The following is a 144,179-nucleotide window of genomic DNA, read 5'->3' on the forward strand; positions in this document are numbered from 1 at the left end:
ACCTTAACTCGGCAGGGAGACCACGCTTCCCAAGCCTAGTAGGAGTCAGGCAAAGGGACGTGGCCGGAGTTCGAGTGTAAGGCTCGGCAGGACGTTCGACCTTACCTCAACAGAGAGACCAAGTTTCCTAAGCCTAGTAGGAGTCAGGCAAAGGGATTTGACCGGAGTTTGAGTGTATGGCTCGGCAGGACGTTCGACCTTACTTCAGCAGGGAGACCAAGATTCCTAAGCCGTGTAGGAGAGTTAGGCGAGGGGACTTGTTCGGAGTTCGAGTGAAAGACTCAGCAGGATGTTCGACCTTACCTCGGCAGGGAGACCAAGCTTCATAAGCCTAGTAGGAGTCAGGAAAAGGGACTTGGCCCGAGTTCGAGTGTAAGGCTCGGCAGGACGTTCGACCTTAACTCGGCAGGGAGACCACGCTTCCCAAGCCTTGTAGGAGTCAGGCAAAGGGACGTGGCCGGAGTTCGAGTGTAAGGCTCGGCAGGACGTTCGAACTTAACTCGGCAGGGAGACCACGCTTCCCAAGCCTAGTAGGAGTCAGGCAAAGGGACGTGGCCGCAGTTCGAGTGTAAGGCTCGGCAAGACCTTCGACCTTACCTCGGCAGGGAGACCAAGATTCCTAAGCCTAGTAGGAGAGTTAGGTGAGAGGACTCGTTCGGAGTTCGAGTGTAAGGCTCGGAAGGACGTTCAACCTTACCTCGGCAGGGAGACCACGCTTCCCGAGCCTAGTAGGAGTTAGGCGAGGGGACTTGTTCGGAGTTCGAGTGTAAGACTCGGCAGGATGTTCGACCTTACCTCGGCAGGGAGACCAAGCTTCATAAGCCTAGTAGGAGTCAGGCAAAGGGACTTGGCCCGAGTTCGAGTGTCAGGCTCGGCAGGAGGTTCAACCTTAACTCGGCAGGGAGACCACGCTTCCCGAGCCTAGTAGGAGTCAGGCGAGGGGACTTGTTCGGAGTTCGAGTGTATGGCTCGGCAGGACGTTCAACCTTACCTTGGCAGGGAGACCAAGCTTCCTAAGCCTAGTAGGAGTCAGGCAAAGGGGCTTGGCCAGAGTTCGAGTGTAAGGCTCGGCAGGACGTTCGACCTTACCTCTGCAGGGAGACCAAGATTCCTAAGCCTAGTAGGAGAGTTAGGCGAGGGGACTTGTTCGGAGTTCGAGGGTAAGGCACGGCAGGACGTTCGACCTTACCTCAACAGAGAGACCAAGCTTCCTAAGCCTAGTAGGAGTCAGGCAAAGGGATTTGACAGGAGTTTGAGTGTATGGCTCGGCAGGACGTTCGACCTTACCTCGGCAGGGAGACCAAGATTCCTAAGCCGTGTAGGAGAGTTAGGCGAGGGGACTTTTTCAGAGTTCGAGTGTAAGACTCGGCAGGATATTCGACCTTACCTCGGCAGGGAGACCAAGCTTCATAAGCCTAGAAGGAGTCAGGCAAAGGGACTTGGCCGGAGTTCGAGTGTAAGGCTCGGCAGGACGTTCGACCTTAACTCGGCAGGGAGACCACTCTTCCCAAGCCTAGTAGGAGTCAGGCAAAGGGACGTGGCCGGAGTTCGAGTGTAAGGCTCGGCAGGACGTTCGACCGTACCTCAACAGAGAGACCAAGTTTCCTAAGCCTAGCAGGAGTCAGGCAAAGGGACTTGGCCGGAGTTCGAGTGTAAGGCTCGGCATGACGTTCGAACTTAACTCGGCAGGGAGACCAAGCTTCCTAAGCCTAGTAGGAGTCAGGCAAAGGGACTTGGCCGGAGTTCGAGTGTAAGGCTCCGCAGGACGTTCGACCGTACCTCGGCAGGGAGGCCAAGATTCCTAAGCCTAGTCGGAGAGTTAGGCAAGGGGACTTGTTCCGAGTTGGAGTGTAAGGCTCGGCAGGACGTTCGAACTTAACTCGGCAGGGAGACCACGCTTCCTAAGCCTAGTAGGAGTCAGGCGAGGCGACTTGGCCGGATTTCGAGTGTAAGGTTCGGCAAGACCTTCGACCTTACCTCGGCAGGGAGACCAAGATTCCTAAGCCTAGTAGGAGAGTTAGGCGAGGGGACTTGTGTGGAGTTCGAGGGTAAGGCACGGCAGGACGTTCGACCTTACCTCAACAGAGAGACCAAGCTTCCTAAGCCTAGTAGGAGTCAGGCAAAGGGATTTGACCGGAGTTTGAGTGTATGGCTCGGCAGGACGTTCGACCTTACCTCGGCAGGGAGACCAAGATTCCTAAGCCGTGTAGGAGAGTTAGGCGAGGGGACTTGTTTGGAGTTCGAGTGTAAGACTCGGCAGGATGTTCGACCTTACCTCCGCAGGGAGACCAAGCTTCCTAAGCCTAGTAGGAGAGTCAAGTGAAAGGACTTGGCCGGAGTTCGAGTGTAAGGCTCGGCAGGACGTTCGACCTTACCTCGGCAGGGAGACCAAGCTTCCTAAGCCTAGTAGGAGTCAGGCGAGGGGACTTGGCCGGGGTTCGAGTGTAAGGCTTCGCAGGACGTTCGACCTTACCTCAGCAGGGAGACCAAGCTTCCTAAGCCTAGTAGGAGAGTTAGGCGAGGGGACTTGTTCGGAGTTCGAGTGTAAGACTCGGCAGGATGTTCGACCTTACCTCGGCAGGGAGACCAAACTTCATAAGCCTAGCAGGAGTCAGGCAAAGGGACTTGGCCGGATTTCGAGTGTAAGGCTCGGCAAGACCTTCGACCTTACCTCGGCAGGGAGACCAAGATTCCTAAGCCTAGCAGGAGAGTTAGGCGAGAGGACTCGTTCGGAGTTCGAGTGTAAGGCACGGCAGGATGTTCGACCTTACCTCAACAGAGAGACCAAGCTTCCTAAGCCTAGTAGGAGTCAGGCAAAGGGATTTGACCGGAGTTTGAGTGTATGGCTCGGCAGGACGTTCGACCTTACCTCGGCAGGGAGACCAAGATTCCTAAGCCGTGTAGGAGAGTTAGGCGAGGGGACTTGTTCGGAGTTCGAGTGTAAGGCTCGGCAGGAGGTTCAACCTTAACTCGGCAGGGAGACCAAGCTTCCCAAGCCTAGTAGGAGTCAGGCAAAGGGACGTGGCCGGAATTCGAGTGTAAGGCTCGGCAGGACGTTCGACCTTACCTCAACAGAGAGACCAAGTTTCCTAAGCCTAGTAGGAGTCAGGCAAAGGGACGTGGCCGGAATTCGAGTGTAAGGCTCGGCAGGACGTTCGACCTTACCTCAACAGAGAGACCAAGCTTCCTAAGCCTAGTAGGAGTCAGGCGAGGCGACTTGGCCGGAGTTCGAGTGTAAGGCTTCGCAGGACGTTCGACCTTACCTCGGCAGGGAGACCAAGCTTCCTAAGCCTAGTAGGAGCGTTAGGCGAGGGGACTTGGCTGGAGTTCGAGTGTAAGTCTCGGCAGGATGTTCGACCTTACCTCGGCAGGGAGACCAAGCTTCATAAGCCTAGCAGGAGTCAGGCAAAGGGACGTGGCCGGAGTTTGAGTGTAAGGCTCGGCAGGACGTTCGACTTTACCTCAGCAGGGAGACCAAGCTTCCTAAGCCTAGTAGGAGAGTCAAGTGAAAGGACTTCGCCAGAGTTCAAGTGTAAGGCTCGGCAGGACGTTCGACCTTACCTCAACAGAGAGACCAAGCTTCCTAAGCCTAGTAGGAGTCTGGCAAAGGGATTTGACCGGAGTTTGAGTGTATGGCTCGGCAGGACGTTCGACCTTACCTCTGCAGGGAGACCAAGATTCCTAAGCCTAGTAGGAGAGTTAGGCGAGGGGACTTGTTCGGAGTTCGAGGGTAAGGCACGGCAGGACGTTCGACCTTACCTCAACAGAGACACCAAGATTCCTAAGCCTAGTAGGAGTCAGGCAAAGGGATTTGACTGGAGTTTGAGTGTATGGCTCGGCAGGACGTTCGACCTTACCTCGGCAGGGAGACCAAGATTCCTAAGCCGTGTAGGAGAGTTAGGCGAGGGGACTTGTTCGGAGTTCGAGTGTAAGACTCGGCAGGATGTTCGACCTTACCTCGGCAGGGAGACCAAGCTTCCTAAGCCTAGTAGGAGTCAGGCAAAGGGATTTGACAGGAGTTTGAGTGTATGGCTCGGCAGGACGTTCGACCTTACCTCGGCAGGGAGACCAAGATTCCTAAGCCGTGTAGGAGAGTTAGGCGAGGGGACTTGTTCAGAGTTCGAGTGTAAGACTCGGCAGGATATTCGACCTTACCTCAACAGAGAGACCAAGTTTCCTAAGCCTAGCAGGAGTCAGGCAAAGGGACTTGGCCGGAGTTCGAGTGTAAGGCTCGGCAGGATGTTCGACCTTACCTCGGCAGGGAGACCACGCTTCCTGAGCCTAGTAGGAGTCAGGCGAGGGGACTTGTTCGGAGTTCGAGTGTATGGCTCGGCAGGACGTTCGACCTTACCTTGGCAGGGAGACCAAGCTTCCTAAGCCTAGTAGGAGTCAGGCAAAGGGGCTTGGCCAGAGTTCGAGTGTAAGGCTCGGCAGGACATTCGACCTTACCTCTGCAGGGAGACCAAGATTCCTAAGCCTAGTAGGAGAGTTAGGCGAGGGGACTTGTTCGGAGTTCGAGGGTAAGGCACGGCAGGACGTTCGACCTTACCTCAACAGAGAGACCAAGCTTCCTAAGCCTAGTAGGAGTCAGGCAAAGGGATTTGACAGGAGTTTGAGTGTATGGCTCGGCAGGACGTTCGACCTTACCTCGGCAGGGAGACCAAGATTCCTAAGCCGTGTAGGAGAGTTAGGCGAGGGGACTTGTTCAGAGTTCGAGTGTAAGACTCGGCAGGACGTTCGACCTTACCTCGGCAGGGAGACCAAGCTTCCTAAGCCTAGTAGGAGTCAGGCAAAGGGACTTGGCCGGAGTTCGAGTGTAAGTCTCGGCAGGACGTTCGACCTTAACTCGGCAGGGTAAACCACTCTTCCCAAGCCTACTAGGAGTCAGGCAAAGGGACGTGGCCGGAGTTCGAGTGTAAGGCTCGGCAGGACGTTCGACCGTACCTCAACAGAGAGACCAAGTTTCCTAAGCCTAGCAGGAGTCAGGCAAAGGGACTTGGCCGGAGTTCGAGTGTAAGGCTCGGCATGACGTTCGACCTTAACTCGGCAGGGAGACCAAGCTTCCTAAGCCTAGTAGGAGTCAGGCAAAGGGACTTGGCCGGAGTTCGAGTGTAAGGCTCCGCAGGACGTTCGACCGTACCTCGGCAGGGAGGCCAAGATTCCTAAGCCTAGTCGGAGAGTTAGGCAAGGGGACTTGTTCCGAGTTGGAGTGTAAGGCTCGGCAGGACGTTCGAACTTAACTCGGCAGGGAGACCACGCTTCCTAAGCCTAGTAGGAGTCAGGCGAGGCGACTTGGCCGGATTTCGAGTGTAAGGCTCGGCAAGACCTTCGACCTTACCTCGGCAGGGAGACCAAGATTCCTAAGCCTAGTAGGAGAGTTAGGCGAGGGGACTTGTTCGGAGTTCGAGGGTAAGGCACGGCAGGACGTTCGACCTTACCTCAACAGAGAGACCAAGCTTCCTAAGCCTAGTAGGAGTCAGGCAAAGGGATTTGACCGGAGTTTGAGTGTATGGCTCGGCAGGACGTTCGACCTTACCTCGGCAGGGAGACCAAGATTCCTAAGCCGTGTAGGAGAGTTAGGCGAGGGGACTTGTTTGGAGTTCGAGTGTAAGACTCGGCAGGATGTTCGACCTTACCTCCGCAGGGAGACCAAGCTTCCTAAGCCTAGTAGGAGAGTCAAGTGAAAGGACTTGGCCGGAGTTCGAGTGTAAGGCTCGGCAGGACGTTCGACCTTACCTCGGCAGGGAGACCAAGCTTCCTAAGCCTAGCAGGAGTCAGGCAAAGGGACTTGGCCGGAGTTCGAGTGTAAGGCTCGGCAGGACGTTCGACCTTACCTCGGCAGGGAGACCAAGCTTCCTAAGCCTAGTAGGTGTTCAGGCGAGGGGACTTGGCCGGAGTTCGAGTGTAAGGCTTCGCAGGACGTTCGACCTTACCTCAGCAGGGAGACCAAGCTTCCTAAGCCTAGTAGGAGAGTTAGGCGAGGGGACTTGTTCGGAGTTCGAGTGTAAGACTCGGCAGGATGTTCGACCTTACCTCGGCAGGGAGACCAAACTTCATAAGCCTAGCAGGAGTCAGGCAAAGGGACTTGGCCGGATTTCGAGTGTAAGGCTCGGCAAGACCTTCGACCTTACCTCGGCAGGGAGACCAAGATTCCTAAGCCTAGCAGGAGAGTTAGGCGAGAGGACTCGTTCGGAGTTCGAGTGTAAGGCACGGCAGGATGTTCGACCTTACCTCAACAGAGAGACCAAGCTTCCTAAGCCTAGTAGGAGTCAGGCAAAGGGATTTGACCGGAGTTTGAGTGTATGGCTCGGCAGGACGTTCGACCTTACCTCGGCAGGGAGACCAAGATTCCTAAGCCGTGTAGGAGAGTTAGGCGAGGGGACTTGTTCGGAGTTCGAGTGTAAGGCTCGGCAGGAGGTTCAACCTTAACTCGGCAGGGAGACCAAGCTTCCCAAGCCTAGTAGGAGTCAGGCAAAGGGACGTGGCCGGAATTCGAGTGTAAGGCTCGGCAGGACGTTCGACCTTACCTCAACAGAGAGACCAAGTTTCCTAAGCCTAGTAGGAGTCAGGCAAAGGGACGTGGCCGGAATTCGAGTGTAAGGCTCGGCAGGACGTTCGACCTTACCTCAACAGAGAGACCAAGCTTCCTAAGCCTAGTAGGAGTCAGGCGAGGCGACTTGGCCGGAGTTCGAGTGTAAGGCTTCGCAGGACGTTCGACCTTACCTCGGCAGGGAGACCAAGCTTCCTAAGCCTAGTAGGAGCGTTAGGCGAGGGGACTTGGCTGGAGTTCGAGTGTAAGTCTCGGCAGGATGTTCGACCTTACCTCGGCAGGGAGACCAAGCTTCATAAGCCTAGCAGGAGTCAGGCAAAGGGACGTGGCCGGAGTTTGAGTGTATGGCTCGGCAGGACGTTCGACTTTACCTCAGCAGGGAGACCAAGCTTCCTAAGCCTAGTAGGAGAGTCAAGCGAAAGGACTTGGCCAGAGTTCAAGTGTAAGGCTCGGCAGGACGTTCGACCTTACCTCAACAGAGAGACCAAGCTTCCTAAGCCTAGCAGAAGTCCGGCAAAGGGACTTGTTCGGAGTTCGAGTGTAAGGCTCGGCAGGACGTTCGACCTTACCTCAGCAGGGAGACCAAGATTCCTAAGCCGTGTAGGAGTCAGGCAAAGGGACGTGGCCGGATTTCGAGTGAAAGGCTCGGCAGGACGTTCGAACTTAACTCGGCAGGGAGACCACGCTTCCCAAGCCTAGTAGGAGTCAGGCAAAGGGACGTGGCCCGAGTTCGAGTGTAAGGCTCGGCAGGACGTTCGACCTTAACTCGGCAGGGAGACCACGCTTCCCAAGCCTTGTAGGACTCAGGCAAAGGGACGTGGCCGGATTTCGAGTGTAAGGCTCGGCAGGACGTTCGAACTTAACTCGGCAGGGAGACCACGCTTCCCAAGCCTAGTAGGAGTCAGGCAAAGGGACGTGGCCGGAGTTCGAGTGTAAGGCTCGGCAAGACCTTCGACCTTACCTCGGCAGGGAGACCAAGATTCCTAAGCCTAGTAGGAGAGTTAGGCGAGAGGACTCGTTCGGAGTTCGAGTGTAAGGCTCGGAAGGACGTTCAACCTTACCTCGGCAGGGAGACCACGCTTCCCGAGCCTAGTAGGAGTTAGGCGAGGGGACTTGTTCGGAGTTCGAGTGTATGGCTCGGCAGGACGTTCGACCTTACCTTGGCAGGGAGACCAAGCTTCCTAAGCCTAGTAGGAGTCTGGCAAAGGGATTTGACCGGAGTTTGAGTGTATGGCTCGGCAGGACGTTCGACCTTACCTCGGCAGGGAGACCAAGATTCCTAAGCCGTGTAGGAGAGTTAGGCGAGGGGACTTGTTCGGAGTTAGAGTGTAAGACTCGGCAGGATGTTCGACCTTACCTCGGCAGGGAGACCAAGCTTCATAAGCCTAGTAGGAGTCAGGCAAAGGGACTTGGCCCGAGTTCGAGTGTAAGGCTCGGCAGGAGGTTCAACCTTAACTCAGCAGGGAGACCACGCTTCCCAAGCCTAGTAGGAGTCAGGCAAAGGGACGTGGCCGGAGTTCGAGTGTAAGACTCGGCAGGACGTTCGACCTTACCTCAACAGAGAGACCAAGTTTCCTAAGCCTAGTAGGAGTCAGGCAAAGGGATTTGACCGGAGTTTGAGTGTATGGCTCGGCAGGACGTTCGACCTTACCTCAGCAGGGAGACCAAGATTCCTAAGCCGTGTAGGAGAGTTAGGCGAGGGGACTTGTTCGGAGTTCGAGTGAAAGACTCAGCAGGATGTTCGACCTTACCTCGGCAGGGAGACCAAGCTTCATAAGCCTAGTAGGAGTCAGGAAAAGGGACTTGGCCCGAGTTCGAGTGTAAGGCTCGGCAGGACGTTCGACCTTAACTCGGCAGGGAGACCACGCTTCCCAAGCCTTGTAGGAGTCAGGCAAAGGGACGTGGCCGGAGTTCGAGTGTAAGGCTCGGCAGGACGTTCGAACTTAACTCGGCAGGGAGACCACGCTTCCCAAGCCTAGTAGGAGTCAGGCAAAGGGACGTGGCCGCAGTTCGAGTGTAAGGCTCGGCAAGACCTTCGACCTTACCTCGGCAGGGAGACCAAGATTCCTAAGCCTAGTAGGAGAGTTAGGTGAGAGGACTCGTTCGGAGTTCGAGTGTAAGGCTCGGAAGGACGTTCAACCTTACCTCGGCAGGGAGACCACGCTTCCCGAGCCTAGTAGGAGTTAGGCGAGGGGACTTGTTCGGAGTTCGAGTGTATGGCTCGGCAGGACGTTCGACCTTACCTTGGCAGGGAGACCAAGCTTCCTAAGCCTAGTAGGAGTCAGGCAAAGGGGCTTGGCCAGAGTTCGAGTGTAAGGCTCGGCAGGACGTTCGACCTTACCTCTGCAGGGAGACCAAGATTCCTAAGCCTAGTAGGAGAGTTAGGCGAGGGGACTTGTTCGGAGTTCGAGGGTAAGGCACGGCAGGACGTTCGACCTTACCTCAACAGAGGAACCAAGCTTCCTAAGCCTAGTAGGAGTCTGGCAAAGGGATTTGACCGGAGTTTGAGTGTATGGCTCGGCAGGACGTTTGACCTTACCTCTGCAGGGAGACCAAGATTCCTAAGCCTAGTAGGAGAGTTAGGCGAGGGGACTTGTTCGGAGTTCGAGGGTAAGGCACGGCAGGACGTTCGACCTTACCTCAACAGAGACACCAAGCTTCCTAAGCCTAGTAGGAGTCAGGCAAAGGGATTTGACCGGAGTTTGAGTGTATGGCTCGGCAGGACGTTCGAACTTACCTCGGCAGGGAGACCAAGATTCCTAAGCCGTGTAGGAGAGTTAGGCGAGGGGACTTGTTCGGAGTTCGAGTGTAAGACTCAGCAGGATGTTCGACCTTACCTCGGCAGGGAGACCAAGCTTCATAAGCCTAGTAGGAGTCAGGCAAAGGGACTTGGCCCGAGTTCGAGTGTAAGGCTCGGCAGGAGGTTCAACCTTAACTCGGCAGGGAGACCACGCTTCCCAAGCCTAGTAGGAGTCAGGCGAGGGGACTTGTTCGGAGTTCGAGTGTATGGCTCGGCAGGACGTTCGACCTTACCTTGGCAGGGAGACCAAGCTTCCTAAGCCTAGTAGGAGTCAGGCAAAGGGGCTTGGCCAGAGTTCGAGTGTAAGGCTCGGCAGGACGTTCGACCTTACCTCTGCAGGGAGACCAAGATTCCTAAGCCTAGTAGGAGAGTTAGGCGAGGGGACTTGTTCGGAGTTCGAGGGTAAGGCACGGCAGGATGTTCGACCTTACCTCAACAGAGAGACCAAGCTTCCTAAGCCTAGTAGGAGTCAGGCAAAGGGATTTGACAGGAGTTTGAGTGTATGGCTCGGCAGGACGTTCGACCTTACCTCGGCAGGGAGACCAAGATTCCTAAGCCGTGTAGGAGAGTTAGGCGAGGGGACTTGTTCAGAGTTCGAGTGTAAGACTCGGCAGGATATTCGACCTTACCTCGGCAGGGAGACCAAGCTTCATAAGCCTAGTAGGAGTCAGGCAAAGGGACTTGGCCGGAGTTCGAGTGTAAGGCTCGGCAGGACGTTCGACCTTAACTCGGCAGGGAGACCACTCTTCCCAAGCCTAGTAGGAGTCAGGCAAAGGGACGTGGCCGGAGTTCGAGTGTAAGGCTCGGCAGGACGTTCGACCGTACCTCAACAGAGAGACCAAGTTTCCTAAGCCTAGCAGGAGTCAGGCAAAGGGACTTGGCCGGAGTTCGAGTGTAAGGCTCGGCATGACGTTCGACCTTACCTCGGCAGGGAGACCAAGATTCCTAAGCCGTGTAGGAGAGTTAGGCGAGGGGACTTGTTTGGAGTTCGAGTGTAAGACTCGGCAGGATGTTCGACCTTACCTCCGCAGCGAGACCAAGCTTCCTAAGCCTAGTAGGAGAGTCAAGTGAAAGGACTTGGCCGGAGTTCGAGTGTAAGGCTCGGCAGGACGTTCGACCTTACCTCGGCAGGGAGACCAAGCTTCCTAAGCCTAGCAGGAGTCAGGCAAAGGGACTTGGCCGGAGTTCGAGTGTAAGGCTCGGCATGACGTTCGACCTTACCTCGGCAGGGAGACCAAGCTTCCTAAGCCTAGTAGGAGTCAGGCGAGGGGACTTGGCCGGAGTTCGAGTGTAAGGCTTCGCAGGACGTTCGACCTTACCTCAGCAGGGAGACCAAGCTTCCTAAGCCTAGTAGGAGAGTTAGGCGAGGGGACTTGTTCGGAGTTCGAGTGTAAGACTCGGCAGGATGTTCGACCTTACCTCGGCAGGGAGACCAAACTTCATAAGCCTAGCAGGAGTCAGGCAAAGGGACTTGGCCGGATTTCGAGTGTAAGGCTCGGCAAGACCTTCGACCTTACCTCGGCAGGGAGACCAAGATTCCTAAGCCTAGCAGGAGAGTTAGGCGAGAGGACTCGTTCGGAGTTCGAGTGTAAGGCACGGCAGGATGTTCGACCTTACCTCAACAGAGAGACCAAGCTTCCTAAGCCTAGTAGGAGTCAGGCAAAGGGATTTGACCGGAGTTTGAGTGTATGGCTCGGCAGGACGTTCGACCTTACCTCGGCAGGGAGACCAAGATTCCTAAGCCGTGTAGGAGAGTTAGGCGAGGGGACTTGTTCGGAGTTCGAGTGTAAGGCTCGGCAGGAGGTTCAACCTTAACTCGGCAGGGAGACCAAGCTTCCCAAGCCTAGTAGGTGTCAGGCAAAGGGACGTGGCCGGAATTCGAGTGTAAGGCTCGGCAGGACATTCGACCTTACCTCAACAGAGAGACGAAGTTTCCTAAGCCTAGTAGGAGTCAGGCAAAGGGACGTGGCCGGAATTCGAGTGTAAGGCTCGGCAGGACGTTCGACCTTACCTCAACAGAGAGACCAAGCTTCCTAAGCCTAGTAGGAGTCAGGCGAGGCGACTTGGCCGGAGTTCGAGTGTAAGGCTTCGCAGGACGTTCGACCTTACCTCGGCAGGGAGACCAAGCTTCCTAAGCCTAGTAGGAGCGTTAGGCGAGGGGACTTGGCTGGAGTTCGAGTGTAAGTCTTGGCAGGATGTTCGACCTTACCTCGGCAGGGAGACCAAGCTTCATAAGCCTAGCAGGAGTCAGGCAAAGGGACGTGGCCGGAGTTTGAGTGTAAGGCTCGGCAGGACGTTCGACTTTACCTCAGCAGGGAGACCAAGCTTCCTAAGCCTAGTAGGAGAGTCAAGCGAAAGGACTTGGCCAGAGTTCAAGTGTAAGGCTCGGCAGGACGTTCGACCTTACCTCAACAGAGAGACCAAGCTTCCTAAGCCTAGCAGGAGTCAGGCAAAGGGACTTGGCCGGAGTTCGAGTGTAAGGCTCGGCATGACTTTCGACCTTACCTCGGCAGGGAGACCAAGCTTCCTAAGCGTAGTAGGAGAGTTAGGCGAGGGGACTTGTTCGGAGTTGGAGTGTAAGGCTCGGCAGGATGTTCGACCTTACCTCGGCAGGGAGACCAAGCTTCTTAAGCCTAGTAGGAGTCAGGCAAAGGGACTTGGCCGGAGTTCGAGTGTAAGGCTCGGCAGGACGTTCAACCTTACCTCGGCAGGGAGACCACGCTTCCCAAGCCTAGTAGGAGAGTCAGGCGAGGGGACTTGGCCGGAGTTCTAGTGTAAGGCTCGGCAGGACGTTCGACCTTAACTCGGCAGGGAGACCAAGCTTCCTAAGCCTAGTATTGATGTTGGGCAAAATGCCAAGTAAGAATTGGGGCGAGACCTCCCCGGGGTCCAAGCTTAGAAAGTCCATCAATAAGTCCAAAAAAGAACAGGAATGCAGAAGACAATATATGTGAGTGTGATTAGTGTTTATCCTAGGCAAGGGACAGATATAAATGCCAAGAGTGGGAGGTTAGCCTGAAGAGATTAAGTTCAGTCAAGAGATTTAGATACTAAGGTGTGGGAAAGAGCCAAATGAATTATAGTTGCATATCTGTATATTCCATTTTGGAGGGGGGCAGCATTTGATATATTTTTTTCTTTTCTTTTTGAGGCCTGGAAATGGGAACAGGTTATAGCAAAAGGAGTTCATCCTTCAAAAGCGAAAACAAAGAGAATTTCCCCTTAACAGGCCATTAGTGCAATAGTTTGACCAATGGGATTCTTGAGAGACCACAAAGGGTTTAGACAAGAGTATAGAAGTATGGCCAGAGTTAAAATTACAGGGAGAGTGGCCATGGTGTGAACCCAATATCAGTAGATATATAATCAGCTAAACCAACACCTAGAAACCCTAAGAATATATTTAAAGAGGGAAGAAGAAAAGGCCAAAACCAAAGCCAGAATTATGGTTGCAGTTGCTCGAGAAAGTGTAAGAGTTGAAACCAACCAACACCCTCATATGAAATAAATACATGTCTTAACAAGTTCAGGAAACCTGAGGCCTCACAAAGCAACAGGAGGTGCTATTACTGTGGTGAGATAGGACACCTTAAGAAGAATTTTAAGAAATTTCACCTTGATGAAGCAATTCAAAAAGAACAAGAAGTCTTAGAAGAGATTTCAAGAGGAGACAACTAGGGCATTCAGGGGCTCTATAAATTAGGGGATCTGATGAACCATCAAGAAGAGCCCATGGTAAACTTTGAAGTAGGTCCCCATTATGAAGATTTTGAGTTCTTAGTTGACACAGGGACAGATAAGTCCAGTACCAGTAGGAGTCACCATTGGAAAGAAGGTCTGTGAAGTTTTAGGGGTGGAAGGAAGGCCATTTAAAGCATCTATAGCTGAAAATATAGAAATCAAGGAGAATTGCATATGGGGTATTAACTCAGGAGTGGGGAAGGCATAAAAGCCAAGAGCCTCCCTCTCAAAGCTACTAGACCCAGTAGCCAGAGGATGGCCAACTTGTCTGCAAGCAATTGCAGCAGCAGCCATCCTAATAGAAGAAGCTCAAAAGTTAACCCTGCAAGGAAAAATTGAAGTCCATACCCCCCACGACCTAAAAACGGTACTAGGCCAAAAAGCTCAGCAGTGGTTGACTGATCCTAGAATATTGAGGTATGAAATCATCTTAATGAACACAGGTGACCTAGAGTTAGTCACCTCCAAATTTCTAAACCCTGCACAGTTTCTTGCTGGAGAACTCCTGGCTGATCTAGAACATGATTGTATTGAACTCATAAATCTACAGACCAAAGTGAGAGAGGATTTAGAAGATGTACCCCTACCATATGGGAGATCTCTTTTTATAGATGGGTCCTCAAAAATAGTAGGAGGGAAAAGAGCCTCAAGGTATGCTGTCATAGATGGAGAAAGCATGAAAGTCGCAGAAAAAGGGAAACTACCCTCAAATTGGTCAGCCCAGTGTTGCGAAGTCTATGCCTTGAAAAGAGGACTAGACCTATTAGAGGGAGACCAAGGAACTATTTACACAGACTCGCAATATGCATTTGGGATCATCCATACCTTCAGAAAAATTTGGGAAGAGCGGGGCTACCTAAACTCAAAAGGGAAGAATTTGGTGCATGAGAGCCTGATAAAACTAGTATTAGAATCCTTACAAAAGCCCACTGAGATAGCTGTGGTGCACATAAAGGGACATCAGAAAGGACATACCCATGAAGAAGAGGGAAACAGATTAGCAGAACAGATAGCTAAAGAAACAGCCTCAGACACAACAAGCCAAGTAAAAGCTTTTAGAATAGAAGTAGGACTAAGTAGAGATGGAGAAGAGCCAAGGTTCAGTGAGAAAGAACTAAAATTAATAAAAGAACTAAGATTACATCAAGGGGAACAGGGAGAATGGTTAACTTCAGATGGGCGTAAATTCCTGAATAAAGCCCTAGCTCGAAGAGTGCTAGTAGAGTTACATGAACTGACATACTGGGAAATCCAAGGTTTGTGTGACCACTTTTTACGGGAAAATTTATGTATTGGAGTATATGATCTGGCAAAAGCAGTCACAAGAGGGTGTGCAATTTGTTTGAAAACTGACCAAAAGGTAATGAGAAAAACAGCATATGGGGGAGGAAAACTTGTTTTAAGACCTTTCCAGAACATACAAGTAGATATCACTGAAATGCCCTCTGTGCAGAGGTACAAGCATTTACTAGTGATCGTAGATCATCTCACTCACTGGGTGGAGGCTTTCTCAACCAAAAAGGAAACCACGCAAAAAGTTCCAAGAATAATCTTAGAAAATATCATACTTCAATAGGGGCTAGTCAATGAGATTGACTCGACCGAGGTCCACATTTTGTTGCTCAAACTTTGCATCAAGTAACAAAAAGCCCTGGGCATAAGGTAGAGATTGCACACCCCATGGCATCCTCAAAGCTCGGGAAGGGTAGAAAGGATGAATAAAACTCTTAAAAATGTAATAACCAAATTAATTGAAGAGACAAAAATGAATTGGCTCAAGTGTTTACCTCTCGCTCTCTTGCGCATCAGAACAAGACCTCGGTCCGACATAGGGGTTTCTCCTTATGAAATTATGTTTGGACTCCCTTTTCTAATCACCCCTTTCAGTACTGCAGATTATTTAGAAGGGGAGGCAGCAACTCAAAAATATTTAAAAATCATAGGAAAATCCCTAGAAGGCCTCAGAAAGAAGGGGTGTCTTCCCCAGACCTCCCCTCTGGATACCAATGCCCACAACATCAGTCCCGGGGATTGGGTGTTAATAAAATCCTGGAACACCACTCCACTAACCCCCAAATTTGAAGGACCTTTCCAGGTGGTACTCACCACACACACTGCGGTGCGAGCCCAAGAAAAAGGCTGGACCCATATCACCAGAGTAAAAGGACCAGTGCCACCCCCAGACGCCAGACCAGACCCAACAAGGTCACCCACCTCCTCTTGTGCATAGACAGTAATTAAGGGACCAGAAGACTTTAAATTTACTTTAAAGAAGACTTGCTAGAAGCTGATATACGGTAAGGTGGTAACCGCTTCTGAGTTAAGGTACAATGGTCAAAGTTTAAGTACTTTGTAACTATTTAATAAGAGTAAGTGTCCTTTTAGAGGGTCACCCAACCCACCTCCTCTTGTGCATAGACAGTAATTAAAGAACCAAAAGACTTAAAATTAGCTTTAAAGAAGGCTTGCTAGAAGCTGATATATAAAATTAAGAAAATTACCCAAAGAAACTAACCCTCAAAAGCCAGAGACTGTAAGTTGATGCGGGCTTAAGCCCGATCAAAGAAATAGTGGAGGGATTTGTTATGAACAAAACAGCCTGGCTGGGACACTTGGCTCGAACTAAGTACTGACATTGAAATGTGAATTAGCTAATCGCTCCTGGGAATCACCTACACCCCCACCCAAACTAGGACTAGGATGCAAAATAAGCCAGTGGAATCATGGGAGGGGGTTTTGGGGATGAAAAGCACCCCAAAATGAAAAAGAGGGGCACAGTGGAGGGAGCTGGATGGGTGTGCTGGTTGCGGAAAAGGGAACCCCATCCCTAGTCTGTGTTTAACCTGTCACTATAACCTGCAGAGGATCAGATTGGACTGGGCTGTGGGAAGCAGGCACAAGGAATCAGACAATCTACCTGGTGTTACCAGGAGGGCAGGAGTGGGATAGCTGCTGCTGGATCTCGGCAGCAGGCTCTGCACATCCCCCCACCCTTCGGCTACCAGTGTGCCAGGAGGAAAGGAGAGAGGATGTTCTGCTGATCGGGACTTCAGATACAGACTGGAGACTGGACACCTCTTCACCTCTGGCTACCAGTGTGCCACGGAGACTCCAGGGACAGACTCTGCACGCCTTCTCACCCTTCGGCTACCGGAAGAAGCTACAACACCCCCCCTGCCAAGCTGACTTTTTAATAAAAACTGAACACTAAAAAAGGCATAAAACCTGTTCATTTCAGATGGACAGACTGCTTTTAGGATTTTTCCTTTCAAGGATGCTCTGCCAAGAGGGGAAAAACAACAGTTCAGTTTTTCATTTTTTGGGACCACAGTCCCCCCCATTTTCTTCCTCCCCTGGGGCCGAGGGTCTCTGGAACAGAGATCTTCTCTTCTTCTTCGCTGAAGACAAGGGGCAGCACCACAAACCTCCCAAACTTTTCTCTGTTCGCTCCATTCCTGTCTTTTCTCAGCTACTGAAGCAGGTCTCTTGGCTCACTGGAATCCTCCTAAAATACAGTCTCTCTTGGAGGAGAAAATCGGTTCAGTCTATGGCTAACAAGAAAAAGTCCAGCCAAAAGCCACTCCATCATCTTCCCCCCCCCCCCCCCCAGTCTTTTTCTTCTAACATCCCAGGTCCAGGCTGTCTCTCTTCCTCTCTTTCAAACTGAGGAGGAGTAAAATTTAACAAAGCTTTCATTTCTCAAGGAAGGGTTAAAAGTCACGATCCCAGGATGGCTCTCTCTGCCCAGGCTCCGGCTCCCATGGCTGGGCACCTTGTGGCCTTGCGGCCCCCACGCTCTTCTCCTTCCCCGCGGTGTACTGCTGACAAACGCCGTTGTCTGTTTTCTCTCTTCTCTCTCTCTCTCTCTCTCTCTCTCTCTAGAGAGAGAGAGAGAGAGAGAGGGAGACTCTGGCGGGGGGGAATATGCAAACATCCCAGATTTTTCTCCACCCTTCCATCCGCAGAGGGCTGGAGCCCGGTTCCAGCCCCCTCCACCCTTCGGCCTACCTCAACCTGGGCCTCATTGCTCCCCTCCCCCACCCAGCCATGGGCTGGGCAGGGGAGAGTCCTGCACTGCACTCTGACCAGAACCAAAGAGAGCGAGTTCTCCTGGGAATTCTGCTTTTAACCCCTCTGTGTTCTCAGAGGCGTGTCCATTCTCACTTGGTCACTGCAAGTGTCAATATCCAACTCTGACCCCTGACTGGATTGACCTCTTCCTTCCAAGAAAATTCTTTTTCCATGTCAAACCACGATACTGGGAACAAATATTGGATTACAAAGAGCTTAGGAAAAAGTGGTAATAGATGGGGCATTGAATGTCTGAAAGGAGAGAGCTGGATTTGTTTTACATTTGATCTTAGAGATATAATCTAAGATTCGGTAAAAAGGCAATTAGTAAACAAAAAGGTAAAACCAGCACAGCAATCTAACTCTGTATTGGCCCCAAATTATATACTGAATCATATTATAGGACTCCAAGCAGTTATAGAAGAGATAACAAACAAAGCTGCTCAGGCATTGGAATTAATATCAAGTCAGCAAAGCCAAACAAAAACTGTAGTGTATCAGAATTGGTTGGCTTTAGACTATTTACTAGCTAAAGAAGCTGGTGTTTGTGGAAAGTTTACTATATCAGATTGTTGAAAATAGATGACAACGGGGAGGTCATCCTAGAAAAAACAAAGGATATCAGAAAAAAATAACCCAACTACCAGTCAAAAAAAAAAAAAAAATTGGAAAACAAAGTTAAAAACTAATTGGTGGGGTAAGGTATTGAGGATGACATGGGGGAAGAAATTAGGATTCTTCCTTTAATGTGTTACAACTGTTTTGATGTTTCTTCTTTGTTTAATCCCATGTTTTATTTGATTACCAACATAGTCCAAAGAATGCAAGTGGATAAGAAATATTGCTCAAGCCAAATGATTTATAAAGAATAAGAGGGGGGATTGTGAAAAATGCATATTTTATGATTGGCTCTTCGTAAATATTAAATTGAATACTATATGTATTATAGAGGGTTATTTTGTAGTACTGTATTAATCCTTTTAAAGTAATGTGTTAAATATAGTTTTAGGTTATAACATAATGTTAAAATAGAAACTCTGTGATGTAAGATTTTTTTTTTACTAGCTCAAGAAAAGGGATAAGATAAACAAGAAACTCTTTGCACAGAGATAACCGTGACACGAAACCTGAAGAGTTACAGCCTCCTTATCGGAGAATTAAGGGGAAGAAGTTGACAAAAACCAGAAAAGTTCTTAATTTGCAAGGAATTTATGCATCATGTATGAGATATATGAATATGCAACAGGCTATTGCTTTTAAGGGTTATTCCTTTGTTCGCAAGGCATGTTTTTGGCAGCTTAGTGCCCAAAAACATCCGGACATCTGTAATTCTTTGCTTTTTATTGTCTCGTAGTGTCCTAATTGTCAATGTCCAAATTTTTATTACTCTAATTTTATTACTATGTTTTATAACTATTTTATTACTAATAAACTTTTAAGATTTTAAAAAACAAGTGATTGGTGTTTTTCACAGCACTGTACCAGCTACTCAGAAGAAAATGAACTCTTATCCCAGACAAAACCAGGTCACCTGTGTTTCCAACTGTGGACAGTTTAGCTCATCGATTGCTAGTCTGCACCCACAGCTCCACTGTGTATGAAGAGCTTCCCCATGTGTCTGCTCTGAGAGACCATGGGCTGTAGCCTTGCAGGACTCCCCAGGTCACAAAAGGGCTGACACCAAGGCAAAGCCTAGTTCTGTGATGGCAAATGGGAGAGCAGAAGCTGGGGGCGGGGTAAACTTCTTAATGCTGCGATACTCCCTTTCTTTCAGGCCTTTCCCTTTGTATGTGGTTTTGTGTTTGCGTGAATTGACACAGGCAGACAGCTGGAATAACCACAAAAACATGGCTGAAATGCAAAGAGTAAATTTATCTCATTACCTCGTATCTGGAGGATCCTGAAGCAACACCTGGGTTGAGACACTCAAGCGCAGCACCTTCAGGCTCAGTCCATGCTAGTAGGCAGTGAGGATGCTCTTTGCACCCATTTATCAAGGGCCCACACACAGATATTTTACCACCATGCTGTGATTTCTGTGTTTTTTTATGATTTCTGAGCTTTGATCTTCTCTCTCCCAAAATATGGAGTTCAAGCATGTCCATGAGAGGACCTCCAAGTCTCTTCAAAGACCTATGTTATCTCTACACAGAGATTCTACTTCTCATAACAGACAGAGGATAAAGAACAGTAGGCATAATACGTGGAATTTCCCATACTGTTATTCTCTAGGCCTTGGCATTCCCAGCTACAAGGTCCCTTGAGCAAATCTACCATCCTTCTCACCATTCTTCTACTTTTAAACCTTTCCTCCCAACAGTGTCTGAAGCAGACAACCTTTCCACACAGTGAGTCTCTTGCCAGAAGCATACAGGTTTACTTTGGGACTACAAGCCAGGACCCTTCAAGCTAACCCAGTCAGTCTCCCCATCCCCAGCTGCTGAAGTCTCCCTGCACCAGGTTGTCATGAGACTCAAAATTACTCTTGGATAAAGCTGGATTCCCAAAGGAGTGAAACAGACTAGATCTCCTTTTCTAATAGAGCTGAGGCTTTATTTAATTTAAGTTTTACTGTGTCCTTTTTCCAGAGTGAACACTTGCAGTCATGGCCTTGATGCTGCCTAGAGCTGCTGTGAGCCTGTGGGCTATGCCCTGGGTTTGTGGGAGATCAAGGACAGAGACGTCCTCATTCCTTTGAAATTGGCATTGTCTGTGCTGCTGTATACAGTGAGGCCAGCTCTGTTCTCCCTGCTCCAGGGAGCTGGTGTCAGAGCCAGACCATCTCATAATGCAAAGGGTTTGTCAAATTGTCTGTCCTACCTGTGCTTTGTATACTGGTGCTTTACTTGATCACTGTAGTTTGGAGCCCAGAGAAGTGGTTTTGCCTGAAGCATGCAGCTCTAGGTCTGATTTCAATCACCTTGCACTAGCCAGGGAAGGTGGCAGTGTTGAGACCTGTGCCTGTGTGTCCCCTCTATCTCTGGGGGGGGAGGGGTCTGTCCTAACCACACTGCATGGCTCTGGGCCCCTTTGTGTGACAGTGAGCAAGGGTGAAGGGGCACCTGCTCCCACCTGGTGTTTGGTGCAGCTAATTTTGTATGAGGAAGGTCCCACAACCACATTAGCCAAGCTTTTGGCAAGCCTTTTCTCCCACAAGAGAGAAGAAATAGTTTGGAACTGCAAGGCAAAGTGTGAGTTGAGGGAGAGGAAACACAACATGACAGAGAAGTGTGAGGTAGGAGCTGCTGTGGCCTCCTCTGAATGCTGAAGGGGCCCTAAGTGGACTTTGCCCTGCAATTCCTTCAGAAAAAGTAATTCGGACAGTGAGGGATGAACAGAGGGGATTGAAAACCCAGATGCTGGAGGAAAATGCTGTCCTGGTTCTGGCCAGGACAGGGTTCACTTTTGCAGTAGTCAGGAGGAAGGTTATTCTATACCACCTCACATCATTGCCAGGGGTGAGGGAAAGGGATTCTTGCTTCCAAGGAGAAAGGGTTCCTCCGGGTTGAGAAAATGTGGCAGATTGGTCTGGCATTTGTTTATTGTTGGGGGCTTTCCATGTGAATTGTTTCTTTTCTTATACCTTTTGTTATTAATATTGTTGCTGCTACTGTTCAGTTTTCTGATTTAATTGCTGTTTTCAGTAAATTGTTCTTATCTCAACCCATGTTCTTCACCTTTTGTGCCTCAAAGTCTCAACTTGATCCCGATGACCCAGTGGGAAGTGGAAGGTGAAGAGGAAGGGAGAGAGAACAGCCTGTGGTTTGGGAGAGTCTAGGTGGGGGCACCAAATTGGGGAGTACCATTCCTAAACCACAACAAACACCTTGCTGGGAGAGGTTTAATTCAGCAGAGACAGACTCATCTGGGCTGGGAGAGCCCCATGGCTGCTCTTCTTCAGTCCCACCTTACTGCTTGGGCTTTAAAAAAAGGAGGGCAGAAGAGAGGAGGCAGGGATTAAGTACTAGTCGGCTCCTTGGAAGAGACCAACAGATAATTAAATTATTCATAAGCATCTAGGAGAAAACAAGGCAGTGCCTGCCAGCACTGGATGCTTGAAAACAAGCATTGTACATGTCTGATTCCTCCTGATATGAGCAGGGCTGGGGCTGTAGATGCAATGCCACTTGGATGCAGCAATGTTTCTAGCCCTAAGGAAATGCCACCCAGGTGAGGATGTGAGTGCTCAAAAAGACCGAGAAATGGTTGTGGAGGGGTGGCTGGTGATGGAAGAGCTGTGGGATGGTTGTTTCAGGTGGTTCAAGGGGAACTAGAACTTCAACCCCCTGGTAGAACAGGGTCTGTGCTAGGAACGAGTCCTGCAGTGGGGCCTGATGGGGCAGTCCAGTCCTCCCTAAAAAATCAATCAGGGAAAAGACAAACCTGCAAAGAAAAAAAAAAAAAATTGAGGAAAGGAGTCCTACAAGTACCTTTGGGTGGAGAGGAAGGGCTGGGTCCCTACACACGCCTTTTCACTCGGGGGGAAATCAAGCCTCTGGGGCATGTTCCCCACAAAGCCTCGCCGAGGCAGCAAAGAGATCACCTTCTACGGGTCCGAACCTGCCTCACTGCCCGAACCTAGGCGCGCGGTCCAGTCAGCTGAGCCCGGGCGCGCAAAGCGCACTCGACCACTCGCCTCCCGCCCCTCCTGCTTGGCTGCAATCCTTCCCACACGTTTCCCTTTCCTCTGGTGCTTAGCCAATCGCTAAGCGAGGGTAGCTCGGATGGTTGTCGTAGTGGGACTTTCCGCCTGGATTTTCGCGTTGGTGGATTTCTGCCATTGGCTGCTCGACCCATATTGCCCTATAGAACAGCCACAGCAAGGAAGGCGTTGCAATTGGCTGACGGGTGTTGATGTTGGCTCGTGATGATTGGGAGAGAATAGGAGCGGGGCGGAGGAGGGAGAATGCGCGTTTTTTTTTTTTTTTTTTTTTTTTTTTCTCGTCCCCTCGCTTCCACCTTTCCGATTGGCTGAGATGGTGGCCGGACGAAATTTCTGATTGGTCAGCGCACGCTGTTGTTAGGCTGGTGAGGCAGCTCGAGGCGGAGTTTCCTCTTCCGATGAGTCGGTTCTGAGGTTCAGTCAACGCGAAGTGTCCCGACGTACCATCGCTTCTGCGAATCTGTCCGAGACCTACCGTCACCCGTCTTGAGGAGCTGTTGCTGGCCGCTCACCTCTTTTCCTTTCAGCGCCATGGCCTCAGGATCCGAGTAAGTGTGGGCCGTCCGCCGGCAGGCCGCGGCCTAGGCCCGGCTGCGGTGGCGCTGGGCCCGGCTCGGCCTAGCTCTCCTTATCTCGCCTTCGAGCGACGCTACCCAGGCTGAGCCTGACGGCGGGCCCAATACTTCTCCCGAACCCGCTGTGTCATTCAGGTTCTGAGGAAGTGGGGGTGGGGCCAGGAGGGGGAAGGGCTACTCTTCTTGTTTGCCCAGCCAGAAGCTTGTCCGCAGCTGGGCCCTGGGTACCGCCGCCCTTCGCCTGCCGGGCCTCCTCGGGAAGTGTTGAGTAATGGGGGGCGAGGCCTGGCCGGGGCCGTCTCGCCTGGGCTAGGCTTCATCCAGGGAAGGCTTTGTTTTCCAGAGCCCGGAGCGCTGGGGTGAGCGGCTGGCCGGGACATGAGGGGGAAGAGGCGTGTCCTGGTCTCCTCCCCGCAGGTCCGCAGCGGCCCTCGGATGGGGCTGGAAGAGACTTGGCATTGGAAGAGGAAGATTTGTTGTACCGGACTAGCCCCTCTGGCAGCTGAAGCAATCAACTATATTTTTGTTTCTAGTGTATTGCCTCACTGTCTTCAGTTCCAGGCTGAGGGTCATATTTTGTGCTCCTCAAAAGTCAGTTGAGTAATACTGGCCTCTGTGCCCAGCCCACGTGTGCAAGTTATTTCACAGTCCCTTGAGAGGAGTAAAAATAAAAGCTAAAGCTAATTTCCAAATCCAAGAATACTTCAAGTGACTTGTTGGCTTCACCAGAGACTCCCAGTCCCTTTAGTGTCTGTGGTTTATCTTCTCATTTTCTTTTGCAACTTCTGCAATTTAGACCCACTTGGTCTTATTAAGTCAGTTTCAGCAAGGTGTGCCAAAAATTTAAGGTCTGTGGTAGAGCTTGTGATGGAATGGATGGTCTCAGAGGTGTATTTTGAGTCTGAGGTGAGCAGTGTTATTAAAAAAAAATATGTTTTTGCAAAGTTGTTCTCACTACACAGGAATCAAAAAAAGTTCCTGTACAATTGGAGAACAGTTACTTCTTAGTTACAACTTTTGGGTCAATGCTGTTGGCAGCCATCTTCTCAAATTGAGCTTTAGCACAGAGTATAGCATTACAAGACCTAATAGAGTGTTTCTGAAAAAAATCTTGGATTTGTGTGCGTACCTGTCTGAAACAGTATCTGAGAATTTGGCATCTTGAGCAGGGGTATGAACTTGCTGCTTGTCATGTGGTGTTCCAGTAAAGTGGCTGCAATCATCAGATATTCCATTCATTTACTTCAAGGGATTTTTTAAAAATACTTACCCAAAGAAAGTAGTTCAGACTGTAATTAGGATGTTCAGGGTGGTAAAAAAACATTGACAGATTTTATCTAGGAAGTGAATTAATGAGGGTATTGATAAAAAGGTACACCAGAATACAGGAGGCATGACTGTTTTCACTTTTGTTACTAAAGCTGGAATAATTTTGAGTTGGTGACTTTTCATTGTATATTTAACATAGACATGCAGGAACAAGTTAGTTCCCTACTTTATGTGGAGCTCTGAAGGTTGGTTGTTTTCAGAAGATTCAGTAATTACTTTCTGATCTCACTCTTCATACTGTCTACCACAATGCATAGCCTCTGGGCATTATCACATGCTGAACAAGGAAAGCTCTGACACAGAAAAGTGAAGTGATGTAATTGTAGAATCACAGAATGGTTTGAGTTGGAAGGAACCTTAACAATCATGTAGTTCCAACCCCTCTGCCATGGGCAGGGACACCTTTTGCTAGACCAGGTTGCTTAATGCCCCATCGAGCCTGATCTTGAACACTTCCAGGGCCAAAGGCTGGAACTAGGTGATCTTTGAGATCCCTTATAATCCAGACCATTCTATGATTTTATGAACCCCCAGGAGAGATGCAGTGGTAGCAAATGGTGATAATAATATTCTAAATTGCTATTGGAAGATGGGTAGTGCTTGTCTATCAAACTCCTTACTCTTGTCTGTAGGAGAAATAGCATAATTTTCCTGCATAGCTGTCATAATTTCTTAACACCTTTTTTTCTTTTCAGCAGAACTGTTAGGTCAGATAACTGAAGCTGACCCCATGCGTTTAGATGCTTACATGCTGTGTTTCTTGGAGAGCTTTATTCCATTCTTAATGCCTCTGAGCTTTTAAATTGCTTTAAGTGCAGCAATGTACTGACAACATTGATCCAGTTTTGCTTCTTACTTAGGAAACTGTAGATTCAGTTCTTCAGTACTAAAACTTTTCTCACACTCGGCAGAAGTAAGTGGACATCTTGCTGTGCTCTTCAGCACTGCTGTATGTTCAAAGGTATTGGAACTTTTTTTCCAGATATATATAATACAACTTTTGATTTATTGGAAGTTTTGGTCCAAAAGCTTCCACTTGCTGCCCAGTTCCTCTTCTATTTCTTTTTATCTTGTATCCCGGACCATTTTTTAGGCTGCACAGCAATTTCTGCATCCTGAGGGACAGCTGCTCAGTTTCAGTGATGACTTATATAGCCAAAGTCTGTCAGTGGTTTCTTATCAAAAGGCCTTTGGATCCACATTTAATGTGCAGAAGGATATGATTTGCATTTACATTTTGAATAGGCTAAATTGGTTTTTTGTGTCCCTTAGGTTAAGTTCTAAAATATACATGCTAAATCAATTTCCAGTGTCCAGGAATGTTGAGGCAAGGTCCCTACAAAGTAGGTGGTTGTTTTTATCCACTTTTTTAACCACAAGATCCTGTTTGGCCTGATGAAGTATTGGTTTCTTGTTGCACTCTCAGTTTTCCTGGAAATCCCAGACCTTTTAGGACTTTACCGGGACCATATTTTAGGTTTAAGATGGAATGAATTAATGAGCTTCTCCCTGGAGGTATCCAATAGCCTTTCTTGTGTCTTCTTTGGGTTTAGAAAATGAATCTGTAACATCTCACATAGTCATTGAAAGGGATGGATGTTGATTTCTCACCTTTTGCATTCTTTAATGAAGAGAGGGAAAAGGTGGCTTTTAAAAATGCAGTGAACATGTCAAGTGATGCACTACTGATACAGTCTGTGTTTATGCTATGTAGCTGCTTGCTCTGCCACTTCCACTCAAGGTTTGATTTCTTCTGGTTATTTTGTCCCTAAAACAGCAAAATGGAGCCAAAGTGTACATCCAGCACCATTGTCTGCAAAGCTTCCTACTCTTTGCTGGTGCTTGCTGATGCCCACCAAGGCAAGTTACAGTAATCTGCTGCTATTGTGGCTTGCTAATATACAACTTCTAAGAGCTCCTTAGGAATCAGTTGGTTTAAGTTTGTGTTTATTTTGTAAAATGAACTATTTGCTATATTAGATTTTGAAGTAAATAAATTAATCTGCCTTTCTTGCATTTCTTTGTTGTTTGGTGTGATCAATTTTGTCAAGGCAAACGAATTATGTCACATATCTTAATGACGTAGTAGGCTAGAGCTGCAGTGAGTTCTGTGAAGGTATTATGAAAATGTGCTTATATCTTCAAAAAAAAGTAAATCCCATTTTTCATGAGCACTTGAATATTTCTACTGGCTTGCTAGGTTTAACTAATAGGCTTTGACAGGCTAAACTCTTACAACTCTTCCTGTCAGGAGAGCTACAGCATTGTCCTTTAATTCCCCTATTTATCTGGGATTTGACACTAAATAGACGTGAACTTTTGTTTCTGGGGCAGCAGTTATATGTGATTTCAGATGAGTCTGACCAATTCTTTTAGGAAAAGCATCTTAGAGTCAGCAGCATCTCATTGACTACTTCTTTTTATAGATAGCTTCATAGCTTGTATCCATTTCAGTAGTAAATTGACTGATGCCAGACCCCCTTCCCAAACTCAGATTGGCTCCTCTTCCAGGTACCTCCCCCCAGTTTATATATTGGGCATGACATTCTATGGTGTGGAATATCCCTTTGGCCAGTTCAGATCAACTGTCCCAGCTATGCTCTCCTGGTTTCTTTTGTGCAGCTCCTCACTGGCAGAGCATGAGACACTGAAAAGCCCTTGTCTCAGGGTAAGCACTGCTCAGCAACAACCAATACAACAGTGTATTATCAGCATTATTCTCATACTGAATCCAAAACACAGCACTGTACAGGCTACTGAGAAGAAAATAAATTCTTATCCCAGACAAAACCAGGACACTTGCAAACAAGTATAGTTTCTAAAAGACAAGACAACAAAGAAACCTGTAGAAAATGGAGAACAAAACAGGGGTGGGTGTGAAAGGGGGAGCAATATCACTTGGACTCCTTAACTTCTGTTTTCTCTCCCAGCTCTAAAGCCGATGACTTATCAACTGCTATTCTGAAGCAGAAGAACAGGCCTAATCGGTTAATTGTTGATGAAGCCATCAATGAAGACAACAGTGTTGTGTCACTGTCCCAGGTGTGTCACCTATAAAAGCAAAGCATTTACTCTGACAATTTGCAAGCTGTTTGTGGGAGGCGGTCCTGGGGAGGATTCTCCAGGAATGCCATGGGAAACCACAGTGGTATAAAGAAAAGTATTGCCCCTGGATTCCCATCTTCCCCATGTAAATGAAGATATGCCCATCATGTCACATCCTCCCCAGTTTATGCTCATCACTGTTTGTACCATCCTTTAGTTCTAGAAAGTTCTATGTTCTCTGTTTCCCCATTAGTTCTCTCGAGTTAACCACTCTTTCCCCTTGTTCTCATTGGTCCAGTTTATGCCACTCTGTCCCTGATCCCCCCTTACACTCCCTTCCCATTGAACTGTTTGTACCCCAGCCACCCCCTTGCCTTTCCCAGTTATATACTCTGGCCCCTCCTTCCCCAGTCACTCTTGCAGCCTGCTTCCCCTGTGTGCAGGTGTCTCCCCGCTCCCATCTCCTTCGTCTTTGTTCTCCTCAATAAACCCACGTAGATTACAGCGGCTCAAGAGTCCTCCTGTCTTTTGGTGGAGACTTTATTACGCTATCCAGGCACCTGTGATCTAGTCAGCAGCAGGCTACCCTGCAGGACAAGGCTCAGGTCGCCTGCAGCTGTTGTTGTCTTTTTGTCTTTTAACTTGAAATCTAATTTTGCAACATGAATCTAAGTATTTGTGTCAGAAGCTGCAGCAGTTACAAGTGAGGCAGGTGGGTTAAATAAATAATCATATATAATAATTCTTAATAAATGATAACATACATTCTGATTCTAACTTTTAGGATTCACTTGAGCTCATGCCCTTAGTCTGGCTTTAGGATTAGATCTTGACTAGTGTAGTGAAAACCCCTGTCTTTGTAGATCTAGTGTATTGCTTCTAAGATGTAATCCTTCAAAGTCAACTCACTCTCCTTCAAATGCTTGATTTCATAGAATCATTAAGGTTGGAAAAGACCTCCAAGATCACTGAGTCCAACCTTTGATGAAACAGCACCGTGTCAACCAAACCATAGCACTAAGTGCCATGTCCAGTTGTTTCTTAAACACTTTCAGGGATGGTGACTCCATCACTTCCCTGGACAGTCTGTTCAAATGCTTAACAACCCTTTCCATGAAGAAATTCTTCCTGATGTCCAACTTGAACCTCCCCTGGTGCAGCTTGAGGCCCTTTCCTCTTACACTGTTGCCTGAGAGAAGAGGCCAAGCCCCACCTGGCTAAAACCTCCTTTCAGGGAGTTGTAGAGAGTCATAAGGTCTCCTCTGAGCCTCCTTTTCTCCAGGCTAAACAACCCCAGCTCCCTCAGCCACTCCTCATATCACTGACTCTCTAGACCCTTCACCAGCCTTGTTGCCCTTCTCTGGACATGCTCCAGCATCTCAACGTCCTTCTTGTGAAGGGCCCAAAACTGGACACAGTACTAGAGGTGTGGCCTCACCAGTGCCAAGTACAGGGTAACAATCACTTCCCTCAGCCTGCTGGCCACACTATTTCTGATACAAGCCAGGATGGCATTGGTCTTCTTGGCCACCTGGTCACACCCTGGCTTGTGTTCAGCTGCTGTCAACCAGCACCCTCAGGTCTCTTTCCACTAGTCCACTTTCCAGCTACTCTTCCCCAAGCCTGTAACACTGCATGGGGTTGTCGTGACCCAAGTGCAGGACCTGGCACTTGGCCTTGTTGAACCTCATACCATTTGCCTCAGCCATCAATCCATCCTGTCCAGATCCCTCTGTAGAGCCTTCCTACCCTCCAGCAGATACATGTTCACACCCAAGTTAATGTCATCTGAGAACTAACTGAGGGTGCAGTTGATCTCCCCATCCAGATTATCAATAAAGATATTAAATGGGACTGGGCCCAACACTGATCCCTGAGGGACACCACTGGTGACTGGCTGCCAACTGGATGCAGCACCATTCACCACCATGCTCTGAGCCACACCATCCAGCCACTTCTTAATCCAGCAGAGTGCACCTGTCCAAGCTATGGACTGCAGCATTCTGCAGGAGAATGCCATGGGAGACAGTGTTAAAGGCTTTACTGAAGTCCAGGTAGATAACATCCACAGCCTTTCCCTCATCCACTAGGCAGGTCACCTGGTCAGAAAAGGAGCTCAGGTTGGTCATTCAGGACCTGCCCCTCCTAAATCCATGCTGGTTGGGCCTGATCCTCTGGTTGTCCTGTATCTGCTGTGTGATTGCACTCAAGATGATCTGTTCCATAATCTTGCTGGGCACCGAGGTCAGGCTGACAGGCCTGTAGTTCCCCAGATCCTCCTTCCAACCCTTCTTGCAGATGGGTATCCCATTGGCCAACCTCCAGTCCTTTAGGACCTTCCCTGCTAACCAGGATTGCTGATAAATTATGGTGAGTAGCTTAGTGAGCTCTTCCACCAGCTCCATCAGTACTTTCAGGTGAATCTCATCTGGCTCCATAGACCTGTGAGGGTGTAAGGGGCTCAGCAGGTCACTAACTGCTTCCTTCAATTGTTTTGTCAAAAGTTTGTTCTAATGCTGTTATTGGTTACAGGCAAAAATGGATGAACTGCAGCTGTTTAGAGGAGACACTGTCCTGCTAAAAGGAAAGAAGAGGAGAGAAGCAGTCTGCATTGTTCTGTCAGATGATACCTGCTCAGATGAGAAGATTCGTATGAATAGGGTTGTTCGAAACAACTTGAGAGTGCGCCTGGGTGATGTCATCAGGTGAGGACTAGTTTGTTAACTGTTGTGTATCCCTGGGTTGTCTAAATAATTTGTGCCCTGGCTTTGAATTGTTTTGGTCCGTAGCAGGTTCTGCAGGAAGTATTCTTGCATCTTCTGGAGGAGGTCACAGAAATGTTTTCAAGTGTGTCTTATATCAGGGATCTCATTTTACTTTTGCATGTCTTTCTGGCTGTATGCATATTCAGATTAATACTAAGATTCTTGAAGACTCTTCAGGACCTTCACAAGCCCTGGTCCTGTCATTAAGTAATTGAATTACCCCACTGTTGTCATAGTATTCTTCCCAAATTTACATTGTCAAATGAATTCACAAGTTTTTTCCATCTAAGTTTTTTATATTCGCAAGATAACTGAAAAGTAGTAAGCAACATAGTAATTGATCTTATAGTATGGCTAGCTCAAGCACTGAGCTGCACTATAACGAACAGAAGTTAAAATTTGAAGCAGTCAAATATCCATATTAAAAATCCCTGAAGGTTGTTTATATATAAATTTTTGTTATAAAATAATTTTAAAATTAGGAATGCTTGAAGTGTTGCAGGAATTTTGTACAATACTTGCAGAAGGTAGTGGGAAAGCATTGAAGGATACGTTTTGGCTTACAGGAGGCAGGTTCCATTCTATGATGGGAGTGGAAAAAAAAAATATCTCAGCATTTCTTAAACATAAAAATGCTAATTTGCAGGTTTAGATATGTGAGAGCAGACAGTTATTTCTCCTGAGCATTCTTCTAATCTGGAATATTGTGCATGTTCTGGGAAAATTGGAACCTGATTTCTGATGCTAGACTTTCCTGGGGTGATATATGAAATAATCTTTAAATAAAAATGTGTTTCATATGAACTGTAGAGGAGAGGGACGAGTCTGTTCCACCCATCTCTCTACCATTAGAAAATGCAAGTTTTAAATATGACTGTAGTTAGAACAGTGTTTTGAGCTAGTCTGTGGATTTAAAATAAAGGTGAATCCTTACTGTTAGAGTAATTTATAGTGTGACAGTTCAGCTGGTGCTATCCCCTTCTCTGCTTGGACTGTCTGTAATAGTTCTCAGCCTTTCAGATGTGTTACTGATTGTCTTGGCTTCATTTGCAAGGGTCAGAGAATTTTCACATCTTTTGCCCTCAAAGTTTTTCTTGCTGATCTTTAAGTACTTATTGTGTTAATTTCTTTGGCTTGGTTTCTGCCAAAATCCAGATTCATGCACTAATTGCTTTCTGCTTGTAGTCTGTCAGCTGTTTTCCTTCTGTGGGTCAGTCTCTTTTCATTTACTTTTCTGCTATATCCTCACTGTAAAGCATCTAGTTAAAGAATCTTCTAATAGTCTCTAACAAACTAACATATGAAACTTGTGTGCTCAGCTGCAGTTGTCCGTAGGCTTTTTTTAGCTGGCAAAGCCAGTTTGAGCTTTCTGCCTCTGCCACAGCTTGATGCTCTGATGTATTGCTACAGTAGGCTGTTGGCCTACATTGTAAAATAATAGCTGAAATTTTTATTTAAAAAGGGGAAAGGGGCCTTCAGACTTTAACCTAAATGTTAATTTCCACAAAAAGGGATTGACAGGCACCTAGCTATCCCTGGTTGGTACTGAGAACCTTTGTTCAAAATCAGGTGTATCAACAACAGGATCTCTATTCTAAGTTATGAGGAAGAGAGGAAGGAACAAAGATTTCCTCTCATCTCCCTTTCCCTTACAGTTAGTTCAGCAGTAGCTCATGGAATCACAGAATGGTTTGGGTTGGAAGGGACCTCAAAGATCATCTAGTTCCAACCCTCCTGCCGTGGGTGGGGACACCTTCCACTAGACCAGGCTGCTCAGAGCCCTATCCAGTCTGGCCTTGAATGCTTCCAGGATGGGGCAATCTGTGCCAGGGCCTCACTACCTTCACAGTAAAGAATTTCTTCCTATTATCCAATGTAAATAATCTCTCTCTCCGTTTGAAGACGTTCCTCTTTGTCCTGTCACTGCATGCCTTTGTAAAAAGTCCCTCCAGCCTTTCTGTAGGTTCCCTTTAGGTACTGGGAGGTGCTATAAGGTCTTGCTGGAGCCTTCTCTTCTCCAGGCTGAACAGCCCCAACTTTCTCAGCCTCTTTTCATAGGAGAGGGGCTCCATCCCTCTTATCATCTTTGTGGCCTCCTCTGGGCTTGCTCCAACTGGTCCATGACCTCCTTATGTTGGGGGTGGGGGGGTGGGGGGGGGCAGAGCTGGACACCATATTTCAGGTGGGGTCTCACAAGAGCAGAGAGGGAGAATCCCCTCCCTTGACCTGCTGACCACGCTGCTTTAGATGCAGTCCAAGACACAGTTGGTTTCTGGGATGCAAGTGCACATGACCAAGTAATATCAAGCTTCTTGTCCACCAACATTCCTAAGTCCTCAGCAGGGCATCCATTCTCCACCCAGCCTGTACTTGTGCTTGGGATTGCCCTGACCCAGATGCAGGAGCATGTGTTGAAACAAAAGTTAGCTCATGACTCTTACAGGTCTTGAGGCTGCATTAGTAACTTCTGAATGTATCTTGGGGACAGCAAAGGGGAGCTACAGAAGAGCAGGGCTGGGGTGGGGAGAGTACAAAACCCTTCAGCAGTTTTGGATAGGTCTGAGAGGAGTGAAGGAAAGCACATGTTGAAAAGACTAGCTCTTTGATGGGCATGATTTTTGCCTTGTCAGCATTCTTATGCATGTGGGAAGTCTCCATAGAGCTTTGGAGGATCCTTTCTGGCATTTATACTGGCCTGAGAAGGGACATCACTGCCTTTCCCAAACTTGGGTTTAAGTCCAGCATGATATGGTTAACTGGATTTTTCTTCTGTTGCAGCATCCAGCCTTGCCCAGATGTGAAATACGGCAAACGTATCCATGTGTTACCAATTGATGACACAGTAGAAGGGATCACAGGGAATCTGTTTGAGGTCTATCTCAAGCCATATTTCCTGGAAGCTTACAGACCCATCAGAAAAGGTAATAGCACCTGTTATTGAAATCCTGATGGCAGTGAATGCGAGCTAGTCCTGATACCAAATAAAAAGAATTTCTGGAAGCTTGCACAGATCTCCATGGAGCATTAGACTGACAACTGTAGAGTAAGATTTTGCTGTTGTGGATTTAATTTTTTCCTAAACTTCAGACGAGTGATCTCTGTTGCTGGCTGGTAGAGCAGCTTGATAGTTCTCTGTCATGGTTTAATCCCAGCCAGCAACTAAGTACCATGCAGCTGCTCGCTCACACCTCCTCCCTTTTTCCCAGTGGGGAGGAGGATTGGAAAAAAAGTAAAACTCATGGGTTGAGATAAGAACAATTTAATAATATTATAATAATACGAATAATAATTGGACAGAGAGAGAGGGAGGGAGGAATAAAACCCAAGAGATACAAGTGATGCACAATACAATTGCTCACCACCCACTGACTGATGCCCAGCTCATCCTCAAGATGCAATATGTGGCTCCTGGGCAATTCCCCCCAGTTAACATACTGGGCATGACATTCTATAGTGTGGAATATCCCTTTGGCCAGTTCAGATCAACTGTCCCAGCTATGCTCCCTCCTGGTTTTTTTGTGCAGCTCCTCACTGGCAGAGCATGAGACACTGAAAAGCCCTTGTCTCAGGGTAAGCACTGCTCAGCAACAACCAAAACATCAGTGTGTTATTAGCATTATTCTCATACTGAATCCAAAACACAGCACTGTACCAGCTACTCAGTAGAAAATGAACTCTTATCCCAGATGACATCAGGACATTCTCCTGTGGATTTTTGCTACATGGGATGGGAGGACATCAGAAAAGGCTTAGGTCAAAGTCAGTTTAATGAGATTTTTCTCCTGAGTTGCTACCACTTGATGGGATTGGGGAGTTGCCCACATATTAATCAGTGGGTTAGATATACTAGCTGGCACCCTGACTAAATGCACTTTTTCCAAAGTAATTTAATTAATAACTGGGAAAGTGCATAAAAACCAAATATATGTTTAGAGTTGTGCTAGTAGCACTTCTGCTGGAACAAATAGGTCCTAATACAATATATACACAAGTTGAATTTATCCAGCTTCTGTAGTCCAGTTTACCTAGGATTCATAGTGCAGTAACATATATCTGTTTTTGGAGACAACCAGTCTAGTTATAATAACTTCAAAATTAATTTAGATGAAGTCAAGGCTTTTTGCCATTTTTATAAATGTTAAGTTGAAACTGGATGGAAAAGAAACATGATTCTTTGCCTTTATGTTTTGTATTTAGGCAGAATATTATTTTTCTATTGTTTGCTGTTTGTTTCTCGAAATTTGATGGTGCTCGAGTGGTCACAGTACATGCAGCTCTTGAATTTAAAATGCAGAGTAGTGTTAAAAATGCCAGTAGTGTATACCTGTGTAACCCACTTAGTTGTCCTCTGGGGCTGCTGGTAGTACAAGGGTTGACATTTTGCAGCAGGCTACTGAAATGTGGGGTTTTATAGGTGACATCTTCTTGGTGCGTGGAGGGATGCGTGCAGTGGAGTTCAAAGTGGTGGAGACAGATCCAAGCCCATACTGCATAGTGGCTCCGGACACAGTGATCCATTGTGAGGGAGAGCCCATCAAAAGAGAGGTGAGCAGAATCCTGCTGTGCAGTTCTACTGAATCCCCTCTGTCTGAAATCTGTTTTAGTGATGCTCCTTAAGAGCAGCAGTGTTTGCAGTTCCTGTTTTGGCATTTTGTGTATTGAATGTAATGATTAAAACCTCTGGTTTCAGGAGATGAGCTGCTGCTGAAGATAAAGAAATGTGCTTCCAGTATCCTTCCTCATATGCTGAGATAGCACCAGTACATAGGTTTGCTGACGAGATGCCATACTTGGGCAGCAGCTCTTTTGCATCTGCTTCCATATATCTCATGCTGGACTTAGATTCATCTTTTAATTCCAAAGTTCCCTTGATACCTAGCAGGGAGGGGCTTACAATGTTGCTGAATTTCATGCCATGTGAAAAGAAAGCAATTGATACTTTTTCAGTGAGAAATTTGAAATGTAAATTATGGATTTTTTTTTCTTTTTTCCTCCCAGTCCCTTAAAGGTGTATAGCCTTGAATGTCCCAAGCTTGAGGCAGCCTGAGTGGATTGTGTGTCAGGTCTTGGCCACCTTACTGTTACAGAGTAGGAAATCTCAGAAATGGGCTAAGGTGTCTGTATGCTTCATAAAGTAAGTGCCTTTTTACTGCCTGCAGATCAGGGTGAGTCTTAGTTTGTAGTTAGCTCTGCCTTTAAAAAAAAAAAAATCACCTCTATTTGACACTTGTGAGGCCATGTCTGGGCACTAGATGAGTCCAGTTTGGGTTCTTCAGGATACAACAGAGATAGGAGCAAGTTCAGCCAAGGCCACCAAAATTGATGAGGGAGCTGGAGGTCAGAATGAATGAGGAACAGCTGGGAGTGGGTTGATGCAGCACGAAGAAGGGAAGGTGGTTACTGGCAACTGCCTGATAGGAAGGTGTGGATAATCAGGCTCTCCCAAGAGCTGCACCCAGGGACAGGACTAGAAGCAATAACACAATCTGGATCAAGGAAAATTCCCAATGGAAAAAGGTTTCTCCAAACCCTGGAACAAGGCCTGGAGAGGGCAGGAACCTTCAGACCTGGAGACCTTCAGTACTTGGGAGGGCTAGACCCTGAGCAACGTGCTTGAAGTGTAGTAGTTCCAGTTTGTGGGACTCGGACTGAGCCCCTCTGAGGTTCCAGGCTGTGTTATTTTATTTTAGCATGGCCTAATGTTAGAGATAACTAAGGCCAGTAGAAATTTGGACAGCCAAATGAATGGATGTTGTAGAGCTATATTGAAAGAGTTGGTTACAGGTGGTCTTATTTGAACATCTGGATTGTAACATTTTCTGTTAATTTGAGTCAATCCCAAGAGAAAACACTATGTTGGAGAACTGTATGGTAGCTAGGGTATGTCAGGTAGTTAGAAATGCAACTTAGAGTTTAAGGAATAAGTATATTTTATGCTGGGCTTTATTGTCTTATCATCTTTGCTAGCCAAATCAGAGGGTCACACAACTGGTTTTGCACTAGTCTGTAGGGGCCCTGGCAGCAGAGGCTATCATTCAAGAGGGTAGGCTTCAGTGAGGAATTTCCCTCTGCATGTCTGGGAAGAGAGAGCTAAGAAACAGTTGTAGAAGACATCAGAAAGACTTGAAAATGAGAATCTCAGGACATCAAAGAAATGACAATGAGCAAAAACCTGGGTTCTGTAGACTAGGATGGATTGTTGAGCTACTGTTTTACCTCAGATGTTTAATGTATTTCCTCCTGGGTAGGATGAAGAGGAGTCACTGAATGAAGTGGGCTATGATGACATTGGTGGCTGCCGGAAGCAGCTGGCTCAAATCAAAGAAATGGTGGAACTTCCCCTTCGACACCCTGCTCTCTTCAAGGCCATAGGGGTGAAGGTATGTCCCCATGTGCACCAGGTAGATGAGTGGGTTTGCCCTTGAAGATTACTTGATATCAGAGGTTCATGAGGTATTGGGAGGAGAATAAGTAATTTGGGTTTTTTTTGGGGGGGTGTTTGGTTTGCTTATGTTTGGGACTTTTTTAAATGCTGTTGTTAGGAAAGTATCTCCTTATGTGTTTTGGACACAGATAAAAGTACTGACAACTTACAAAGTAAAGGGGTGCTTTGAATCAGTGCTGCCAGTTACTGGCAAGGTTTTTGTTGTGTGAAGTAGTAAGGGTGTTGATAGAAATGTTGACATGGCAGCTGTTGCATAAGATTGCATCACAATTTCAGACTGGCTTTATCAAATGCTTACAGATTTGCTGTGAATCTACTTAGGCATTCAGATACCACCTAAATCCCTTGTCTTTGTCCTCAGCCTCCACGTGGGATCCTGCTGTATGGTCCTCCTGGCACTGGTAAAACACTGATTGCCCGAGCGGTGGCCAACGAAACAGGGGCTTTCTTCTTCTTGATCAACGGTAAGTTTTGTGACTGCTTTGGCCCCAGGTCTGCTGTGTGCTCACTTGTCCATTTTATGGTAAGGAATGGTGTCAATAGGGCTTGCAGAGCCATGCTGTCTCCCTGATATCCTTTCTTACCTCTTTGAAGTGTGCATCTGGGGACACTTAGAGGCCATTTGTGTGGAAGTGTCTGTAGTGGCACTTCCCTTAAGTTTGATTGTTTTGTAGCTGGCTCATTGGAAATACAGCTTTGCAATATAGGGATCTGGAATCTGTCTGGCTTAGTGTTCGCATATGTTGTTGAGGCCAGAGCTGGGAGTGGTGAGATTATTCTATGAATATGGATGCAGAACGCTTGTTTCTGTTGCTGCCAGCATGTTCCATTCAGAAAAGAAGCTGATCTGCTGTGGATTTGTTTTTCCCTCAAGTAAAGCACAAGACCTGTTCTGTTTCATATAACATTAATTGTGAGGAACTATCCTGAAAGCTATGAGTACCTTGGGACTTAGCTACAAGTGACAGAACCTCCTATTGATCACTCTTCACCTGTAGCAGTTGAGGTGGATACTGATTTATGTCCTGTAAGGATCAGACTGTGACTTTTCCTCAGTGCTTTTCTGTGCCATTTTACATTCAATGTTGGAATAACTGAACATTTGTACTTAAGGAATGATGCTTTTCTTCTCTGATTTCAGTCACTTAGACCCATGAAGGTGAAAGCAAAGAAGTATATAGCACAGTATAGCAGTGAGCAGCAGTAGGGAAGTGACTTGCTTTATATCTCAAGATATCAGATATAAATGGACTGTTTTTAGCCATATGTTGTCCTTGTCATATACTTTCTAAGTATGTGGAAGGTGTTACTGTATGCTAATGAACCGGACATTTTAGACACTTGTATTTCTATTGCATAATAAAAATAACATTGTCAGAGTTAGTAAAGCATTCTCTGTCTGTTAGTCCCAAGCATGGAGCTGCAGTGTTGTAGATGAAGCTGGTATGAATTAGTGAGTTAGCTGTAATGAAGCATTCTTAGTACCTGCTCATACTAGTGTCTCTGCAGCTGGCCTGCTTCAGTCAGCTGGCAGCCTTGCAATTCCAAGGGGCAGGTTTCTTTTTCTTGGATCCTTTAGAAGCATACTTTTTCCTCATTACCACTCCCTTCAGCATGATGGAAAATCTGTAAAAACAGAATAAATCTGTGAGCCTACACTAGTGTTCAGCAATTGTAGGAGATCTCAGAGGAATACTGCCCTTCCTTCTGGGATTAATGTGGTTACACATTTTTATAATTTATTCTTTGAGAGGAGATGGGGTTTGGGGTATTTTTTTTTTTTTGGTGGTGGCTTGTTGTTGTTTTTGGTTGGTTGGTTAGTTGGTGCGTGAGTCAATACAGACAGGCAGCCAGGGCAACCATAAACCCATGGCTAAAACATAGAGTAAATTTATTTCCATTACTTCACTAACTGAGGGATCCCTGAAGCAATACCTGCACAGGGGCACACAAGCACAGACACGGGCACTGTTAGTTCATGCCAGAGGATCACTGGCTACTGTTCACACATGCTTATTAAGGGTTGTTTCCAGCTGCAAGGTCACTTGAGCACTCACCAGTGTTTTGCTTTTTAACCCATTCCTCCCAACAGTTGGGTTTTTTTGAACTTATTTATAAAATCTTATAGAGGTAAATGCATACCTGTGTAATGCATGCTATAGACAGCTTTGGTATCTTACAGCTTTTTCTTTCCCTACCCTGATAATTTCTCACCATATAATTTGATTGCTTCCACTGTGAGCATTAACTGTGTGTGGTGGCACATTACAGAGAAGCTCAGCAAGTGTGAAATAGGGTAAAGGAAGAGGCAGCTAATGGTACCTCATTGGCAAGCATTGCATTCTGTTAAACTGAAAACACTGAAATGTTGATAGTAAGTAATTCTGCATGCTGGTCTTGCCTGTTCAGATGTAAATTTAATGAACTTGGTTGATAGTATTTGCTTTGTCTTGAAATATAGATACATGTGAACCTTGTACTAAAAAAAAATCAGCTGTATGTTTTGGGGCTAGCTGCCTCTATTCTGGATGCCACAGTTGCTATTTTTTTAGGTCCTGAGATCATGAGCAAGCTGGCTGGTGAGTCTGAGAGCAACCTGAGGAAAGCCTTTGAAGAAGCAGAGAAGAATGCTCCTGCCATCATCTTCATTGATGAACTGGATGCCATTGCTCCTAAAAGAGAGAAGGTAAAGAAAGCCTTTAGAAGGCAAAGGAGTGCATCCTTTTTGGTAGCAGCTGGCATGAGTCTCTACATTTGACTACAGGGTAAAGCAGTATTTAACTTAATGCTTGAAAGCAGTTGGATGTCAGAATTTGGGTATCAGAAGAATCTGATGTAGTTCACAATATTTCTTAACAGCTCATGTCTGTTGTATCTGTCTGCTTTGGTGCAGTACTAGCTCCTGTGCTGTGTTTTAGAGCTTTTGGTCTAAATATTACTTTGTCTCTCCACAGACACATGGAGAGGTGGAACGCCGCATTGTGTCTCAGCTGCTGACTCTTATGGATGGACTGAAACAGAGAGCACATGTGATCGTTATGGCAGCCACCAACAGACCTAACAGCATTGACCCAGCTCTCAGGCGATTTGGTAACCATGATTGCCATCTCTTTTTTTGTGTATCAGATACTTTGTTATGGACTGTGCTTCAGGGGCCTTGGAAAGACTGAGTAGAAATTAATATTAAGCATCTTATGTGTTATATAAGCTTCTCTCCAGCTACTTGTTTGGAAATAATTTCTAGATTTCAGCTTTTGGTATAATCTTTTGTGCTTTATTTGATTAGAACTTGTAGAAATAATAAAATACTTAGAGGGTAGCACATTTTTTCACTGCATCAGTTAGGTGAGGCTATTTCAGGACTAAATACTTAAAGGGTTGTTCATGCCTCAGGTTGCAGGAGGCTCTGAATTGTCTCATTTATCTTTTATTGATGAAAAGTCTGGTAGTTTCTGAGATTCAGGTTTTCAAAACTTTGCAGTATAAATGAACATCTGTTGTATGACCAGTTGGTAAAGTCAAAATTGCAGGAAAAATGGCCTCTTAAATGTCTAGTGAGGCATTTGAATGCACAGCTATAGCTAGAAGAAAATGATAGATGTACATGCCCTAGTTAATATTGCAGTAATACATGAGTTTCCTGCATCCTCAGATATTGGGGCAGTTAATGTTTTTCAGCACTTGCGTACTGCTGTGAAAGTTCTGAAAAATTTAATCTCTCAGTATTTGTGGACACAAAGGTAGGAATAAACTAAAATGTCCCACGGTGTGTTGGTTAGGATAGCATATTTTCCTATAAATTAGGCTTGGAAAAAAACAGAAATCCTCTGTGTTTATATAATCCTGAACTCTACTTAATGCAGTAGTCTCATTTTCCCTAAATGGCTATAAGCCTTTCTGCCTTCTTTGATCTGACTCTGCTACTGTGCTGATTGATGCTGCAGAGAAACTCAAAGCTCTGGCATTTTCTGAAATTGTTTGTGGCTTGTCATCATGTTCCTGTGTCAAAGGAAAGTATCAACTGTAGCTCCCTTAGTTTGCAGAACCAGCAACTCAATATGTGCTTGTACTCTCCAGGTCGTTTTGACAGAGAGGTAGATATTGGTATCCCAGATGCCACTGGGCGCTTGGAGATCCTGCAGATTCACACAAAAAATATGAAACTGTCTGATGATGTGGATCTGGAACAGGTGAGTAGCATGCTATTATGAAAGCTTGCCTCTGCTCATTTAGGACAGCGTGAAACTGAGCAAATATGTGATCTCTGAGCTTCCTTCTAACTAGATTACCAGTGACCAAAAATCCTCACTTGCTAGTTAAGAATGCGCTGGCTAAGTGAAACAAATGTGTACCAGTCCAGTCTGGAAGTGCCTTGCCACTGTCCTGTGTTTGTTTGCTGTGGCATTCTCTTTAAAAATAAAGCAAGCCTGAAACAGCACTCACAGAGCTGGTTGAACATTATAGTAATACTGGATGGATCTAATCTCTGTCCTGAATGAAGAACTGCAGTCCTCAGGGTTATCTTTCTGCACACTATCTATTCCAGCTGCAACTTTGTTCTCAAGTAAGAGGTAGAACAGCAGTGTCTTTGGCTGCTAAATGTGATAGCACTTATCTTGAATTTGCAGCAAAGCACTAATGTTTCTGTCCTTCAGAGTTTTGTTGAACCTCTGAATGAGGGACCAGAGCATGCATTGCCCTTGCAGAGTGCTTGCTTGTGTTCCTGAGAGTCATAGTTAATGCTCTGCTTTCAGGTGGCAAACGAGACCCATGGCCATGTTGGTGCTGACTTGGCTGCTCTTTGCTCAGAAGCTGCTCTTCAGGCTATCAGAAAGAAGATGGATCTCATAGACCTAGAAGATGAAACCATCGATGCTGAAGTGATGAACTCGCTGGCTGTGACCATGGATGACTTCAGGGTAATGGAGGAGTGCCCTTCTTTCTTTTGTGTGCAATGTCTAATTGCTTATCTGAAGCAAGTGAACATAAAATATTAGAATTGATATAATGCTGTTTCTTCTAACAACAGTGGGCTCTGAGCCAGAGCAACCCTTCTGCTCTTAGGGAGACTGTGGTGGAGGTGCCACAAGTTACCTGGGAAGATATTGGTGGTCTAGAAGATGTAAAGAGAGAACTCCAGGAACTTGTACAGGTAAGGGTTTCCAACAGATTTTTTCCTAGTCAGCTTGAAAAATAATGATTGTCATGGTTTAGAAATGGTATCCCCCAATTTAGTGTTCCCATTGAAACACTCCAAACCACATGCTGCTCACTCACTCTCCCTTCCCCTGTGGCAGGATGGAGAGGAGAATTGGAGGCAGAAAAGGTAAAGATCATGGACCGAGATAAGAACAATTTACTGGAAACAGCAATGAGATAAGAAAATGAACAGTATTAATAACAGTGTACAGGACAGGTGAATGATTCACATGTGAGTGCTCACCATACGGAACATGACATTATCCCCAACTGCTTGCTTCACGCTATCCGACTGAAAGGGACCCCCTCCTTCTGCCCCCTGCATGACATGAGGTAGTACCCTGTCCTGGCCAGAACCAGGACAATAATAAAATTCAGAACCTCTGCACATTCCTGTTTGGGTTGTGACCAGGGTAAATGCAAAGTTTATATGGTATTTTTGTGTAATGGACTGAAAATATCATGCTGTTCCATCTTAGTGAACCTGGGGAGAGGGAGGTGCTGGGAAGCAGCATCAGGCTTTCCTGAGCTGAGTATACAGGGCCATCTTGGGTGGGTATTGTGCTACATCTAGGAACAACAGCAGTTCTGCTTCTCTTAAGTGGAGACTAGCAATGGTACTGCTGCCAAGAATCCTGTTATGTGATGGCTTTAATATGCTAGAAAGTAGATGAAGATTCTCATGCAGAGAGCCTCTAAAGTTTGCAGCAGTGTTAGCATAGATAGAGGTGAGAAGTAATTGAAGCCTTCTATGAAAGGAGAAGCTGGAACAAAGTCATGAATGGTCTGTGGAATTGGGGTGGTTTGGGTTTGATACATCCCTGCTTTCAGTTGCACTGTAGAAACAGCCTGTCTTAGAATAAAAGAATCTACTTTTCAATCTAACTTCTGTCATTAAAATCATCACCTATCTCTGATCATGTTGGAAGGATAAATGCTCACATCAGACATCTTGACTGTCTTTGGAAGGCAGAGAAAATAGGTTAGATAATGAGCTAGCTGTTCTCATTTGCTTTTACAGGGCAGACTGAAGTTGGGGTTAAATGTGCTGGAAAACTATCTGAACTGGCACTTAGTTCATAGGCTTTGCAATTTAGCTGTGATGCTTTTCAAACCAGTGCCCATTTAAAAACACCAGTGGCACTAAGCAGGCAGACTCTTGTGTTTAACCCACCAGAAAACGAAATTATTTGGGTTGAAAAGAACCTCAGAGATCATTCCATACCTCCCAGCCATGGTGTAGTGGGTTGACCCTGGCTGAATGCCAGGCACCTGCCAAAGCTGCTCTCTCACTCCCCTCTGCAGCTGGCCAAAGGAGAGAAAATTTAAAAAAGGGTTCATGAGTTGAGACAAGGACTAGGGGAGATCACTCATCAAATACCATAGTGGGCAAAATAGGCTCTAATTAGAGTATGAATTTAATTTATTGCTAACAAAATCAGAGCAGGACAATGAGAAGTAAAATTAACCCTTAAAAAACCACCTTCCCCCCACCCCTCCTTCCTTTCCAGCTCTACCTCCTACCCCAGCAGTGCAAGGAGACAGGGAATGGGGGTTTTGGTCAATCCATTACCCGTGGTTTCTTCCACTGTTTACGGAGAGGAGTTGTTTCTTTGCTGCACTGTGGGGTCCCTCGCCATGGGAGGCAGTTCTCCATGAACTTGTCCAATGTGAGTCCATCTCACGAGCAACAGCTAAATGTGAACTGCTGTAACGTGAGTCCATGCCATGAGCAACAGTCCTCAAACTGCTACAGCTTGAATCACTCTTCCATGGGGTGCAGTTGTCTAAGGACAGGCTGCTCCAGCAAGGGCTCCTCTCTCCACGGGCCCCCCCACAGGGTCACAGCCTCTTCTTAGGCATCCACCTGCTCTGGCATGGGTGTCCTCCACAGGCTGTGGGTCGTGGATCTCTGTATCCCGACTGATCTCCATGGGCTGCAGGGGAACAGCCTGCTTCACCATATTCTTACCCACAGGATGCAGGGGAATCTCAGCTCTGGTGCCTGGAGCATCCTCCCCCCTCCTTCTCCACTGACCTTGATGTCTCCATAGTTTTTCTTCTCACATATTCTCACCCCACTCTTCTCTGGCTGCAATTACATCTGCACAATAACTTTTCTTTCTTCTTAAATATGTTATCATGGAGGCATTACTACCATTTCTAACTGGGCCAGCCTTGACCAGTGGCACGTTCATCTTTGGAGCTGCCAGGGACTGGTTCTGCCAGACATGGGGGAAGCTTTTAGCAGGTTTTCACAGAAGCCACCCCTGTAGCCTTCCCGCTACCAAAACTAGGCCATGCAAACCGAATACACATGGACAGGGATACCTTCCACTAGACCAGGTTGCTCAGAGCCCCATCCAGCCTGGCCTTGGATACTTCCAGGGATGGAACATCCACAACTTCTCTGGGCAACCTATGCCAGTGCCTCACCACCCTTACAGTAAAGAATTTTTTCCCAATATCCAGTCTAAATCTACCCTCCTTTGGTTTGAAGCCATTCCCCTTTGTCTTATCACTACATGTACTTGTAAAATGTCCCACTCTGGCTTTCTTGTAGGCACCCTTTAGGTACAGGAAGGCTGCTCTAAGATCTCCCCAGAGCCTTTTCCAGGCTGAACAGCCCCAGCTCTCTCAGCCTGTCTTCATAGGAGAGGTACTTCAGCCCTCTGATCAACTCCCTGCTGTGTTTACGTCAGCAGGTCTACATCCTTATTTTGAGGGCCCTAGAACTGGATGCACTACTCCAGGTGGGGTCTCAGAAGAGTAGAGCAGGGGGGCAAAGTCACAGAATGGTTGAGGTTGGAAGAGACTGCAGTGGATCATCTGGTCCAACCCCCCTGCTCAAGCAGGATTATCCCAGAGCACATGGCACAGAATTGCATCCTGACAGTTCTTGAATACCACCAGTGAGGGATACTCCACAACCTCTCTGGGAAATCTGTTCCAGTTCTCAGTCACCCACACAGTAAAGAAGTTCTTCCTCATGTTCAGGTGGAACTTCCTGTGCATCAGTTTCTGCCCGTTGCTTCTCATCCTATTGCTTGGCACCACCGAGAAGAGCCTGGTTCATCCTCTTGATGATCCTCTCTTCAGATACAGATACACATTGATGAGGGCCTCTCTCAGTTGTCTCTTCTTAAGGCTGAACAGGCCCAGCTCCTTCAGCCTTCCCTCATAAGAGAGATGCTCCAGTCCCTTAATCGTCTTTGTCACCCTCCACTGGACCCGCTTCAGGAGCTCCATGTCTCTTGTACTGAGGAGCCCAGAATGGGACTCAGCACTCCAGATGTGCCTCACCAGGGCTGAGTAGAGAGGCAGGACCGCCTCCCTTGACCTGCTGGCAATGCTCTTCTTAATGCACCCCAGGATCCCATTTGCCTTCTTGGCCACAAGGGCACTGCTGGCTCATGGACAGCTTGTTGTCCACTAGGACCCCCAGGTCCTTTTCTGCAGAGCTGCTTTCCAGCAGGTCACCCCCAGCCTGTACCGGTGCCTGAGGTTATTCTTCCCCAGGTGCAGGCCCCTGCATTTGCCTTTGTTGATTTTCAGACAGTTCTTCTCTGCCCATCTCTCCAACCTGTCGATGTCCTTCTGAATGCCTGCACAGCACTCTGGGCTATTGGCCACTCCTCCCAGCTTTGTGTTGTCAGTGAACTTGCTAAGGAGGCATCTACCCCTTCATCCAAGTTATTGGTGAACAAGTTAAACAATACTGGGCCCAGTATTGAACCTTGGGGGATACCACTAGTGACAGGCCTCCAACTAGACCCTGTGCCACTGATTACAACCCTCTGGAATCTGTCATTCAGCCAGTTCTCAATGCACCTCTGTCCACTCATTCAGTCTACACTTCCTGAGTTTGCCTATGAGGATGTTGTGAGAAGCAGTGCCGAAAGCCTTGCTGAAGTCAAGGTAGACAATATCCATTGCTCTCTCCTCATTCATCCATGTAGTTGTTTCATCATAGAAGGCAATCAGGTTGATCAAGCATGATTTCCTTTTGGTGAATACATGCTGACTACTCCTGATCATTTTGTCATCCATGTGGATAGAGATGGCCTCCAGAATGAGGAACTCCATTGCCTTTCCAGGGATTGAGGTGAGCCTGACTGGCTGGTAGCTCCCTGGGTCTTCTTGCTTGCCCTTTGTGAAGACTGGGGTGACATTTGCTTTCTTCCAGTCCTCAGGCACTTCTCCTGATCGCCATAACCTTTCAAAGATGATTGTGAGCAGCCTCTCCCTGGTGTCCATCAGCTCTCTCAGCACTCGTGGATGCATCCCATCAGGGCCCATTGACTTGTGGATATCAAGTTTGTTTAGGTGTTCTCTGACCCAACTCTCCTTGACCAAGGGAAGGTCTTTCTTCCAACATTCCTTTACCCTGGTCTCCTGGGTCAGAGATCCCTGAGGGCTGGTCTTGTCAGTGAAGACTGATGCAAACAAGATGTTCAGTAACTTTGCCTTCTCTGCATTTTCTGTCACCAGGATCCCCTCTCCATTTACTAATGATCTCACATTATCCTTAGTTTTCCTTTTGTTACTGATGTATTGGAAGAAGCCCTTCTTGTTATCCTTGACATCCTTGGACAGATTTAATTCCAGATGGGCCTTGGCCTTCCTTGTCTCATTTCTACTTACTCTGACAACTTCTTTATATTCAGTCCAAGTGGCCTGACCCTGCTTCCATCTCCTGTGTTTCCTGCTTTTGCTTGGGTCCCCTTTGCCTGATTTCTTGCTCATTGGGATGTACCATTCTTGAGCCGGGAGGATATTGACCAAATCTCTTGGACTTCTCTTCCCTGCAGGACTTATTCCCATGGGATTCTTCCAAGAAGATCCCTGAAGAGGCTAAAGTTATCTTTCCTGGAGTCCATGGTTACAATCTTACTTGCTGTCCTGCTTCTTCCTTGCATGATACTGAACTCATCAATCTCATGGTCACTACAGTCAAGGCTGCCCCCAACCTTTACATCTTCAAAAAGGCCTTCCCTGTTTGTTAGTATGAGGTCAAGCAGCACATCATTCTGTTACCAAAAATTTGGTACAATAAAAAACTCCTTAACACCAATGTAGCATTAAGAAGCAGGCATTCTTTATTTGGCCGGATGCATGAGGGGATAGCTCCTTCTAAAGTTGAGCACAGTGAGTACAGGAAAGTTTCTGTTTATATACTGTATTTTACATACATATTCATTGATTGTCCCAGAATAAACATACATATGATAATAATTTTCCTGAAATCATTAACATATTTTCCCTCCCCTTTACACATGTTTTCTTTTGTCCTGGGGGTCTCTTTGGCGGTTGCTAGTGATTGAGGACCCCAATGTAATACCTGACCTGGTCAAGTTGGCAGGGCACTGTGACTGGTGAACTTCCAGTTCTTCTTACACAATGGGCATTGTACAGTTCCATAGGCCAGTGGGTTTTGGAGAACGAGCATTGTGTTAGCTCACCAGGTGTAGACAATTTTTCATCTGGCAACACTCCCCCCTTTGAGGCTTGTGAAGCTTGTCTTTTTAAGCCTTCATAAGCCTCACTTTGATTTTTAATAACATCATATAAGTTCCTTGCATTGCATTAGCAATCATGGTTTTTATGCAGATTAAAGCAAACATACTAATCATAATTATTACTATGATCACAATTATGCTTTGCAAAAGTGAAGCCAACCAACCACTCAGAGAAAATGCAAGTCCTTTAAATATTTTATTTAACTAGTTACTTTCTAATTTTGTCCCTAATTTTCTGCTAGATGCAGCAACTGATTTTATCCTCTCTATCTGATCATCCAATTTAGCAGTCACATTCAGAATGTGCATGCAACAAATATTCTTGTTTAAATTCAAGTATCCACATACTCCATGTTCATGTAGTAGCAATAGATCTAAAGCCACTCTGTTTTGTAAGGTCATTTTAGTTGTGCCTTGCAATTGGTCATTTATTTCAGCAAACCCCAATTGAGTTGTATTTGCTAAAGCTTCCATTTGCAGAGTCAAATTGTGTATAGCTAGTCTGTTCCCAAAGGTAAATGTTTGAGGAGTAAAGATGGATTTTTATATCCATCCCACTATAGTTTTCGTGTCCTTCTCACATGTGTTCCCAGATTTTTGTCAAATTGCTGACTAAAGTTCCCCATGGAACTGGATTTTCTGCAGAGGTCGGTACTGGTAAACAAGCTGTTATAGAAGTTACATTCTGTAATCTGACTTTAGGACCATATTCCCCTTCCAAGAATTCAAGATCATAGTTTCTATTATTATTATTATAACTATACAATTATTTATCATCTTCATCTAGGTCCAATAAATAGTATCCCCCTAGAAAATAATATTCTATACCTGAAACTATAGGATTTAGATGAAAAACCTCCAAGGTGTTAGTCAGTCTTGTTTCTGCTATGTTTAACATGTGGTTGCTGGTTTTACCCACATGTGATGAAGCCAGGGTTTGATTCCTTTTACCTTGAGTGCAGTGTAGGTTACCAGGAGGACTTGATATGGTCCCTTCCACTTCTACTGGATTGGTTCAAAATTCAATGTTCTGATGCACACTGTATCTCCTGGTCAGAAAGGATGTACAGGCAAGTCTAGCCCAAATGATCTCTTGACAGTGTTGTACCTTTTAAGAATTAAAGAGTTAGTTCCAGTGCTATTAAATATTAATTTCAGTAAAATTTTTGAGACTTCCCTTGCCTTGTTGGTGCAACATGGGAAAGCTTTTGGCCATCCAGAAGAAGTATCTACCAGTACTAAAATGTACCAGTCCCCATTCTGCCTGGGCACTTCTTCAAAATCAATTTGCCAATTATCACCTAGTGAATTCCCCTGTTTTTCTATCCTGGCGGTGGCCTTTTTCCTTTCTTGGGATTATTTTGCAAAACAAATCAAACATTTTTCAACAACTAATTATTATTTTCTGTCATCTTTGTTCTAACTATGTTCCTTGATAAACTAGTTACCATATTCTCTATTTCCTAATGTGTTTCCTGATGTTTTAGTTCTGTTATCTTATACATTAATTGTGGAGGTACAGTTACCTGCCCACATGAGGTTACCAATCACCTGCTGGGATTTCCCATAGCTTCTAATGATGGAGCTAACTGCCTGTCCTCATTACTATAATTTGGTTTTTGTTCCCAGACATTCAACTTTTTGCTAGGTATTAGTGCAAGGATACCTTTTTCAGCAACCTCTTGAGTTGTTTTGTCAGCTAATTGATTCCCTGTATTAAATGGGGAGTCTCCAAACTGATGGGTTTTACAAGGGCAACCATGGCCACTTTTTCTGAGTTTTGCACACTCTGTAGTAGTTGACTAATTTCTTCTTTGTACTTAATAGGAGACCTCTGTGCCGATAACAATCCCCTTTCCTTGCATATGGTTTCATGGGTGTGTATTATTTCAAAAACATATTTTAAATCAGTCCATCTGTTTAGTCTTTCAGTGATTTCTAGCACTCATTGTAAAGTCATTACTTCTGCTTTTTGTGCTGATGTGTTAAAAGGTAAAGCCTGGGCTTCTATTGTCTGGGTCGAGGTTCCCACTGCATACCCAGCTGCCCATTTTCTGTTTTGTACCATGCTACTCCCACTGGTGTATAGGTGCAGTTCCTGGTCCTGGATGGGATTGCTCTTGAGATCCAGTCTGCCACAACACACTTGGTCATTGGTTACCAGGTAGTCATGGTACAAAGGTCTCTGGGCTTCTTCTGAAGCCTGGAGAAACATGGCTGAGTTCAAAGCAATGGTTACCTTAAGCAGCTCAACAATGTCCTGCTGGTATTTCAGCATCCTGCTAGAGATAGCCAATGTCTTCCTTTTTATTCCAATTGTTTGGACAGGCTGCTTCCATGACCCCAAATGCTGCACCAGTCCCCCTAGTGCCAGGTGCATCTTTTCATGCCCAAATAACTCAAATGGTTTGGTTCAAATGTAAGAGTCACAGTGCAGGCATTGTCATTAAGGTTCTTTTAGGGCTTCAAAGACCCTCTGACTCTCAGGAGTCCATACCAAGTATTTTTTGGTGGAGGATCATACAAGGGTTTTGCCAGTACCCCATAACTGTCAATCCATAACTGACACCATCCGGCCATACCTAAGTAGGCTTGTAGTCCTTTGCTCTGGACTCTGACAAACGGCTTCTTTTAAGCTACTTCCCAAGCTTCTTTTTTCCTGCAAGATCTCAAAACTAATATATATTACTGCTTTGCTTGAATCCTTACCCAGCTCCTTGGCTTGGAGGGTACTAAACCTGCTTGTTAATAGCAAGTCTTCAGGAGGAAAAAGAGAATTCTTCCTTGTACAGAGTGGTTAGTTTCCAGCATTCTTTTGACTTTGGATTTCTTGAGACATGGTGCAGAGCTTGCGTGTATCTCTGATGTAGAGGGGGGCTGAAACTTCTGAGTCTGTAGGGTCTCTGATAATATCCTATCTCTTTCTCATCTTCATGAATGCTGTGCAGTCTGCTTGCTTCCTCACATAATTCCTTGACCTGGTGACATAGCTCCTTGACAGGGATACACTTGTCGCTGTTGAGGCGATCATGACACAAAGTATAGACAGTAAGCAGTTTCAGATGGCAACTGTTTATTCTCGAAGATGGCTGACCTTTTATACACTTTCTAATTGTTTATCCTTCTTCTACCTTAACTATTGGCCACAATAATTCAACATAACACCATTGGTGAAAAGTAACAGTGACTTCAGCTAACTTTCTAAAAATACTTCATCCAGCTGCAAAGTTCTCTCCTTATCTTTCTTCAATTCCTCTCTTCTCTCGGTCTCCTTGGTGACAGCCTTGGAGAAAGCTGCTTATCAGCTTCTTCTTGCTTCTCAGCTTCTTCTCAGCTTCTTTAGCTAACAGGCCCACTGTTAGTCCCTTCCACAATTCCCCCTTTTTGTTTTTGACCTGTAAATACAGCTGCTATGGATTTTTGCAGGGCCCTTTGCAAAAATTCAAGCAAACGGGAAACACAAACAACAATTACAACCTTCAACAAAATTAACATTCCCATTCTTTACACAATCATTCCTGTCCTTCATCCATCTATAAGTGCTTTTAAGTTTAACTACTCTACTCTCTCAAATTATATCTCTAAACTATAACCATCTAAAGTGTTATCCTAATAAGTTCAAACCAAACCCACATCCTCTAGTTACTGTGAAAGCACACAAAGACTGATAAGATACATGTCCTGATATACGGCCTTAACCAGTGTCATCCATATGTTCTCCTTTGGCTGTGGAACCATCCATTCTATTCCTTCCTGCACGTTCCAGATAAGGTTTAATACAGCGAGCAGGAACCCATCGAGGACCATTATCTGTCAAAGCACAAGCATAACCTCTCCCCCAGGTTATTAGTTCCACTGGACCAGACCACATACCAGTAATTAGATCCTTAACCCATACCTTAACATTTCTATGAAAATCTGGTTGCTTAGAATTCAAAGAGGAAAAATGGTAAAAAATTTGAGATAACTGTGAGTCAGGATGGGGACGCAAAAAATTTAACACATAAACAGCTTTATCTAATTTCACTTGAGGTGACTCCTGTTGCATTCCCCCTTTTTGTTTTTGAACCTGACGTTTAAGACGACCATGAGCCCTTTCGATGATCACTTGGCCCGTGGGAACATGTGGAATACCTGTTGAATGCTCAATGCCCCAAGCACGAAAGAATGCTTGCGTTTTCTGCGAAGCATCTGCTGGGCCATTATCTGTTTTTATATGACATGGAACACCTAGGATAGAAAAGGCATGATAAAAATGATGAATAGCATCACGAGATTTTTCTCCTGTGAGTGCTGAAGCAACCATGGCATGAGAAAAGGTATCTACTGTAACATGAACATGCTTAAAGTGACCAAATTCCAGCATTTTTGTCACATCTGTTTGCCATTCCTCTAAAGCAGATAAACCCCTAGGGTTGGTACCATAATACTGAGAAACATGAGTCATGTGACAGTCAGGGCAAGAAGAAAGGATTGATTTTGCTTCACCAGGAGACAATTTAAATTGCTGCTGTAAAGCTTGAGCACTCTGATGAAAAAATTGATGAGACAAAACTGCCTGCTGCAACACATTAGGTACAGTTTTGATTGCAGCAGCAGCTACTAGGGAATCTACATAAGCATTACCTTCAACAAAAAATCCAGGTAATGATGTGTGGCTACAAATATGCATAATAAAATAAGGATGTTTTCGAGCACAAATAACTGTCCATAACTTCACTAACATGGTAAATAAGGGTTTCTCTTGAACATTGTACAACACTGCTTGATCTAGATGTTTAACTAAATTAGCAACATAAATGGAATCAGTAACTACATTTACAGAATCAGAAAATAAAGAAAAAGCCAAAAGAACAGTACAAAGTTCAACCAGTTGAGGAGATCCTTGTTGAATCATTGTCTCATAGTCCCAGTGATCATCCTTTCTCCAGGCCACAGCTGCTTTTCCAGTTCTCCCTGATCCATCTGTAAAAACTGTTATACCATCCACTGGAACAGGAGAACAAATTTGCTTCCCTTCAAAAGGAATCTCCTTGGTCAGTTTTAAAACAGGATGAGAAGGCAAATGGTATTTCATTTGGCCTGTAAAACCAGATAAGGCAGATTGCAACTCATGATTATTTTGAAAGTACCATTCAAAATACCACTGTTGTACAGGTATCACAATGGTCACAGGGTCGTATCCCAGAATCTCATGACAACGTCTGCGACCTTTGATGATAATATCTGCAAAAAGCTCATAAAGTCCTGGAGCTGTTTTCCGAGATCTGAAAGATAAAAATATCCATTCCAAAATATGCAGTTGGTCTTCCCAATTATCATTCCATTGAAACAGTATTCCGCAGGGTATTTCATGGTCCTTCAAAATAAACATTTGGACATCAACAGAGGTATCTATTCTGTTAACAAATTTGTGTGCTAAAGCTAATTCAATTTCTTCTAAAGTCCTCTTTGCTGCCGGAGTCAATTGCCTCTCATCAGTAGAGGAAGTGATCCCTGATAGCAAATCAAACAATGGTTGCCTCCGATAATTAGTTATGCCTAAATATGATCGAATCCAACCTATTGCACCAACCAATTTCTGTACATCAGTAACAGTTTTAACATCAATATCCAATTTTACAGGTGGAGGCATAACTTGAGTTTTAGTCACCAACATACCTAGATATTTCCAAGGCATGTGCTCCTGCACTTTCTCTGGGGCAATAATCAGACCAAAGGCTTTCAAATTTGTCACAGCACATTCTTTAAGAGCTGATAACTGTTGTTTGTTGTTAGATGCCAACAAGATATCATCCATATAGTGATAACAGTAACAGTTATTAAATTGCTCCCGCACTTTTGACAAGGCCTGTACCACGAACCATTGACAAATAGTTGGCGAGTTTTTCATGCCTTGGGGGAGTACTTTCCACTGATATCTTTTATTGGGTTGAACATGATTCGTGGAAGGCACAGTAAATGCAAATTTTTCTTTATCTTGCTCAGCCAATGGAATAGTAAAGAAACAATCTTTCAGATCAATGACAACTATTTGCCAGTCCTGTGGAATCATTGCAGGTGTAGGGAGGCCTGGTTGTAAAGCTCCCATTGTTGCCATTACAGCATTTATCTGTCATAAATCATGTAAAAGTCTCCATTTCCCCAATTTCTTTTTTATTACAAAAACAGGGGTATTCCAGGGGCTAAAAGATTCTTCAATATGTCCTGCTTGCAATTGTTCCATGACTAATTCTTGCAGGGCAGTGAGCTTTTCAATAGTAAGGGACCACTGATCAACCCAGACAGGTCTATCTGTCAACCATGTCAAGGCTATGACTGGACGTTCGCCCTGCATCACAGTGGCCCCTATTAAAAATCTGTCATAATCCTGATGCCCCATTGAGATAAGCAATCTCGTCCCCACAAATTTTGAGGAGCCTTGGCAACATAGGGTCTGATGTTAGCTTGTTGGCCATCAGGATGTTTCACATTAATTACAATGGCTGACAAGCCACCTGTTGTAGCAGCACCCAACCCCATGAGTCCAAAACTTGCATGAGTGAGAGGCCACGACTGAGGCCAACAAAGTCACGAAAGTATTGTAACATCTGCTCCGGTGTCAGTCAAACCTGTTACCAATATGGTTCCTGGGTGGTATCCACTGGCAGTGAGGATGTGTGTCTTTTCTGGACAGTTTTCCATCACTTTCTCAGTCCAGAACACTTGAGGTAGTCCTGTTGATCCAAAACTTCCTGTACCTCGACTTCGGTCCACTGTATTGGGAACAGAACTCACAAAAGGTACAAGTTGATCAATACAAGTTCCTTTCTGAATAGTGACAGGGGGGTCATCAATTGATACCATAGCATGAATCTGTCCTAAATAATTAGCATCAATAAGTCCTAAATGCACATGAATACCTTTAAGTGTAGTACTTGATCTCCCCATCAAAAATGCACTCGATCCTGTTGCTTTCAGGGAAGGCAAGGCGACCTGGTTGCAAGGAACAGCACGGCAGCCCGGCTTCACCTGGGCTACTCAGGCTAACAACACACACTAACAACAGTGTGGTGGACGGTCAAAAGCGTTTATTATCTTATCTCATGGGTTTAAATAGTCTTGGGGGACTTTGCTACGTCAGGGGGGTTTGGTAGGGTCTCTAGGGTTAGTCAGGAGTGGAAAACTACTGGGTTAGGTATGGTTACATTCTTTGGGGTAATAGAAAACGTGCTTCAGGAGGAGAGGGGGAAGGAGGTCTTTCTTTCCGTCACATCCCGAAATCTTCCGTTTGCCTGTCCCTATCTACTACATCTCCCCCCTCCTTTTCATAAATAAAATGAGGTAGTCGTAGATATAGGCACTGGAGTGAGGTACAAACTTGTAACTTGGTAAGGAAAAAGGGGTTTGGTAAACCTGAGTAATTCTCGCAAGGTGAGTTTCGAAGGCTTTTGAGACTGATTGTGTTCGCTGTGGTGACCTCTTTGAACACCTTGTCACTCGAAAGATGTTGCATGACCCACCCGAATGGCTGATGAGGGTAGTGGCCTGGGTCGGCTTGCCCCCGGGCCACAAACCCCAACAGCAAAAGCACACAAAGACACTGTGCATGTCTGGGTTTCACCGGTGTGGGACTCTTGGGTTTTGTCTGGCGGCTTGGTGGTTCGTCATCTCCCTCTGGAACAGGGGTGTACGCGTCATGGGGACGGTCCACGAGCATGTCCTGCAAACAGAAACTCACAGTTTTTCATTAGTTTCATTCTGAAGGTCAGGTTTGATTGACCTGAGTGGACACTACCTGATTCTGCCCTCTTTTTTGACTGCCGCGTACCCTCGTCCCTTAAGCACCAGTCTCTAGCCCCGTTCCCATTCGCCTAGCTTGTTTTTGATCATGACCTGCGGGCCCTCCTCTAGTGTCTGGGTGGCCCAGTGCTTTAGAACGGGACTGTTTGTCTCATCTCCCCATGGGAATTGGTTCAGTGCTAGCAACGCGGTTGCCAGCATGCGCGTTTGGTCTCCTGAGGGAATGGAATTGGCAAAGCCCTCTGCCTTTGCTAATATTTCTAACTTGGCTTTTAGGGTCTGATTTGCTCGCTTAACAATGGCCTGTCCGGTGATGTTATATGGGATCCCCTGTACTAAGGTGATGCCCCACACCGAGGCAAATTCCTGCACTGATTTGGAGATAAAATTGGAAGCATTGTCAGTTTTAATTTGCTTGGGGATACCAAGCCATGCCATAACTGTCAGCCAGTGCTGGATTGTGGCTTTAGAGTTGGATTTGAGGTGCTGTGTTGCCATGATCACTCCGCTGTAAGTGTCTACTGTCACTGCAAGCCATGCTCGGGGCTTCAGCAGTTCACAGAAAGTGAAGTCCGACTGCTAGATTTCTGAGGCCTTGAGACCTCTCGGGTTGACCCCACCGGTCCATAGGGGTGACTTCTGGCAGTGAGGGCAAGTGGCTACCACATGTCTCGCGTCTGCTGTCGATATCCCGCATCTCTTTGCCAGTGCTTTGGCTCCGATGTGGAGTGACTCATGCAGTTGATGGGCTTTTTGCAATGTCCACACACCCTTCGCTGCGGCATCTGCTTTGTCATTGCCAGTCTGGAAGAAGCCCTTGACTGGGTTGTGGCTGTTGATGTGAATGACAGACACGGTGCCCTGTCGTGAGGAGAGTGCCTCTTCAAGCATTGAGGCCGCTGTAGATGTTGACACACCTGGTCTCGACATGGCTAGGCAAAGCTTTTCCACGAATATAGAGTCTGTTACGATGTTGAGGTGTTCATCTTGGAAGAGTCCGCACGCCAAGACCACTGCTGCTGCTTCCAGTTGTTGCACTGACAGTGTGGGGTCACATGTTTTGACGCAATGCCATGTTTCTCCTGCCTGTCACACCGCTGCTGCAGTAGAAGTTGTGGAGGAGGCATCTGTGAAGACCGTCGGTCCTGGCTGTGGTCGGTCTATGACCTTTGGTGGCACGTCTATGTCAACAATGGTCAGTAGCTGGGTCTAAGGTGGTTTGGTGGCGTAGGAGATTTCTCCTCCGAAGCCAGTGAGAGCAAGGGCCAGATGCTCTGATATCGTGGTTGACTCCATGGTCGGTCGCTTGCGGAAGGGGAGATGGATCCTTGCCGGCTCGGTCCCCAGGTGTCTCAGGGCGAGTTTTCTGCCTTTCATGATGAGGTTAGCAACGCATTCAATTCCTGGTGAAAATGCACGAGTTGGTCTTCCGAGGACCACCCATTGGATCGGCTGGGATTTTTCAGAAGGTCCTTGGGCCAGTGCTCCCACTCCTCCTTTCTGTGTGAAGTGGACGTATAAATATAGAGGTATGCTTGGGTTCCACCTGACAAGCGTGCCAGTGGACATCTGACGTTTGATAAAGTCGAGAGAGTCTGTTGCTTGTGGCGTCAGTTCCTTGGGGTCTCAGGGGTGTTTTCCTTTCAGGAGGTCATACAAGGGGTCCATGACCTCTGGAGGAACTAGGATGATGTTGCGGAGCCATTGCAGAGATCCCACAAGGAGCTGCATGTCATGGAGTGTCTTGATGTCTCGTTGGACCTTCACCCTGGGTGGGGTCACGTAGGAATTTGTGATCCCCACTCCTAGGAAGGTCACGCATGGTCCTCTCTTGATCTTCGTGTTCGCGATCTCAAAGCCGTTGGCCTGGAGAGTTTCCGTGATGGTGGACACTAGGTGATCCACTTGGCTTGCTGATGGTGCAGCGACGAGGATGTCGCCCATGTACTGCATGATGGTTGCAGCGGGGTGGGAGTGTCGGACTGGCATCAGTGCTCTGTCCACGGTGATCTGGCATATGGTCAGGCTGTACACAAGACCTTGTGGTAGCACCTTCCATTGGAAGCGGAGGTTAGGTCGCTCGCCGTTAGGGAACACGACGGAAAAGGCAAATCGTTTTTTGTCTTCAGCATGCAGGGGTATCGAAAAGAAACAGTTTTTGATGTCCTGCACCGCGCATGGCTGCCCTTCAGGGATGGCTGAGTTTGTGGGCAGCAGTGTCTGAACTGGACCCATGGGCTGGATTGGCTTGTTCAATTCCCTCAGGTCGTGAATGAGATGATAACCTTTTTCAGATTTCTTGGGGATTACAAATACGGGGGTGTTCCACGGGCTGGTAGAGAGTTCTATGTGACCTTTTTGCAGCTCGCGGTCGACCAGTTCCAGCAAGGCTGCCATTCGAGGCTTTGACAGGGGCCGCTGCTCGACCCATATGGGGTCTGGTGATTTCCAAGTCAGTTTGATTGGCAGCAGTGGGTGTACGGCAGTTGCCCTCATTATAAATTTGTAATCTTGACTCCTAACATAGCAAGGACGTCTCTTTCTATCAGGGGTGGAGAGTTTTGCAAAATGTAGGGCTGGATTGCTACTGTTTGTTCTGGTACCTTTTTTGGATGAAGCGTTATAGCTACTAATTGGGTGCTTTTCCGGGCTCAGGATGGCCTTCCCACTCCGTTCACTGGGGGGACTTCTTTGCATTGCCAGTGTCGGGGCCACAGTGCATGGGGAAAAATCGAGCAGTCTGCTCCTGTGTCTGCCCAAAACTGAAGCCCTATGACATGGGGGTCCTGACTGCCATAAAGGCGGCATGTCCCCCACACCTTTGGGGGCGCCTTCCCTATTTTCATGGCCAGGGCCACCAAGGGGTCCCGCTCTGGGGCGTCTCCTGCTGGCCCTGCGGTACAGGCGCTGCTTGCGGTGGTAATGGGTACAAAGGTACTGCAGGCTGTGTTGCGAAATTTTGCAATTGTGTCGCTGGCGGGGGTATGAAGCTGGCTGCCTCCCGTGGGGGTATGGGGTATAAGGGCTCCCCGCCCCACTGGGGGTTGGCATAGATGGGCTGCCTTGCATTCGCGGCGGGAGGAGGCTGAGTGTGGCCCGCACGCCCCCTCTCTTTCCCGTTTCCCTGGGGCCAGGACCTGCATTCCTTAGCGAGGTGCCCCTTCCTCCTGTAGCCCCAACAGGCTCCTCTCGGGCGTTCTTGGGGTGGAGGCACCGCGGGCTGCTGTGCCATCTGGGGGCAGCTCACTGCGATGTGACCTGCCTCAGCACACTTGAAACATGCCATGGCACTGGTCATGGTGTGGATGGCTGCTTGAATGGGTGTCAGGTGCTCTTCCCTTACTACATGTCTGATCATGTCAGCCAGGCTGGCTCCAGCTGGCAGGGAACGTAAGATATCCTTGGTGACAGAGTTGCACTGCTGGCGCAAGCCATCAGCTACCACGGGGCCCTTTGCCTCCGCTGGCAGGGTAGAGGAGTCTATCACCACCTGCAGGTGATCTATGAACTGCGTGAAGTTTTCGCTCTCTGCCTGCCTCACCGTGGACCATGGCAACGTCTTGGCCACCACCTGAGAGGCTGCACCAATAGCCTCCCTAGCAGCCCTAGTGGTCGCCCTGACTTCCTCAGCCCGCATCTGCGTGGCTTGTTGCTGAGGCGTGATCATATCATCGTGCTTTCTTATAAGCTTGGATAAACTCGATCCACGCAGTGGTTGCCTTGCGCTAGATGCTTGGGCTAATAGCTTTGTAAAATTATCCTCCCATTCCTGTCTAAACACAATTATTCTTGCACCATCAAGTATCATGCGACCTATTAGCTCGATATCAAAGGGAAGTGGGTCATCATTATTAAAAAGACAATTGATTAAAGTGGAGACTATGGCCGAATTGATTCCTTTTTCTGCAGTGGCTTTGACAATTGACTGTATATCTTTTGGGTTTACCGGGGTATATACTCTTTGTTGTTTCCCTTCTGGGCCGGTGATCTTCACTGGGAAGGCTTGTATGGTAGCCGCTGGGGACCATTCAGCACAGGCTATGTTTATTTTTCCTCAGTCGGTAAACTGGGCTGGTTCGTATTGTGGCTGCTTTTCGGTGCAGCTTAAAGCTTTATTTGGTTTTGTTTTAAATCACGTTGGCTTCGTTTCCTGAGTTTCAGAGTCTCAGCTGGCTTCCGTCAGCTCTTCCGAGCTGCCGGAGCTGCTGTTGGACTCAGAGTCAGAAGTCGAATGCCAGCGCACTTCCGGGGCTCGATGCCTTTTTGTCTGGCTCCAAGCTCGCTCCTCCCCGCGGGGCTGGGAACGCTCCCGCCCCCCTGGCTTGCCCTGCCTACTGCAGGGGGAGGTTTCTCCCTTAAATGGTAGCAGCATCCGGCACGGCTGCTGATTGGCTCTGTGCCCTCTGCCGCTCTCCTCCTCTTTCTCCCACATACGCGCATTCATAATACCCCGCGCCTCCGGGCTTTTCGCGCTGAGACCGCCCGCGCCCCGCCTCTCTCTTTGGCTGCCAGCACCATTTTCAACGGAGTAGGGTGGCTGCGTGGTTAGGATTTTTTCCCGAGCCGCGGTTTCTGCGTCTCTGGCTTCCCTTGCCAGCCCCTGCTAAAAGAACTCTGCGCTCTGCTGCACCTCCGACAACGGGTCGCTGATCGGTGGCGGCGGGACGGATGGGGAAACCGCGGATTTTTGGGAAGGTTCCGCAGGGGGGTTTGGGCTTTGGCCCGGGGAGGGGGGTGACGTGCCAGGCCCCCCTGGATCTCTGCTCCCGGGCGGATCGCCCTCAGGGGCAGTTTGCATCCCCGCTCCTACCCCTAGCTTGGGTGTAACTAATAAACACGTGTGTGCCGCGCTACATGTCTTCTGCTCTTCTATTGCTTTGCGTAGGGCTTTCTCGACTCTGCCCCACGCCTTAAGGCTTCTGCCACTGCCTGAGGATTTCGTGTCCTCGGCCAGCGTGGCTATGCATTTCTCCCATATCTCCGTATGCAAAAAATCCACGGGGCGTTCAATTGCCCCAAGCTCAAGCAGCCTTGCTATGGCAAGATAAAAGTCTTTGAGCCTACATTCAATACCCCATTGCTTATGAATCGTACTTACGACCCTGGCGATGGCGTCTATGATGATCGCGGGTCCTGGGACGTCTCCCTCGCCGAGAACACGGTTTTACCGCTCTGACCACTGTTCTTGTCCAGGCGACACCCACTACCCGAGCGAATCTTTCCTGGGTTTCAGCACCAGATATGTTGCCTGCAGGGAAGGCAAGGCGACCTGGTTGCAAGGAACAGCACGGCAGCTCGGCTTCACCTGGGCTACTCGGGCTAACAACACACACTGACACCAGTGTGGTGGATGGTCGTAAGCGTTTATTATCTTATCTCATGGGTTTAAATAGTCTTGGGGGACTTTGCTATGTCAGGGGGGTTTGGTAGGGTCTCTAGGGTTAGTCAGGAGTGGAAAACTACTGGGTTAGGTGTGGTTACATTTTTTGGGGTAATGGATAACGTGCTTCAGGAGGAGAGGGAGAAGGGGTCTTTCTTTCCGTCACATCCTGAGATCTTCTGATTGCCTGTCCCTATCTACTACAGTACCCCATCCTATTGGACCATAAGCATCAAGGGGCACTTTGTATATTTCTTTTGTCAAAATAGTTACTGTGTCCACGGTGGGTATATCAGTTCCTGCAGACCCACTTGTTGCTGCTGAGTACTGTTCGCAAATGGGTAGCTTTGCAGGCCGGGAAGGCCCGCAATTGTTGTTGTTGTCGGGGTATTTGTCTCCCCACGCGCCCCTTTGCGTTCTTCTTCCCATTTCCCTGCAACAGCTGACCATTAGCATGATATTTACTCCTACATTGTTTAGCATGGTGGCCAACTTTTGCACAACGATTGCATTTAACATTGTTGCTTGCACTTGTCTTAGATGTTATTTTCTGGGCATTGCACTGTGCCTGTACATGCCCTTGCCACCCACAGTTATAGCATTTTGATGGGGGCCTTAGAACTTCAGCAAGAGCTGCCATTTTATGCTCTACTGAACCAACCTTTGAGCAAGCAGTAACCATTTCAGGCAATGTGGGTTACCCAGGTAAGGTATCAATAATCTTTCTGCAATCTGGGTTTGCATTTTCTTTGGCCAATTGTATACACAATCTATGTCACGAAGATTCATCCTCTACCTGTTTTTCAAGAGCTGCAGCAAGCTTTTCCACAAATTGTAAAAATGGTTCTCTCAGTCCTTGTTGTATAGTAATGTATCTGCTTTGGAGCTGCCATTTCCATGGTCTTAATTAAAGCAGCCATGCCTATCTGCTGAGCCTGTGTCAAAATTGAAGGATCCCACCTTGCCTGTAAATCTGGGTTGGCAAAAGGCCCAATACCCAATAAGGCATCAACACCCACAGCATGACGAGGGTCCTGTTGAGGCAGATGCATATTTGTTAAAGCTGTACATTCAGCTCCTCGTCTTCAGGTTTCTTGAAACACACCATACTGCACAGGTTGAAATAAAATTGTGGCAAGATGCATGATATCATAAGGTGCAAGCATGTCTGCATTAATTACACGTATCAGTTGCATTACCTCAAAGGAATTAATACCAAATTGAGCCACTTTCGATTGAAGATCTTGTACAACCCTCCAGGCAAAGACATGATGACTATCATTCTGCCCTGTTCCAGGAACTGCTTTAAAAACTGGAAAAGCCGTAGGGTTATCAGAAGTAACATTTGCATTAGCACTCTGCTCCTGAGGTAGTTTCGGGGCACCTAATCTTTCTATTATGTCCCAATTCTTTTCTTCCGCTACCTTCTTCCTAACAAAGTCCCAAAACTGGTGAGGCTGTCGAGGAAGCACAGTTACTTGACATAGAGGCAAAGTCAATGGGGCAGTAGAGCTAGATATATCAGAAGATGGAACATCAACAGTTTTTTGCTCCAGCTCAGGTATTACCACAGGATTACCACTAGATTCACTATCAGTGTCAGGCAACGGAGGATACGACCTTGCAGATTGCTCATGCAGTTCAGAGGGGAGTGGGGGTGCAGACGGCTGGGCTAGACAAGATGGAAACGGTGGGGCAGATGGCTGGATTTCTCTCTCTGCTAAAGACATTTCAGCTAACTGCTGCAGCGGTGTAGTGTACACAGGCACCATAGCGAGCTGCTGTGCAGGTGTGAGATAAAGAGGTTTAGGAGTCTGATAAGGAGAGACTTTGGCAGTCGACCCAGAAGCTTTGGCAGCTTTCCCGGAAGCTTTGGTAGCCTGCCGAGTAACTTCCATGGCACCTGCACCTTCTTCAAAGATGGATTTAACAAGTTCCCCATCAGAGGCCCCATCTAACTCATCCTCCCCGTCAGTCTCTGTTATCAAGCCCGAATTTTCATCTGCACCACGCTCTGCTTGTTCTCGCTCTGTTTTCCATGCCTTTAATGCCTCAAAAAGCGATCCCCAAGTAACAGCTAAGTCAACAACAGTTTTATCTCCGTCACAGATGACTTCCCACAGTCTATCCCCGACTTTTTTCCATGCTTTAACACTAAATGCCGTGCCAGAATTGGTGCCAAAATCTTGTGATTTAGCCCACAGCAACATACTATGAAGGGCATAGTCTTGAATAGTAATTCCCTCATTTCTTAACAAAACTTTCCATGTAGCCAAAACAGTCTCTTCCTCTTTAGATAAATTATTTCCCATTATTACTGGTTGGTGGCTCACCTGTTTCCAGGTGTCTTGATAGGAGAAATTCAGGTCCAGACCTCCCTGTGGCTTCCACACGCTACTCTCAGCTACACCAACGCCGCCTCCCCCACTCTTTCCCAGTGGGTCACGGTTGCCAGTCACTGGGACCCCGTATGTGTCCAAACCGAGTATGTTGTTCCACTCGGTGATCACCAAACCCTGTTCCTCAGGGTAGGGTGCAATAGCAGTAAGGTTCACCAGATGTCGCTGTTGAAGCAGTCACGACACAAAGTATAGACAGTAAGCAGTTTCAGATGGCAACTGTTTATTCTCGAAGATGGCTGACCTTTTATACGCTTTCTAATTGTTTATCCTTCTTCTAACTTGACTATTGGCCACAATAATTCAACATAACACCATTGGTGAAAAGTAACAGTGACTTCAGCTAACTTTCTAAAAATACTTCATCCAGCTGCAAAGTTCTCTCCTTATCTTTCTTCAATTCCTCTCTTCTCTCAGTCTCCTTGGTGACAGCCTTGGAGAAAGCTGCTTATCAGCTTCTTCTTGCTTCTCAGCTTCTTCTCAGCTTCTTTAGCTAACAGGCCCATTGTTAGCCCCTTCCACACACATCTTCTGCAGAGAAGATGACTCAGCCTCAGCTTCCCAGACAGGCATCAGGCACGCCTTACAACCAGAGGCCTGCAGAGCTACGTGTACTGTCAGAAGGTCTGCCACTGGTGCAGCAACTCCAACAGCCACTGGGGAACGAGCTCTACAGTGTGTCGTCACCATAATGTTGGGAGCTCACACTAGTAAGACTGGGAAAGAAGGGGCTTCCTTTGCCCCTTGCCATTAACTGCTGCTCCTATTTCCTGCTCTCTGGTACTGCTACTATGTTGGCCCTCGTATGGAGAGGAGCCCTTCCTTGTCAACTGCAGTGGCAAACTGCTGCGCCCCACCTTGGCTGACATGCCATGTCCTGTTTGTCCCCTCTGTTTGCTGTGCTCCTGGTCTCTCATGCTCCCTGGGGGCTCCTGCACCTGAGCTGTTCAGCTCTGTGAGTGACAGACTGAGCTTAAATCAGCTATCACTCCTGGCCCTGCCCATGCTGAGTCAGCTGCTCCTGTTCAAGCTCCACATGGGTCTTGATGCTCTCCTGGGGTTACCCTGCCTTTAGAAACTCACTGTTTGCTGCAATCTCCTGCTCTGCTGCAGGATGTGCCTTCACAAGAACTGTTTGCTCCCTCAACCTGCTAGCCATGCTTTGATACAGCCCAGGACACAGTTAGTTTCTGGGCTGCGAGTGAAGATTGATGGCTCATGTTGAGCTTCTCATCAACCACCAACCCCAAGTCCTTCTCGACAGGGCTGTTCCCAATGTATTCTCTTCCCAGCCTGTACTTGTGCTTGGGATTGCTCTGACCAAGTGCAGGACCTTGTGTCGCCATTGAGTTAGGAATGACAAGGAAAAGACGACAGACTCCAGTGCTTCTTAGAAGGCATGAAGTGAGGTTTATTAGCAACTTCACATATTTATAGATAGGATTGTTCACCCAGAACCTGACTGGTCCTTAAACAACACCCCTCACACCATTGGTTAATTAGGAACAACACCTTCTTGTAAATACCTTTCCATAAACATAATGTACAAACATTCCACATGTTCACAAACACCAGGTGCAGAGATTAAGATAAGAATTGTTTTAATTATTTCTCTGAGCTTTCTTATAACTTCCCCAGGATGATGCCTGGGAAAGTTATCTGTTTCTCTCTCTGACTAAACTGTCAGCATCCACAGGTTCCCCTTTTTTGTTTAAAGCGGAAGGCGACGTTTGTAATGCTCTGTGGGGCCCCTTGCAGGAAGGAGAACAAACACAGCTCAAGAGGTCCCTTTAGCAATTTGCCTGTTATCAATCAGAACCTCAATCAGATGCTGACTTAGAATGGTCAGGGAGATTCTCCAACACATACCATTGAAATCTTTACACTCACATCCTTTTACCAGTATAAATTCTTGTTGCTTCTTACAAAAAATCCTTACTAATTCTAATACGGTAATAAAACTGTTGTGAGCCATTCAGGAGCAGGAGGTGGAGCTTCTTTGTTCCTGAGTGACTCATTATAAAAGGCCTCTGGGGAGCGTGGTGAACAGGAGCAGGCAAACAGGGTCACAGCAGTTCGCGCAGCAGTTCATGCAGCAGTTCGCACAGGCAGGGCAAGCAGGCAGGGCCGCAGGTTTTGCGAGTTTGGTAAGGTGTTTTCATTGTTTGCTTGATCTTGGGCTTTCTCCTAAGCAATGGTTTTAACCCAGTCGAAATCTGTGGTTAGTACAAGTGTATGTGACCAAGTAGAGCCCTCCAAAAAGGATGTGTCTGTGCAGACCCATTCCTGCCCAGAGTGTTTGAGCTTATCAGTGGTATCAGGGGATGTTGTGGAGAAGGCCTGCCTATGGTGTGAACAAGTGAATGACCTCCTCTTGCTGGTGGCCGAGTTTAGGGAGGAAGCTGAAAGATTAAGGAGTATCAGGGATAGTTAAAGGGAAATAGACTGGTGGAGTTCAGCCCTTACATCTTTAAGGGAGGCCCACCAGGATTCAGAGTCTCACTCTCAGGCAATAGAGGGGCACCTGGTAGATGAAGGGGAGTGGAAATGGGTCCCTGCTCGGGGAGGTAATAACAAAAATCCCTCCTGCCCCCCATCCCCTAGCCAGGTGCCACTTCAGAATAGTTATGAGGCCCTGGATTTAGAGAGCCAGACAGATAATTTAGAAGAAAATTATCTGCCCAGTGAGCTTCTCAATTATGACTCGTCTAAAAAATGGATTACCACCTCTAACGTCAAGAAAAAAAGAAGGGTAATTGTAGTGGGTGATTCCCTTTTGAGGGGGACTGAGGGTAACGTATGTCAACCAGACCCATCCCACAGAGAGGTCTGCTGCCTCCCTGGGGCCCAGGTGCAAAACATCACCGAAGGACTTCCTAGTCTGATTCAGTCCTCTGATTATTATCCACTGCTGATACTCCAGGCTGGCAGTGATGAAATTGATAAGAGGAGTGTCAAGGAAATTAAAAGGGAGTTTAGGGCACTGGGTCAAGTGGTTGATAGGACAGGTGTACAGGTAGTGTTTTGTTCAGTCCCTTTGGTGGCAGAGAAAAATGATGAAAGGAATAGGAGACCTCACATCATTAACAAATGGCTCAAGGGTTGGTGTCATTGGCGAAATTTTGCATTCTTTGATCATGGAGCAACCTTTATGGCACTTGCGCTACTGGAATCAAATGGGATACATCTCTCTGTTAAGGCTAGGAGGTTTTTAGCTCATGAACTGGCAGACCTTATTGAGAGGGCTTTAAACTAGGTCTGAAGGGGGAAGGGGATGCAGCTGGTCTGTCTGGAAGCAGGCCCAAGGATGGTAAGACTGTGTTATGGGAGAAATCAGTAGCCCAGCTGAGGTGCATGTATACCAATGCACACAGCATGGGTAACAAACAGGATGAGCTGGAGGCCATGGTGCAGCAGCAGAGCTATGATGTAGTCGCCATCACAGAAATGTGGTGGGATGACTCACATAGTTGGAACACTGCACTGGATGGCTACAAGCTCTTCAGAAGAGACAGGAAAGGGAGAAGAGGTGGAGGGGTGGCCCTTTATATTAGGGAGGCTTTGGATGTCATAGGTATTGAAACTAATGATGATGAAGTTGAATCCCTATGGGTAAAAATTAAGGGGAAGGCCAACAAGGCTGACATCCTACTGGGAGTCTGTTATCGTCCACCCAACCAGGATGAAGAGGTGGACAACTTATTCTATAAGCAACTAAACAATGTTTCAGGATCATCAGCCCTTGTTCTTGTAGGTGACTTCAACCTACCAGACATCTGCTGGGAACTTAATACAGCAGAAAAACAGCAATCTAGAAAGTTTTTAGAGTGTGTGGAGGATAATTTTTTGTCACAACTGGTGGGCAAGCCCACCAGGGGAGGGACTATGTTAGACTTGTTGTTCGCAAATAGAGATGGACTGGTGGTTGATGTGGAGGTTGGAAGCTGCTTGGGGCACAGTGATAATGAAATTATAGAATTCTAGATAATTGGTGAAATAAGGAGGAATATCAATAATATCTATACACTGGACTTCCGGAGGGCAGACTTTGCCCTATTTAGGAGACTTATTCAGAGAGTTCCTTGGGAAAGAGCCCTTGAAAACAAAGGAGTCCAGGAGAGATGGGTGTGCTTCAAAGCAGAGATCTTGAGGGCACAAGAACAAACTGTTCCTGTGTGCCGAAAGATGAGTCGAAGAGGCAAACGTCCAGTCTGGATGAGAAATAAGGTTTTGAAGGAACTTAGAAATAAAAAAAAAAATGTATCATCTCTTTAAGGAGGGACTGATTTCTCAGGAAGTATTTAAGGGACCTGCTAGGGCATGTAGGAAAAAAATTAGGGAGGCCAAAGCTCAGTTTGAACTTGGCAACTTCTGTTAAAAATAATAAAAATTTTTTACAAATATATTAATGGTAAAAGGAAGGGTGTAAGCAACCTCGTTTCCTTATTGGATGAGGCAGGCAACTTAGTAACTAAAGATGAGGAAAAGGCAGAAATGCTTAATGCCTTCTTTGCCTCAGTCTTTAGTGGTAAGGCAGCTTGTCCTCAAGACAACTGTCCTCAGGGGTTGATAGGTGGTGCCAGGGAGCAGAATGGTCCTCTTTTTATCCAAGAGGAAGCAGTTAGAGAACTACTGGGACACTTGGATATTTATAAATCAATAGGACCAGATGGGATCCACCCTAGGGTGATGGGGGAGCTGGCAGATGTGCTTGCGAAGCCACTCTCCATCATTTATCAGGAGTCGTGGCTCACTGGTGAGGTCCCAGACAATTGGAAACTGGCCAATGTGACACCCATTTACAAAAAAGGTAGGAAGGAGGATTCTGGTAATTACAGGCCAGTTAGCCTGACCTCAGTACCAGGTAAGATAATGGAACAGTTCATACTTAGTGCTATCACACAGCACTTACAAGATGGCCAGGTTATCAGACCCAGTCAGCATGGGTTCACAAAGGGTAGGTCATGTCTGACCAACTTGGTCTCCTTCTATGACCAGATTACTCGTCTGGTAGATGCAGGAAAGGCTGTGGATGTTGTCTATTTAGACTTCAGCAAGGCCTTTGATACTGTTTCTCATAGCATACTCCTGGAAAAGCTGGCAGCCCATGGCTTAGATGGGAGCACCCTTCGCTGGGTTAGGAACTGGCTGGATGGCCGGGCCCAGAGAGTGGTGGTGAACAGTGCTGCATCCAGCTGGCAGCCAGTCACCAGTGGTGTCCCTCAGGGGTCTGTGCTGGGACCAGTTCTATTTAATATTTTTATAGATGACATGGATGAGGGCATTGAATCCTTCATTAGTAAATTTGCAGACGACACTAAGCTGGGAGCTTGTGTTGATCTGTTGGAAGGAAGGAGGGCTCTGCAGAGAGATTTGGATCGATTGGACGGAAGGGCAGAGTCCAACAGCATGAAGTTTAACAAGTCTAAGTGCCGAGTTCTACATTTTGGACACAAAAATCCCCTACAGCGTTACAGGTTGGGGACAGTATGGCTGGATAGTGTCCAGGCAGAAAGGGACCTGGGGGTGCTGGTCAACAGTCGGTTGGATATGAGCCAGCAATGTGCCTCGGTGGCCAAGAAGGCCAATGGCGTCCTGGCCTGCATTAGGAATTTTGTGACCAGCAGGAGTAGGGAGGTTATTCTTCCCCTATACTCGGCGCTGGTGAGACCACATCTTGAGTACTGTGTCCAGTTCTGGGCCCCTCAGTTCAGGAAGGACACTGAGATGCTTGAGCGCGTCCACAGGAGGGCAACAAGGCTGGTGAGGGGCTTGGAACACAAGTCCTATGAGGAATGTTTGAGGGTGTTGGGGTTGTTTAGCCTGGAGAAGAGGAGGCTTAAAGGTGACCTTATTGCTCTCTACAGCTTCCTGAAGGGAGGTTGTAGACAGGTAGGGGTCGATCTCTTCCACCGGGCAGAAACTGGCAGAACAAGAGGACACAGTCTCAAGCTACATCAGGGAAGATTTAGATTAGATATTAGGAAAAAAATTTTCACTGAAAGAATAATAAAATACTGGAATTGTCTTCCTAGGGAGGTGGTGGAATCACCATCTCTGGATATGTTTAAAAAAAGACTGGGCTTGGGACTTGGTGCTATAGTCTAGTGGTGTTAGGGCATAGGCTGGACTTGATGATCTTAGAGGTCTCTTCCAACCTCATTATTCTGTGATTCTGTGATTCTGTGAAAACATTGTTAGTCTGCTCAAAGAACTGGCAGTCTAACTTGTCAACAACCCTTTTCCAGAAACAAAGAAAAAGATAGAATGCTCATTCCCTACTCGTAGAGGGACCATCTGATTGATGATCGGCATCTTGATCATCATTTGAAGGTTGCTTGTTGGCCACATTCTTGTTTTGGTGTCGCAATTCAGGGCGAACACACCTTGCAGGTATCCACTGTACCCCAGTATCTGTGGAAACGTATGCATACCCATGACCCCAAGTGATAAGCTCAAATAGGCCCTCCCACTTATTAGTGGTTAGGTCCTGTATCAAGACTTTCGCTCGAGGCAGGTGCATCTCACCTGAAGAGTGCAATGAGAAAAAGTGATTTAAAATGACAGTATTGTTTGAATTTTGTGTCACTGTAAGATGATTGATTGTATATAGAGCTTTTTCCAATTGGCTGTGCGGGATTTCTCTGGGCATTCCGCTTTTCTGTTTTTCCAGAACATGCTTTAAAGTACCATGAGTGTGTTCAACAATAGCTTGACCAGTTGGAGAATGCGGAATACCAAGTTTATGTGAGACTCCCCATAAGTCCAAAAACTGCCACGTCTTCTGCGAGACGTGGGCGGGACCACTGTCAGTTTTCACAGAAGAAGGTATACCCAGAATTGCAAAAGCCATCCTCCAATGGGCAATCATGTCGCGACCCTTTTCTCCAGTGTGAGCAGATGCCCACATAGCAGAGGAGAAGGTGACAATAGACACGTGAACATACTTAAGTTAGCCAAATTCAGCAGTATGAGTGACATCTGTTTGCCAAAGCTGCAAGGCTTTTAGGCCTCTGGGGTTCACCCCTGCTGGTAAAGGTGCAGCAAGTCCATGACAGTCACTGTAAGAACTGACAATGTCATGACCCTCAGTTGGCATTAACTGAAATTGTTTCTGCAGGGTATGTGCACTTTGATGGAAAAAATCATGTGACGCTTTGGCTTGCGCAACCTTGTCAGGCTGAGGTGCTACCCATGTAGGGTTAGCCAACCTGTCAGCCCTGGCACTACCTTCTGTTATGAAACCTGGTAAATTGGTGTGACTCCAAATGTGCAAGATGTAATATGAATGAACTCGCGTCTGAATTGCACTCCACAAAGTTTTCAATAACTCAAACAACTGTGTTATTGACTTCTTTCAGAAGTGAACAATCCAAACATTTGGTTATGTCTGCAACATAAGCAGAATCAGTGACCAAGTTCAGAGGCACCTGAGAAAATTTCTGGAATGCCATGGCAATAGCCTTTAACTCAACCAATTGGGATGAGCCTGACTCATGGCCTTCCAGCACTTGCCACCCAGATTGATCCCTCCAAGTAACAATGGCTTTCCCTGTTTTTCCTGAGCCGTCAGTGAAGACGGTGGGTCCTTGCACCAGGACCCGACTATTTTTTGGCCTCAAAGACAGATTGGTTGATTTTGCCAACTGCAATAACTTATGACTGGGCAGATGATTGGCAATCTGCCCTGAAAAGTTTTGCAGTGCACTTTGCAAAGGAGTACTGTTAATGAAGCTCCATTTAAAGACTTCCCGCTCTATTGGAAGAATAATTTTTCAGGGATCAACTGCCATTAATTGCAGACACCGTTGACAGCATTTGATTATCAAATGATCAATTAATTCAAACAACGTGGATGCTGTCTTTTTTGGTTGATGGGGCAAGAAGACCCATTCCAAAATGTGCAAAGGATCAGACTGTTTGTTACTCCATTGGCCAATGATACCTGTAGGATGAAAATCTGGATTGGTAATGGAAACAGTGATATCAATGGAAGGATCTGCTTGATAAACCTGACAAGCAGAAACAGCTTGTTGGACTTCCTCCAGCGCTTGTCACGCCTCAGGAGTCAATTTCCGAGGTAAATTCAGGTCAGGGTCCCCCCTTAAAATATGCAGTGGGGACAATTGTGTCATGGTTAGCCCTAAATAAGGACGTAACCAACTGATGACACCTAGCTATTTCTGGGCATCATTCAGAGTCTTAATAGAATCCATGAATTGCACCTCTTGATGATGAATGGTTCGATCCAGAATTTTGACTCCAAAGTATTTTTAAGGAGGATGCTGTTGAACCTTCTCTGGAGCCACTTGCAGCCCATAAGAATGCAGAGCAGTGAACAGCTGAGTCTGTATCCTCAGCAACTCATCCTGGGTGGATGCTGCCACCAGTATGTCATCCATGTAGTGATAGCAATATGTGTCAGGAAACTGATTGCAGACTCCGGACAAGGCCTGAGACACATACTATTGACAAATATTCGGGCTGTTTCTACAGCCCTGTGGCAAAACTTTCCATTGATATCTTTGCACAGGTTCAGCATTGTTAATTGCAGGCACAGTAAAGGTAAACTTTGGTTTGTCATCAGGATGCAAAGGAATTGTGAAGAAACAATCCTTTAAATCAGTGATCAAAATTTCCCATCCCATAGGGAGCATGGTGGGTGAGGGCATACCAGGCTGCAATGCCCCCATACTTTCCATCACTGCATTATCTATTATTCTTCTATATCAAAACTTGCTTCTATCTTTATTCTGTTCTCAGGTTCTACATTCACAGATCTTTCTGTCAAGCATACATATCTGTTAAACTTTCTTGTCAAACTTTCATCCTTCCCAACACTGAACCTACCAAAAGCTGACCATTGGCATGGTATTTAGAGTTACATTGGTTTGCATAATGATCTGTATTTGCACACTTAGCACACAAGAAATTATTCTTATTTCTTTTCTGTTTCTGTGTTCCCTGTTTTTTCTTGCCCTTATTTTTCACCTGTTTCTGTTGTCCATCCCCTGAGGATGTCTGGCCTGGCTGTAAGTCAGACGCCAAAACAGACATTTTGTAGTCTACAGAACCTACTTTTGAACATGCTTGGACCATGTCTGTTAATGTTGGGTCACCAGGAAGAGCATCTATGATCTCCCTACAATCGTTTGCGTTGTCTCTTGATAATTACTTACATAAAATCTGCCTCAAATTTTCATCCTCAACCTGCTTTTCCAGGGCTGCTGCAATTTTCTCAACAAATGGTAGAAATGGTTCTTTTATTCCTTGAGTTATTTTCACATATAGTGATTTGGGAGCAGCTGTTTCTATAGTTTTTAACAGTGCTCCAAAACCTATCTTTTGACTGCTCGAGAATGGCAGGGTCCCAGATAGCCTGAAGATCAGGATTAGAGAAGGCATTCTTCCCCATGAGAGCATCCACTCCCACGGCATACCTGGGATCATTCGGAGGCAATCGCAGGTTCTCTGCTGCAGCCCTATCAGCCATCTTCCTCCAGTTGTCCTTAAAAACTTTAAATTGCACAGGTTGGAACAATATTTCAGCTATATGTTTAATATCAAATGGAGCAAGCAGGTCAGTTTTTTAACACTCAGATAATTTGCATAACTTGTGAAGAACCAAGCCCATATTTTTCTACTTGACCTTGCAAATCTTGCACAACTCATGTGACACACGAGTGTTGCACCCCCCACCCCTTTAATGGCCGAACTTATGGAAGCCAAAGGCCACGTAGGAGGCCACGCAGAGAAGGAGATGACTGTCACACCGTGCTTGTCGGCTTGTCCTGTATTTGGGACAGCTTTATACACGGGAAAGGCTTGGACTCCCCCTTGTGACGGAATATTGCCTCCCTGATCCACCTGTGTCCCCTCCTCAGATGCTGGATTAACTAACTACTTGACTGTCCCCTGTGGCCCCTTCCTCTGCATTTATCACATTGATGAGTCCACCCCCAGGCATTCCCACCTTCTCTAACAGGTCTCAATCCTCATTCTCCAGAGCCTGCAATTTGACCAATTCCCAAAACCGGCGAGGGTTCGTCGGTTGCATGGTCACCCAGTAAGGGGGCAATGTCCAGTGATGTCTCTGGTATGATGTCACTGCTTGTCCATGCTGGCATTGCGCCACCAGGCCACGCCCCCCATGGGGGGCAGGTTGCCGATCTTTGTCACTGTCACTGTCCCTGTCCTGGGATGGGGGCGGGCGGGACAGCCTTCAGGAGGTGGAGGATGGTCGACTGGCTAGAGGCACCAAAGTGGTGGAGCCGGCTGCAAGCCCTGAGACAGGGAAGTCAGCAGCAGCCGGTGAGGCGGGGGACCCGGCCGTGGCGGGCAGTGCGGGCTGTGGCGGTAAAGCTGCAAGAGGCATGATGCCCGCTGCTCCACATGCAGCAGAGGGAGGAGGAGTAGGCACAGGCAGTTGTGCCGTTTCCTCAGGTGAAAGTGGAGGGGCAGAAGAGACCACGTCTCCAGTCGCATCATTTGTCAACAGTGAAGGTGCTGGAAGGTGCTGCCACTGCCGCTTGTGCTTGCACCACAGAGAAGGAGGGGACTGGTGGGGGGAACAAAGTCAGCAGGAACAAAGGCACACCGGCGAGCGCTGGCAATACGGGGGGGCGGGTGGCGCATACACTTGCACATACTCCATAGATGGGAATGGAGGAGATGAAGGGGCAGCTGTTCCAGCCACGTCACTCGCCGGTGGTGGAGGTGGTTGCACCATCTACTGCAGTGCAGGGGAAGAAGGAACCGGCGGCAGGGTCAGGGAAGCTGGCGGGATGTACAAGGGCTGTCTCCTGGCCAGCTGTGGTGCAGACAGGGGAGGGGCCGGTGGGTGGAGCAAAGCTGCTTGTGGAGCAGGGAAAGCTGGCGCCAGTGGGCGGGGCAAAGCTGGCCGTGACAAGGACATGCTGCTTACCACTTGCAGAGCAGAGAAAGCTGGTGCTCCCAGGGGGGGAGAAACCAATTGCGGCAAGGGCCTCCCATGATGTCTCGCAGTGCAGGGGGAACCAGAATCGTTGGCTGTGGCAGGGACACCCTGGCCACCACCTGTGGCACTGGGGGAGGCGAAGGTGGTGCAAATAGAGGGGAACACTCTGCTAGGTCCAATCAGGACATGGCTACTGAAGTCATCGGGGGCGGCGTCGCAGGAGAAGGATATTTTGGCGGAACACAGTCCCTGAGTGAGGGATATATTCTGCAGGGAATCCCCATGTCTCTCGAGGGTCCAGGCAGAGCCAAGAAAGAGCCGGCAGCCCCCTGCCTGGCTCCCTCTCCCCCCAGGGTGTGTGTGTCCATGGAGAGAGCATCTTCACTTTCTGAGTCCCCCATCTGCATTTCACTTCCCCTTGGGGATCCAACCTTGCAAAGCTCTCGAAAGGACTCCCCAGGTAACTGCTAACTGAGGTGTGATCTTATCTCTGCTGATGACCTCATCCCACAGGCAGTTGCCTAGTAATGGCCAAGTCTCTGGATTAAATGCGGTGTTTGCGTCTACTGAAAAGTCATGGGACCTTGCCCAGGCAAGTAAGGCACGCAGGGAATGATCTGACACAGGAATCCCTTTACATGGCAAATCATCCTTTCATGCAGAAAGAACTAATCTCTCTTCCGTAGAAAGTTGGTTCCACCATATTGAAAGAAACCCTTCCCAGCAGCCCGCACGCAGCAGTAGTCTACCCTGGGATGTAAACACTTTAGCTATGCTGGGAAAAGCCATTCCACCCTAGCTCTTTGGCATTGAGCTGCTACCCGTGGTCACGAAAAGACCAGCCATCTCAAGGAGGCATGGGGAAAATCACTGTTACCACTCCTAAATGGAGGACAGAGGGCGTCCAGTCCATCCTGCGAGGACTGGCGGGGCCACCGCAGCGTCTCCCGGTGGGGTCGATCTAAAGCATCCCGTTCATCCTGCAGTTTCTGGAGGGGTAACCTGTAAGGAGAGCAGGTGTCCTGGACGGTCAGGATGGATGGAGACGAGAGATCTCTGAAGTCAGGTCTTAGGATATACGGTTTATTGCAAAGGGCATGGGTGTGGGGGCCCTGCTTGGAGCTGCCAGCTGCAGCTCAGAGCAGGCCCCAAGGAGTGGGGGCAGGGAGAGATAGCGAGAGAGAGAGGTAGAGGGGGCAGGAGAGGATGCCAAGAGAGGGTTCCAAGATGGCCTCTGGTGCCTTGGGTACACCTTATCAGGGGGCTTCAGAGTGGGCACGGAATAAGACTTGAGCCAGTGGGATTACAGATACCTGATGCTTCAGGGGAAGGTTACAGATGTGGGATAGACTATACATTTTTGAGGGATGAGACAAAACATTCTATTTGACCCTTGGATCTGTCTGTAGGTTAAAAGGGGGATTGCCTTCCACTGGCTACACCACTGTTCTCTAGTTGCTCAGTAACCAAGGTCCGATATCTCAAAGCTCGTTCTCATCTCAGTCTTTCCCACAGTCTCTGTATTTTCCAAATCCTTTGCCAGGCAATCATATTTACAAGGCTTTCCCATTTCATCTTCCCCAACAGTAACCAGATGTTGCTGTTGAGTTAGGAATGACAAGGAAAAGACGACACAGACTCCAATGCTTCTTAGAAGGCATGAAGCGGGGTTTATTAGAAACTTCACATATTTATAGATAGGATTGTTCACCCAGAACCTGATTGGTCCTTAAACAACACCCCTCACACCATTGGTTAATTAGGAACAACACCTTCTTGTAAATACCTTCCCATAAACATCATGTACAAACATTCCACATGTTCACAAACACCAGGTGCAGAGATTAAGATAAGAATTGTTTTGATTCTTTCTCTGAGCTTTCTTACAATTTCCCCAGGGTGATGCCTGGGAAAGTTATCTGTTTCTCTCTGACTAAGCTGTCAGCATCCACAACCTTGCACTTGACCTTGTTGAACTTCATGAGGTTTGCACAGACCCACCTCTCAAGCCTGTCCAGGTCCCTCTGGATGCCATTCCTTCCCTCCAGCATGTTGACTGCACCACACAGCTCGGTGTCATTGGCAAACTTGCTGAGGATGCACTCAATCCCACTGTCCATGTCACCGACACAGATGGTAAATAGTGCTAGTCCCAACACTGATCCCTGAGTACACCACTTTTCACTGGTCTTCACTTGGACATTGAGCTGTTGACTGAAACTCTTTGAGTGTGACCATCCAGCCAATTCCTTATCCACTGAGTGGTCCACCCATCAAATCCTAATGTTTCTAGTTTAGAGCCCAGGATGTCATGTGGGACACTGTCAAATGCTTTGCACAAGTCATCTCAGGTAGTGCTTCTGGTAGGAGCAGAAACAAAACTGGTCTAGTGGAAAGTGTCCCTGCCTGTGGACTAGAGGATTTTTGAAGGTCCCTTCCAACCCAAACAATTAGGTGATTCTAAGATATAGTCCTGTTCTAGCTTATATTGAGAGATTTTAATTTGTTTGTTTGGTTCTCTTTCAGTATCCTGTGGAACACCCAGACAAATTCCTCAAATTTGGCATGACCCCATCAAAAGGGGTTCTGTTCTATGGGCCACCTGGTTGTGGTAAGACACTCCTGGCCAAAGCCATTGCTAATGAATGCCAGGCAAACTTCATTTCCATCAAGGGGCCAGAATTGCTCACCATGTGGTTTGGTGAGTCTGAAGCCAACGTGCGTGAGATCTTTGACAAAGTAAGTATTTCTTCTACTCCTTGTGCTCTTGTGCTATGTTTGTGCTGAGGTACTCCCAAACCCTCTACTGCACCCATCTTACTGGTCTGGTTTTGTTTTCCTTGCTTGCACTGAGAGCAGAAGCTGCTTTTTTGATGTTAGGGTATTGTCTTGGTTTGAAAGACAAGTGTTTGCTAAGGAAGGCAGTAGCCTCTCTTGGAATGGAAAATGCAAACTCCTTTCTTCCAAATTATTATAATTTTGAAATTAAGGGGCTCTCAGGCAAAGATATGAGAATAGGAGTAACAGTTTTTTACTAGTATGTATAAATAAAAAAACCCCTACAACTTATTAGGAAAATGAAAATAAAATGCAGTAGTACAAAAAACACTGTCAGAGTCAGAATACAACCTAACACCTTGTTGGTCAGGGTGTTGGTAGAAGTCTGATTAAGTGGCGGCTGCAGTCCTCCTGGAGTGACAGATGTGGTTCTGTTGAAGCAGTGATCCTGTACAAGGGTGTAGGTTTCCTCGGAAGGTCCAGTGGTGATATAGAAGGGTCTGGTCTTCTGCGAATCTAGTTGAAAAAGGCTGCCTATGGTGTTCCAAATCTCCGATTATATCCAGGTAGGAATGCTTGGCTCCTCCCCTTGGGTGGAGCATCTGACAATGGGATGGTGTAATTTTATCAGTCATGCAGTGAGACTCAATGGCTCATTAACAGAAGATATTCCCCCAGAGGGAGGATTGTGGAAGAGATAAAGAACAGTGCCCCACCTGGTTTTAACAGATAGTAATAGAATACATACTTTTGGTTACACCTTGCATTGAAACTTAAGACAGGTATGAATTCTCTTTGGCAATATAGCTATTTAGATGGTTTTCTCCTACTGGAATTTGTATCTGTTGTTACAGGATTATAAATGCCCCAGTGTCTTAGCAGTGAGGCTAGCATTAGGATGGCATAGATATTCTCTGCATCCCTGAAAACTTATTTCAACACCTCATTAGCCATCACATTCTACAGATTTTTAAAGGATGTTATGGGTTCTTATTTTTCTACAGTTGGACTAAATTATCATTGTAGACCACTTCAAACTGAAATTATTCTATTCTATTCTGTTCTGTTCTTGTCCTGCAAAGGCTTGCAAAGGAGCCCACATCCACTGCCCAGTTTCTCTGTAGGTAGTGTGACCTCCTGTCCCAGGAGGTTATCTGCATGGATTATCTTGGGAATCCTCACTCCTGTGGTCAGGGAAGGTGATGAAAGAGCAAAGTTGGAAAGAGAGTGAGAGAGAAAAATTTAGGTTGAGAGGGAACCTCAGAGGCTATCTGGTTCAGCTGTTTGTCCAGAGCAGGGAGGTAGCTTGGAAATTCAATCAGATTGCTCAGGACTGTCTTGGTTTGAAAGACAGGTGTCCGCTAAGGAAGGTGGGAACCTCCCCTGGGATGGAAAATAGGACCCCCTTCCCTCCAAATTACTATAACTTTGTAGTTAAAGGGCTCTCAGGCAAAGATATGGGGAAAAAAAAACCCAGTTCTTTACTAATATGTATGTGTATAACAAGGCAAACAAACAAAACCAGAAAACCCAGTAACAGCCTTCTGTCAGCTGTCAAGCACTTTCCCCTTTGGTGTAGTTACGGTCACGGCTGGCAGGGGCACTGTTGACTCCTGGCTGGGAAGGGCAGGTGCAATGATTCACTCGTGACTGCAGGAGGTGCTGTGGCATGACCTCAGCTGTCTCTCACGTGGGTAATGGCAGGTATAGCCGGCAGAAGAGATGGAAAAGGGGCTTCCTTTACAAACTCACGCAGGGGCAGTTAGTCCCAGTGCCCCTCTGGATAGCAAAATGAGCTGTAGCAGGAACCTCGGAAGCATCAAGCTGGAATGGCAGGGATGAGTAGACCTGGGGTAGCAAACAGAATGTATCAGAAATTCCTCAGCTGTAGCAGGAGCCGCGGGGTGTCCTGGTAGGCACAGTGCTGGGTTGCAGTGTAGCGAAAACCCCAGAGCAGTGGCAGAAAAAATGGTGGGGCTGGGCAGAAGCAGCTGGGCTTCCAAACGCTGTCAGGAGAAGCTCCCTTGGAGGGGGAGGGGCTCAGGGTCCTGGATTTTCCCCTGAGGCACCTGAATAGATGGTGAGGGTTCTTTCCAGAGAGATATAGGGTGTTAATAAGGTCTCAGTGCTATGGCCGATTGTACAAGCAAAAGCCTCACTTGCAGTTTGAGAGAACAGTAATGGGCTGGACTCTGCAGTGGCATCGATTGCAGCAGCTCAACTGTTCCCTCTGATCTCAAGCACAAGAGAGAGGGAGAGGAGTTGAGCCCAGCCCCTCACCCCCAGGCCAAAATCTCCTGGTATCTCTGCCCTTCCCAAGAGAAAACCCCTCAGGTAAGAGAGTAGCCAGCTGCACCCTTCCCTCTCCTCCTCCTCCCCCCAGCCACACCTTTTGTCTCTCAAGTATTGGTGGTTATTGTCTCTCAGCAACAAATGGGACAAAATTCCAGAGAGAAAGAAAAAAAAAATGGAAAAAAACCTAACCTCCAACAAAGGCCCTGTGTTATGGACATGTGCAAAAGATGGAGAATCCCTGACCTCCCTGAGCCCTGTGCTAGTGTTTGAGCTCACATTGTGAAGATTTTTTTTTCCCCCTTATTTCTAACTGGAATTTTCTTTGCAGCCATATCCAGTGCTGGGGTGCTTGGCAAACTGGCAAAAGCACACCGTTAGCTTAAAACAATTGTCTTATATACTTTTTCATTACATTGGTTAAATGCATATTCATGAGGATTATACATATTCAAACATTCCTTTGAGTTCTTTTACATGTTCCTGGAATTCTTTAGTTTTGTTCGACCCCTGACCCATAGTGCAGTAGTGTAGTTTTGATTTTTGGGAGTCGTGTATGAAATGAACAGGGTCTATGCCTTTATTAATGTTAGGTAGCTGAAGACAGATTGGATTTCCCCCTTCCATTTGATATTTCTTACCTACTGATACTCAAGTGCCTAAATGTCTTGGTTTGAGACAAGTTTAGGAGGAAATGTCCCGAAAGGAACGTCTTCTCTGAAGAAGGCAGGTTTTGGCATTCCCTCCCTGTAGTGGGTTGACTGCTGGCCAAATGCCAGTGCATTCACAAAAATCGTCTAGTCATCTTCCTCTAATTGGAGCAGAGGAGGGGGAAAAAAACCAGTTACACTAAAGGTGATGGGGTTGAGATAAGGATTAGCAGAAAATGCTTTAGGGGCAAAATAGGCTCAAAATTTTAAAGGGTATAAAGAAAACTTTATTAACAGAATTAAAAGAAGAATGATAAGAACTAAATAAACCTTTAGAACATTTATCTTCCCCCAGCCCCTCTTTCCTTCTCACTACCAACATAAAGAGATAAAACCTGTGATTATCAGTCAGTTTGTAATGAACAGGGTCTATGCCTTTATTAATGTTTAGCTCTTTATTAAAAAGTCAGCTGGGCAGGGGGCTCGACATGGAGCTCGCTCATGCTGTTGTAGCTTTCCCGGTAGCCAAAGGGTGAGAAGGCATGCAGAGTCTGTCCCTGGAGTCTCCGTGGCACACTGGTAGCTGGAGGTAAAGAGGCATGCAGTCTGTATCTGAAGTCCCAGCAGACCGTCCTCTCTCCTTTCCTCCTGGCACACTGGTAGCCAAAGGGTGAGGGGATGTGCAGAGCCTGCTGCCAAAGTCTTGCAGCAGCTATCCCTCTCCTTCCCTCCTGGTAACACCAGGAAGAGTTGTTCTTTTGTGCCTGCTTCCCACAGCCCAGTCCAGTCTGGTCCTCTGCAGGTTATGGTGACAGGTCAAACACAGACTAGAGATGTGGTTCCCTGTTCCCCAACTAGCACACCCATCCAGCCCCCTCCATTGTGACCAGCCTTCCATTTAGGGGTGTTCTCATCCCCAAAACCCCCTCCTATGATTCCACTGGTCTCCCTATTTTGCATCCCAGTCTTAGAATGGTAGTGAGCCTGGGGGGGGGTAGGTGATTCCCAGGAGCAATTAGCTAATTAACATTTCAATGTCAGTACTTAGTTTGAGTCAAGTGTCCCAGCCAGGCTGTTTTGTTCATAACAAGTTTACCACTTCTAAAAAAGAATCTTTTTTCAGTTCATTTAAGGATAGGAGTCTCTTCTGCCAAGCCACAAGAAACAGTTTCCTTGTGGTTTTAAGTTCACAAGTTGAACAGTCTGCCCTTAAAAACTTGTTTGCTTCGTGAAAGTCCCTCCCACTGACTTACAGTTTTCCCACAACTGCTGTCGAGGGCCATTTTGGATACTGGGGTACAATTTTATGGATGAGCTGTTCTATTATAGAAGCAAAAGTTCTCTTCTTCTGTCTCTGCAAGTAAAAATTCTGTTCTTCTATTTCTGAAAGCAAAGGTTCTCTTCTATCTCTGAAAGCAAATTCTCTCTCTGTTTAAGTCAGATCACAGCTTCTTTCAACATCTATATTTTCTACTTCTCTTCTGAGCTGTGGATGAACGCTGCATTCCCCCCTCCCCCCCTTCATGTGGTTTATGAATTACAGGGAAATAGTCTGGTGTATTATATTCTCACCTTGGCTTGCAAAAGGTTTTCAGCTCCAAAACCGGAGCATCTCCTTTCTTCCAGGCTTCGGCCCCTCCTTCTTCACTGATCTTGGTGTCGCCCTGTTGTTTTCTTCACGTGCCTTCACCTTTCCTTTTCTCTCACTCAGAAGATTGGCATCTGTAGGTTTTATCTATTCTCAAGTAGAATTTTACAGCACGGAAAGGGTTAATCTCGTCCAGGCCCTGCATCACGGAATTGCATGTTCTGCCTCTTGCTGCTGGTCATGTGATCATCCCCAGCGCTGCACAAGCCGCGCGGGCCGCTGTTTTCTGTCCTTTTGTCTGCAGTGAGGCAGATTAGAAGCAGACAGGCATGCTAAGTCGCTGGTTGGCTGGCCTAGGATGGCGGCGGCCGCTGTGGCCGCATGGCTGTTTTCCGGCCCTGGCCGCTCCCAATTCCAGCCATAGGGCCACTTCCTACACAGACTGCAGAGCTGCTCACTGGTCTCAGCCGCATGGTGCCCTGTGGCGCCAGGACAGCCCCCAGCAGGATGGCTCAGCAGCTTGCATCTGGAACGGGGCCGGCCAGGCCTGGAGCCCAGCAGAGCCGGCCTGGCCCGATGACTGTGGGCGGAGCACAGCAGCAGCAGGATTTCAGCAGCCACGTTGTGGCCTGTCCTGGCTTCAGCTTCCTCTCCTGCCGCCTGGCAGCCAGGCCACATGAGCCTGGCCTGGTCTTACCGGGAAGGGTAGGGGGGGAGGGCCTCCAGTCTTTTGCAGAAAGCAGGAAATAAGAGAGAACTTTTCGCCGTTTCTCCTTTCTTAAATATGGTATTCGTAGAGGCAGTTCTAGCTTCTTTAATTGGCTAATTGGTGTATTAGTTATCAAAGCCAGCCAGAGATTGGATTTGCCAGGCATGGAGGAAGCTATAATGTTCTTTACGGAGAGAATTACTTCTCTACCTGATGGTTTTTTCCCTTAACTAAAACCAAGCTATTTCAAACCACAACACTCCCTCACCACTGATATGAAAGGAATTTCTTGGAAGAAAGTGAAAAAAACTGTTTATTTAGCACACACACACACAGAGTACACACAGGCACGGGAAAAAAACCTAATAATGTTAAATTTTAAAACCTTCTCGCTGCGGAGAAAGCTGGTGGATTCAGTTCTTTCTGTAGGTGTGGTTCGGCTCCTCCCAAAGTCCATAGCCAGAATGCAGCATCCTGGGGCCTCCCCCGCCAGCTCCCGGTGATGGTCTGTTCTTGGATGTAAAAAACGCCAATCACTTGGTTTTTAAAATTTTTAAAATTTAATAATAAAATGGTTATAAAAATAATAATACAATTAAAGTAATAAAGTTTAGAGTTAGGACAATTACAAGACAATAAAAAGCAAAGAATTATGGACATCCGAATGCTCTCAGACACTAAATCATGAAAAGCATGACTTGTGAACAAAGGAATCATCCTTAAACCAATACACTTGTTGCATATTCATACATCCTTCATGGTTATGCATACATTCCATTCTAAACAAGAAACTCTGTTGTATGTCAACTGTTTCCTTGAATCCCCTGGTGAAGAAATTAGCTTCTTCTGATAAGAAGCCATAAATTCCTCTCCTTTGGAAGATTTAAGTGTTCCTCAAAGCGAGTATCTCATTCCTAAAAAAAAACTTCCCCCACATACATAGTCTCTATTTTAACATTATGTTGTAACCTAAAACTATATTTAACACACTACGTAAGAGAATTAATACAGCATTGCGGGATGATCACGCTCCAGCATGGTGTGGGTGGAAGGAGGCAGAGATCTCTGAAGCTTGCTCTTGAGGAAAGAGGTTTATTGGGGGTGCAGGAAGGCCCGTGCCTCGTGCTCTCAGGTGTAGCACGTGGCCGGGCTTAAGAGGGCGGGGGAGGGGAGAGACAAAAGGAGGGTTTAGGAGAGGGGAAGCCCCAGGAGGGGAGGAGGTTCTAAGGGAGGGGGAGAGGTCCAAGAGACCGCATGGCCTCTCGGAGCCCCCTTATCAGGGGCTCCCAGGTGGGCTGGGACAAGGCATGGGCCAATGGGGTTACAGACACTTAATGTTTTAGGGGAAGGTACAGAGGTGTGGGATGAGCCATGCATCTTTTGGGGGGTGGGATGGAACAGTCCATTTCACTCTGGGACTCATCTAAGGGCAGGCGTGATATCCGGCTAGCTGAGAGAACAATCATATCTATCTATCATCTGCAACACAGCATAACTTTCTAACATTGCACATATAATATTCATTGTAACATTTGCGAAAAGCCAATCATAAAATATGCATTTTTTACATTGGACCAGAGCAAAGCTGAACAGTTCCAGAATGTTAGAGATGAGTAATGTAATGGTTGTCTCTCACAATTAAGAGATAGATATTATGTGTATGTTAAGATGTATAGTGATATTGTAATATGTCCTCCCATAGTCCTCTTTCCTCTCCCCCTTGTAATAGCCTTAGCAGTCAAGGCATTTGGAGAGGGCTGGCTTATTACTAGGAGGCGTGACATAGCAACACCTGACCTCCAATCAAGACAAAACTTTGGTATAAAAGGCAGAGCATCCATTTTGTAGATGAGCATGTGGCTGCTAGTCACGAAGACTTCCAACACTGCAATTTTTTCTTATTCAGTCCTTTGTTGTACTTTTTTGTTAAGTTTTAATAAACCTTTTAAAATTTTAAAAGTGAGGGTCATTTCTCACAAATGATCTCCCAGATCGTTCGTGAGAGCCTGTAGTTAGGCTAAGATAAGACTGAGAACAAGTAGGAAGTCCCCAAAGAGAGAAGGAGGAAATACAGAGAGGTCAACAGGTATACCCCCTGATAACTCCCTGAGAAGAAAACAAACCTGGTAGACATACGACCCCAACACCAAAAGTATGCAATATTATGTAATAAAATACACTAAGAAAGAGATTGAATATATGTACTAGCCATGGTGTGAGTCAAAAGAAAAGTAGATGTATCAAGTTTTAACTACTGTACACTCCACTCCATCCAAACAAAACCCTAGACTCCAGAAAAAAACCCACTAGCTTAGAATGTACTTTGTTTTCCTCCTCTCTTTTACCACCTCCTGCCTTCTCCTCTCTCCGTGAATACCATTTTTTGATCTGCTCTTGTAGCATACTGTTGAGTAGTACTGGTAGGTCATTACTGCAGTCACTTTTATTTTAAACTCTACTTAGATTGTCTGTAAGGGGACAGAAAATTGGCAAAGCTTTGCTACGCTTCTGCTCTTTCCTCCTCTCCCTGAAAATGCTGAGTCTTACAGTACACTGTAATGCTCTGTTTTCCTTGGGCAGTTTAGTTTGTGTACATCATCTTAAAAATGTGACTGAGAAAATCCCTGAAATACAGTGTTAATTTTTTAACACTTTTCCTGAAATTGTTGTTTTCCAGTTGATTTTGATGTTGAAACCATTCATTGTAGCTGCTCTCCATACAAAGAACCTTTAGACAGTTTTACTCTTACTGCCAGTAGAAGAGAATTTTCAGTAATTTCTGCAGTTTGTGGTGGTGGTCTTGGTATTTGTGTGCTTCAGTAGTGTTCATCCAGCCACACTTCATGTGGAAATGGAATTCCCAAAAGACAAATATTTCATGTATCTATATTTTATGTTCTTTTATGTGTCAGAGCTCACTTGCTTTGTTACACTGCAAGGATGCAGATGCTCGTGGAATCTCTGGCACTGCTGTAGAAAACTAAATATATACCTCGTAAAAGTATACCTTGAGTCAGCACTAACAGCTGTACATCAGGAAGTGATTTTCTGTCAGATTGAACCAAACTTATTTAGAAAACAGGAGACCTTACATTGATGAGAATTATTTATTAGAAATTACAGTTGTTTTCCACTCGAATTTCCATTTATAACATAGATACCTTTCCCTCTTTCAGTCCTAGATTAAATCTTGATAAAAAACTTTGTTTCAAAGTCACTGTCACCTCTGCAAAGAGGCCTGAAGCTTTCCTTAATGTATCCCCAGAGGACTGTGAGCTACCCTCCACAGTAATAAAGGCCACAAATACCCCTCCTCAGTTAAGAAGTAAAAGGTGCCCCTTGACAAAACACAAGCTTCCAAGGCAGTGGAGTAAGGCTGTTGTTAGTTCCTACTCCAACATCCCATGATAATGTAATAGGTGAGAAACACCATGTGTGCTATGCACTAGCAGTGATTCTTAATAAATCCTTCTAATCCTCTCCTTTGTGCTAGTCAAGGTCCTAGAGAAAACAAGACAGCAAAAAGTGCTCAGTTTTGCCCTTGTAGAGTGAGACGCAAAAAGCAAGAATCCAGCATAGTCTCTTTTTGACCTTTCCTTTAAGACGGGCCTGTATGTTCCCACCTCAAAGGCACAGAGGGTGCTCTTTAAACTGTGCCGCAATGTCCCACCCATACTCCCCTCTCCTGTCCCCATCCCCAGTATGACATGATCCCACGAGGAGAGACCCACAGGGGTGTCTGGGCCAGGAGAGCTCTGAGAGAGTGCTGTACACGTGTGTGCTGATGTGTATGGCTCTGCGTGCACATGTGTTTTCTGGTGTGCCCAGATGTGAGTGTACATGTCCTGCTTTGCACAGTGTACATGTGTGTTAGTGTGCACAGCACTATTCACATAGATTTGCTGACATGTATATGTGATGTGTACACTGCTGTTTACATGTGTGTTAAATTACACACTCTCAGGTGTGAGTGGGTCTATGCACAGCTCCGTGCTTGTGAGTGCACAGAAGTTGTGCAAGTGTGAGCATGGCTTTGAGTGGGACATGCATATGACACTGCACACATTGGTGTACTCAAGCTCTATGTGCAAGCAGGTCTTGTGCCTGTAGGCACGTGTGCATTAGTAGGGACCGTACATAAATGATTGTCTGTGTAGCGCATGTGCTAGTGTGGCAGGCTAAATGCACACAAGTGTGTGCTGCTAGCAAGTACCATAGTGCACAAGAGCTCTGTGCAGATGAGCAAGTACCTGTGTGTATGTGCACTAGCTCTGCACATGTTCCTGTGTGCACACACAGGCTGGGCACATCCAGGGACATAGCTCTAGATACACAGCTCTATGCATTCGTCTGCTGTCCCACCTGGAAAAACAGATGTGTGTATATATATGTATTTGTGTGTGTGTCACTACCTAGCTCTGCTGGCTAGAGTGGCCCCTGACTCTCTGTGTAAACTCTGTTCTTGTAAGGAGAAAAAATTTGCCTCTACATATAAGTTTGCAAAAAAGTTTATGTAAAGTTGTGTACAGTGATTTCCATCAAATTTAATAGTGTTTAAGTTTCCATTAAATTCCTATAAACAGGGGTATCTACAATCACTGTGATCCACTGCTGTTCTAACCCATGTTCCCTAAAAACTGCTGCCATCAAAACAGGATGCTAGGCCAAGTACTAAACCTCTCTGTGATTGTAATGCTTCCTAGGCTGCAGTTCCCTTGTGTCAACAGTAATAACTACTTTAAGACTCAATTAAACATATGAGGCAGTGCTATGTGCATTGTCTTCAGTTTAACCCCTCAGTGGGGAGGTCCCTTTCAGGTACTGCTAACCACTGAATCAGCTGTGCAAACCGCAGAACAAGAGTGGACTCATGTCAACAGAATTAAAGGCCCAGTAAAAGAACCCAAAGAATAGACTATAACATCCAGACCGGGTGAGAGATACCCAAAGAAGCTTGAAGACATCCAAAAAGTAGAGTCAAGCTTCCACCAGCCAGCTTGAAGATTGTTTTAACTAACACTTTGAGTGGGGAGTTTGAACTGTATAGTTTATTGATGTAATTGTCCTGTTTTAATAGATGGGAATTACAAGCATCTGTTGAGGGGAAGTACACAGGGAACCATAAGAGGTATTGAGACAGTTTCCTTAAGAACCAAGAAGTAGAGTAAAACAAGAAATAGAGGGCATGACCGAGTTGGCCCCTGTGTTTGCCACCAAGAAGATTATAGCCCTGCTGCGGGCAGCAATCCCATAGGCATGGTAAGGTAGGGGCAAGAAAGCCATACCAGACCTCTATCATTCCTCAGTTATCTTTTAATACAACAGAAACTAGAAGGCAAGACCAAGTTGGCCTCTGTACTCACCACTAAGATACACCTGCTATGAGTAGCCAACCCCATAGGCACGGTAGATGGGAGTAAAAAGGCCATACCAGAGCTCTGTGATCCCATTTTGTCCATTCCAAATAAGTGTGTCTAAGGAAAACCTAGGATTTTTTTCCTGTTCCCACTGTCCTCGCCCACATCAACAGATGCTAGTATGACTCATTAAAAAAAAAATATTTCTTTATTATTTTTGAGAAGTAGGAGTAGATTATCAGAATCAAAAATGAGAGTTAATTTTTCTAGCCAAATGACTTATAGAAAAGGAAAAGGAGAGTTTGTTACAAATGAGTAATGTAATGGTTGTCTCTCACAATTAAGAGATAGATATTATGTGTATGTTAAGATGTATAGTGATGTTATTATAATATGTCCTCCCATAGTCCTCTTTCCTCTCCCCCTTGTAATAGCCTTAGTAGTCAAGGCATTTGGAGAGGGCTGGCTTATTACTAGGAGGCGGGACATAACAACACCTGACCTCCAATCAAGGCAAAACTTTGGGAGGGGCTAAGGGTATAAAAGGCAGAGCATCCATTTTGTAGATGAACACATGGCTGCTAGTCACAGAGACTCCCAACGCTGCAATTTTTTCTTATTCAGGCCTTTGTTGTATTTTTTTTGTTAAGTTTTAATAAACCTTTTAAAATTTTAAAAGTGAGGGTCATTTCTCACAAGAAGCCACAGAAGTCAACAGAGAAGCTGTATGCAGTTCTGGGAAAGCTTCTTGCCTCAGCTAACAAAAAAGAAACTAGCTAAATGCAAAGATGTACTTCCTCTTTGTGCTACACAGCACAACTGAGAAAACATGGCAGAGGATGTGTGTTTGAACACAGACCACCGAAATAATTCTCCCAGCTTCCCCCCCCCTCTCTCAAACCCAGCTGAAAATTACAGGACCCATTCCCGGGCACAAAGCATACAATAGAGGATACAGTATTATAAAGCCACCCCAAGACACTAAATAACCAATTGATGTCCCCAGTCCTGGAGGGAGATCTGGTCCAGGCAAATTTGCTCCAGCTTTTCCTCTAGGCATCGGAGTTCCCACCCTTTTGCCTGGTTCACAGTGTTCTTAGCTTTGGGGAAATGCAGCTTGTTGTTCAGAAGAATTTTAGTGTTTGTGTGGCAGGAGACTGTTCCATAGCAACTCCTCCAAGCTGTCCTTGTGGCAGCAGAGATCTGGTGTACTCTTCTAAGCTGCTTTAAATGTAAGGTAGGCTTACTGTGAAGTCAGAATGTTCCTTGCCTAGTGGTATAAACTTGGAGTAATTGTTCTCATTTGCTTTTTGCAGGCTCGTCAAGCAGCCCCATGTGTGCTCTTCTTTGATGAGCTGGACTCCATCGCCAAGGCCCGAGGTGGGAATATTGGTGATGGTGGCGGTGCTGCAGATCGTGTCATCAACCAGATTCTGACTGAGATGGATGGCATGTCCACTAAGAAAAATGTCTTCATCATCGGTGCCACCAACAGGCCAGACATCATTGACCCAGCCATCTTGCGTCCTGGCCGCCTGGATCAGCTCATCTACATCCCCCTGCCTGACGAGAAGTCCCGGGTTGCAATTCTTAAGGCCAATCTGAGGAAATCACCAGTTGCCAAGGTAGGATCTGTGTTTTGACTGTGTCTGGCTTTGGTTTGCTGTAAGCTGCACATGCTCCTCACAAGCTGGGGATAGAGCAGAGGGCTGGCAACTGCTCCATGCAATCCAGAGCTGGGAAACCTTCAGTCCCTGAAGGATGGAAGTGAAGAAGTAGGGGAAGGCTTCAGCTCTGAGAGTAGGTATTAATAAAGGTAGGTGTTGGTGTGTAAGCACAGCAGGTCTTTGTCACATGGTGGAGTTCTGCCCACAGTGTGGGAACAGGAAAGCCTGTTATGGCAAGATGGAAAAGAATATTGTACTCTGAAAGAAAAGTAAATATAGAAAACAGATGGGAAATGGAAACTGAAGAGGAACTACTGAAATTAATTGTTGATGAACTGAATTGTTGCAAGAGCTATGTTCCTTGCATAGGGAGCAGGCAATAATGAAACTGATAGCTGATCAGAGAAAACCAGATGTCAAGTGAGAGCTTGTTGCTGTTGAGGCAGGGATGAGAATGAAGAGGCTCCATCTTCAGAAGGCAAAGAATGATCTTTATTCAAAAGCACCTCTCTCTTTTATAGAGAACATTGTGAACATTAATTTCATTGGTGTTAAAGTAAAAACATTTCACCTGATTGGTACACTTGGACTTAGGTCAGTGTGGTAGAACATATCTATAAACAATATGAACGGAAAGCAAGATAATAGATTGTTTACATTCCTCCCAGACTTTTTCCCAGGCTTAGCCTGGCTGAAATCTTTCTCTTTTTCTCTCTGACTGAACTGAGAATATCCACAAAAGCTCAAGCTATTTTATGCCAAGCTTACCTTTTTAGGTGCTGTTGGGAAGGAAAGCTTCAAAGGAGGCTGTAGTACTACTCTCAGTTGAAGGGAAGGAGCAGAAGATTGGTTGTCTTGGTCTGCCTGTGTGTCATTCCTATTTCTAGTCTGACAGTGTTTCATTTAACTCCTTATGCTGAGACCACAGTAAATCATATCCTAAATCCACAAGACAACCTGCCTCTTCTTGAGGGTAAACAATGCAGAGGCATTTTTCCCCTTTACTCCACTCTCATGATACCCCACCTGGAGTACTGTGTCCAGCTCTGGGCCCCCCAGCATAGGAAGAACATGGACCTGTTAGAGTGAGTCCAGAGGAGGCCACAAAAATACTCAGGGGACTGGAGCTCCTCTGCTATGATGACAGGCTGAGATACCTAAGGCTGTTCAGCCTGGAGAAGAGAAGGATCTGGGGAGACTTCATTACAGCCTTCCAATACCTAAAGGAGGCTTACAGGAAAAATGGGGAGGGATTCTTTGTCAGGGTGTGTAGTGATGGGACAAGGGTGAATGGCTTCAAACTGAAAGAGGACAGGGTTAGATGGGATACTGGGAAGAAATTTTTTACTGTGAGGGTGGTGAAGCCCTGGCACAGATTGCCCAGAGAAGTTGTGGATGCCCCGTCCCTGGAAGCGTTCAAGGCCAGACTGGATAGGGCTCTGAGCAACCTGGTCTAGTGGAAGGTGTCCCTGCCCATGGCAGGAGGGTTGGAACTAGATGATCTTTGAGGTCCCTTCCAACCCAAACCATTCTGTGATTTACAGCTGCTTCCCAGAATCTTACTGGGTGTGTGGGCAGTTTGGCCTGCCTTTATATGTGGTTTAACTTTTCCCAAAACCAAGAACTTTAACTGCTCATCTTTTCAAAATTGGCCAAAGTTGAGGCAGCACCTTTATACCATGAAATCTAAAGACACTTTTTTGTCACCTGAGGATGTAAGGTGTAAAGGACAGACCTCTCTTGAGGGTTGTTTTATTTTTTTTGGGGGGGGTTTTTTTGTTTTGTTTTTTTTTTCTACTAGGATGTTGACCTGGATTTCCTAGCTAAGATGACCAATGGTTTTTCGGGGGCTGACCTGACAGAAATTTGCCAGCGTGCCTGCAAACTGGCCATCCGCGAATCCATCGAGAGTGAAATCAGGCGAGAACGTGAGAGGCAGACCAACCCTTCTGCCATGGTGAGTGGGATACTCTGAGCTTTCCTCACTTATGACACAGGCAGCCCACCTCTGCCTGTGGGTGAGGCAGGATGCATTCCTCTTCATAATCCTCGGCTGGGGATGAGTGGGGTCTCAGCAGAGAACATGGAATGGGAGCATGAGGTCTTCCTGGGGTACCTCACTGTCAGCATTGCTCAGAAAGCCAGCCCCTGCTGCAGCCCTGACTTAGTCTGCCACAGTGTCTCTCTCCACCTCCAGCTTTGGTGGGTGTTGGAGCCTCCTGATCTAGTGGGGGGCTGTGGATGTCTGTTGGACTACAGAGCTTGGGCATGCAGCTCACCTGGTTCCTCTGTCCTGCTGCAGGAGGTGGAGGAGGACGACCCGGTTCCCGAGATACGCAGGGATCACTTTGAGGAGGCCATGCGCTTTGCTCGCCGCTCTGTCAGTGACAACGACATTAGGAAATATGAGATGTTTGCACAGACCCTACAGCAGAGCCGTGGCTTTGGCAGCTTCAGGTAAACATGAAAAGGGCAGTGTGGCTCAGTTAGCCCCAGAACACAGCACTGAGGCACCTTTCTGCTGGATTCTGGGTAAAAAATTCCCTCTTCCACTGCATTTTCCCCAGCATGTACAGTAGAAAGCTGAGTATGTGGCAGGTGTAGGCTGTGCTGCAGGTTGGTTTTAGCTGCTCTGTTAGTACTTCTGAAGTCCAACAACCCTTTTTCCTTTAACACAAGTGTCTTGGCTTAAGACAATTTAAGGGGAACACTCTAAAATGAGTTACCTCCCCTTATAGCTTTAAATAATCCCTTTCTACCAATAAGGAGAGACAAACATGAGTAGATATAAGTGAAAAAAAAAGTTTACTAATAAAACAAAACGGCAACAGGCAAAAAAATAACAGTGATAATCACTAGTTACAAAGTTGCTAAATCTCAGAGAGTCCCAAGGAAGAGAAACTCAAAATGGCAGAGTAAGCCCCCTGAAGATGGCACCCTCCACAGATGGCCACGTGTGGGGAAACAAAGGCAAAACGGTTTAATCTCCACCCATAAATGCAGAGGAGGTCCCCCTAATTGTCCTGTGGAACAATGACAAAATGGCGGAGAGTCATCTTTCTGGGCCATGCATTTGAGAGAGAGAACAAAGGAATCAACATGGCAAACAGGCCTCCACAGTTCCAAAGCTCCCTTCTTCCCCCCCCCCCCTCCCCACAGATGAACAACCGGAGAAGGAGCAAACAAAACCTGGGGAAACTTTCTGTCCAAAAAGAGTCAATGCTGCCAGGGAGCTGACACAGGCTCTCATGGTGGCTCATCAGGCTTTCTCTTTCTCTCTCTCTCTGCCTCTTCCTCGGCCAGCTGGATCCAGCCAGTGTCGGCACTGCAGCCTCCAAGCCACTGGTGTTGGTGCTGCTGTCTCGGGTCCCTGTTCTGATTGATGGGGGAGACAAAAAAATTGACTTCTGAGCACCTAAGAATGGTGGCCCAACCTCAACTGGCAAAATTCACTCTGTAGCAGTTTTTGATTGTGAAATGCAGCTTCTCATGTTGCTACTGTTGCTAGTAGAGGCAAGAGAGAGCTCTGCCTTCATGCCCCAACCTTAAAAAGCCCAAGCATTTCCAGCCACAGATTTTTAAAGAGACGGTAACAATCTTTGGGCACAGATAGATATGGACTACAATAACATTTTGGGTTACCCAGGACAAGTGATACCCAGAAGTCATATAAGCCTTTTGCATGATCTGCTGTAAGGTTTCGTCCCGTTCCTCCTGCCTGTCCTACTTGTCACTGGGGTTTGGCACAAAGGGAGGGTATGACACTGAGCTGCAAGGAGGCTTTTGAACAGCATCTCTTCTCTCCTGTCCTTCACTGCTGCATGCAGGTTCCCATCAGGCAACCAGGGCAGTACCGGTCCGAGCCAAGGCACAGGAGGTGGCAGCGGGGGCAATGTGTACAGTGAAGACAATGACGACGATCTCTACGGTTAATTCTCAGCTTTGTGGACCAGCTCCACATCAGGCCACATTGTACAGCAAAAAAAATCCAGTGTTCAGTGGACTCTTAGCTTCTTCATTCTTCAGTCAGAACAGTGTAGCTGCACACCAGACTTTGTACAGGGAATATTTTCAGCAAACACAAATCCAGAGTGGTGTTCAATTGGAAGGCAGACAGTGAATGAACAAGGAGGGGAACTGACTTAATTTCTGAGAAATTTCTGTGCTAGTTTATGTGGCAGAATCAGCAGCTTTAGTAAAGAATACAATGCTAGCCTGTATTAAAAAAATACCACAAAAATGATAAAAATTAATAAAAATCTCACCACACTCCTTTGTGTGTGCCTGGTACAGTGTAGTTTGTGTTGTCCCTGTAAACTCCATGTCTCCTGCTATCTGAGCACTCCTCAGTCTGGTGGAGCCTATCTGTATGCATGCTTCCCTGATGTGTTTGAGGTTGTTTTTCATTGTTATGTCTCTTAGCCCAAGTTAACAGAAATTGGTTTGGCCGTCTGTCTCTTCCCTGCTTCAATTTGGCAGGAAGCACCAACTAAGAGAGCCTGGTAGCAGGTATCTCTTGCTTCTCTGATGCTGGCCCTGAGCTGTTGGGTCTCCTGCTACTTTGGCTCCTCTGCAGCAAAGGATTTCAGTAATCCTGGTTCTGTCTGCCCTGTCTGAAGGTTGGTAGAAGGGGGCTCTTGGGCTGTCTCTGAAGTTTGTGGTGCAGCATGACCCTACTATTAGAAAAGGGGATGCTGCAGCACTGTTCATCAGGCTTTGTGGAGAGATTTTCCCCCTTCCCCTGCAATACTTTTGGAGTTCTGATGACAGAAATGGCTCTCTGCTGCCAGCCTGCCCCTTTTTTTGCCTCATACTCTGTAGTTAGGTTCTGATCATAGTTCTTATCCTTCCTTGCTGGTTACAGGTTTCTGCCTTGCTCCTTGGTTTATTTTCCCTTCTCTGAACTGTACTGCTGTACTTCAGTGTTTTATATGAGAGAAGCCCTGGGTCTGGTCTCATCATGCACACAGGAGCAGTGTGGCATGCTGGATATGACCCAGCTGTGAATTGGAGAGCCTGTTTGAGACAATGACCATAAGACTCGCAGAGTGGTCATGTGGTATTGATTTGGAGAGAGTGCAGGAACTGAGGATTTCTGCAAAGTTTAAATGTTGATTGTGTGGCAGAAGGGTGCCCTAGGCTTTTGGGGCTGAGCCACACTGAAGAGGGCAACCTCCCCTGTGGCAGGAGTTATGTGGGGCCTGAGCAATGTAAGTTTCAGCCCCAGAGCTTGGCAGACCTAGGAGAACTTCAGCAACCTGGCTAGATTTAAGGGGAGAGGGGAGACATGCAAGAGTCTTGTCTCAAAATGATAGAAGGATGGGACTATCCATGAGAGGGGGACTAGTGCACAGCAATAGGGAGAAAGAACACCTGCTGTGGTAGAATATGTAAGCCCCTGGGAAGTGGGGGTAACCCCTTCTCAGGTATCATTGTTTGACACTGGCGCAATGCCAGTGTCCCCATGAAAATACACCCTCCCCAAATGAGTGCTGTGAGATGTGATCAGGAACAGAGCAGAGCAGGCTCAAGCTTAAAAACAAAGGAAAAAACTTTATTACCCTACAACTATAATAAAAGACACACACTGAATCCAGAATGAAAACCCTCCAAAAGATTCCTCCTCCCCCCACCCAATTTCCACCAAAACACAGTGAGACACAACCCTGGATTCCTGATCAAGTTACCACCCTTCAGATAATCAATACTCAGTCCATCAAGGGAAAGAGGAGTCTCTTGTACCATAGACCCCAGGAAACACAATTGCAACCTCCTGTGTTTCCATGTCACACATGGCAACCGCCCGGAGAAAAATCTGCCATTGTGACACCCTCCTTTCCATGTCACAGTGCTCTCACCACCATGCATGGACTGAAAATGCTCATAGGGTTCGTTTTAAGGATGCTTTGCCAAGGACCAAAAGAACAACATTTTCTCATCTTGGGACAACAGTCCCCCCCATTTTCTCCTCCCCTGGGGCCGAGGGTGAAAACAGATATCTTCTTCCTGAAGACAGAGGGCGCTACCACGCCCTCCTCAACATTTCTCTGTTCACTCCACTCCTGCATTTGCAGTTGCTGAAGCAGGTCACTCCCATTCCTGCACTCTCTTGGCTCAAGTCATTGCATCCCCTTAAAAAATGCAATCTTTGTGTTGCAGGAGAAATTGGTTCAGTCTATGGCTATACAAGAAAAGTCCAGCCAAGGCCACTCCATCATCTCCTCCCACCTAGGATTCTTTCCCTGTCTTCTTCTGACATCTCAGGTCCCAGGCTATCTCTCTTCTCTTTCAGCTCAATGAGGAGTAGTGTTTTGCAAAGTTTTCTTTTCCCAGGAAAGGATTAAAAGTCTTGGGCTCCCAGGACGGTTGAGATCTCACAGCAGGCTGCTGAACTCCCACCCTGGCAGATGATATCAAATTTCCAGGTGGAATGGGCTCTCTTGAAACAGAGATTTTTGGAATTCACTTAAGTTAACAAAATTAATTAAGCATTTATATTTTAGCTTGTAGAATTATGTGTTTAATTTTTAACCTTTTACTTTAAAAACCTCTGCCATGGCACAAAGGGCATAAGAAAATGGAAATTTCTGAAGCTTCTTACATAAAGAACAATACCAAGGAATGCAAAGAACCCAGATAAAGAAGCCCCTCTGTCTCCAGGCTTATCCAGACTGATAGGCATACTCAGATAAGCACCAAAGGACCAAAAGCGCATGCTCAGAGAAGAGTTCAAAAGTTCAATCATGAAGAAGACCACAATCTTCAGCCTCAGAGACCACCAGGGACCCCTGTGTGACCACCACAACAAACCATGCATGCCTAGAAGGGCGTGGACCAATTTAGCATGAGAGGCAAGGGCAGGGGGGGCCAGAAGTTAAATATACATAGAAAAGTTGTATAATGTAATGCATATGAAACACCTTTAGAAATAAAAGTTTGGGTCAGACTAAAGCTCAGTGCACAAATCTTGGAGAAATATCTCACTTGTGTCGGGCGCTGACAATACATACCCACTTCATAACTACCCCAAGTTGTGGAGTCTATTTATTTATTCCACGTACCGCTTCTATTGGCAACCACGAAGGGACGTCTCTGCTCATCCGCGGGTTCAGTTGAGAGCAGGCACCCTCGGGCGCCCCAGAAGTTTTTCTTTCTGGAGGGACTCTGCGCCTCGACTGTACACTGCGGGGAGCAGACCACGGCCCGTCAGCAGCGGACGAAAGCGGTATGTATTAATTTCTTTTTTAAAGTTGGCACTGATAAGTTGCATTAAGACGTTTTTGCGCGCAGTGTTGCCCAGGGGCTTGCAAGCAGGCCGCCTGCCGGGGCTGAGACAAGCGGCGGGGGAACCCCCGAGCTGATTGCGCAACTCGGGTGTAAGAGAAGGGTGACCTTTTTGTTCGATGCAGCTGCAGATAGTAATTTGTTTCAAAGAAGTTTGTTTTTACAGCGGTAGTAGGCAATAGGCTTTGCATTGCTTAACTGATAACACGCATTTCTAAGATAACACGTATACTTGAGACTGTGAGAATCCCCAGATCAAAGGACACCTGTGAGGAAGACAACCAGCCTTCATCCCACGACCACTAGAAGGCAGAAAACGACCACCTAGCAACAGAATGCGACTGCGCAGAAGAAAACAAGTGAACTAAGGAAGAAGATAAAAACAGTGAGCTAGGGGATCACAGGGCGGCAGTTTGGCGGAGTGGTTGCTCCCCTCTGTCGCCGCAGCGCTGCTTTTTGCTTTGCTCTCATATACTCTCTTAAATGAATTAAATAAATTCTGTTAATCGGATCGGATGGCCTCTTGTGCTCAATCATAACAATTTGATGCCGTGACTCGGATTGCGGATTTGGAGGACCCCTCTCTGGGAGAGGCGCCACAACTCCGCTCTTTTGAGCGGACTCAGACTGGGGGTCTTGTCCTCATCCCGACCGACGAACCCAAAAGCCTTGAGAGGAAAGCAAAGAAAGGGAAGCGGGCCCAAGATACCCCTTAAATTTTGTGCACAAAGTCCGAACGACGACGCAGGAAGCGTAAGTATAAGGGTTCCGTTCGGGCGGGGTCGGGATCCCGGAGTGTGGCGAGTGTGTGAGTTGCATGAGAGGGGAGCCGGCAGCCGGACGCCCCAAGTGAACGCGGACCCTCAGTAGTGCGGTTCCCAAAGCCCGCGAGGGCCTGGGCCACGAACCAGGGGAAGTGATTGTGATTCTTTGATTATTTGTGTGTGTTAGAAGGCACTCCGGAGGAATGGGGCAGGGGAAGAGTAAATCCCCCTCCCCAGTGGGGGTAAAACTCCCTTCGGTTCCTAAGGACAGTCCCCTGGGATTCATGTTGACCAATTGGGAACACTTCCCAGGAACGAGGGGAAAGGATAAAGCAAAAATGATACATTACTGTATAGAAGTGTGGGGAGGGAAGGAAGTTTCCAAAAATGCATTCTGGCCCATATTCGGGTCCTCAGAGGAATGGGTTAGACAAGCTCTAAACATCTGGGTGAGCACTAAACAACCCCCTAGCCCAGAGGAGAGTGACTATGCTAAGATCTGGGTGAGCCGACCGGAGGTGTTTGTGTTCAAACTTTACGAAAAACCTAAGGGGAAAAGAAAGGGACGACCAGAGGAACTGATAGTAGCCCCACCTCCTTATGTTCCTCCTGTACCACGAGCACCCCCCCTCCCCTCATCGGATGATGAGTCTGACTCAGATTCTGAACAGCCTGGCCCAGTCACCCGGAGCAGGGCAAAAGGCAAACTGTTTCCCTTGAGGGAAATGCCCATGGGAGGGCCACAACCAGGAATAGGATTCATTTCTGTTCCCTTGAGCTCGGGAGATGTGAGAGATTTCAAGAAGGAGATGGGAAGCCTATTAGAGGATCCTTTAGGTGTGGCAGAAAGAGTGGATCAATTTTTGGGCCCCAATATATACACTTGGGAAGAACTGCAGTCCATACTGAATATCCTATTTACGGTTGAAGAAAAGAACATGATTAGGGCAGCTGGGATGCGGGTCTGGGATGCCCAGCCGGCACATGCTCAACACCCAGCTGACACTAAGTGGCCTCTTCAAAATCCTAATTGGAATAACCAAGACCAGGATCATAGGGCCAATATGCAGGACTTCCGAACCATATTAATTGATGGTATTCGGGAATCGGTCCTCAGGGGTCAAAATATCAATAAGGCATTCAATGACAGACAGAGGAAAGATGAAACACCCACTGAGTGGCTGGAGAGGCTGCGAAAGAACTTCCAATTATATTCAGGATTAAGACCGAATGATCCAATGGGGCAGGCAATATTAAAAGTGCATTTTGTATCCAAGTCTTGGGACGATATTAGAAAGAAGATACAAAAGATGGAGGATTGGCAGGATAGGGATTTGGCAGAGCTGCTGCGGGAGGCACAGAAAGTGTACGTCCGGAGAGAGGAAGAGAGTCAGAAGAGGCAAGTTAAAATGATGGTTGCTGCGGTAAGGGAAAGTAGGAGCATAGAGACAGGACAGAAGAAGTTTACTCGAGACAAAGCGGGTAATAAAGAAAAGGGGGGGGGAACGGAAGAAAAGACTTGTTATTATTGTGGCAAAAAGGGACATTTCAAGAGAGAGTGCAGAGTGCGGCTTAGAGATGAGAAAGAATTCAAGGTCGACTAGGGGGGTCAGGGGCTCTACTTTATGGGGACCCGGAGACATCAAAAAGAGCCCTTGATAAAATTAAAGGTGGGTCCCCAAAGCCAGGAAATAGAATTCTTGGTCGATACAGGGGCGGAAAGATCTACCATTCAATTCCTGCCCCAAGGCTGTACCCTGTCAAAACAGACAGCTATGGTAGTAGGGGCAAAAGGGGAACCATTTGAAGTACAAATTATTAAAGAGGTAATGGTAGAATCAGAAACTAAAATGGGGGTGGGTGACTTCTTATTAGTCCCTGAAACAGATTACAACCTATTGGGGAGAGATTTAATTGTTGAACTGGGAATTCAAATCAAAGTGGTAGAAAAGGAATTGAAAATCAGGCTTTGCCCTCTTTGATTGGAAGATGAAGAGAAAATAAATCCTGAAGTATGGTACAATCCGGGAACCGTGGGCAAATTGAATATGACTCCATTCACGGTAAAGATTAGAAACCCTGAGGTCCCGGTGAGAATAAAACAGTACCCTATTTCACTAGAGGGAAGGAAAGGATTGAAACCCGAAATTGAAAGATTACTAAATAAAGGATTATTGGAACCATGTATGTCGCCTTTTAACACCCCCATACTCCCAGTTAAAAAGGCAGACGGATCCTATCGGCTGGTGCATGACCTTAGGGAAATTAATAAGCGAACCGTGGCTCGGTTCCCAGTAGTGGCAAACCCCTATACCCTTTTGAGTAAATTAGGACCTGAAAACGAGTGGTATAGTGTCATAGACCTGAAAGATGCCTTTTGGGCCTGCCCTCTGGACGAATCCAGTCGAGATTATTTTGCCTTTGAATGGGAAAACCCTGACACGGGAAGGCGACAGCAACTCAGGTGGGCGGTATTACCTCAAGGATTTACGGAATCTCCCAATTTATTCGGGCAAGCCCTAGAACAAATTTTGCAAGATTATAAAACAGACCCAGAGGTAAAGCTAGTTCAGTATGTGGATGATTTGTTAATAGCAGGTAAAGAAGAAGACAAAGTCCGGAAAGAAAGTATCAAACTATTAAATTTCCTGGGACTGAAAGGATTAAAAGTTTCTAAAGCAAAACTACAATTTGTAGAAGAGGAAGTTAGATTCCTGGGACATTATTTGAAAAAGGGAGAAAAGAAAATTGATCCAGATAGAGTAGAAGCAATCCTATCCCTGCCTTTACTGCAAAATAAACGACAAATTCGTCAGATATTAGGACTTACAGGGTATTGTAGGCAGTGGATCGAAAACTATAGCGGGAAGGCAAGATTTCTGTATCAAAAACTTACCCAAGATGGGCACCTTAAGTGGACAGAGGAGGAAAAATCTAAATTCCAAGAATTAAAAGAAACTCTGGTCCATGCTCCAGTCCTAAGCCTCCCAGATTTAAAGAGGCCCTTCTTTTTATTTGTCAATATTACAGATGGGGTAACTTATGGAGTACTTACCCAGGACTGGGCGGGGAAAAAGAAACCTATTGCATATCTATCTAAAATTCTAGACCCTGTAAGTAGGGCATGGCCGGGCTGTTTACAAATAATTGCAGGCTGTGCAGAGTTAGTAGAAGAAACAAGGAAAATCACCTTTAATGCCACTCTGAAGGTATTAACTCCACATAACATACGGAGTGTGATGCAGCAAAAAGCAGACAAATGGATATCTGATGCCAGGCTCCTAAAGTATGAGGGGATTCTATTAGAAACCCCTAATTTCACTTTAGAAACCACCTCATTACAAAATCCAGCCTCCTTCCTCTTCGGAGAGCCAGAGACTGACCCACTGACTCACGACTGTGTGATCACTATAGAGGAGCAAACTAAAATTAGACCTGACTTGGAAGAGGAGGAGTTAGAGACTGGAGAAAAGCTGTTTGTAGATGGATCATCCAGAATAGTAGAGGGCCAAAGAAAATCAGGGTATGCCATAGTAGGGGGTCCTGACCTAGAAGTAATTGAGTCCGGAGCCCTAGACAAAGCATGGTCAGCCCAAGCCTGTGAAATATACGCCATCCTAAGAGCCTTGGAATTATTAAAGGGAAAAGAGGGAACCATTTATACAGACTCTAAATATGGGTATGGGGTAGTACATACATTTGGAAAATTATGGGAGGAAAGGGGCCTTGTGAATTCACAAGGAAAGAACCTGGTGCATCAGAGATTAATAGTAGCCCTCCTGAAGGCCTTCAGAGGCCCTGCAAAGATAGCTGTAGTTCATTTAAAAGGGCATCAGCAGGGAATGGATTACCGGAGTAGGGGTAACAACGCGGCAGACCATGAAGCGAAGAAGGCTGCAATTATCGAGGCACTGACCTTGAGCGAGAGAGCCAGGAGGGATCCTACAGATACCTCAGAGAATCCTGGGTTAACCACCCAGGATAAATTTGTATTTACTGTAGAAGAGCGGGAGAAACTTGCAAAATTGGGGATAAAAGAAGAATCGGGGAAGTGGCTGTTAACAGATGGGAGGGAGGTTCTGCCTAGGGCCGTAGCCCAGCAAATGCTTAATAAATTACACCAGAAAACACACTGGGGCGCTCAAGGGCTGGTAGACCACTTTGCCACCCATTATATGACTGTGGGTCTCCATGATCTAACAAAAAGTATTACTAAGGGTTGCCCAACCTGTTTACATGTAAATAGGAAGAATTTAAGGAAGCCACCCTTGGGAGGGAGACCCGTGGCAAAGAGGCCTTTTACAAATTTACAGGTAGACTTTACAGAGCTTCCCAAAGTGGGGAGGATAAAATATCTTTTAGTTATAATAGATCATCTAACAGATTATGTGGAAGCAATCCCCACCGCTAGGGAGACAGCCCGAACGGTGACAAAGGCCCTGCTAGAAGAAATAATACCCAGGTATGGAGTCCCAGAAACAATAGACTCCGATAAAGGCCCCCACTTCACTTCAAAAATAACACAGCTGCTGGCAGAAGCCCTGGGCATAAAATGGGAACAACATACTCCCTGGCACGCCCAGAGTTCCGGGAGGGTGGAAAGAATGAATGGAGAAATTAAGAAACAGCTCACTAAATTGGTACTAGAAACTAAGTTATCTTGGATAAAATGTCTGCCACTAGCATTATTAAATATTCGGACTCAACCACGATCAGACATAGGGCTTTCCCCATTTGAAATGTTATATGGGATGCCCTACTCCCTAGAGAAAGTTCAATCTAATCCTAATATCACTGACCAAAGTATTAACAAATATTTAACTGTTTTAATGAAATACAAGAAACAGTTATGGGAAAAGGGGATGTGGGCCCAAAGACCACCATTAGATCTTGTATTACACCGGGTACAACCCGGCGACTGGGTTCTCATCCGAAGCTGGAAGGAAGATTCAATCCCCCCAAGGTGGGACAGACCGTATCTGGTTTTAATCACCACTGATTCCGCAGTTCGTACGGCAGAAAAGGGATGGACCCATGCTAGCAGAATAAAGGGGCCAGTGGACCCGACTCGATTTCATGCAACTTCCAGAGAGACGAGCTGGAAGATTGATGGGAAGCCGGGAGATTTGAAGCTAACAGTAAAGAGAACCCTCAAGTAATCTTAATGGACACTGCCAGTTCCGGGGACATTTGGGTCGGGAATGACTGGGGATTGCAAACACAACTGATAGGAGAAACAAAACCCCCAGGATACTGTAAGCATTTAGAAGACTTAGCTCAGCAGCCCTATTATCGGCCCATCCGACTCGAAAGGGAGCAGAGACCTTGGGAAGGGGAGGGTCATGCCGAGCATGAAGATATTAGAATAAAATGTAGCTGGTTAGATTGTGATTGTTTCCCTTTTGCTTGCTTTTCTTGTAAAATTTGTAAAGGGCTGTGGTGGGCTCACTGTAGAAAGGGGAGGGCTCCAAAAAGTGTGTGTCAGCGCTGCTGGCTAGAACAACGCAAGTTGACCTCTGAAATATTGAATTATAAGGTCGCCACTCGGGAATTGACTAAAGAATCTCCCGAGTGGTGGGAAATTTTTGTGAAGGGAATAAATCCTGAATTCCATTGCTACCACTCCAACGAGCTTTCAAGTCCATTTCTTACGGACATAGTCCAGGTCAAGTGTTGCAGGCTGGTCAAGGGACTGAGGTGCGACACCCCACAATTAAATGAGAAAAATTGGAACTCCCGGAGGTCAAAGTGGGAGAGAGGAAATAATCCCGCCCCTGAAGAATATCTCTGCTGTCAAGAAGATGGCCTACCCTGTAGCTTGTAGCAACCAAGTTGACAGGAGAGACAGAGAGATAGCTAGTGGGGATGAGGGACCCTCCCAAATCGTAAAAAAAACCACTGACCACCATAGGCACGGGAATGGTGACAATGGAATGAGAAAAAGTAAGAATGTGAAATTGGGCATGATAAGCAGCATCCCCTGCAGTGCGTACTACTCAGCCCTAAAGATTCTTACATTTGTGATGATATGCTTTCCTCTCCAAAGTGTTGCTACTGAAACCCATGAACCCTTTAAATGGACATTAAGTAGGTGGGAAAATCATGATACTCATTATAACCTGCAGACTGTGATAACCCCCGGGGCACCAAGCTTTAAAGCTGGAGTATGTAACATGACCAAAAATCCAAGCTGTGGGCGGCTGTTAAATTTGACAAGTTTCTATATGTGCCCTGCTTCAAATTTAGGGAGGTCATATTGTAACCTCCCCAGGCATTACTACTGTGGTTATTGGGGTTGTGAGACAATAGCATCGGCATAGGCCCCGGGAGGAGGGTCGGATAAATACCTAAGGGTGGGATATGGACCAGCTGGATGTGTAAAGCCACAAGAATGGCCATGGACAGGGAAAGATTTACTGGGGAACTGTACTTTCATATACCTCAATGTTACTCATCCAAATGACCCGGGGTGGCTGTTGGGAAAGACATGGGGAATTAGGCATTGGATAGAGGGACACAATTTGGGAAACCTAATACTTATTAAGAAAGAACCTATTCCCTATGACCCTGCACCAATTGGACCCAACAAAGTAATAAGTGACATTAAAACTAAAACAATTAACTACACAGAGACAGAGGTTATTACCAGCCATATTAACATAGATGAGCCAGGTGTTCCTAAACCCGAGCATGCCACCTTGTGGAAAATAATGCAAGCCACATTTGGCGTTTTAAACTATACATACCCGAATCTGACAGAAGGTTGCTGGCTCTGTTACATGATGAATCCACCCTTTTATGAGGCGATAGGATCCTCTGCCAAAACCAGAAGAATTAATGGGACAAACCCAAGAGAATGTCTGTGGAAACAGGGAAAAGATAGCACCCCAGGAATAACCCTAGCACAAGTAAGAGGGAAAGGGAAATGTGTGGGAAAGGTACCCGCAATAATGCAACACTTGTGTGAGACGACAATCAGCATCAAGAGAAAAGATAAACCGTCAGAATGGCTCCTGCCAGCGCCCAACACCAAATGGGTATGTAATAAACTCGGAACCACCCCTTGCTTATCCATAAGGCTTTTCAATGAAAGTTCAGATTATTGTGTACAGGTGTTAATTGTCCCTCGCATATCATATCACCCAAAGGAGTATGTACTAGAGCATCAAACAACTCCCGAACACCATCTAGTCAAAAGAGAACCACTCACAGCATTAACAGTAGCAATCTTGCTTAGTGTAAGTGGAGTTGGAGTGGGAACGGGGGTAGCCTCCCTAGTAAATCAACAACAAGGTATGAAAAATTTACGAGTATCCGTAGATGAAGACTTAAGCAGAATCGAAAAGGCCATAGATGGGTTAGTAAAATCAGTCAGATCCCTCTCTGAGGTTGTGTTACAAAATAGACGGGGACTTGATCTATTATTTTTACAACAAGGGGGGCTCTGTGTTGCCTTACGAGAAGAATGTTGCACTTATGCAGACCACACAGGAATTGTGGTTGATACTATGGCAGAATTACGCAAACAAATAGAGCAAAGAAAAAAAGAGCAAGAAGCTCAGCAAAACTGGTATGAATCATGGTTTACTCATTCCCCTTGGTTAACAACTCTTTTGTCTACCATTGCAGGACCGGCAATTCTGCTCATCTTAGTGCTAACTTTCAGACCCTGCATCTTTAATAAGCTTATTGCTATAGTAAAGAGTAGCTTAGAGGCCGCTCATTTAATGATAGTAAGATCAAAATATGAATCACTCAGGTAGAGGCCGAAAACTATCTAGAGCTTAGTAGAAAAGAATTAATACGGTTCAACGAACAAAAAGAAGGATTAAAAAAAAAAGGGGAGAAATTGTAAGAGAAGGGTGACCTTTTTGTTCGATGCAGCTGCAGATAGTAATTTGTTTCAAAGAAGTTTGTTTTTACAGCGGTAATAGGCAACAGGCTGTGAATTGCTGATAACACGCATTCCTAAGCTTTTACAGCGGTAGTAGGCAATAGGCTTTGCATTGCTTAACTGATAACACGCATTTCTAAGATAACACGTATACTTGAGACTGTGAGAATCCCCAGATCAAAGGACACCTGTGAGGAAGACAACCAGCCTTCATCCCACGACCACTAGAAGGCAGAAAACGACCACCTAGCAACAGAATGCGACTGCGCAGAAGAAAACAAGTGAACTAAGGAAGAAGATAAAAACAGTGAGCTAGGGGATCACAGGGCGGCAGTTTGGCGGAGTGGTTGCTCCCCTCTGTCGCCGCAGCGCTGCTTTTTGCTTTGCTCTCATATACTCTCTTAAATGAATTAAATAAATTCTGTTAATCGGATCAGATGGCCTCTTGTGCTCAATACATCGGGGAACGAGGAAATTGCTATTTCAGTGTGGTGTGTCCCAATTTCGGTGTGGTGTATCTGTTACGTCCGGACGTGCATGCTTGTATGCTTGTGTGTGTATGTGTGTGTCTGTGTGTCTGCGTGAATGAAACAATAGAGCGCAGCGCGGCGTTGCGACATTGCTGGAAAACGCGGGGAGCGCAGCGAGTGCTGTCACGTCTGATAGAGCAGATGGGCGCATTTGCCTGATAGGGCAGGCAGTGCGCATGCGCAGCACGGGCTGTCTCTGGCGAGCGGAGAGAGCACAGCGTGGAGCTTAAGTCGAGACTTGCAAAAGTGCTTTAAACACAGCCTGCTGATAGCGCGGCAGGAGCGCAGACTCAAACCGCGGTTAGAATTACTTTAAACGCCGCTGGCTGATAGCGCAGCTAGCAAGGGCGTGGTGCAAATCAAGACTTACAAACACCGCTTAAATCGGGGCTTGCAAAGGTGCCCTAAAGCGCAGCCTGCTGATAGCGCAGCGGGAGCGTGGAAACACCGGTAGTTGATAGCGCAGCTACTAAGGGCATAGTACAAGTCAAGACTTACAAGCATCACTTACAAGCACCGCTGGGTAGTAAGGGGCAAGATCCAGAATAAAAAAGGCATAGGCTCTATATTTTAGGGGACAAATACCATCTGAAGCCAGTAATGGCTTTGAGGGGGGGTCCCCAAAAAGAAGAATTAGAATTTGTAGTAGACACAGGGACAAAAGGAACCTATATGTTAAATATTCCAAAAAGGTTATAGTGTGAGCAAAGATACTGTAAAGTGACAGGAGCAAAAGGAGAGTTTCACAGTTCTGTCATTAAAAATGTGGTAATTGAAGGATGTCTTATTGGTCCCAGGGGTGGGTAGCAACTTATTGGGATAAAATTTACAAGTAAAATTAGAAATAGGAGTTATCCCAGAAGATGGGAAGATGACAGCTAGAGTTTAGAAATTTAGCCAAGAGGATAACGAAAAATTAACAAGGAAGTTTGGGCTGGAAAAGGAAATGGGGGGAGGATGCTTCATGCTGAGCAGATGTCTTCATTGAGCTATTGATTCAGCTAATTCTTTCTCTTTGCTGTGTACAAGTACTTTACATTATTTCTCCTAATTTGCATGGTGATTTTTTAAAATACTTAACTTACTGGACTCTAAGATTGAAAAAAACTATTTTACAGCTGTGACATAGCAAAACCTGCTATTAATTTGAGTGAATGCAAGACTGTTCAATCAAGTTCTCAGTGTGTAAAATTAAACTAAAAGTAACACCAGCTGCTTAGTAGGTCAATGAGAAACATTTTTCTTTTCAGCCAGTCCTTTCATGTGTTTTGCTTTCTTATTTTTCGTTTTGTTTGTTAGTTTTTCTAGAAGTGCTAACTACTTGCAGTGTACCTACAACAGCAACTAAAGTTGTACATGCAAAACACTTCTGAAAAATAGGGATTGTTGTAAATGAAAATTTGTCCAGCCAAATTTAAAATGAAAAAATAAAATATTTATTTGCAATCAAATTCTATCTAGCTAGCCACAAAGAAAGAACAGAGCCGAGCCCGGGGTCGGCCCTGCATGTGCAACAAAGAGGTCAGCCTCAGGAGAGGTTTTCCTCTATGCCCACACACCTCCATCCTGGCACAAGCGGTTTTTATAGGAAAAATTCCGCTTGAGGCTAAGATTTCAGCAATCAGTCTTTTCTTCTATTCAGAGTCTATAGGTTAATAAGATTTTCTTTTTTGATGATGAGGAAGAACAATTCAGTGTCCGGAGTTTGTTGAATCCCTTGATGAAATTTACGGGAACGCTGCATTCACCTGTATCTGCCCGAGGATTTCTATGATATCCATCTCGGGTCGTTCACGAAATGATCAGCGCCTGCCCCCCCCCCCCCCCCCTCCCGTATCTCCCAGGAGCCACATCCTTTTACTTGTAAATCGGGTTCTAATATACACCAGGTTTCGCGCGAGGGTGGGGGGGGGTCTCTTAATACAAACGCGTATATTCTAACAAATATTCAATATCACATATATCATACTAGAAATGGCACGAATTATATCTACTACACATAACAAGCTCATTTTTTCCCAGAGTTGGAGGTGGCTACATATATAGAAGAGAATCTACAAAGCTAGATGAAGAAAAAGTTTCAGTATTTTCTAATATAAGCTGTTCATTTGTTACTTTCAGTGTCACTATGGGTGTGTGACACACACACATGAAAAAAATGGTGGCGGGTATCTCTGCTTGCTGTAGTTTTATTTCTTGAATGAGTTAGAGAGCTATGTAGAAGTTGTGAGTTCCTTGGGTGGATTATCCAAGCCTGCAGGGAGGGCTTGGCCATGATTCCCTCTGTCCTGCATGTAGCCCTGCAGCGTGGCAGCAGCGGCTTGCCTCTAGTGAGTTTGCAGGCAGGGTGCTTCACCACTGCAGTGCTCAGGTGCAGTTTCCTATTTTGACATTAAAGCTTGAATTCAAGAGTGCCTCTTCCCATCCAGGTATTGTTTGTACTGTAAGAAACTCTTTAGACAGTGTTTCCTGGCAGAGTATTGCAGAGACAAATTCCTTACTTGCTGTCCCCCTGCACTGTATTCATATTTTGTCTATTCCCTCTTCAAATTAACTCATACTTGTCCTCAGATGCCCTTCCCAAATCAAACCTTGGCTTCGTTATCACTTTAGAAGTATTTTTTAAGCAAGATTTCTTTTTTTCTTTCTGTTTCTTTTGTTGTTAAGAAGATGTTTTTGTTCTGAAGAACAGGTCTGTAACTTATAGCTCACAGGAAGAAGAATTTGCCTCTGCAGCTATTAACACAGCTGGATACAAGAAGAGGTGACTGTAGAAAAAGCTTTTAGTAAACCCAGAAAGTTTTGAAGAAAACTAATAGTAAAAGTTAATGCAGTATTGTTTTTCTTTTAACACTGTGTTATTAAGAAGTCCTTTACAGGTAGCACTAAAACAGCAATCCAAAACATGAAAAGAAGGTGAATTCATGACAGCAACATCAAAGAATTTGGGAAAAAACATGAAGAATGGACTATCACATCTAAACCAAGTGATATCAAATTGACTTTCAACTAAGACTGAGTGGTAACGATTTAGGGAGACCCAAATGATCCAAGGAAGGTACAAAGAATAACACCTAACTGACAAATAAAGCAAAGCTTACATCACTAATTTTAAGCACTACCTGAATAAGCCTTGAGACACTGTGGGAACTCACAATGTCTCTCAGACATTTTTAGAGGTTCCAGGCCTTGGTCAGAAGCATTTTGGACCCTGGCAGGCAGCTGGAAACAGCTGTGATTTTGAGTTTGAGCCATGGAATGAATTGCCAACTTTGGAGGTGGAACAAGCAGTCACAAAAGGTTAGATAGTATAGTATAAGTAATTACAAAGTAGAGGGGAATTTTTTTTAGTATTGTACAGGGCGGTTTTAACACTTGTACAGGGGGGTTTTCACTTTGTACATGGGGGTCAGAAATTCTAAGATGGAGGAAAGTGGGCTGATCCTGTTCTTCCTCCTTCTTTTTCCTTGCCTCCATGTTCTTGGTGATGTTTGCACTCACATATTGGTTTAGAGTAGAAAAGCACTTTGTAATATAGGTAGTAGGTATTGGGGGAAAACTATAAACATGTAATACGTAATATATCATATAAAAGATAGCAGCAGCCCTGGGCGGAGGGGGAGACGAAGAAGACAGCAGACAGAGAGGATGTCAGGGTGTGTGTGTGCCTCTGTCCAGGCCACTGACCAAGCAGCCGCAGCCCGAGAAGACAATCTTTTAGATAACTAACAATAAACTGTCTTGAGACCGAACAGCTAAAGCCTGCGGAGTTTTTCTTTGGAAGCACGGGTTGGAGGAGGAATTTCACCACCATATGAGACCCCAGAGCAAGGCTGGGGTTCTCACAAGACACCTCTAATACCTCCTTGGGAGATGAATACTACAACTTCAAACAGGAAGATCAGGACTATTTTAGCCAAAGAGTTCTTATATTCTAGCCTTAGACTGTGACTGGTACAGGGCAGAAGGGAAATTGCCATTAATACTATAGTATATACTTTTATTTGATTCATCCCAATACTGGACACGCTAGCTAAGTTATAAGCAAATGTTTAAATTATGGGAATAATTGGTATTATAGTTGACAAAATCTATGTTCTCATTGCAAGAAATATTGAGTACTGAATCTATCCTCTATACAAATAGAACTCAAAACAACTGAAGTAATAACTTTGTTTTGTGGATGGGAATGATTAGTCCCTGCTGACTGAGAGATACCTGAAGAACGGTAGGAAACCACAGTTAAGGAGTACTGAAACTGATTTGCCTGGAAATTAGTTAAGAGAAAGTGACAAGGAAATAGAGGGCAAGACCAGATTGGCCTCTGTATTCACCACCAAGAAGATCAAATACACCTGCTGTGGGTTGCAACCCCATAGGCATGGGAGGTGGGAGTATAAGCCATACTGTACCTCTGTCGTTCCTTTTTCTGTCACTCATTTTTTTGTCTCTTCCGTAGTGGGATATTGACAAAGACATGCTACAAGTGTTACCGAAAACTGTATATAGAAAGAAACCAAAGTTCCTTTTTTTTTTGTTACACACACCCATGTCAACAGTCAGTGTTATAACCCATCCAAATTAAGTACCTGCAGGCAAAAGGGGGAAAATTATTATATTACAAAGAACTTAAGAAAAAGTAGTAATAGATAGGGCATAAAATGTCCAAAAGGAGAGAGATGATAGATTTGTTTTACATTTGATCTTACAAATATAGTCCAAGATTCAGTAAAAAGGTGAAACCAGCACAGCAATCTAGCTCTGTATTAACCCCAAATTATATACTAAATTGTATTATAAGACTCCAAGCAGTTACAGAGATGATAGCAAACAAAGCTGCTCAGGCATTAGAATTAATATCGAGTCAGCAAAGCCAAGCAAAAACTGCAGTGTATTAGAATAGGCCAGCTTTAGACAATTTATTAGCTAAAGAATGAGGTGTTCAGATTGTTGAAAATAAATGGCAATGGAGAAGTCATCCTAGAAAAAAAACAAAGGATATCAGAAAAATTATGACCCGAGTATCAGTCCAAAAATGGGAAAACAGTGTTAAAAACTAACAGGTAGGGTAATGCATTGAGAATGAGATAGTAGATTAAGATTCTTCCTTTTATGTTGCTGCCTTCAGGGAAGGCAAGGCGACCTGGTTGCAAGGAACAGCACAGCAGCCCGGCCTAGCCCGGGCTACTCGGGCTAACAACAGACTCTGACACAATGTGGTGGATGGTCGAAAAGTGTTTATTATCTTATCTCATGGGTTTAAATAGTCTTGGGGGACTTTGCCACGTCAGGGGGTTTGGTAGGGTCTCTAGGGTTAGTCAGGAGTGGAAAACTACTGGATTAGGTATGGTTACATTCTTTGGGGTAATAGATAACGTGCTGCAGGAGGAGAGGGGGAAGGGGTCTTTCCGTCACGTCCCGAAATCTTCCATTCGCCTGTCCCTATCTACTACATCTCCCCCCTCCTTTTCATAAATAAAATGAGGTAGTCATAGATATAGGCACAGGAGTGAGGTACAAACTTGTAACTTGGTAAGGAAAAAGGGGTTTGGTAAACCTGAGTAATTCTCGCAAGGTGAGTTTCGAAGGCTTTTGCGACTGACTGTGTTCGCTGTGGTGACCTCTTTGAACACCTTGTCATTTGAGAAATGTTGCATGACCCACCTGAATGGCTGATGAGGGTAGTGGCCTGGGTCGGCTTGCCCCCCGGCCACAAGCCCCAACAGCAAAATTGCACAAAGACACTGTGCATGTCTGGGTTTCACCGGTGTGAGACTCTTGGGTTTTGCCTGGCGGCTTGGTGGTCCGTCATCTCCCTCTGGAACAGGGGTGTACGCGTCATGGGGACGGTCCACGAGCATGTCCTGCAAACAGAAACTCACAGTTTTTCATTAGTTTCATTCTGAAGGTCAGGTTTGATTGACCTGAGTGGACACCACCTGATTCTGTCCTCTTTTTTAACTGCCGCGTACCCTCGCCCCGTAAGCACCAGTCTCTAGCCCCGTTTCCATTTGCCTAGCTCATTTTTGATCATGACCTGCGGGACCTCCTCTAGTGTCTGGGTGGCCCAGTGCTTTCAAATGGGACTGTTTGCCTCATCTCCCCTAGGGAATTGGTTCAGTGCTAGCAACGCGTTTGCCAGCATTTGTGTTTGGTCTCCTGAGGGAATGGAATTGGAAAAGCCCTCTGCCTTTGCCAATACTTCTAACTTGGCTTTTAGGGTCTGATTTGCTCGCTCAACAATGGCCTCTCCGGTACTGTTATATGGGATCCCCTGTACTAAGGTGATGCCCCACACCGAGGCAAATTCCTGCACTGATTTGGAGATGAAATTGGAATCATTTTCAGTTTTAATTTGCTTGGGGATACCAAGCCATGCCATAACTGTCAGCCAGTGCTGGATTGTGGCTTTAGAGTTGGATTTGAGGTGCTGTGTTGCCACGATCACTCTGCTGTAAGTGTCTACTGTCACTGCAAGCCATGCTCAGGGCTTCAGCAGTTTGCAGAAAGTGAAGTCCGACTGCCAGATTTCTGAGGCCTTGAGACCTCTCGGGTTGACCCCACCGGTCCATAGGGGTGACTTCTGGCAGTGAGGGCAAGTGGCTAACACGTGTCTCGCATCTGCTGTCGAGATCCCGCATCTCTTTGCCAGTGCTTTGGCTCCGATGTGGAGTGACTCGTGCAGTTGATGGGCTTTTTGCAATGTCCACACACCCTTCGCTGCGGCATCTGCTTTGTCATTGCCAGTCTGGAAGAAACCCTTGACTGGGTTGTGGCTGTTGATGTGAATGACAGACACGGTGCCCTGTCGTGAGGAGAGTGCCTCTTCAAGCATTGAGGCCGCTGTAGATGTTGACACACCTGGTCTCGACATGGCTAGGCAAAGCTTTTCCACAAATATAGAGTCTGTTACGATGTTGAGGTGTTCATCTTGGAAGAGTCCGCACGCCAAGACCACTGCTGCTGCTTCCAGCTGTTGCACTGAAAGCGTGGGGTCACATGTTTTGACGCAATGCCATGTTTCTCCTGCCTGCTACACTGCTGCTGCAGAAGAAGTCGTGGAGGAGGCATCTGTAAAGACCGTCGGTCCTGGCTGCGGTCGGTCCATGACCTTTGGTGGCACATCTATGTCGACAATGGTCAGTAGCTGAGTCCAAGGTGGTCTGGTGGCGTAGGAGATTTCTCCTCCGAAGCCAGTGAGAGCAAGGGCCAGGTGCTCTGATATTGCGCTTGACTCCATGGTCGGTCGCTTGTGGAAGGGGAGGTGGATCATTGCCGGCTCGGTCCCTAGGTGTCTCAGGGTGAGTTTCCTGCCTTTCATGATGAGGTTAGCAACGCATTCAATTCCTGGTGAAAATGCACGAGTTGGTCTTCCGAGGACCACCCATTGGATCGGCTGGGATTTTTCAGAAGGTCCTTGGGCCAGTGCTCCCACTCCTCCCTTCTGCGTGAAGTGGACGTATAAATCTAGCGATAAGCTTGGGTTTCACCTGGCAAGTGTGCCAGTGGACATCTGACGTTCAGTGAAGTCGAGAGAGTCTGTTGCTTGTGGCGTCAGTTCCTTGGGGTCCCAGGGGTGCTTTCCTTTCAGGAGGTCATACAAGGCGTCCATGACCTCTGGAGGAACTAGGATGATGTTGCGGACCCACTGCAGAGATCCCACAAGGCGCTGCATGTTATGGAGGGTCTTGATGTCTCGTCGAACCTTTACCCTGGGTGGAGTCACGTAGGAGTTTGTGATCCCCACTCCCCGGAAGGTCACACACGGTCCTCTCTTGATCTTCGTGTTCGCGATCTCAAAGCCGTTGGCCTGGAGAGTTTCCGTGATGGTGGACACTAGGTGATCCACTTGGCTTGCTGATGGTGCAGCGACGAGGATGTCGCCCATGTACTGCATGATGGTTGCAGCGGGGTGGGAGTGTCGGACTGGCATCAGTGCCCTATCCACGGTGATCTGGCATATGGTCAGGCTGTCCACACGACCTTGTGCTAGCACCTTCCATTGGAAGCTGAGGCTAGGTCGTTCGCCGTTTGGGAACACGACGGAAAAGGCAAATCGTTCTTTGTCTTCAGCATGCAGGGGTATCGAAAAGAAACAGTCTTTGTTGTCCAGCACTGCACATGGCTGCCCTTCAGGGATGGCTGAGTTTGTGGGCAGCAGTGTCTGAACTGGACCCATGGGCTGGATTTTCTGGTTCACCTCCTTCAGGTCGTGGATGAGACGATAACCTTCTCAAGATCTGTAGGGGATTACAAATACGGGGGTGTTCCACGGGCTGGTGGAGGGTTCTATGTGACCTTTTTGCAGCTCGCGGTCGACCAGTTCCAGCAAGGCTGCCATTCGAGGCTTTGACAGGGGCCGCTGCTCGACCCATATGGGATCTGGTGATTTCCAAGTCAGTTTGATTGGCAGCAGTGGGTGTACGGCAGTTGCCCTCATTATAAATTTGTAATCCTGACTCCTAACATAGCAAGGAGGTCCCTTCCTATCAGGGGTGGAGAGTTTTGCAAAATGTAGGGGTGGATTGCTACTGTTTGTTCTGGTCCCTTTTTTGTATGAAGTGTTATAGCTACCAACTGGGTGCTTTTCCAAGCTCGGGACGGCCCTCCCACTCCGTTCACTGGGGGGACTTCTTTGCATTGCCAGTGTCGGGGCCACAGTGCTTGGGGAAAAATCGAGCAGTCTGCTCCTGTGTCTGCCCAAAACTGAAGCCCTATGACGTGGGGGTCCTGACTGCCATAAAGGCAGCATGTCCCCCAAACCTTTGGGGGCTCCTTCCCTATTTTCATGGCCAGGGCCACCCAGGGGTCCCGTTCTGGGGTGTCCCCTGCTGGCCCTGCGACACAGGCGCTGCTTGCGGTGGTAATGGGTACAAAGGTACCGCAGGCTGTGTTGCGAAATTCTGAAATTGTGTCGCTGGCGGGGGTACAAAGCTGGCTGCCTCCCGTGGGGGTATGGGGTATAAGGGTGCCCCGCCCTAGTGGGGGTTGGCATAGATGGGCCGCCTTGCATTTGCGGTGGGAGGAGGCTGAGTGCGGCCCGCACACCCCCTCCCTTTCCCGTTTCCCTGGGGCCGGGACCTTTATTCCTTGGCGAGGTGCCCCTTCCTCCTGCAGCCCCAACAGGGTCCTCTTGGGCGTGCTTGGGGTGGAGGCACCGCGGTGAGCTGCCAAGCCGGCTGGGGACAGCTCACCGCAATGTGACCTGCCTCAGCACACTTGAAACATGCCATGGCACTGGTCAGGGTGTGGACGGCTGCCTGAATGGGTGTCAGGTGCTCTTCCCTTACTACATGTCTGATCATGTCAGCCAGGCTGGCTCCAGCTGGCAGGGAACGTAAGATATCCTTGGTGACAGAGTTGCACTGCTGGCGCAAGCCATCAGCTACCACGGGGCCCTTTGCCTCCGCTGGCAGGGTAGAGGAGTCTATCACCACCTGCAGGTGATCTACGAACTGCGTGAAGCTTTCGCTCTCTGCCTGCCTCACCGTGGACCATGGCAACGTCTTGGCCACCACCTGAGAGGCTGCACCAATAGCCTCCCTAGCAGCCTGAATGGTCACCCTGACCTCCTCATCCCGCATCTGCGTGACTTGTTGCAGAGGCGGGATCATATCATTGTGCTTTCCCATCAGCCTGGATAAGCTCGAGCCATGCAGTGGTTGCCTCGCGCCAGATGCTTGGGCTAGTAGCTTTGTACAATTATCCTCCCATTCCTCTCTAAACACAATAATTCCTGCGCCATCAAGTATCATGCGACCTATTCGTTCAATATCAAAGGGAAGCAAGTCGTCATTACCAAAGAGACCATCGATTAAAGTGGAGACCATGGCCGAATTGATTCTTTTTTCTGCAATGTCTTTGACAATTGACTGTACATCTTTTGGGTTTACTGGGGTATATACCCTCTGCTGGTTCCCTTCCGGGCTGGTGATCCTCACCGGGAAGGCTTGGATGGCAGCCATTGGAGACCATTCAGCACAGGCTATGTTTATTTTTCCTCAGTTGGTAAACTGGGCTGGTTTGTATTGTGATTGTTTTTCGGTGCAGCTTAAAGCTTTACTCGGTTTTGTTTTAAATCGTGTTGGCTCCGTTTCCTCCGTTTCAGAGTCCCAGCTGGCTTCCGTCAGCTCTTCCAAGCTGCTGGAGCTGCTGTTGGACTCAGAGTCGGAAGTTGAATGCCAGTGCACTTCCGGGGCTCGGTGCCTTTTTGTGCGACTCCGACCTCGCTCCTCCCCCCGGGGGTGGGAATGCTCCCGCCACCCGAGCTTGCCCTGCCTCCTGCAGGGGGAGGTCTCTCCCTTAAATGGTAGCAGCGTCCGGCACGGCTGCCGATTGGCTCCGTGCCCTCTGCCGCTCTCCTCCTCTTTCTCCCGCATACGCGCATTCGTAAAACCCCGTGCCTCTGGGCTTTTCACGCTGAGACCGCCTGCGCCCCACCCCTCTCCTTGGCCGCCAGCGCCATTTTCGGCGTGGTATGCGGGGGGGCTTGGCTTGGATCTCTTCCTGAGCCACGGTTTCTGCCTCTCTGGCTTCCATCGCCAGTCTCTGCCAAAAGCATTCTGCGCGCTGCTGCACCTCCAGCAACGGGTCGCTGATCGGTGGCGGAGAGACGGAAGGGGAAGCCGCGGATTTTTGGGAGGTTTCCGCGGGGGGGTTTGGGATCTGGCCCAGGGAGGGGGGTGACGTGCTGGGCCCTCCCGGGTCTCCGCTCCCGGGTGGATTGCCCTCAGGGACAGTTTGCATTTTCGCTCCTACCCCTAGCTTGTGTGTAATCAACAAACACGTGCGCACTACGCTCTATGTCTCCTGCTCTTCTATTGTTCCACGTAGGGCTTTCTCGTCTTTGCCCCATGCCTTAAGGCTTCTGCCACTGCCTGAGGATTTCGTGTCCTCGGCCAGCGTGGCTGTGCATTTCTGCCATATCTCCGGATGCAAAACATCCACGGGGCGTTCAATTGCCCCAAGCTCAAGGAGCCTTTCTATAGCAAGATAAAAGTCTTTGAGTCTGCACTTAATACCCCACTGCTTATGAATTGCACTTACGGCCTTTGCGATGGCGTCCATGACCATCGCGGGTCCCAGGACGTCTCCCTCGCCAAATACTGTTTCACCGCTCCGGCCGCTGCTCATGTCCAGGTGACTCCTGCTACCCGAGCGAATCTTCCCGGGTTTCAGCACCAGATATGTTGTCTTCAGGGGAAGGCAAGGTGACCTGGTTGCAAGGAACCGCACGGCATCCCGGCTTCGCCCGGGCTACTCGGGCTAACAACACATGCTAACACCAATGTTGTGGACGGTCAAAAAGCCTTTATTATCTTATCTCATGGGTTTAAATAGTCTCAGGGGACTTTGCTATGTCGGGGGGGTTGGTAGGGTCTCTAGGGTTAGTCAGGAGTGGAAAACTACTGGGTTAGGTGTGGTTACATTCTTTGGGGTAATAGATAATGTGCTGCAGGAGGAGAGGGGGAAGGGGATCTTTCTTTCCGTCACATCCCGAGATCTTCCGTTTGCCTGTCCCTATCTACTAAAACCCTGCGAGCGCTGCTGAGGACCCTGCGACCCGATCATGCTCCAGCCGGTGCCGAGGGATTCTCGGGGAGCCCAGCGGTGCCACGACCCTTCGCCGCTCACAACGTCCCCTGGAAAGAGGTAAGGTGCTTTTAATTTGGTGCGGAACCTGCCGATAAGACGCAGCGAAAGCTACGCTCGGTTGGGTTAAAGGAATTCCTGTGGTATTGCCTAGGCGCCATCCGTTAGACATCGCGAAAGTGTTGCAGGTTTGGCATTCTGTGGTGCTTTGTGGCTGTAATATGGAAAAGCCCTCATACCACATTCTTCTCCTTTGGGGTGCTTATTAGCAAATTGGAAACAAGGTAATTTTGGGTAAAGACTTACATAAGGGTAAGTTAATTGCTTACTGTAATGCATGGTGGCCATAATATGTTTTGGAAGGTGGTGAAAAATGGCCACCGAATGGAACATTGCAACATAACACTATTTTTCAATTAATGTTGTTTTGTAAATGTGAAGGAAAATGGGATGAGGTTCCATATATTGATATGTTTTTCTACTTGTGAGATAAGCCAGAATGGCAGGTTGAATGTGGATTGATGGTAGTTATGGCATCCACAAGTGATAAGTTGTCCAAGATTTAAAAATAATAATAAAAAAACCCATTTTCCAATTACCATCTGAGTAGGAGTTACCTTAGGGCAGTTTTCCTTATCTGCTGTTAATGGCCCCATCAATGCCTGGCCACATGACTCAGAGATAACACTGTCCAGGAGGAGGAGGTGATTAAGGACACACCTTGTGACTCATAATAACCCATTGTGAGATGCTCTGCCCAAGGGGAGGAGCTAGGCATTCCCACCTGCATAAAAATGGAGATTTCTAGACAGAGGGGAGCCTTTTCACAGGTTCTCCGAGAAGACACAGCAACTACATCTGCAATCCGAAGACGACTGCAGCTACTCCAATTCGGACTGCTACCAGCACGCTGGCCAGGTTGTATTCTGACTTTGTCAGTAGCCTTTCCCTTTGTATTATTGCATGTATTTTTGTCCTTTTCCCCTTTTCCCAATAAATTGTATTTCTGACTTGGAGTCTCTCACTGGTTTTACTTTCAAACCAGAACATAAGTGTAAGGTTTGTGTGAAGGAGAAACATTGTTTAGAACATTTTGCATTGGAAGAAAGTCTGCACCGGAGGAACAATACAGATGTTGATTTACAGGTAGCCCCCACAAGACCAAGGGAACCTAACCCTATCCTGCCTGCCCCTACCCCTACTTCATCACCTGCTTCACCCAATCCTATTTTGTCTAGTCCTATTTCACCCACTCAAATCCTCTCTCCCTATCCTCCTCTTTCACCATCACCTGACCCGTCTTCCCCTGGAGATGATCTAAATTTAACTGTGATGCATAGAAGGGGGGAAGATGAAAGTAAAGCAGATAGCGAGAGTGAAGATGAAAGTGAATCTGCAATACCGGTATCTCATAGGACTCGGAATCGGTCAAAGCCTGCCCCAGCCTTGGCCAGAAAAGATCTGGGTAGACAGAATTGGACTGTTGATTGCCCCCTTACGACAGGGAACAGGAGCGGAGGGGTTGGTGTTTGTAAAAGTACCTTTTTCCCCTGTGGATTTAGTAATTTGAAAACAATCGGCTGGAACTTATAGGGAAAATTATGATAAAGTGGCAAGGGTGGTAAAAATGATTATGAAAACTCAGAATCCAGATTGGGATGACATACAAGTAATATTAGACACCCTAATGGATTCTACAGAGAAAGAGATGGTACTTAAAGCAGCCAAGGAAAGGGCAAAGGAGGACATCAGAAACAGGCTTGTAACAGGAACCCTAGATGATAATTTTCCAACTGAGGATCCAGGGTGGGATCCTAATGCACCTGGGCATATGCGGAAGCTGAAGAAATATCAGGAGTGGGTCAAGATAGGCGTTCAAAATGCCGTACCTAAGACTATAAACTGGTCTAAATTGTATGAGATAAGGCAGGAGAAGAAAGAATCCCCTACTGCATTTTTGGAAAGGCTTAAGGAAGCAGTGAGAAAATACACAGATCTCCAATCAGATACACCACAAGCAAAGATTCAGCTTGCTCTCATTTTCCTGGGGCAGTCACAGGATGACATTAGGAGAAAACTGCAAAAATTAGAAGGGGAAGAATTAAGAAATCTGGACAAATTGCTTGAAGTAGCTTGGAAAATATATAATAATAGGGAAAAGGAAATAAGTAAAAGGCAACAACAAAACTTCTTGGCAGTAATACAGGGGAAAGGAAACTCAAACATAGGAGGGAGGGGCAGGGGTGGCCGTGGACGGGGGAGGGGAGGTGGACTTGGCAGGGGACATGGGGGAACTACTGTGCCAAAATTAGGATTTGACCAGAGCGCTTTTTGCCTGCAAGACGGTCACTGGAAGAACGAGTTTCCAAACCGGTTTTACCAAGGCAACCAGCCAAGCCAAGATCAAGATATTGCAAAATTAATGGTGGTGGGACATACAGCAGCTGTCTAGAAAATAGCAAGGAACCTTTCGTGACCATACAGTGAGGTGATAGAGCAGTAAAATTCCTGGTGGATACGGGGGCCACGTATTCTGTACTGAATGATTTGCAAGGACAAATTGGGGACAAACAAACAGCAATAGTCGGGGCCACAGGGAAGGAGGAAAATCGACCATTCCTACAACCCTTAGATCTGTGTTTTGGAAATAAGGTCCTGACGCGTGAATTCCTGTATGTGCCTGAGTGTCCAATTCCCCTTTTAGGTAGAGATTTATTGGAAAAACTTGATGCAGTGATAATCTTTGAGAATAGGGAGCTTTTAATGAAAATACCTGAATCAAAGACAGGAAACATTTTAATGATTAAGGAAAAACCAGCTCCCTCTATTCCTAGGGAAGTAGAAAATGCAGTAATTCCTTCAGTATGGGAAACAGATACACCTGGGAAATCTAAATTAGCACAACCAATACATGTTGAATTAAAGGAAGGGGCAAAAGCAGTACAGGTTAAGCAGTATCCTATAAAACCAGAAGCACGGCAGGGAATAGTAAAAATTATTGATAAATTCTTGAAATACCAAATTTTAGAAGAATGTGAATCAGAATATAATGCACCTATATTTCCAGTGAGGAAACCCAATGGTGAGTATAGACTAGTGCAGGATTTGAGAGCAATAAATGAAATAACTAAGGACATTTATCCAGTGGTTGCCAATCCTTACACATTGTTAACATCCGTGAAAGAGACATATAAATGGTTTGCAGTAATTGATCTAAAATATGCCTTTGTCTAGGTTTGAGACAGGAATCTGCGAAGGAGGGCTAAAGCCTCCTGTGCAATGGAGAAGGTAAACCCCCTCCCTCTGAATTACTAGGAGTTTTAAATCAAAAGGCTCTCAGTCAAAGATATGGGAATGGGAGTAACAATTCTTTACTAGGAGAAAACTAGACAACAATTTAAAAAGGCAAATGCAATCGGTACAAACAAAACCAGTGAAAAAGTCCAGAACCTGAGAATTCGGGGTGCCAGTAGCAGTCCTGCTGGGACGATTGCTCCCCTTGCAGTAGTTGATGAATTGCAGCTGCAGTGGTGATCTTTAAAAGGGTATAGTTTTCCTCTGAAGATCTGGTGGCAGTGGGGCCGGTCTTCCTCTGCGACGGGGTTGCCTCCGAGCTCCGCCGCCGTCGCCTCAGCGCGCTCCAGCTGCTTCGCTGCGAGTGCCGCCGAAGAGAGCTGCTTCCCTGGGAATCCCGGGAAGAGAGAGCGCGAGCTGCCTCTCTCCCCAAAAGCTACCCCTTTATACCCAATAAAAGAGTGCTTGGCTTCCCCCTCTGGGTGGAACATCTCACAATAGCATGGTGTTATGTTACCAGCCCTGCATTGAATCAGTCAATGGCCCACTAACAAACCATTACCTCTTAGGAGCAAAACCGGTTCTTGGAAAAGATAACAAAACCTGTCCAACAGGTTTGCCTTCAACAGATGGCAAATAGAATACAAGCTTATTTTACAACCCAGGACAGCCTTTTTCTGCATACCCCTTGACAAAGAAAGTAGGAACCTGTTTGCCTTTGAGTGGGAAAATCCAGGAAATGGAAGAAAGACCCAGCTCACCTGGACACAACTCCCACAAGGATTCAAGAACAGTCCCACCCTATTCGGAAACCAACTGGCAAAGGAGCTGGAGACCTGGACGACAGGAGGGCAAGTACTGAGAGAACAATACCTGCTGCTACAGTATGTTGATGATATACTGATAGCCACAGAAGAGAAAGCAACCTACATAAAGGTAACAATTGAGATTTTAAATTCACTGGGAATGGTAGGATATAAGGTATCTAAACAAAAAGCACAAATTGCCCAACAGACTGTGATTTACCTGGGATGTGAAATCACACAAGGGCAGCGAAAACTGGGTACTAACCGTACTCAAGCTATTTGTGCCATTCCAGAGCCCTAGAATCTACATGAGCTGAGAGTCTTCCTTGGGATGACAGGGTGGTGCCGCCTGTGGATCATGGACTATGGACAAATTGCAAAACCCCTGTATGAGTCCCAGAAGACGTAGCCATTTACCTGGGGTAAACCACAGAAGGAGGCTTTCCTCAAACTAAAGGAGGCCTTGACAACTGCTCCTGCATTGGGGTTACCTGATTTGTCCAAAGATTTTCAGCTGTTTGTACATGAAAGGATGCATCTGGCATTGGGAGTCTTAACCCAACGTTTGGGAAGCTGGAAAAGGCCGGTGGGCTACTTTTCCAAACAACTTGACAGCGTCAGTGCCGGATGGCCTTCATATCTGCGGGCAGTCACAGCCACTGTGATCCTGATACAAGAAGCCAGGAAGCTCACCATGGGAAGGCACATAGATCTCTATGTACCACATATGGTAACTACTGTGTTGGAGCAGAAGGGGGGCCATTGGGTCTCCCCGAGTTGAATGATGAAATTCCAAGTAATCTTAACGGAGCAGGATGATGTAACATTAAAAATAACTGACCTTTTCAACCCAGCCTTGTTGCTAGGTAGAACATCTGAAGAAAGCCCATTGGAACACGATTGCGTGGAAGTAATAGAACACACCTGTGCGGCTAGAGCAGATCTGAAAGATGTCTCCCTAGAACAGCCAGACTGGGAGTTGTTCACAGATGGAAGCAGTTTCATGGAGAACGGAATCAAACATGCTGGATATGGGGTAACAACAATCAGTACAGTGGTAGAGGCAAAAGCATTGCCACCAAATACATCCACCCAGAAGGCAGAACTGGTTGCTTTAACCAGAGCACTAGAATTAAGTGAAGGGAAAAAGGTGAACATATGGACTGATTCAAAATATGCATTTGGAGTAGTGCATGTGCATGGGGCCCTATGGAAAGAACAGGGCCTCTTTTCATCTCAAGGGATGCATATTAAACATCAAGATACAGTTCTGCAGCTGATAGGAGCAGTACGAAAACCTGAACAAGTGGCAATTGTGCACTGTAAAGCACATCAATCAGGAAACTCCAAAATTTGTGAGGGAAATCGAAAGGCAGATTGGACAGCTCGACAGGCTGCTCGAAAGGTGCAGCCAACAATGGCATTGGTCCCTTTAAAACTTAATATATCTCACTTCAGCTTACCCCCACAGCCAAAATATTCAGCAGAAGATGAGAAATTGGGACATTTACTGGATGCACAGAAGAATCCAGAAGGGTGGTATGTAACTGCACATGGACAGATAGTGGTACCCCCCTTGGTAATGAGAGAGGTTCTACAAATTAAACATAACAAATGTCATTGGGGTGCAGAGGCATTGGTAAAATTTCTAAAACGTTATTTGGTCTAAGTACGAATGTTAACAATGGCAAAATCAATAATGTCAAAGTGTGAGATTTGCTTGAAAAATACCCCGTTGCTAGACGACAGGCACAACTAGGAAGGATTCGGGTAGGGATAGAACCAGGAGATTATTGGCAGGTAGATTTTGCAGAATTACCAAGAACTCAAGGATACAAATATTTGTTAGTAGGGGTTGATACATTTTCTGGCTGGCCAGAAGCCCTTCCCTGTCGCTTGAACCAAGCAAAAGAAACAGTTAAGTGGTTACTACAAGAAATCATTCCCAGATTCGGGGTGCCTCTAGGGATATCATCAGATAGGGGACCCCATTTCATAGCCACGGTGGTAAAAGAAGTGAGTAGGTTGCTGGGAATAACTTGGGACTTCCACACACCATGGAGACCCCAGTCAAGTGGACAGGTGGAGAGGATGAATCAGACACTAAAAAGGCAGATCACTAAAGTATGTCAAGAAGCCAAACTGCAGTGGCAACAGGCTTTACCAATAGCATTACTGAGAATCCAGATAAAGCCTAAGAGTGGGATGTCAGTCAGTCCTTATGAGATATTGTATGGGAAACCATACGAATCTCCTGGACCCAATCCAAATATACACGTCACGGGAAAACAGGAAGTATATAACTATGTTATGTCTCTTGGGAAAACTTTAGCACGACTTTGGAGCGCCCTCGTGTGGAATAGGCCGCTGACTCTCGAGAATCCTGTCCATGACATACATCCAGGAGACGAGGTGTACATTAAGAATTGGAACGAAGAACCATTGAAAGAAAAGTGGACTGGACCCCATCAGGTACTACTGACCACCTTTACAGCAGTCAAGGTAGCTGGAGTGGACTCCTGGATATACTACACTTGAGTGAAGAAAGTCTATCCTGGACTGTGGACTGTGTAAACTGTGCACCAACAAAGTTACAGATAAGATGTGTTTAATTGTTTCAGGAATGTTACCAATAATTGTACCAATGCTCATTACATGGTCCTTGGGATGTGGAATGCAAAAAGATCAATTAACTACTCTTCATTCTAGAATGAAGAGAAAGGTGCAGGCAGAAACACAGGTGGTAAAGGTTTCCAATGCAATTCGGGCTAAGAATGTAATGATTGGATTAGTTAAAGATTTTGCCAAAATGCAGAACACTAGCAGAATAACTGTCTGTCTGCCAATACTTAAAGCAGTGGGAGACCCAATAAATTGGGGAATCATAATTACAAAACTGCCTGAAATACAAAAGAACAAAACAATTACATGCAAACAGCTACCGGAATCAAGACAGGTAATCAAGGTAACCTGGAAAGTAATAGGACAATGGTTGCATCCTTTGAGTCAAAGAGACTGTCTTCAAAATAATGACACAATAGGATATCAAATAGAATGGGCAGGGGGCATCCCAAATCAATGGCAATGCTACTTACCACATTATAAAAAGGTTACAGAAAATGTTACAGAACCCACTCTGGTGTGAAGGTGTGAGGCAAAAGATCACAAAGGTCAAATAGAGCCTTGAGACAGTGCTTAGTCTCTGAGTATACTTCAGAAATTCCAGGACATGGCTACCACTCCTTGGTGCATTACATGGGAAGGTTCAGAAAATGAAACAGATCCAGCAGTAGTGAACACTGCCACTAGTAGTAGAACAAAGGCAGACAAAGTAAGTTGGTGGGCATGTAATAAAACTTATGATTGCACTTCTGATGACATAGAAATAAAACAAATTCCACCACTGGCAGTAGCCTTACAAATCGGTTGTGCCTGCAGAGGTATCAAACACAAACAAGGTAAAGTGAATTATAAAATACTTATTGGATGTACCAAGAGTACTCTCCGAAGTCCAGGACAATTTGTATTGTCAATGTTAGGAAAATAAGGCCTTTTTGTTCATATAGAGTCTCTCATATTCACAGAATAGAGTTTTAATTAGAGTTTTTACTTGTCTGAACATGTTCTCATCTTGTCAGGCATTCCAGTGTCTATCTCATGCATTCCAGTGACTATCTCTCAAGGACGACTTCGTTACGAACTTTTTAGGGAGTTAGAACTGTTTTGAAAAAGCTGCTGCTAGGCACCCAAACACCTAAGCAAATAGATATGTTTCAAGGATAGTTCCGTTACAGACTTGGCAAAACATGTAAACGTGCCTAGAGATAACATTTCTTGTTTTTGAGGGAATTTCCAGGTCGCAGAGACAACCTTAAAGAAGACCACTGGCGCCACCAAGAGGCAGAGAACGACCACCTAACAACAGGGTGCGCCTGCGCAGAAGAGACACCGGAGCGTCACCAGAGCGTCACACATCCGGAAGAGACAACCCAATAAGTGGAGGGGAAACGGAGAGCTAGGCGCGGTAGTTGAAACGACTGCCGCCCAGCGCGCGCTGGTTTGCTTTCGCTTTCTGCTATTAATAAATCCTTTTAATTGGATTTGACAGCCTATTGTGCTCGTTTATAACAATTTGGTGCCGTGACTCGGATCGGGATCTGGGGAACCTCTCTCTGAGAGGGGCGCCACGATTCCGCTCCCTTGAGCGGACTCAGACCGGGGTTTTTACCCTCATCCCGACCGACGAACCTAAAAGCCCAGAGAGCGAAAGCAAAGAAAGGGAAGCGGGCCCAGGGTACCCCGTAATTTTTGTGCACAAAAGTCCGGACGAAGGCGCAGGACGCGTGAGTATAAAGGGGATCCGTTCGGGCGGGGTTCGGGATCCCGGAGTACGGCGAGTGTGTGTGTGTGTGAGAGGAGGACTGGCAGCCGGATTCTCCAAGCGAGTGTGGACCCTCAGTAGTGCGTTTTCCAGAGCCCGCGAGGGCCTGGGCCACGAACCAGGGGAAGCGATTGTGCTGTCGTGAGTGACTGAAGGTACTCCGGAGGACATGGGGCAGGGGAGAAGCAAGGATAAATCCCCCTCCCCGGTGGGGGTAAAACTTCCCCCAATTCCTAAGGAGAGTCCCTTAGGGTTTATGCTAACAAATTGGGAGCACTTTCCAGGGGCACCTGGGAAGGATAAGGCAAAGATGATACACTATTGCATAGAAGTATGGGGAGGACAAGAGATTTCTAAAGGAGTGTTTTGGCCCATCTTTGGGTCCTCAGAGGACTGGGTAAAGCAACTGTTGAATGGTTGGGTACACGCTAAACAACCTTCTAACCTTGAGGAGAGTGCCTATGCCCAAGTCTGGATAGAAAAGCCGGAGGTGCTCGTGTTTAAACTCTCGGAGGTTTCAGGGGGAAAGAAAAAGAAGGGGCGAGCGGAAGAAGTAATCATTGCACCCCCGCCCTACATTCCCCCTGCACCAAATGCACCCCCTCCTCCTCCACAATCGGATGAGGAAGAATCAGACTCAGACTCTGATCAACCCTCAGGCTCGCGTGGTCCTCTTACCCGAAGTAAGACGCAAGGCAAACTATTTCCCTTAAGGGAAATGCCGATGGGGGGACCACAGCCGGGGATTGGATTTATTTCGGTGCCTTTAAGTTCGGGGGATGTTAGAGACTTTAAGAAGGAGATGGGAAATTTGCTAGAAGACCCCCTGGGTGTGGCAGAGCGGGTGGATCAATTTCTAGGTCCTAATATATACACTTGGGAGGAATTACAAGCTATACTTAACATTTTATTCACGGCCGAGGAAAAGAACATGATAAGAGTTGCTGGAATGCGAGCCTGGGATGCCCTACCCGCGCATGCCCAGCAGCCAGCCGACACCAAATGGCCTCTCCAGAATCCTAATTGGAATAACCAGGATGAGGCCCATAGAGCTAACATGCGGGACTTTCGGACCATATTAATTGATGGCATAAGAGAGTCCGTTCCTAGGGGCCAGAATATAAATAAAGCATTTAACGACCGACAAAAGAAGGATGAAACCCCCACTGAATGGTTAGAGAGGTTAAGGAAAAGTTTCCAGCTGTACTCGGGATTAGACCCGAATAACCCAATGGGACAGGCAATTCTCAAAGTCCAGTTTGTCTCTAAATCTTGGGATGATATCAGGAGGAAGATACAGAAAATGGATGATTGGCAGGATAGGGATTTAGCAGAATTATTGCGAGAGGCGCAGAAGGTTTATGTCCGCAGAGAGGATGAAAGTCAGAAGAGACAGGTGAAAATGATGGTTGCTGCAGTGAGGGAAAGCAGGCGGGTAGAGGAAGAACAAAAGAGAGTCACTCGGAAGGGGGGGGGTGACAAGGGAAAGGTAGGAGAAAGGGTATGCTATTATTGCGGTAAGAAGGGACATTTCAAGAGGGAGTGCAGGAGGAGGCTAAGGGACGAGGAGGAGTTCAAAATCGAATAGGGGAGTCAGGGGCTCTATTTTATGGGGACCAGGAAACATCAGAAAGAGCCCTTGATAAAATTGAAGGTGGGTCCCCAGGGCCAGGAAATAGATTTCCTGGTCGATACAGGGGCAGAAAGATCTACTATTCAATTTCTGCCTCAGGGCTGTAATTTGTCAAAACAGACAGCCACGGTAATAGGGGCTAAGGGGGAACCTTTTGAAGTACAAATTATTAAAGGGGTGGTGGTGGAATCGGGAACTAAAGTGGGGTTGGGTGACTTCCTATTAGTTCCTGAAGCAGATTACAATTTGTTAGGGAGAGACTTGATTGTCGAATTGGGAGTTCAAATTGAGGTGGTAGAGAAGGAATTAAAGATCAGACTTTGTTCCCTCCGTTTAGAAGATGAAGAGAAAATAAACCCCGAAGTGTGGTATAATCCAGGGACTGTGGGCAAATTAAATATAACCCCATTTTAGAGTGAAGATCAGAAATCCCGAAATCCCGGTAAGAATAAAACAGTATCCAATTTCACTAGAAGGGAGGAGAGGGTTAAAACCTGAGGTTGAAAGGCTGTTAAACCAAGGACTGCTAGAGCCTTGTATGTCGCCTTTTAACACCCCTATACTCCCGGTAAAAAAGGCAGACGGATCCTATCGACTGGTGCACGACCTTAGGGAAATTAATAAGCGAACTGTAGCCCGATTCCCAGTAGTGGCAAATCCCTATACTCTTTTAAGCAAACTGGGTCCTGAAAATGAGTGGTATAGTGTAATAGACCTGAAGGATGCCTTTTGGGCCTGCCCTCTGGACGAATCCAGTCGAGATTATTTTGCCTTTGAATGGGAGGATCCGGACACGGGGAGGCGACAGCAACTCAGGTGGGCGGTACTTCCACAAGGCTTTACGGAATCACCTAATTTATTCGGGCAAGCCCTGGAACAAATTTTGCAAGACTATAAAACAGACCCAGAGGTAAAGCTAGTTCAGTATGTGGATGATTTGTTAATAGCAGGTAAAGAAGAAGACAAAGTCCGGAAGGAAAGTATTAAACTATTGAATTTCCTGGGACTAAAAGGACTAAAAGTCTCTAAAGCAAAACTACAATTTGTGGAAGAAGAAGTTAGGTACCTGGGACATTATTTGAAAAAGGGAGAAAAGAGAATTGATCCAGATAGAGTACAAGCAATCCTATCTCTGCCTCTACCGCAAAGTAAACGACAAATTCGTCAGGTATTAGGACTTACAGGATATTGTAGGCAGTGGATTGAGAACTATAGCGGGAAGGCAAGATTTCTGTATCAAAAACTTACCCAAGACGGGCACCTCAAGTGGACAGAGGAGGAAAAATCTAAATTCCAAGAATTAAAAGAAACTCTGGTCCATGCTCCAGTCCTAAGCCTCCCAGATTTAAAGAGGCCCTTCTTTTTATTTGTTAATATCACAGATGGAGTAACTTATGGAGTACTTACCCAGGACTGGGCGGGGAAAAAGAAACCTATTGCATATCTATCTAAAATCTTAGACCCTGTAAGCAGGGGATGGCCGGGCTGTTTACAAATAATTGCAGGCTGTGCAGAGTTAGTAGAAGAAGCAAGGAAGATCACCTTTAATGCCACTCTGAAGGTATTAACTCCACATAACATACGGAGTGTAATGCAACAAAAAGCAGACAAATGGATCTCCGACGCCAGGCTCCTAAAATATGAGGGGATTCTATTAGAAACCCCTAATTTCACTTTAGAAACCACCTCATTACAAAATCCAGCCTCCTTCCTCTTCGGAGAGCCCGAAACTGAATCACTGATACATGACTGTGTAATTACTATAGAAGAACAAACCAAAATTAGACCTGACCTGGAGGAAGAAGAATTAGAGACTGGGGAAAAATTGTTTGTTGATGGATCATCCAGAGTAGTTGAGGGGCAAAGGAGATCAGGATATGCCATAGTGGGGGGGGCTGATTTAAAGGTAATCGAATCTGGACCCCTAGACAAAACATGGTCAGCCCAAGCCTGCGAGATATACGCTATCCTAAGAGCCTTGGAACTATTAAAAGGAAAAGAGGGGACCATCTATACAGATTCTAAATATGGATACGGGGTGGTGCACACTTTTGGGAAATTATGGGAAGAGAGAGGCCTCGTAAATTCACAGGGAAAGGACTTAATCCATCAGAAACTAATAATAGCCCTCCTGAGGGCTTTGAGAGGCCCTACTAGGATAGCAGTGGTCCATTTAAAAGGGCATCAACGGGGAATGGATTACCGGAGTAGGGGTAACAATGCGGCAGACTATGAGGCAAAGAAAGCTGCAATTATTAAGACATTAACCTTAAGTGAGGGAATTAGGAAAGACCTTGTAGATACCCCAAAGAACCCTGGGCCTACTACCCAGGATAAGCTTATATTTACAATAGAAGAACAGGAGAAGCTTACAAAATTGGGAATAAAAGAGGAATCAGGGAAATGGCTGTTAAAGGATGGGAGGGAGGTTTTACCTAGAGCCATAGCCCAGCGGATGCTCAGTAAATTACACCAGAGAACACACTGGGGCGCTCAGGGACTGGTGGATCACTTTGCCACCCATTATATGACGGTGGGCCTACATGACTTAGCGAAAGGGATTACTAGAAGCTGTCCAACCTGTCTACGAGTAAACAGAAGAAACCTAAGGAAACTACCCCTGGGTGGGAGGCCAGTGGCAAAGAGGCCCTTTTCAAATTTACAGGTAGACTTTACTGAGCTCCCCAAGATAGGGAGACTAAAATATCTTTTGGTTATAGTGGACCATTTAACACATTATGTAGAAGCAATCCCCACTGCCAGAGAAACAGCTCGGACAGTAACAAAAGCCTTGCTGGAAGAAATAATACCTAGATATGGGGTCCCAGAAACGATAGACTCTGATAAAGGCCCCCATTTCACTTCAAAAATAACACAGATGCTAGCAGAAGCTCTGGGCACAAAATGGGAACAACATACTCCCTGGCATCCACAGAGTTCGGGAAGGGTAGAAAGAATGAATGGGGAAATTAAGAAACAACTCACCAAATTAACACTAGAAACTAAATTATCCTGGATAAAATGTTTGCCGTTGGCATTATTAAATGTTCGAACTCAGCCACGAGCTGATATAGGACTATCCCCATTTGAAATGCTATATGGGATGCCCTATTCCCTAGAAAAAGTTCAAACCAATCCTAATATTACTGATCAAAGTATTAATAAATACTTAACCATTTTAATGAAATATATAAAACAGTTATGGGAAAAAGGGATGTGGGCCCAAAGACCACCCCTAGATCTTGTGTTACACCAGGTACAACCCGGCGACTGGGTCCTCATCCGGAGCTGGAAGGAAGATTCGATCACCCCAAAGTGGGACGGACCATACCTGGTTTTAATCACCACTGACTCCGCAGTCCGTACAGCAGAGAAGGGATGGACTCATGCTAGCAGAATAAAGGGGCCAGTGGATCCAACTCGATTTCATACAGCTTCCAAAGAAGCGAGCTGGAAAATTGACGGGAAGCCGGGGGATTTAAAGCTAACAGTAAAGAGAACTTACAAATAATTTTCATGAGCTCTATCAGCTCTAAAGACATTTGGGTTGGAGATAACTGGGAACTGCAAGTACAACTAGTTGGAGAAACAAAACCTCCAGGGTACTGTAAACGTCTAGAGGACTCAGCCCAGCAGCCCTTCTATCGGTTCATCCGACTTGAAAAAGAACAGAGACCTTGGGAAGGGGAGGGCCACGCTGAACATCAAAGTATTAGAGTAAGGTGTAGCTGGTTAGATTGTCGTTGTTACCCTTTTGCCTGTTTTTCCTGCAAAATCTGTAAAGGATTGTGGTGGGCTCACTGCAGAAAGGGGAGAGCTCCAAAAAGTATATGTCAACGCTGCTGGCTGGAGCAGCGCAAATTGACATCTGAAGTACTAAATTACAAGGTTGCCACTCGAGAATTGACTAAAGGATCCCCTGAGTGGTGGGAGGTTTTCGTAAAGGGAATAAACCCTGAATTCCACTGTTACCATTCCAACGAGCCCCTGGGTCCGTTTCTCACGGATATAGTCCAGGTTAAGTGTCGCAAATTAGTTAAAAAACTCAGGTGCGACACTCCACAGTTGAATACAAAAAATTGGATCTCCCGGAGATCAAAGTGGGAGAGAGGGAACGATCCCACCCCTGAAGAATATCTCTGCTGTCGGGAAGATGGCTTGCCCTGTAACTTGTAGCAACCAAGTTGACAGGCGAGACAGAGAGGTAGATAGTGGGGATGAGGGGCCCTCCCAAACCTTGAAAGAGAACGTAAATCATCATGAGTATGAGAATGGTGACAACGGAATGGGGGAAAATGGGAATGTAAAACTGAGCATGATAAGTAACATCCTCCCCTGCAGTGCGTATCACTCAATCCTATGGGTTTTTATGTTTGTATGGTTTCCCCTTCAGAGTGCTACAGTTAATTCACATGAACCCTTTAAATGGACCTTAAGCAGATGGGAGGATCACGATACCCGTCATATTTTACAAACAATAACGGGACCTGGAGCACCAAGCTTCAAAGTTGGGATCTGTGATTTAACTCGGAATTTAAAATGCGGGCGACTGTTAAACTTAACAAGCTTCTATATGTGCCCCGCTTCAAACCCAGGGAAGCAATACTGTAATTACCCCAAACATTATTATTGTGCCTATTGGGGCTGTGAAACAATAGCATCAGCGTGGGCTCCGGGTGGGGGATTAGACAAATATTTAAAGGTAGGACATGGACCAGTAGGATGTAAATGACCACGAGAGTGGCCTTGGACTGGGAAAAACTTACTTGGGAACTGCACCTTTCTTTACCTAAATGTCACTCAACCAAGCGATTCTGGGTGGTTAATAGGCAAAACATGGGGAGTTAGGCATTGGATAGAAGGACATGATCCGGGAAATCTGATTCAAATAAAAAAAGAAGTAGCGCCACACGACCCTAGCCCTATAGGCCCAAACCCAGTAATAAGCAATGACTTAAAAGAAAGTAATAAAGCCAGAGATAATGTTATAGACAAAGGTAATCAAGAACCTCAGTTATTAGTGCAGAAGTATACAACTTTATGGAAAATCATGCAAGCTACTTTTGGGGTTCTGAATCATACCCATCCTAACCTAACTAAAGGATGTTGGCTTTGCTATATGATAAATCCACCCTTTTATGAAGCTATTGGGATTACATCCGAGGCAAGGGAAATAAATGGTACAAATCCAAAAGAGTGTCTCTGGAAAAAAGAAGGAGATAATGTTCCAGGCATTACCCTGTCCCAAGTTAGTGGACAAGGAAGATGCGTAGGAAAAGTTCCTGCAGATATGCGACACCTCTGCAACACAACAATGAGTATTAGCAGAACAGACAAGCCTTTTGATTGGCTTATGCCAGCAGTCAATACTAAATGGGTATGTCAACAACTTGGAGTTACACCCTGCCTATCGGTAAAAGCCTTTAATAATTCAGACTTCTGCATTCAAGTTCTAATAATCCCCAGAATCGTATACCACCCAAAAGAATACGTGTTAGAACATCAAAAGACCCCTGAACACTACCTGGTTAAGAGAGAACCACTTACAGCACTAACGGTAGCAATCTTGCTCAGCATAGGAGGAGCGGGAGTCGGAACAGGGGTCGCTTCCCTGGTAAGTCAAACCCAAGGTATGAAAGCTCTGCGCACATCTGTAGATGAGGATCTAAGTAGAATAGATAAAGCTATAAGTGAACTAGTTAAATCAGTAAAATCCCTTTCTGAGGTAGTCCTCCAAAACCGAAGGGGATTAGATTTGTTGTTCTTACAGCAAGGGGGACTATGTGTTGCTTTACAAGAAGAATGTTGCGCTTATGTAGATCACACAGGTATTGTAAAAGACACGATGGCTGAGTTACGCAAACAAATAGAACAACGAAAAAGAGAAAGAGAATCCCAGCAAAGTTGGTATGAATCCTGGTTTACATATTCTCCCTGGCTGACCACTCTATTATCCACCCTTGCAGGACCAGTAATTTTACTAATTCTAATACTTACTTTTGGACCATGTATTCTTAGCAAACTTATTACACTAGTGAAAAATAGGTTAGAAGCTGCACATTTAATGATAGTAAAGCCAAAGTATGAGCCACTTAGCGAAGTAGAGACTGAAGAGTATTTAGAATTGAGCAAGAAAGAATTAGAACGCTTTAATGAACAAAAAGGAGGTTAAAATAAAAAGGGGGGATATTGTTAGGAAAATAAGGCCTTTTTGTTCATATAGAGTCTCTCATATTCACAGAATAGAGTTTTAATTAGAGTTTTTACTTGTCTGAACATGTTCTCATCTTGTCAGGCATTCCAGTGTCTATCTCATGCATTCCAGTGACTATCTCTCAAGGACGACTTCGTTACGAACTTTTTAGGGAGTTAGAACTGTTTTGAAAAAGCTGCTGCTAGGCACCCAAACACCTAAGCAAATAGATATGTTTCAAGGATAGTTCCGTTACAGACTTGGCAAAACATGTAAACGTGCCTAGAGATAACATTTCTTGTTTTTGAGGGAATTTCCAGGTCGCAGAGACAACCTTAAAGAAGACCACTGGCGCCACCAAGAGGCAGAGAACGACCACCTAACAACAGGGTGCGCCTGCGCAGAAGAGACACCGGAGCGTCACCAGAGCGTCACACATCCGGAAGAGACAACCCAATAAGTGGAGGGGAAACGGAGAGCTAGGCGCGGTAGTTGAAACGACTGCCGCCCAGCGCGCGCTGGTTTGCTTTCGCTTTCTGCTATTAATAAATCCTTTTAATTGGATTTGACAGCCTATTGTGCTCGTTTATAACAGTCAAGAAGTGATGGTACCTGGAAAACCCATCTACCTGTAGATGGGAAAGTAAAAGAAATTACTTTAGGCCTCCCTACTTTGTGTCAAATTTGGAAAAAGTCCCCATTTAAGGGAAAAGATGAACTTCTGCAGATAAGAATGTCTTGGTTCGACAAGACAGGAGTCTGTGAAAGAGGGCAAAGCCTCCCGTGCAATGGAGAACGGCAAACCCCCCTCCCTCTGAATTACCAGGATCTTTAAATTAAAAGGCTCTCAGGCAAAGATGTGGGAATGGGAGTAACAATTCTTTACTAGGAGAAAACTAGACAACAATTTAAAAAGGCAAATGCAATCGGTACAAACAAAACCAGTGAAAAAGTCCAGAACCTGAGGAGTCGGGGTGCCAGTAGCAGTTCTGCTGGGACAATTGCTCCCCTTGCAATGGTTGATGAATTGCAGCTGAAGTGGTGATCTTTAGAAGGGTATAGTTTTCCTCTGAAGATCTGGTGGCAGTGGGGCCGGTCTTCCTCTGTGCCGGGGTTGCCTCCGAGCTCCGCCGCCGCCGCCTCAGCGCGCTCCGGCTGCTTCGCTGCGAGTGCCGCCGAAGAGAGCTGCTTCCCTGGGAATCCCGGGAAGAGAGAGAGCCAGCTGCCTCTCTCCCCAAAAGCTACCCCTTTAAACAATAATAGAGTGCTTGGCTTCCCCCTCTGGGTGGGACCCCTCACAATAGGATGGTGTTACATTTACCAGCCCGGCAGTGAATCAGTCAATAGTGTATAAACAAACCATTGCCTCTACGGGTCAAACCATTGTCTCTGAGAGAGATAACAAAACCTGTCCAACAGGTTTGCCTTCAACAGATGGCAAATAGAATACAAGCTTATTTTACAACCCAGGACAAAGAACAAGACGAAAAGTTCCAAATAATGGAAATCAAGATGAAACCTGGCAAGAACCCTCTAGTAGAGTGAAATTTGGGTGGGCCTTGGAGTCTTTGCTTGGTCCTATAGCAAACTATCAGAATAAAGAAATGTTGTACAAACTTACAGGTCAGGTAGATAGACTGGCTAAGGTCACTAAGGAAGGATTTAGAGAATTAAATGTACAATTACAAGCCACCACAAAAATGACCTTACAAAATCAATTGGCCTTAGATTTGTTACTTCTGAAAGAGCATGGAGTATGTAGATTTTTAAAGGGACAGATTGATCATTGCTGCATCCACATCTCAAATGTAACTGCAAATGTAGAATATGACATCAATCAGTTAAAACAAATAGAGCATAAAGTACAAGAAGAGCAGAAAGATTTGACTACGAGCTGGTTAGACAAAGTCTTTAAAGGGTTAGAGTAGAATATGAGTTCATGGATTAAATCTATCATTGAGAGTGTAATAATCCTATTAATTGTATTCTTAGTAATTTAGTTAGTCTACAGTGTCCTAAAAGGAGAAATACAGAAGAGGACATCCTGGAACTGGGAAATAATCAAGGCACTGACACGGGATCCACACCCATCACCCTCTGATCCTCCAGTCCATGACAACATTCACATCAATCCTGGATTTGAAGAACATCATGTATAAACTTAAGAACTAAAGACTGTATCAAGTGAAAGTATTTGCACTTATGATGAAGTGAAAATACTTTCAAAGGGGGGAAAATTATAGTAAAAGGGTTTTAAAATCATGGGGATTAAGGGTTAAAAGGAAAAATAAGGTTAGTAGGCCCTGGAAAAATAAACACTCTAAGCACATGGAGAACTCGTACTTGCTAGAACTGCACCGTGTAGCTAGTACATGATAATTGATATAATTGTTAGATGTGATGATTGTTTAGTAATTAAATATAATTACTGTTTAATCATAAGAATAATCATGAGAAACTGTGGTCAGTGACCTAAGAAAGATCACAAGAAACTCATGTCAATGTATACAATAGAACAATATAAGTTTAATAATTAATATGTGAGTTATGTAATGATAGAATATAAAATACGTTCAGCTCGAAAGCCGTGTCGGAGTCAGATTTGGGTCTGCACCCCTGATTCCCAGAGCTCTTAATAAAAGCACCTGCATATAATCATATCCCATGATTATGTGTGTTTCCGAACGCTAACACTGTGATTGCTTCTTTTTGCGACAATTAAAATTGGGAGGATCTAAGTCTGATTCGTCCAAATCGAAATTTGGGGGGAGAGGGCATTGCAGCGCTGCAGTGGTGTGATGTGAACGGGCTGCTGCAGACTGTATCGCTATCGTCTGTGTGGTCGCCTCTGCTATCCCACCGCCGCAACCATGTTCGAAAACCCCCCCCCCCCCCTCGCGTGTGGGTCTCTGCCATCGCCCCTGAGCAATGCAATCCTGTCCCCCCCTCGCACGCGCTGCTGCTGCTGCCGCGCTTCCGGGGGGGGTGAACAGGCGGCGCCGCCTCACTCCCGTCTCTGCCCTGGTCTCCGCCCTTGTGTTCAATCTCCTGAGCCAGCCTTGTTTTGGCATCAACTCCACCTGTCTCCTCGGGTTTCACCCCGCCCACAGAGTGGGGCGGCTGGCCCACTTTCTGCTGCCCTTCATTCTGCCTGACTGTTGGCCGAGTCACTTCTGCTGCCCGCGCGCAAACTTCTGCTGGTTGTGCATGGCTGAGTCCTGCCTCCATGCACGCCACCACTTCCTGCACTGAAGAGCTGAATGAAGCCCTTTGTCCTTGCACAGGACGCATATTATAAACACCAAAAAAACTTTTCGACCTGAGATGGCTTTTGCACTTCTGTCTTTTCTGCCACAGACCCCTCAAATGCCTGAATCGGCACCTTCACCGCCTTTTTCTCAGCGGGCATACTGTGCAAGGTACGTAAAACTTTTTTCCAAACTGCTCCGAATTCCAGTACTGGTTTTTTATCTTTTCCACCTTCAACGACAGAATCCCAAAGCAGCTGCCCTAGTTCTTGCCACTCAGTCTCGCTAAAGACGAGTGAGGGCTTCTGTAATTTTCCCTGATTTCTGGCCCACAGAGCCAACGGTTCTAAATCGGTCTCTTTTATTTTTTCCCCTCTCTTGGAGACAATATGCAAAAGGAGCCGCAATGCTGCTTGCCAATCACTATCCATGTTCATTCTCACGCTCTTTGCATGCAGCTTACCTTTCCAATCAGTGCGGGGCACCCCTTTAACTTCCACTCGACACAGCAGTGACACCCGCTCCAGCCCCCCCTACTCCATCTCATCCACCTCCGCTGCGCGGGCAATGCATGAACCACGGAGTCTTCCGTGGGATGCTGCAGTGTTTCCTGTCACAAAACAAGCAATTTGGAAACCTTTCTCCCGTCATGACCAGCACGATTTGGAGTTTGGAGTCTTCAATGCTCCTGCACTTCAATCCCTGTGACTATAAAAATGATTTGGGATCTGAGTCTCCCGTCGCGTGTCTTCCTTTCATATAATTTGGAGACTGTTCCTTGTCGCCAAGGAGGCAATTTGGGAACTCATCAGAGTCTTTCAAGTCCCTGTTCGGGCACCAGAGGAAGCAAGGGACTTCTTATAAAATTGGGAAAGCTGGACAGGACGAACGCAGATCAAGCCAATATGGTTAATAATACATTCTCCCTTTATTGTTTATAAGATGGCAGTTTATATACACTTCAATATAGTTTACAATTGTGAGCACACTCTCATTGGCAAGCAAACATTTTTTGTCTTTGTCTTAAGGTGGTTAAAGTTTCACACTGCAGACCTATACTAATTCACACCCAGAAAGCCCATTTCTCTGTGTTCACCTTAACATAAATTCTAACTGCGCCACAGATGAATTTGTTGTAGGATTTCTAAGAAAGAGAGGACACGATTTGTATCTGGAGTAAGGGTTGAGCTACCCCCTGTCTAGGCCTCAGATAATCGGCCTTTGTGGGGCCTTTGAAGCCTTTGACATAATAAAAAAATAGTTGTTGCTCAGTTAGAAATTATTTTAAGGTAACTACGGTGTTGATAGCTTTTCTGGGTGTGAATTTGTGTAGAGCTGCAGTGTGGAACTCTGGCCGTCTTGAGACAGGGACAAACAATGTTTGCTGACCAATGATAGTGTGCTCACAATTTGTAAACTATACTGAAGTGTATATAAACTGCCATCTTATAGACAATAAACGGAGAACATAGCATTAACCATATTGGCTCAACCTGCGTTTTGTCCAGTCCAGTTTCCCTTATAAGTCTCTAGCTTTTCTAATTTCTTACTGCGTCATAGGCTTCAAAGGCCTCGCCGAGGCACATATCTGAGTCCTTGACTGGGGTAGCTCAACCTTCACTCTAAATATAAATTGTGTCCTCTCTCTCTCAGAAATTCTGCTACATGAGATAGTCTCCTCAGCACCACAGTAGAGCTGGTACCCCAAACAGCAGCAAGCATCAGAGGGGACGATAAAACTTACAATGGAGACGTGGGATCCTGTGGACTCCTATTTAAACTGCACTGAACCCCAACAAGTCCAGGCACTGAAGATGGGATTCCTCTGTAGCCTGTGGTGAAGACCATGGTGAAGCAAGCTGTCTCCCTGTAGCCCATGGAAATCAATGGGTATGCAGAGATCCACTTGCAGCTTGTGGAAATGACCCACACCAGAGCAGGTGGATGCCTGAGAGGAGGCTGTGACCCTGTGGGAGACCTGTGGAGAGAGGGGCCCCTGTTGGAGCAGCTTGTCCTTGAACGACTGCACCCAGTGGAAGAGTGACCCATTGTACTGGGTTGACCTTGGCTGGGTGCCAGGTGCCTACTAAGCCACTCTGTCACTCCCTTTCCCAATAGGACAGGGGAGAGAATAATAAGATGGAGAACAACCAGTGGGTGAGATAAGGCAGTTTTATTACCGTGAAAGGAACTAAATAAGCGAGAGTCTGCATGCACATAAGCTAAGGGAAAAAAAGTCAATCTACTTCCCATCAGCAGCGATGCTTGGACACTTCCCAGAAAGCAGGGCTTCAGCACATGTAATGGTTCTTCCGGAAGGCAAACATTGAAGGATCACAAATGCCCCCCCTTCCTCCTCTGTCCCTTACCTTTATATATCTGAGCTGACATCATATGGTATGGAATATCCCTTTGGCTAATTTGGGTCAGCTGGCCTGGTTGTGTCCCCTCACAGGATCTTGCCCAATCCCATCCGCTTTGATGGGGGAAGGAATGTCAGAGGGACAGCGCTGCTTGGCAGTAGCCAAAACACTGGTCTGTTATCAACACCTGTCCAGCTACTAATGCAAAGCACAGCACTGTGAGGGCTGTGAACTTTACCTCAGTCAGACCCAATTCAATCTCCACCCCTTTTTCCATACCATTTGCATCATACTCAGATCCCATATAACCTATATATCTTCCAACTCTTCCATTATATGTATTTCTCACTACTGGACTCCTTTCTTACCCACACATACAGCTTAAACTACATCCTTAAACCATCTCTATACCAAACATACATTTTTTCATTAGCTACTATAGCCAGTCCTTTCACATCCCTCCAGGTCTCCATTTCAGCAGGATAAGGGGTCAGGACAGGACAAGTAGTACATTTGATGTTTGGCCACCGACACTGTTCCAGCTCATCATCGCATTCTCCTTGCTCCGCAAAATTCCTTCTTCATCAGTTCATGCTACTCCTGCTACTTTACCTCCTGAAACATACAACTTACACCATAGATTATTCTTACTCCAAGGTTAAATCTCCTTGAGGCACATACCAGGTCTCCCACTGGTTCATAGCCTCCTCCAGGCATCTGCCCACTCCAGCGTGGGCACCTCCTCAGGGGTTGTGGGTGGATCTCTGCATCCCCCATGGACCCATGGACTGCCTGCTTCACCATGGTCTTCACCATGGCTTGCAGAGGAATCTCAGCTCCAGTGCCTGGAGCACCTCCTCCCCCTCCTCCACTGACCTTGGTGTCACCGTGTTGTTTTCCTTCACATGTTCTCACCTTCTCCTGTTCTCTGGCTAGAAAAAAAACTGTGCCCCACTTTGTTTTGATTTTCTTCTTAAATATGTTATCACAGTGGTGTTACCAACATCTCTAATTGACCGAGGCTTGGCCAGCGGCATGTCCATCTTCAGAGCCATCAGGGATTGGCTCTGCTGGACATGGTGGAAGCTTCCAGCAGCTTCTCACAGAAGCCACCTCTGTGGCCCCCCTGCTAACAAAAATCAGGCTATGCAAAACCAAGACACACATGCTGCACCAGTTTGAGAAAGACTTGTTCCCTGTGAGATGGACTCACATTGGAGAAGTTTACAGAGAACTGTCTCCCATGGGAGGGACCCCACAGGAGAACAACTCCTCTTCCTGAGCAGGGGAAGAAATCCTGGGTGATACACTGACTGTAACCCCCATTCCCTGTCTCCCTGCACGGTTGGTGGGAGGAGGTAGAGCTGGAAGGAGGAAGGGGTGGGGGGGGGAAGGTGTTTTTAAGGGTTTCTTTTACTTCTCATTATCCTGCACTGATTTTGTTAGTAATAAACTTAATTCATATCTCTAAGTTGAGCCTGTTTTGCCCATGACAGTGAAAGGAATGAGGGACTTGTCTTTACAAACAAACTGTGGGTCTGCTGATAAATAAAGGTAGATACTCAGAGATAAAAGAAACAGTGGGAAGGATTACACTGATTAATAAATGGAATGAGATATTTGTCTTTACAAACTGTAGGTCTGCTGATAAATAAAACTGAATACTGAGAGATTAATGAAACAATGGGAAGAACCATAAATTCCATAAGGAATTCCACTAATTGACACAAGGAAAAGACAAAGGAGGGGAAGTATACATTAGAAGGGGGTCTTAGGTATTAGGCGTTTCAGGGAGTCTGTACCTCTCAAGTACCTCAGCCAATGGGGAAAGAGAGAGGGAAATGCAGCCAGGAAATGAGGATAAAAAGGAGGCTGCGTCCTCCAAAAATTTGAGACACCCCAGGAAAAATGCCCCATGGCCTCTCTCTTTAGATGAATAAAGTAACTCTGTCTCCTTTTTGGACATAAACCTCTGGTGTTTGTGTGTTGTATTGTATTTTTATATTTCTGTAACAGTTCTGTAATGGTTTGCCTCTCCACCCCCCATTTTCTCCCAATGGTTCCACCCCGAGTTTTCCTGCCATTCCCTCAGTGCCAATCTCCTTGAAAATGCTTAGTCACTTCCCTCTCCCCTCTCTGGTACCCACTCGGCTCCCCATCCCATTCTTCCCGAATCTTCTACCCTCGGCATCAAGGGATTGGATGAGGGCCCAGGGTCCCTCCCTTAAGTTTCCCCCATTGGTTTTTGTATCTGTCTATCCTTTCACCTTCCACTCTCCCAAATCCCCCCATTGGTCAATGGGCGTTCCCTTCCCCTTGCTACGGCCCCAGTATTTAAGATGTTGCAAAAGCCTCGAGGCCACTTTTGGCTGCTGGATTCTCTGTAGCTCCGAGCTCCCTGGAGCCTGGATTAAGACCGAAACTGTTTTCCCAGCCTTGAGTCTACTCCCTTATTATCTCCTCGGATGCCACCTCTCCTCCAAACAAGGCAGACAGTGTAATTTTCTGCCTTAGCTGCTCCCCGACTCTCCTCGAGACACAGGGGAGTGACCCCCGCAGCCGACTGTGCTTCTGCTGGGCAGCAGAAGCCAGGGGGCTTCAGATTAGCACAGCAGCATTTGTGGATTAATTTTCCTGACAACAGTATTTATTTGATGAGTGATGTCTCCCAGTCCTTAACTCATGAACCCTTTATTATATTTTCTCTCCCCTGTTTCGTTTGCGGAGGGGAGTGAGAGCGGCTTTAGTGGATGCCTGGCATCTGGCCAGCATCAACCCACAACAGCATGAGTCGTGTCCCATTCCCCACCAGCAACAGCCCCCACAAGGCTATGCTGGCATGGGACAATGTTGCCACTGCAGCACAGCACCAAGCTTTCTTGGAAGCTGAGGTCTCAGGGGCTGGTCCCCATCTCCAGTCCCCAATACAAAGCCAAGAGCAGGTGTCAGCAGTGCCACCCTGCTCACCTCGCTGTACCCCAGCCTCTGGCAGCAGCCTGAGTGGTGGGTGCCATGGAAGATGCATGCTGCCTTGCATTGGCGAACTGTGTGATGTGGGAATGCAGCAAGAAAATCCTTGTGCCCTTAAATAACTCATCTTTAGCGTACATGCGGCTGCAGTTATCTTCAGGCTTTTGGCAAGGGAAAAATGCTGAGGAAGAGAAGTTGAGAGCAATTTTTGGGAAAGGGACAGAGTGGCAGGGGTATAGCCTTGAGCTTCCCAAGTAGTGGGCTATCACAGGTTCATCCCTGCTCAGCAAGCTAAACACTCACCCCTCTGATCCAAGTCTGGGAGAGGCCTAGCCCTCCCCTTTTTGCCTTCACCAAACACTCTGCAAAAGAAAAGGAGGAGGACCTAACTTGCTGTTTCTGAGGTATATGGTAATATATTCTGCATGCCCTTCCGCAGGAAAAGCCTCTGGTGTTAGAGCAGCAACAAGCACCAGGAGAAACATCACTTCTCATGCTGTCCACTGGCTCAGGGCTCATGGCTGTAGCTTTTACAGCTGAACCAGGGCTTTACACCAGAACAATCGCAGAGTACCTGTGTGTTGGAGACTGAATGTTATAATTTATGGCTTAAATATCTTCATGAAGGACCTTTACCTATTATGACAAAGCTGTATTACAAAAGTTGCAGAGAAGACCACCACACTCTTAATAGGCCCTACACTGCTCGATGATGGAGATAAGATAAATTCAGGCCTGGAGAAAGAAGAAATACATTCAGAAAGGGATCAAGCTTAGCACCTTCGGGGTAGAGACCTAAGCCCCAGGTCTATCAGCTGCCAGGCTTGAACAGACCCTCACACCAAAGGGTGGAGGGGATGAGAGGTTTTGGGTGTGTGGTGAAAAAGCCTCTAGTCAGAGGCAGTTAAAAGACATCCTCCATCTTCCGCTGTGCAGAGGAGCTCAGCTGTGGGGCCCCTTCATCCTGGGAAAAGCCACATCCACAAGAAGGACAGCAGAGTCACGGCCCATCAAAGGTCTCCTCAAAGGGGTACCCAGGACCCTGCACCAGAGCACTGCAACATGATGCAACGAATTGACAGTGTTGCAAGGGACAGTGTCAAACCTAGCCCCCTCAGGATGGCCATTCAGATGGGCATTCCCATCTGGCCCAAACATATATTAATCCATTGGATTCTATATTTTTCAGCACAGCGGTGGCAGCAGCAGGGGACCCTCACTACCAAGAACAGATGGAGGGGAGAAACAAGACATTGTTGGGACCCCCAGAAGTGTTATATGCTTCTACCTAACCCCTGTCACTCTCTCCCTGTTTCCCAACCCCCCACGCACGCTTATTTTATTATTTCTTTGTTTTCTCTTTCTTTCTCTTTGCCTCTTTTACTATTAAATAAAATATATAAATTTTTTGGCACCAACATCTAAACTAGTTTGGTTTTAATCACATTTTTTTGGTATATTTGTCTTAGGTTGGAAATGGGTGTGTGTATTCTATTCCTATCTGTGGCGCAGTTACCTTTTGTTAATTAGGCAGTTTTCTTGAACTCTTCCACAAACAATCCTCCCTCCAGGGAGATATCTTCTGTTAATGGGCCATTGAGTCTCACTGCACTGATAAAATTACATCATCCCATTGTGAGAAACTCTACCCAGAGGGAGGAGCCAAGCTTTTCTACTTGGATATAATCAGAGATTTAAAGACCACAGGCAGCCTTCTTCTCCACTGGATTCCCAAAGGAAGACCAGGCCTATCTACACCACCACTGGGCCTTCAGAGGAAACCTACACCCTTCTACAGTATCCTTGCTTCAACAGAACCATATCTCTCACTCCAGGAGGACTGCAGCTGCCATTTAATTGGACTGCTACCAACATCCTGACCAACAGGGTGTCAGGTCATTTTCTGACTCTGTCAGTGGTTTCTTTTGTACTATTGCATTTGCATTTTAATTTTCCTAGTAAAGAACTGTTCTTCCTATTCCCATATCTTTACCTGAGAGCCCCTTAATTTCAAAATTATAATAATTCAGAGGGAGGGGGTTTACATTTTCCATTTCAAGGAAGGCTACTGACTTCCTTAGCAGACACATGTCTTTTTAAACCTAGACAACAAGTCTCTAGGGAAGATTTTTTACACCTCTGGCTTCTGCAGCAGCCAGGCAGTGGCAGCCACCAGACAGTGACCACTCCATGCTGCCCTGGCTGGGACGATGTGGCAGCCAGCAGGGCATTGCCTCCCCAGGCTGCTCTGAGGAGGGGGGGTCTGTGGGATGGGAGAGAAGGATTGCCTCCAGTATACCCGGTCACATCCCCAGCTGAGATGCAGAACTATCACAAAACTCTCCCAACTCATTGGCACACTAATGAGTTCATGTTTCCCTACCCTGTCTGGCCCATTGAGCTTATTTCTATCAAATGCATTTGAGAACATAAATCTGTCTTAAAAAAAAAAAAAAAAAAAAATCAGCTCATTAAGATGACATGTTGTCTACAGTCTGAAAGGAACAGCAAATGGTAGCTGCCAAAAACATTGATGTTAAATGCAGCTGCCAGCTGGGATTTATTAAAAGGTAATTATACAGTAGTGGCAGTGAATGGCACATCTTGTAATTGCGTAATCTCCCCTTCCATTGCCACCTTTGCACAGATTGCTGGCTCTGATGCATCCAGCCCTACCATGACCTCCAGGACTGGCAGCCTGGATGTGTTGGATTTTGATCACTGCCTGGATATTTTATTTGTTTTTATCTAGAAAAGCCAGAACTGAAGAAAAGGCTAAAGCATTGCTCAGCGAGGGCGAGGTACCACCTTTCTCCCCATGACACTGCTCTCTGTGGGGACAGGTAACCTGTGCTATCTTGGACAGTAATTCAGCCACAGGAGGCTTTTCTCTGAGAAAAAACAGTGACCAGACACTCATGCCAGCAAACCTGCTCTTTCCCTTGTTCCTACAGAGGATCTGGGCTCTCTTCCACATGTGAATACAG

At 46.4% G+C, this 144,179-nt stretch overlaps 1 protein-coding gene and 2 pseudogenes across 1 annotated transcript; 1 reads left to right on the forward strand and 2 right to left on the reverse strand.

Annotated features, from left to right (window-relative positions):
* The first annotated feature begins 22,225 nt into the window (after positions 1–22,225).
* Positions 22,226–92,509, forward strand: LOC146763000 (transitional endoplasmic reticulum ATPase-like). Its single transcript, XM_085571249.1, has 17 exons — positions 22,226–22,373; positions 26,660–26,771; positions 29,307–29,479; positions 32,318–32,460; positions 33,954–34,084; positions 35,788–35,919; positions 36,346–36,448; positions 38,537–38,670; positions 38,939–39,074; positions 40,062–40,174; positions 40,739–40,903; positions 41,014–41,136; positions 75,726–75,938; positions 87,890–88,198; positions 90,042–90,197; positions 90,543–90,697; positions 92,068–92,509. Exons 1-17 carry the CDS (start codon positions 22,357–22,359, stop codon positions 92,171–92,173), a joined length of 2,421 nt encoding a protein of 806 aa, XP_085427375.1. The 5' UTR covers positions 22,226–22,356; the 3' UTR covers positions 92,174–92,509.
* LOC146763001 (endogenous retrovirus group K member 8 Gag polyprotein-like) lies at positions 60,157–61,060 on the reverse strand (annotated as a pseudogene).
* Positions 71,081–75,319, reverse strand: LOC146763002 (endogenous retrovirus group K member 5 Gag polyprotein-like; annotated as a pseudogene).
* Positions 92,510–144,179: the final 51,670 nt, after the last annotated feature.

This window comes from Lonchura striata, chromosome W (assembly GCF_050655825.1).
Source record: "Lonchura striata isolate lonStrDom1 chromosome W, ASM5065582v1, whole genome shotgun sequence".
NCBI lineage: Eukaryota > Metazoa > Chordata > Aves > Passeriformes > Estrildidae > Lonchura > Lonchura striata.

Bases quoted from the DNA above. Each gene is read 5' to 3' on its own strand.
- LOC146763000 (XM_085571249.1), top strand. The intron at 34,085-35,787 runs GTGAGCAGAATC...CCTCCTGGGTAG, and splicing joins GAGAGCCCATCAAAAGAGAG to GATGAAGAGGAGTCACTGAA. The intron at 75,939-87,889 runs GTAAGTATTTCT...TGCTTTTTGCAG, and splicing joins TGCGTGAGATCTTTGACAAA to GCTCGTCAAGCAGCCCCATG.